This window comes from Lacerta agilis, chromosome 6 (genome assembly GCF_009819535.1).
Source record: "Lacerta agilis isolate rLacAgi1 chromosome 6, rLacAgi1.pri, whole genome shotgun sequence".
Taxonomy (NCBI): domain Eukaryota; kingdom Metazoa; phylum Chordata; class Lepidosauria; order Squamata; family Lacertidae; genus Lacerta; species Lacerta agilis.
The window spans coordinates 30,731,401-30,853,296 of NC_046317.1; the positions used below are offsets into that span (position 1 = coordinate 30,731,401).

Consider the following 121,896-nt stretch of genomic DNA (forward strand, 5'->3'; position numbering starts at 1 on the left):
TTTAAAATGCATCTCTGAGTTATTTGTGGGGCATAGGAATTCGTTCATCCCCCCCCCCAAAAAAATATAGTCCGGCCCACCACATGGTCTGAGGGACAGTGGACTGGCCCATGGCTGAAAAAGGTTGCTGACCCCTGTTGAAGAGCATAAGAATGGAAGTATGTAAGATCACCCAGAAGATCGCAACTGATGATCCTTGTAGTGATATTCAGAATAGCCTCCCCTGAAGTCAGGGGCTAGATCCAAGTGTCTTATGATGACCTGCTAGTTTCTGGCTCCCATAACATTATATTATATGATCAATTCTGTCAGATATATAGTGTTTGCCCTATAAAACTGTTTACCTAGACAGCAGGTGAAGCTATGACATTACTGTACCCAATTTTATTAATAAAGCTATTAGTTTTTCATTACTGATCAAGGATACCAGTAGTTATGGAAATTAATAATTTAAAATGAACAAAACATGAGAAAATACTGTATTAAATTTTAATCATACAATTAAAATAAATAAATAAACTTGATATATTTATGTTCAAAATCAGTTCTGTTTGCATTAGTACTGCACCGATCTTTTAACCTGTCACAGCCCTGGGCTGAGAGGAGGAATTCCTCTCCTCCCAGGGCAGTGCTGTCCAGAAAAAGGAAATTGCTCTATCACAGCACTCAGTTCAGAAAAAAAAGTTTAAACCACTCCTTTCATCTCAGCACTGTGATGGGTAGATTTCTCCATCACTGCACTAGGTTCAGATCTCCATTGCAGTGGTAGACTAAGAGCAGAGGTTCAAAATTAAAACATTTAAATCACTGGTGTACATCTATCCTAAAGTACCCTCTCAGCAACTTAGGCTGCAATACTACTAAACATAAGTGCTGGGGAGTAAATCCCACCAAACTGAATGAGACTTACTCTGAGTAAACATGCTTCCATTGATCTACACAGGACTGAAGTACACATTTTTCCAAACTGAGAATTCAGTTGCTGCCTGCGGATTTATTTACGTGAGATTGGCTAGCACAGCTCACATATTTTCCATATACACCTAGTTTCAAGCACAAGTCTTGCTATGATCAGAAAAGGCCCATTCACTTAGGCATATACGACAGCTGTAAGACAACAAACAGACATAATATGTGAGAAATGTGCCAGCAAATATCTGAAGGTGCCAGTCAAGTCTGTTGTTGTTTCTGGTATAAAATGGCTTTCGACTGGCTCTGGTATAACATGCCTTACAGGCAAATCTCAACAGGGCTTAAACATATACTTGCTAAAGCTGAACCAGAATTATTTAAGGATGAAATAAAATTGCCTCACACTTCTTAGAGCTCATAAGCACAGCTTCCAGCAGGAACAGACTGCTGGATCCAATCACGCTAGTTCAGTCCTAATACAGATGTTACGCATCAGGCATTTCCGTATTCATTGCTTAATATTTAAGAAACATCATGGAAATGGTCTATCGGTAATGAGCTACACACCTCCCTCATGCCAACTCCCTGTTGTATAATTTCACAAAGTCATATTCTCTCTATGAGAAACTTAATCAACCTGAATATGGACTTTGAAGAGAGCCCTGGGGGAAATCAGAGCAGCTAATGGCTGCAAATCAGCGAACTGATTCTGGAAAAGGTATTCTCTCACACTCACAAGGTTCCGTCGCTCCATTCCAGAGAGAGAAGCAGCTGAGGGATTCATCAGCTTCATGACCAGCAACCAGAACAGCATATTAATTCAGAGATATGAGCTCACAAACTCCTACCAGCTTTTCCCTGGCTCCGAAAAAATCACATCTACTTGGAATTGTGGAGCAGAAGTTTGGCTGCAGTTTCAAGCAGTTTTATAAGATGCACAATGTGGGTAGGATAAGTTTTGCCTGTTGAAGTTTAGGGTTGGTTTGTTTTCAATGGAATATGGATGTCTAAGGCTTAGACTTTAATCAATGGGATGGAGTCATGAATCAGTTCCTTTAAGTCAAATCTTTTTAAGATTTCCCTCTTGCCCTATCCCAAGTATTCAGCGGGGATTACAATGCCTCCATCACATTTTATCCTCACAGCCACCCTGGAAGGCAGAGCGAGTCAATACATAACGAGAATTTGTCCAAGGCCACCCATCAAGCTTCTTGAGTGTGCAACCTGCTCATATACAAAACTCAGCCACATCTACTGCACATGCTTCCCTGCCTGCTGTTTTTTTAGCTTTGCATTGTTCACTATGTTACGATGATAGCTGTAGAAACAATACACTGAGGGGTAGTGTTCTGACCTTTTACAACGTCACTGCCTTTCTTCAGCAGGGCTGCTCCCCTTCCCAGGGGGCGGGGCTTCAGGCAGGCCATGTGTACAGCGGGGGGGGGGGGTTGCGATGCTGCCCGTGTCACTGAGGAGTCCTGTGTGCTTCACACCCCACAGCCAACCAATCCATTCAACCGGATGGGGAGCATGGTTTACATTATTTAAACCACCATGCGGCCGGGCAGCTCCTTCTCCTCCCTCCTTGCACACATCTCACTTCCTCCAGCAGGGGGGGGACGTTTTGGGGTTTGGCTTCTTTTGGTGGAGAACTAGAGACACATTGTTCATGTAATACTTGATTTATTTTCAAATATACAGGGACAGCATAGGCGGAGCAAAGAGCTACCACTTTCCTAACATCAGATCTCCAGAGAAACCTGCAGGTTTAGAAAAGTCTCTTTTTCTCTCTGGCTGAGTCACTTCTAGAAAACCACGATTTCTTTTTATTATTTCTGTTACAGATCTAGGGTAACAGAGTTTGGAAGTGCAAAGGCACCCATAATTATTGAATGTTAGAAATTAATAAAGGAGTGGAATTTAGCTGATTATTATTATTATTATTATTATTATTATTTAGTATTGAAGGGAAGATGCCAGGCCAGTGGGAAAATACATGATTTCGGTGTAAATATGTGTAAGCAACAAGTTCAAATGTTACCTATTGAGGGCTTTTGACAGGATTGCTGAGAAAATATGCATGAACCATTTTGAGTACTTGAAAAGTACTGTACTATCAGAATACCCACAATGCTACACCAAATCTGCTTGTAGCAATTCCATCTGGGCCCAGAGGCACTGATGTAAGATGAAGACAGTAGACAGCTGGAGCCTTGGTGGTCTTTGCTTTACAGTGGACCCGGCCACCCAATAAAAATGTAAAGAAAGAAAGAACTGCCAGCCACTAATGTTGTAGGTGAGAGGAATGTGGAGAGATGGGTGGTAGAAGAACAGACTGACTGGAGGCAATGTGGAGGTCAGGCAAGGTGGAAGGAGACTTGAGTAACTATGGTGGGGAGCAGAGGGCAAAAGAAAGGAGGATGGCACAGCTCGGTGGTGAGTCAGCAAGTGACAGGACCACGGGAGAGAAGAAGAGGAAGGGAGAGAGAGGGAACTGGGATTCGTGGCTTTCTGTACCGAACACTGTAAGTCAGGAATGAATTCACAACTGGCATTTTGCAGCATTATTTTTCTGATTTAAGTTGAAAGTGTGCCTGCTTGCATTAGTTTTGCAAAGAATCTTGCCATGAAAGAAGCTCTGAAATTCAGCAGACAAGAAAGATGATGCAAAGGTTAAGTGCATTTCATATTTGATCTATATGGAAAAGAAAATCCATAAATTATCCTGTTTATCGCTGAATCAGAACTAGTTTGGGCTCTTTGAATCACGTTGACTGAAGTTCTGAAGTCTCTAACATTTTGGTAAGTACAAAATCTCTTTACACCTGTCAAGCAGCAGTTTCTAAGTAACCGTAATTTGATTTCCTGCTAATGAGTGCAGTTTCTCCAGCCTTCTAAATGTGAAAACTGATCTACTCCAGATGCTAAAGAGGCTTCCATATAATAGGATTCTTCTAAGAGAGTATCTCCAGGAGGACTTTATTCAGACTCCTCATTCTGAATCAGATGACAAGAACATAGCAAAGATGGGAACAGCTCATCTGTTTTATCATCTTGAGATAAAATATGTAATAAATCAGGAAATGGATGTAGCAGGTGAAACCCATTATAAGCATAAATATAAACTCAGAGAATCCATGGGGACTGGAGAGGCACTGTAGTAGTTAAAAAATATACTGTAAATTAAAGTCAGGCTTTGAACTTCATTATCTGTTCTTTCAGAGACTCCAGAAGGAAGTTTTAGCCACAAGCCTCTTTTTTAATGTGGTATTAATTATGGATATTTGAAGCCGGAGTTTCAAAACATATGCTGCCTTAAACTTCCTTTGCTGGAACTCTTTGAACCTGCCATTACACTTCAAAGAAACGACATCAGCTAAATTAAACCACTTCCTGCTGCATTTTCAGACAGAGAACGACACCTATTATGTTCCATTACGTCCTTTTGTGACTTGCTTGGGAAAGGTTGTGTTCAAAAGGAAAGCAATTATGAGAGAGCAACCACTAAATAATCTGTTTTGTTTGTATGTGGAGGTTAAGCATACTGATGAATGAGCTCCCATAGTGCAGACTGAGAAGTGAAACAGAGGGACCCACCAATCTGGAAAGGTATATGCCAAAATGGCAGCTGCTAGTACAGTATTCACAAGTACAACCCATAGACCTGGCATATTGCTATGGTTTCAAAGGAAGGAACTCCTCAACAATGCCTCTGCTGAAAGGGGTGTTCAACTGAGGCTGGGTGAGCTACTCTGCTCTACTCTTGGTTATCAGTGCTGCAAACTGAACAGATATACACCATTTCTATTAGCAGGGGTTGGGGAGAGAGACAAGAGGACCCACTGTGAAATAAGGGATAGGAGGGCAAATGTGGCTATGTGCCCCCATTACAACTGAAAAACATCCAATTTTCTCTCAAGCCCTCTTCGGGAGTTGTAAACACTTGAAGGGGGCACTGCGGGCACACATGATAGTTTATCCTACTGGGGGCAACTGTCCAAAGCAGGGAGCCCTTCCATGCAGACATCCATGTGGAAGATCCAGGAGGAGGAGGAAGAAGAAGAAGAAGAAGAAGAAGAAGAAGAAGAAGAAGAAGAAGAAGAAGAAGAAGTTTGGCATAGAGTTACTTCACCCGCCTGCACTTTGAGACCATCTGTACAAGCCTTGTTCACAGGTTTGTGCCTCTGAGAACAACAGAAGGGGTGTTCACAAGTTACATTCAATTAGTGCACAACCTGTGCTCCTATGTTTGCAAGTAATTGAGCAGAACAGATCAACAAGTGTACACATTTTCATGTAAGCACTTATACATGTGTAGAGATAGGTTGTACCTGTGCTCATTGTTAAGACGTGTACAAGCCTTAAGTTTGCAGAAGCCTTAAAGCAGAAGCAATAGTGTTCCCCCCCCCCCAAGGTGCCTCCCATTTGTGGATTGTTTTGCAAATGTGGGTACATCATGGCCCCATCTCCGCATACTGTAAAAAAAAGTTGTTCACTGTTGATTCTCTTAAACAGTTTTTTTATTGAGCTACTGAATTTATGAAATGGTTTTAGTTATATTTATTTATTGGATCTTGGAGCTTTTACGGGGGTGGATGTGTTTTTAGTGTTATCACTGGTGTAATTTTAAATTTTTCTAAACCATCCATCATCGAAACAGATCCCAGGATAACATACGGCAATAATAGCAATCATAAAATACAATAAAAGCAAAACATAAACCGTTATAAAACAATGAAAACTAAAAGGCAGCAGCTACTTCAGGAAGGACTGTGTACTGTATATTTGCACTTACGTGTACTTTAAAATGGTGCAAAATTAACCCAAATTCTTACATACATTCCCACCTGCATCTACTTGCTTATTCCACCTAATATATTCTGCCTTTGATAGTCATAAAAAGAGGGAAATAATTTGAATTATTTTTTTTTAGTTTCTGTCTAACATCCTTACAGAGTTCAAAAAGTAGCTTACAACATTTATTAAAGCAGTGCTTCGCAAGCCACCACCACCACCCCTTCCACCACAGAACTATTCAAAATTGCTGGAGATCCTGGAAGACTAATAATGAAGCAATTGTAATGTGCTGCTCTAGATGCGGCATGGTTTTTAGTTGTATTTTTATTGCTTCTTTTATTCATTATATATTGTATTTTGTTGCATTACAATATGAATTCCACAGAATTCAAAGTGTAATACAATAAAAATCAATGTAAGAAAGAAAAGCAATAAAAACACAATTAAATATCTATCTGTTTAATGCAATTGAAATGCTGTCCACTGCTCTTCAATCACAAATCCGTAAGCAAGTGGCAGAGCACCTGAATGAATCTCACACACCATTGATGCTCCACGGACCAGTTTGGAAACTCCTATGTTAAACAATGCAGGGCACTGAAGGCTGCTCTCCAAACAACTACCTAGTAAAGCTGCAATCCTTTGCACATCCACTGAACTCACTGGTACTTGCTTCTGAATAAGTATAAACAGGTTACTCTTTAAGTATGTTCGGTACTGCAGAATAAGGCTATGGTCCCAAATGCACATACCAGGAAGATGGGCCGGTATAGAATCATAGCATCACAGAATTGTAGAGTTGGAAGGGACCACAAGGGTCATCTAGTCCAACCCCCTGTAATGCAGGAATATTTTGCCCGGTGAAGGACTCAAACCCACAACCCTGAGATGAAGAGTCTCATGCTCTACCAACTGAGCTATTCCTGGTCAGCAGGCACAATGAAACTTACTTCAGGAAGGCATTGCACTGTTAAACTGTGTTCCTTTACACAAACTGCAGTACTTCTTCTCACATTAGAAAACGTTTGGGCTTTTCTTAAATCTGCAAAGAATTTTCAGATAACTCCAGTATGTTGTGATTTTAAAAAAAACATACAAGGCCTTTCCTTGGTTACACCTGAACTGCTGATGTACCTCCCATTTGCCTCCTCCTAGAAGGATATGTATTTTCATAAATGGATTACACTTCCCCATGAAGTGCTTTCTGCCTCTGTTCATGCAATGCTTCACAGGGCACTTTTCAGATAAAGCTGAGGCAGTAAGTGTTAATAGAGCCATTAGGAAAGCATGGTCAGTCACAGTTCCTTGCTTCACTGGGATGCATCACCAGCCTTGGTCTTCTTGACATGGGGTGGGGGGGACACATTGCCAGCTTTCAGCAGCAGAGGTGGGCTGTGTCATTTTCATCTTTCTGCTTTTACTGTCAACATTTTCATGCTGTTCTTGAAAGCAGCCACACTCCATTTCCTGAGGTCCACAAACAACTGAGCACACAGGGTGACTAGGAAGGCAGAGTTCTCTCTTCACCACAGGGACTGTTCCCTGGTTTGCATTTGAGACTTCAGAATTTTCAGAACTGGAGATGAGGGGAGGAATATGAGGAAAAAATGGAGAGTATTGGCCGACAGCTTTTGCTACCAGTATTCAGAACAGAACTATTGAAGAACTTTGTGCTCAGACTGCAAAGTGTGTGTGTGTGTGTGTGTGTGTGTGAGAGAGAGAGAGAGAGAGAGAGAGAGAGAGAGAGAGAGAGAGAGAGATCAGGAAAATTATGTCACAAAAGAACAGTTAGATTTCCTCAGGCAAGATTCAGACAATTAGGCCTCCATATCCCAAATGAGCTCTGTTGCCCGGTGACCCAATTACTCTGAAACTGTTAGCACTGTCATTAGGGATTGCCACTTCAGTTTCATACTTTCCCCTCTGACCATGTTTCCTTCCTAGCTATTTGCATAAACAGTGGTTTGATGTAATTCTACAGAACCTAACCATGGCCATAAAAACAAGAACCTGGTAATACACAGTTCCCACATTTAAATTTTGAAATCAAGGCAGATATGATGGGAAGCAAATATGACAAAGGAAGAAACTGGAAAGCTTGTACACCCTCACCGACACACACAGAGCCAATAAAAAACAATTAGCTTATCCAACGCTGTTATCTCAGTCTGTGAAGGAACATGGCAACAGGACTCCAGAACAACACATTCCCACCTTATGAGATTCAGTAGAAGCCTTTCAGGCAAACTTTTCTTCCTTTTTGAGACTTCGTGTCATTATCCAACCCTCATGGGGAGGATTTGTGTTAGAAAACCTAGTATCTGAACCTGAAAATTCATGGCTCCCCAAAAAAGAAATTTGCAGCATTCTTCATTAAGGCATTCCAACACATGAGTAGCACATGAACAGAACTCTCCATATCCATGCATGACACCTAGAGAACATTTAAAAAATAAATGCACAATAAGTAAATAACATTATCATTCTTGCTGGGGAACCCTGAGGTTGGAAACAGGCTTTTTTTAAAAAAGAGCAAGAACAAAAAATGTTAAATATGGTACTGAACTAGCAGTGTCTCTCATAGTCATGTTGTGTACTCTTTCTATACATATCTCTATTGTAAAGAGGTTTATTTAGTGCCTCCCCTACAAAACAATCATGATATGAGGGAATGTGGATATGCATCATGGATAAAAAAATGGCTCCAATATGCCACCTTTGATTCCCTTTAAATCTCTCTCCAGCATAACAACCTGCATGATTCAGAGAGAGGAACAGAAGACTGTTATGTCATGTAGCAAGGTTTAAGAGTAACACAGTTATCAACAACTTTCTGATTTCTATCTCTCCACTGTGTCTGCAAAGAAGAGCCAACTCCCCCAAAAATGCTAACATTCTTCTCTTCCATAAATACTCTGAGGTATGTGTAACTAAGCTTTCTGAGCCTGTGGGCACATTTCCAATTCCAACTGTTGTGGGCACCACATACATGCCGCAGCACTCCCTTCTCCCAGCTGTAAGTGTCCCGTATTTGACCCCATACTGTAACTGAGCTTGAAAATAAGTCTTCTATTGGCTAAAGAAGCTTTCTTTCCAGTGAGGGAAATGAGAGCCTGAGGGCACCAGGGAAGGCCTCTGAGGACACATGCATGCCCAGGGGCACCACATTGTCAACCCATGCTACAATGTAATTAAAGGGGTGGGTGGGTTTTTTCTTTGCAGGGGGAATGGTGGAGTTTAAAGGCAAGGGATACACAGGAAGAAAAATGCATTCTCTTAGCTTCACAAAAAATATAATGGTCATTATTATTATTAAAAATACTCTGGAGTGATTTTATGGGCCTATTAATAAATGCCTGGGGAAGCTTCACAGCCCTACTTGATTGTACTGTAATGAGCCAATAAAGCATACCCTGTCACTCATTGATGTTGTATTATCCCATCGTTTTGGTAATGAAAAGTTCTTAAATTTGAATATAGTGCAAAGAGCAGATCATGTAAAAGTGTGTTTTTAATTGGTTGGGCAGTAACAAAATTCAAGGTGAGGCCTGGTTCTTCTTTCCTTAAAAGAAAAAAGAAAAATTAACAGGCAGAGAATCACCCATAAAGCAGTGTTTTTCAACCACTGTTCCGCGGCACACTAGTGTGCCGTGAGATGTTGCCTGGTGTGCCGTGGGAAAAATTGAAAAATTCAAGAGAATTACTTTATATATAGTCAATATAGGCACAGAGTTAATTTTTTAACATTTTCTAATGGTGGTGTGCCTCGTGATTTTTTTCATGAAACAAGTGTGCCTTTGCCCAAAAAAGGTTGAAAAACACTGCCATAAAGGAAGCAGACCTCTACTTAAGCCAGCACACAAGAGGATTCACTTAATTGGTTCAGCCCCAGAAAAGCAAATTCAGCAAGTAGAATTCCTGCAGAGCCACTCTGAGAAGAGCATGAGAATTGTGGGGCACTTACCAACTTTTTGAAATGTTTTCATCTGGTTCAAAAACAATCCATTTTCTTTCTAAATTTGTACGATTCCAAAATGCCAATCTATTTTGAACATTCCATCTTCAATTACAGGCACTATAATGATATCTCTGCAGCTAAACTCTAGAGATGCTATCTTTGGAGTTGACAGATGTTTGAAAACTTTTGCCACCACTTTCACTTAAACCAATGTCTAGTGTACGACTCTGGAAATAACTAGGCTCATTCATATAACAAACATTAAACAACAGTTTAGCATTACCTTAAAATGCAGCCACTGCCTCTCTCACGCGGTGGCGCTGTGGTCTAAATCACAGAGCCTAGGGCTTGCTGATCTGAAGGTTGGGAGTTCGAATCCCCGTGACCGGGTGAGCTCCCGTTGTTCGGTCCCAGCTCCTGCCCACCTATCAGTTCGAAAGCACATCAATGTGCAAGTAGATAAATAGGTACTGTTCCGGAGGGAAGGTAAACGGTGTTTCCGTGTGCTGCTCTGGTTCGCCAGAAGCAGCTCATGCTGGCCACATGACCTGGAAGCTGTCTGCGGACAAACGCCGGCTCCCTTGGCCTGTAGAGTGAGATGAGCGCTGCAACCCCAGAGTCGTCTGCGACTGGACCTAATGGTCAGGGGTACCTTTACCTTTAAACAACACAATAACCAATACTGAACCTACCAGCTGCCTTACTGAATTATCTTTGTGCAAATGGGGGCTGGGAGTATCTTAAGTCAACTAAGTTCCAAGCATGCCCTGCACACATGTCCAGTTTCCTTGGATTCCAGCTTCCTTTTCTCGCCAAAAGAATTCTTAGTTTATGGGGTATATAAGGCCTGCATTTTATGCCAATGAAAGGATTGTGAAGGGTGGGGGGGGGGAATCCTCCAAGACTAATCCTCCTAACCAAAGGTAAGCTTGGCAATGAATTGTTTATTTATTTGCCTTTGGCAGAGAAACAATGATGAGGATCTGATCTTGGAGGGCAGCTTTCTATATGTTCAATCCCCTATTCATTTTTCATGTGAATTTCTCTCTCTCTCTCTCTCTCTCTCTCACACACACACACACACACACACACAGTTTCCCAACTTTGTACCCATCTAAAGTATTATTATTTATAATAATGACATTTCTATTTTGCCCTTCATCTGAAGATCACAGGGTTTTTATATCACAAATATAAAAACACAAAAATGCACCATATAGTAACAAATAAAAACAATATGCCGTACACACAGAGTTTAAAAGGCCAATGGATTGTTTAATTAGACAAATGTTGGAACATTTTTGTGGCAATTAATCCAACTAGTTATTTATTCTGTAAAGATCAACACATTCTCCCCACAGTAAATTTGATAGCTTCAGCTAACCATGAGAATAACCGCATACCTCCCACATGAAAGGGTTACAATGGACCATAACTTTACGAGATATCTCTGTCAAGAAAAACAGAGTTGGCAAGAGAGTGAGTTAAGGTGCAATTTTATATACACACATGTGAAATAAAGCCCCATTGAACTCAGTGCTGCTGACTTCTGATTTAACATGCAATAGTATTGCACTGTAATTCAAGTCTTTTCATATGAATGCTGGTTATGTCATCTTTATAACTATCTCAAACTTCCGTTTTCAAATACCAAGGAACAGGGAGCAGCCACAATACACCACCAACTTTTGCTTCTCAACACTGCCAACTCTTTATTGACACCACACACATCGGCCAAATCTAAAATGCTATGGAAACACATTTATGGATTCTCAGTTCAGCTCCAACCTACATATTCGTCCAAGATCAGACACTAATCTTCATACAGTAATCCTCTGCTGTATTTATATGAAAAGCTGACATCAGGAGAACAAGAAATTTGATTTACAAAAGAAAATGCTAGCCTTGGAAAAAGGAAGTGTATAATCTATGAAAAATGCCCTCATTATATCTAGACAATACCACACCAGCTGGGTTTCTTTATCACTTAAGTACCAGGGGTTACTTTGGCTAAATCTATTTCCTGAAGCTACTGTAAGAACTACCCTTTCCTTTAGGCATAGACTGGCTGTGCTAAAGGAGAAACAAGATTCCGTGTTTAGAGACTGATTTAAAGTCTGTGGCGATGAAGGCTAGGAAGACTACAGACACAGGTCTGATTTGCATATTGCAAGAAAGTCAATCCAAGGCTTAGTGTGGATGCAGAAGTGTGTGAGTTCCCAGGGAGTCACAGTGCAGAGAGTTGTCTACCGTAGTACTTGGTAGACCACAATATATGGCTGGTGGGTTGTGCTTGAGCTCATGAGTCACAAGTTATTTAGGCTGGGTGCACACAGTATTTGCTAGCCTGAGTATTCTTATTAAGGGGTAGAGGAGAAGACAGAAGCTTCCCACCAACGCATCAACTGATGGAAGGGCAAAATCTCTTGAGACCTGTATAGACTAACATGCACGAAATCCTAGAAATTGGAAATGGACTCAGATTACAGGGAGCTGCAAGGTAACCCCTTGAAAACTCGCTGGCTGTGTTTGGACAATCATCCATAGCTTCTGTAACCATGGTATGCATGCCATAGACACACGCCTTGTATTCCCTCATTCCACACTAGCTTTACAATGGAGATCCTAGATTGCATTGGGAGTCCTTGTTATGTTCAAACCTGGGAGCAGTGACTTAATGTCTGGACAATAGGCCAGGAAAGGGGTGGGTGGGGGAGGAAGGAGCACACAGGCACTCATCCACAGTTGAGGAAGTCATGGGCTGTCGTTGTTTATGAAGTACAGTGGTACCTCGGGTTACAGACGCTTCAGGTTACAGACACTTCAGGTTACAGATTCCACTAACCCAGAAATAGTACCTTGGGTTAAAAACTTTGCTTCAGGGTGAGAACAGAAATCATGCGGCACGGGCGCAAGAGGCCCCATTAGCTAAAGTGGTACCTCAGGTTAAGAACGGACCTCCAGAACGAATTAACGGTAAGTTCTTAACCCAAGGCACCACTACTGTCACTGTATCTACTACCCCATGCATAAATACAATGTTGCTACACCTCAACTTCCTCAGATGTTTAAGCACTACAGATAACTGTGAGCACCACTCTTAAAGGCAAGGTCAGAGGTCTTCTCATGGTTTCAGAAACCACAAAACAAGCTTTTTAAACAGCCACGTGGCTTCCACAAAACCTGTTGGAACAGCAAGAAAAACAAGTTTTACATATTTCCATTTAGACTGTGCTCCCATTAATCTTAAAAGTGGAATGACACACTTAGCAGCAGATGTTAACCATCAGGACTGGGTGAGTCAGATCCTTTGTAACTCAGATCCGTGTGCCCTGTCATCATGCTAAGGGTCAATTTTGGCATATCCATTCTCTAATTGAATTTTTGGAAATAAATGTTGGGAACTGGTCAAAGTCTATTGCAAGAGGCATGCAATGGTTGCCTCAGAATGCTGGAGAAGATGTGGAACAGGCGTCAATGTTTGTGGTGTGTACACTCATTCCACAATTGTCTCTAGTAAACAGATTTTGTAAGTTTTGTCATTTTTCAAAGGCTTGCAAACCCTGTTCTACCATAGATGACAGCGAACAAAAGAAGTGCCCATATATCAAAGGCACCACATCTCTATTGTCCCACAGCCTCATGCAAACTGATGTCTCTTGCATGATGTATGGGGCAGGTGAGGAAAATTTTGTAGGTGTGTTTTGTTTGGTTCTTTTTTTCCAGTTACATATCGATGTCTTAATTGTGTTTTTAGGTTTAATAGCTTGATTTAATGGTTTAATTGTTTTGTGAGGTGCCCACAGAACTTAGCCCATGGGGCAGCTATGCAAATGCAGTTAATAAATAAATAATGAATTACACGTCTCATATCGATGTGTCTGCAGCTCTCTTCAGAACACTGTGCAGAACTGTCAGTTGCACATATTTAAAGAACCTGTGTTGTGTACAACCCAGAGGAAAGGTGAGCAGACATAAATCCAATGGCAATAATCAGAATGTAAGTGCCTAACTTCCTTTGACCAAAAGAAATACGTTATCAATATGGCACAGAGTCAATGTACAAGGTGCTGGGCCATTGACCAGCGATATGATGAGGCAGGAGCAAAGCTCTGGCATTTCTGGCGAAACATTACCAGAGCCCCTTCGAAGAGGCTAGAGATTATGCACTATACACCTTTCAGTCAAAATGTGCAAGGGGTGGGAAGATAAAAGTTGCCACCATGTAAACAACTTTGCTGTTACACTGCCCTTTCCTCCACCATTCTAAGATTTATTTTTTGCTTGTCTTGCAGCTGAAAGCATCATGGAAACACAGAAGCCAGCCATCGTAGCCTAGTGCTATGCCATGCCAATAAAATCTGTCAAAAAATAAAAAGGCCTTATTGGAGAAAAGCAATAAAGTTTCACTGGAGAACCTGGGTGGGACGTTTTCATTATCAGGGGGAGCAAAACGCCACTCCATAGAATGTAAACTCAGTTTTCATTATTTGGAGCCAATTCTGTAAACATTGGAGATAAGTTATTTGAGATCACTTTCCTTGAGTGATATTTAACTGGAACAACATTGCCGCTTGCCTTATGGTGTGGCTAATCTCCCAGTATCCCTTCCTCCTTTTATCCTCACACCCTCCTGCAATAACAAGATTAAGCATTAGCCTGGCCAATACTGGTTTGGTTACACAATTCCTGCTTGTTAAGTCTTTTTCAGTGAAGGAAAGTAATAGCTTGAGAAAGGGTCATATCTTGATAGTATTATTAAATAATGGGTTGGGGGGTAACCTATAAGATCTGCAGAGAAGACCTAAACTTCTGTATCCAATAGAGGCATATGAAAAATAACTTTTAGACTGTAGTCTATATCCACTTATTTGGGAGTAAATCTCACTGAACTCTACAGGGCTTGCTTCTGAGGTGACACATTTAGGCCTGTCCACTCCCCCTTGTGAAGATTCCTTCGAGAGTCCTTAGGTAACTGAGTTGTTCATCCACTTCTAAAGGTACTTCTGTTTATTTTAACCAGTTTCCAGAACGTTTGGAAACTTCTTAGAACAATGTAGCAGTGACTAAGGCAGTGGCTCTGGTTAACCTTTCCGCATCTTTCTGATAGCCATCTATATAATTAAGTTAGCCCAGAGCCTTAAAAACAAGGGGATTAGCTACTTTTGTGATGTCTAAGAATTGCCTCTGGAAGATGGGAGGTGGGGAGAGTGGAGGTTGGTCTGACCAAGATTGTCTTTCCAAGTCTGATAAGAATCCTTCTTACATATTATTCTAGGTATTCTAGGTCAAGTGTAAACATTAGAAAGGCACAGAAACTAGATACACATTCTTGCTTCTGTTTGAAACATAGGAGAAGGTATCTACTTAAAGCCAAATGCAGAATGTGGACAGCTCAAATTCAGCATCACATTTTGACAATGCTTTGTTGCAACGCTGCTTTCCTCCAGTGGGCCTTTTGGCTCAGTAGGTAAGGGTGAGTTCCTATTAACCCTGAGACTGTGGATTTAATGCCTAGTGAAGGTCAACAGCTCAGTGGCACAGAAATCCCCAGGTTTAATTTCTAGTATTTTAACTGCTAGTATTGAGGTTGGGGAGGGGGAATACCCTACTTGCACAAATAGGAGTTTGTTTTGTACTCTTTAATTCTCATAATAGGGAGGGCAGGCAGGGTCAGCCAAAGCCATTCTGCTGCCTGCGGCAAAGAGCAAGACAGTGCCCGCTCCCGCTCCCACTTCCACATGCAGAAGCTAACTAGGCTGGCTGTGGAGTCTTGCTTCACAGGACAGAGTGTCCCACTGGAGAGTCACAACAGGCCACAGGCCACTCCCTGCACCCCAGCAAATGTTCCTGGAGGTGGTTGCCTCCCAGATGCAAAGGTGCTACAGGCCCATGGGCTGGTGATTCATCACCCATTATGTAGTCAATTACGCAGGCCAATGGTCTGACGCAGCATAAGGTTTCTTCCAGCTATGTATTTATTGCCATAAATGGAACGGTGCTTCTTAATGAGACATCTTGGAAGCAGCCTCCTTGGCATATGTACTAATAAGGACTTATATCTTAACCCAAGGGCACACTGCGAGAAGCAGAACCTGGATAGCTCAGCTGGTTAGAGCGTGGTACTGAGAACGCCAAGGTTGCAGGTTTGATCCCCAACAGCTGCATATTCCTGCATTGCAGGGGGTTGGACTAGATGGTCCTCAGACTCCCTTCCAACTCTACAATTCTATGATTGTGAAACCATGCAAGGCCAACACAAGAACATTGCTGGCTGCAATTTCTCATTCCGGGAGGGTGCTTTTCAAGTTTGGGGGCTTCCGCCCAAAGGACAGCTATTTCAGTAAACAACTCTGAGGAGCTGAACCAAGCAGAGTAAGGAACCTTGGGGGCTAATAAGAAGGGGCAATAATAATAAGGGGAAAGGACTTGCCCAATCAGACTAGTGTGTTGCCTGCAGAGGCCATGCATGCATTTACAGGTAATGCAAAAGCAGAGACTTCAAAGCCAGAAAGAAGGTGCCTCAGATGGCTGTGCTGATGCATCTTGAAAATGTGGTGTGTGAGAGGCAACCAGTGTCCTCTCTACCCCTCACTTCTGACTCCAGTGGGAGGCCCCCTGATCCACATATACCACCACCACTGCTATATTTATTTGCATAGAGGCTTGCCCACAGCCCTGTATCTAAAAAAACTGGGTTTAAAGGTGATAACGACCCAGAAGGATGTCGCTGCTGCCTGTAGGCAGTGAGGGAGGAAGCCAGCCAAAAGATGTTTTGTGGAGTGGAGTTTGACCGTCTCAAACACATTAAGGGCAGGTTTGGGCTCTGCTAAAAACTGAGGGGGGGGGGGGTCGGCGCGTGTGCTTGTGGAGCAACTTGTACGGCTGTTGCAAATCTGCAAGGAGTGATAAGTTCTGCAGCGTCGGTTCCCAAAGAAGAGGAGAGCAGGGTGGGAGGGGAGAAGAGGAAGAAGAAAAACGTCTCCGGTGTTTTCACCGATGGAAGAAGACGACACCCTCTCCGGCCCAGTCGAAATGCTGTTGCTCTCCCCACTGTGGCTCCTAAAGCAATTCCTAAACCTAAACACAAGAAAGTCAGGCAGGCGAAGCCGGCGCTTCTCTCCTTAGCCTAGCCTATCATTGCTGCGCACAGTCCTTCCCTCCCTCTTTTCCCAACACCCGCAAGCTGCTCGCCTGCAGCTCCAACAATGCAAGGGGGGAAAAGGACAAGAATGGCAGAGGAGGAGATGAGCCACAGCTGGGCGATTCTGAATCTCTCGGTCTTCCTTATTCCAGCGGGGCTGGAGACCGGGGTTTTGGGGAGGGGGATCAATGCTCAGAAACGTACAATTACGACCAAGCTGCAGCAGGACCATGTAAGGACTGCATACTCAGAGCAGCAAACGGGTTTCTCTCTCTCTCTCTCTCTCTCTCTCTCTCTCTCTCTAACCAAGCCATTCAAGCAACAGATAGAGGTTTACCTTCAAAATGCAGGCCATGTTCTTCCCTAGCCTTCCTCAGCCCGCAAAGCAGAAGGAGATCTGCTTTGTGAGTAACAGATCCAGTCTGAGGCAGGAGGTTGGCCGGAGAGCTGCGGAGGGGTGCCCGTGCCTACATTCCTGGAGATCCAGAGAAGGAGCCACAATTCTTAAGATCCGTTAGTCATGTTAGTCTTTTCATGCCCTGTTTGTTCCACCCATCAGCTTCTGCCACTGGCTGCAAGCCAGCCCAGTACCTCCCCTCCGTCACATGACTGAGTTTGATTCATGGCTCTAGCTGGGGGATTTTTTTATTTTTTTTAATTTAAGAGGAAAAAGCTCAGTTGGATGCTCTCTCTGCCTTTACGATATGCGAAAGCAAATCTGCACTGTGCAGATGTTTTGGGTTTTAGAGAGTTGCTCATTAAATTTTCTTTCCGATAATTCCAGTATATTTATTTATTTATTTATTTAAAGGAACATTTCTACGCTGCTTTGGTGAGTTTACAAGCACAAGAGTGTTTCCCAGTTAAGAGATCACACACGCAGACACAAAAACACACATACACAAATCAGTCATCTGCAAACATTTATTAAATGCCACGCTGCAGTCTTTCCTCGTCTGGAGAACAAACTTTCCTTTGTCTGAAAGTCCTGCAGAACTGCCTGTGGTAGAAAGAGGCTCACTCAGTCCTGACTCAAAACACACACACACACACAAAACCACACACGCCGGATCGCTTTGTCCTGAGCGTGTCTCCTTGGATATGCTGCTGTTCTTACTGGAAAGAATACGTATATAAATCCCATTCCATTTGTTTCCAGGAAGCTCGGAAATATCCTTGGGAAATATATGGATAAATAAATGGAATTTATGGATAAATGGAATAAATAAATGGAATTCGTTTCCCAAGGATAGGTTCTGAGCTTCCTGGAAAGGCAAAGAAGTGAAACGGAAGTTATTCCATGATTTGCTTATGTTATCACCTAGCATTTAAGGTGAATCCAAACTGCTGTCTGCTCCACAAGTCTCTTTAAAAGAAAAAAAAAGTTCATTATTCGAGTCCTTTCTATTATTTGAAAATGCTCTAGGGAGACTTTTGCTGGGGGTGTCACACAGCTATGTGCTACCAGTGAGAAATAGCCTTGTGGGAGAAACATCCAAGCGAAATCTCTCAAGTAGAAAAACTTTGTTATTTATTAAATTTGGATACCACCTTCTGTAGATCACAGGGCAGTTCACAGCATATAAATACAAGCTTTTTTAAAAACAACAACAACACCACCACCAAACCAGAACATAGTGGGTAGGCTCCAATTCAAAGCACAACTCTGGTGCTGCCCAAAGGGTTGAGAATCCTAGGAGTTCCTCCCCACAAACACACACTTTTGAACTGCAGAGACACACATGCCCCCCAACTGGTTTTTTGTCGTTCTTTTTATTTATTCATATACATAAGAGTACATATCCTACACTCTCAGAAAATGTCATTGCGGTGAACATCAATATAAAAATCTTTTTGAAAATGATGGAAAGCATTACAGATTATCAAGAACCATGTGCCCAAAGCATACTCTCTGATGCACAGAACTGGTCACGTAGTTTTTCAGGCGCTAGTCACTATCTGGCTTTTTAAAAAATATAACTTGTCTTTGTTATTTATTTAATAAAATAATTCACATGGCACCTTTCATTTCAAGAAGAAATGCCAAGGCAGTTCACAAGCAATATCATGCAGTAAAATCAAACTCATTTGTCTATTATTATTATTATTATTATTATTATTATTATTATTATTAGTTCAAATATCCACCCTGAATAAAATAATGTTGCAAATTTAGTCGCACTAACCAGAAAAAGTGGAACCTGGTATTAATGGCCATGGCAATTCCCAGGTAAACAGGTACATTTTCAATAATGGGAGGGGATCCACAGTCATAACCTGCCTGATGTCCAGGGGGTGATCATTGCAAAAGGTAGGTGCCACCACAGAGAAGGCTCCATGGAGTAGGGCATGGCACAATGGTGCTCTTTCAGATAACCAAGTCCTGAAATGTCTAAGACATACAAGCACTAAGACCTTTAATTTGGCTCAATAGCTAACTGGTTGCCAGTGCAAACTCTTTCAGCGCAGCTGTAACATGTTCATGGTAGGAAGCCCCACTGAGCAACTTAGCAGCCACGTTCTGCTTCAGCTACAGATCTGAATTTACTCTTAAGGGCAACCTCACATACACTTTTTTTTAAAAAAAAGCATCCTAAAACAGATTAAATGTTCTAAAAACAGTTACAGTTAGAAACATTATTTCATTCAGTGATCTCATAGTTGCCGGGAACAGTATTCTTCAGCTGCCAAATGCCTGGGTAAAACATAAATGTTTCAAAATTCCTCCTGAAAGTTCATAATGCTAGAGACAAGCACACCTCACTAGGGAGGGCAATCCAGGAACAATAAACAAGAGCAGAAAAGGCCTGTCATGAGGCATCCCCTAGCGGTGGCACCACCAACAAAGTCTCAGTGCAAATGTTTATAACACATGGATAATAAATGACGTTAACGGTGCTGAGAATTGTAGCTTTGAAAACCACAGTGCCCAAAATCTGATGGAGCTTTAAATGTGCTTTATATGTATGGTGTTTACCAAGCCAGAACAGGAGGTCAGGCTTCCTGTTGGATCATTAGCCCAACCCAGGAGGTTCTCCTTGTCTTCTTAACATGCTGTGTGGGCCACACATCTGTATTCTAACTGTATTTTTGTTTGTGGTGACTTCTGAATCAGAGTGACTTCCCTAAACCAGGCTAAAATTCTAGTACTTACACATTGCAAGACAAAAAAAAAAAAAAAAAAAACTAAGAAAACTTTAATCTCTGGCCAAGAAGCCTGCCCAGGAAGCTACCCTGTTAATCTGTTTTTCAGGGATGGTGGTGCTGAAACAATATAAGAACAAACAGCGATAAAATCTTTATAATGTAAACCACAGCAATCCCCACCTAAATGACAGTGAACACTGGTTTTATTCAGAGGTTTAGGTCAGAGCTGTACTACTCAACCAATACAATTGTCCATCCTTTCTGATAATTTTTCTTTAATTAAAAAAAAGCTGTTTGTAAAGGTCTTCGGGGTCCTGTAGAGCCTAATGGTTATTATTGTTTACTCTCCATAAACACTAATAGGAGCTATTCGTAGCTTTATTAGGTCCCTTTACTGAAATTTATTAAGATCTCTCAAGGCATTGCAAACCAAACTGCCTAGAAACTACTGCAATTCCAACTTTCTTGAAATCAAAATACACAACATCCCATCAATGCAACTGGTTATAACATATGGATAAAGGTTTGTTAAAGGTTTGGTCTGATTTATGGCTTTTATTCCACTTTTTTTAAAAAAAAATAGAGCATAGGATGCATAGGATTAGTCACCATGACTTGACTTCAGAGATAATTCTTCATGCTTTCTGATTATTCTCCTAGTCCCACATTTGATGTTGTTATTGTGTATGCAGGCATGACATTTGTAGGTACACTTCATCACCCGCATTCTACCTAGTGAGCCTGCCCCCATGATCCCCATGAAGTTGGATATATTGTTCGGAAAGGGTTTAACTGTATTAAGTGTGCTTAAGCATCATTGATTTCACTGAAATATACTTGTGCAAAGCCATGCTATTGCCTGTTGTCCAAAGGCAATAATAACCTTAGTAATAATTTTCCTGGCTAGTGCTTGTATTCAAATAACTAAAATTTAGACCAGAGCAGTTTTCTGGCCACGCTGTGCGGATTCATTAACTGTAATGTTTCCGTCACAAGCATTAAACAATTGCTTGCCCTCAAGGGAGTTTTATTCTGCTATTTTCTCGTTTTACTACATTCTTTGATACTATATGTTGGTTTTCTCTTTTTTTATTTTTTAAGAAAGGTTGCATGAATAAACTGTTCCCTCATATGTGATTTAACTATGTCCCAAACAAGAGTCAGATCAACATATTCACTACCATGTAGTGGTTAGACGAGGGTCTGGAAAACCAGGCTTGAAATCCCTACTCAGTCATGAAGCTCACTGTGTGAGCTTGGCCAGTCACAGGGTGTGTGCCTAACCTACCTCACAGCGTTGTTGTGAGGCTGAAATGGGGTGGAGGAGAACCATGTATGTCACCATGAACTCTTTGGAGGAAAGGTGGGATATAAATATAACAATTAATATGAGACTGTATTGCTAAAATAAAGGAAAAGAACAGCTTCTTGCTTAGGTCTTGAAAACTCATTGGTTTTTTAAAGTTAGAGGTAGGTAGCCGTGTTGGTCTGCCATAGTCAAAACAAAAAAAAATAAAAAAAAATCCTTCTAGTGGCACCCTAGAGACCAACTAAGAAAGTTCTTGGTATGAGCTTTCGTGTGCATGCACACTTCTTCAGATACACTGAAACGGAAGTGGTTTTTAAAAGTTATTTTTAGTTTAGTGCAGTTATTTTTATACTTACATGTTGGCAAGTAAGTGGTATATAAACAAATAAACAATACTCATATTATAGAGATAATATTTACATATATTATAACCTTTAAGATTCTCTGTGTGATAAAAAGCAAGATTTATGCTTCCAACAGAATATGGCCCCTCCATGCATCTATTACAAATAGTTTACAAAAGAGGTTCCAAACGCCTTTGAAATTATAAGATGAGTTCCTTACTGTATTTCTATATTTAGCACATTTCCCACCAATACTTCATCATAAGAGATCTCAGAATGGGGTACAATCCATCAGAAATTCAAATTCAAACAAACACAATAAAAACTATTTCACAACTAGAGCTGACCAAGTGTTCAAAAATGTATCAAAAATGTTACTAAATAATCTACTGTAATTCCCAATTGATGGAAAAAATCCACATCCCCATTTAAAAGAACTTATCCTACTTTAGAATCAGTTATTTATAATAATCCTCTTCCCCATTATCTGAAGAAGAAGAAAAAGCAGTAGTATTAATTTCAGTAACTTCAAATATACTGTTATAACAATTAATCTTCATCTAGATAGTTCTGTTCTTCTGTAAAACTTCTTAGGGACAATTTGGATCTGTATCACAACTCTCTTGATTTGAACTAACTCCAGCAGCATAATATGTTATCAGAGAAGGATTTCAAAAAGTCTCTTCTGTTATCCTGAAATGAGTTTCCTATCTAAAGATTACATTAGGTTTTTCTTTTGATGTATTTGTTTAATCTCCATATGTTAAATGGGGTAAATCCTGCCACATTTAGATTTAAAGTAATTTAACTTTATCCCTATGTTCCCTCAGTTAAAAATAAATACTAGGGCTGTAGGGGGTGGGAGTTGAAAGAAGGTTTCACTCCCCTCTTTTTTTAATAATAATAATAATTTATATTTAAATAATAATAATCCCTGATTATAGTGGTTTGTTGTTGTTGTTTTTAATTACCTTACAGGGTTGTTGTTAAGAGTCATAATTATAGGTAAGACATGTGTAGAAATTTGAACACTTTGAAAGTGCTGTACAAATAAATCCTCAGTATTTGTTTAGTTAATATTATTTTGTTTGGTTGTTATTATTAATTAATAGCATTACTTAAGAACTGTGTGACAAGCAGATTGCAAGGCTTAGAAACATGGATACAGAGTGATGTTGAGATGCACCACCTGTGGTACTTCTGCCTGGGTGTTTTATACACCTCCAAATTTAAATTAAGCTAAACACAGGAAGAAATGTCTAAAGCATACTGCAGCTCTCAGTCAGACCATAGCTTTGATGCAAAAGATTCCCAGTTCCACCCTCTGGCATTGTTCAGGTTTTTAATTTTTTCTTTATTAACCTCTGAATTGCCCTCCTGCTTAAGGCTTTTTTTTAAAAAAAATATTCTCTCTTGCTTTTCCCTAGTTTTTGATGACTTTGATGCTGTTTTTTGTTTTCTCTTCTTACCAATAACTATACTGTGATGATATTTCTAGCTATTGCCAGTTCGTTGCTGATTTATGCTTTGGGCTTGTTATCTGGATTGCTCCAATTGGCAGTGGTGCCTGGCAAGGCAGAAGACAGGGGAGACTAACAGTAGGAGCTGGAGCCAATCGCATCCAGAGGCACCTCTTGATTGGCTGCAAGTAAACTGACAGTCAGGTGAGGATTGGCTTAAGGCAGACTGACATTGACAGGGCAGGGCTCCATTTGCCCCAATGGCCCAGTGATGTTTTACCTTAAAAGGACACATTCATAAAAGCACACATTTCATTCTGAGTTTAATTTCTTTCTCCATACCTGAGAGCAAGCCTCATTAAACAAAGGCTTCTGTATGTTTAATATTTGATTTTTGTGTGTGTGTGCGCGCGCTGTGTTGTTTGATGTTTTAATTTGTTGGAAGCTATCCAGAATGGCTCGGGCTACCCTGTCAGATGGGCGGCATATAAATAATACATTATTAAATTCTAATTATTCTGAAAAGATGCATAGGATTGGGCTTTCTGTGATAAAGGTATAAAATAGCTGATCAGCATTTTTTTGTAGGGGCCACATAAGCATCCTAGATGCCTTCCTGAAATGGGTGGCCTTTGCAGCCAATATCCTAAACAAAACACAGTGCTAAGTAGAGAAAATTCCATTTGAGATTTGCATTTCTTGAGTGATGTGAGGCATGGACGGGAACTCTACTGTTTTGGCAGCTGGCTGTTTGGATTAAATGACTGTTCCTACAGTCTATTTGCTTCAGTGTTCCTCTCAAAAGTTAGACATCAGAGAACCTAACTTCAGAGTGATGGTGTGTTACTTCTTTCTGAGGAAAGGATAGCTGGACCATGAATGCATAAAGAGCCTCCTTTGTTTCAAGACAGCGAAGAAATTTAATTATCAGCTAAGTCAGCCTCAGAATGTTCTGGTGTAGACTAAATTTCCATGACAATGCAAAATAATATATTTTTGCTATCGGGCTTCAAATTGCAACTAATAAAGCTGACCTGCTTAGAAAAACAGCTTGAAACAATGTATCTGATTATTTGGACATAATGTATTGTATCTGACCAAGTTATAGAGTAGTAGGTGCATTGCAATCAACAGACAAGTTAATAATGACTAACCTAGGTGCATTGATTCCAATGGTTCTGCTTTGAATATGACGTAATTGGATACAACCCATCTTGCTGGATGGAGTACCTTAAAGGTTAGGTTGTGTTCACATGCTATGTTTTGTGCAGTTTTTTTTGAGATAAAGGAAGCAGCCCTATATGTGAATATGACACATCGTTGTAAACATGTGAATAGCACAGTTACACTCATCAGAAAAGTGGTGCTCCCTATCAAGTATACAGAGCCAGTGTGGTGTAGTGGTTAAGAGCGGTAGACTTGTTATCTGGGGAACCGGGTTCGCGTCTCCACTCCTGCACATGCAGCTGCTGGGTGACCTTTGGCTAGTCACACTTCTCTGAAGTCTCTCAGCCCCACTCACCTCACAGAGTGTTTGTTGTGGGGGAGGAAGGGAAAGGAGAATGTTAGCTGCTTTGAGACTCCTTAGGGTAGTGATAAAGCGGGATATCAAATCCAAACTCTTCTTCCTATGTCATATGAAACCAAAGGAAAAATGCCGACTGACTGTCAGAGCGGGAGAAAATCATATGCAGTAGCTGGAAGCCTGAAAGGAAGCACTTTACACTGCAACATTTCTGTTGCAGACCTCCACTCTAATCATCATGTGCCATTAGAATGAATGGAAATTTCTCGTGTTAAGATGTGTATGAACTCAGAAACTTGGGCCATTCACATAATATGGTAAGAATACAGCCCTACTGGGAAAATAATAGTTTCCTTCACAGCTGGGAGGGTTAGAACCCCCGATTAATTCCACACTTCATCCTTATGAAAATTAGGTTGCAATCTTATACATACCAGGCAGTAAGTCCCATCTGATTCAACTGGACTTACTTCTGAGTAGGTGTGTTTAAGATTGTACCATTAGTTGCTTCATAAGTTGGAGATGTAAGTTTAAAAATATTCTGTAATTTTCTGAAGGCACTGAAGCATATCTGAATAAGCTCTTATTATTATTATTTTTTGAAACTCCCCAGTTTTCATCTTATCAAGATGTGACAGCAGTATGCCTAATGGTATGTTTTATGCTTCTGCACAGCACCGGCAATAACACATTTTATAGTTCAAGATGAACTTTTAGATAATTAGAATTGTAAAAAATAAAAGTAGCTTCCAAATTATTATTTTAAATAGCATTAGGAGAAGCATGGCGGCCGCAGAAACGTAAGCCTTGCTAAGAAAATGAAAGGCAAATCCTGCTTGAAACAGGGGTACTCAGCCTCATGTAGAGAGAGATTGTGCCTGTGACTGAATTTTCTTAGGAAGGAGAGATAGTTATGTAGCACAAGTACCTTCCACTTCAATACTTAAAAACCCATTTCCACCCATATTATTTTGTGTACACACATGGGATCTTCTCGGCTCCTTCTTCAAGTGATGACATGTGCTGAAATGTGCTCAGTGATCTAGGGCATCCCATGAGCCATAAAGGGCAATGGCGGCAACAACAACAACAATAATTGTGTAGCAGAGTGGACCCCAACTTTTATTGCCAATGAACCCATCAGGAACTCTGCATCCTCCATGGCATATCTAACTAATCTTGTAGTCCCTAAGCATTGGAGGGCTTTTACCCTGGCACAATGTCTTGCCCTCCCCTCGGCTGTTATTGAAGTTCGATATAGGAAGATTGCTTACTCGGAGAGACAATGCCCCTGTGATTCTGGACAAATAGAAACAATAGAGCATGTGCTTCTCCAGTGCCTATATTATAGAGACATTTGTATTAGCCTCATCTCCCCACTACTCCATAAGTACCCAAGGCGCACAGGACAATTCTATACCTCCCTGCTGCTTTCAGATTCCAACCCTGCTACAACATACATTGCTGCCAGGTTCTGCATAGCAGCGTTCAAAATTCATCGGATGATGACCTGTGCCACAAACTAGATTTAATGAACACTCATATCAGAGTGCTCTGTAAATTGATAGCCATAGCCTTTTATATACTAACCTTTTGTGCTCTTCTGCATCCGTTTAATGCTCCTAACCCTTCTTTTAGATTCTTTTAACCTCTTTTAGATTCTTACAGTCTTTCATATATACCTTCTGTTTTAATAATTTTAGCTTCCCAAAACGTTTTACAGATTTTAAATGATTGTTCCCCACCCTCCTTATGCTGGTCTATGACCGTAATAAAGATTTGATTCAGTCAGTGAGTGTAGCAGAGTGTTGTACTAGGACCAGGGGGCAGGGCAAGATTCAAGTTCCATTCAACCATGAAACTCACTGGGTCACCTTGGACTGATCACTTTAGGATTTTAATGATTCATTAGCCCGCCCTTCATCATAGGAACTCAGAGCGGTTCACAGAATAAAAAAGGATAAAAACAAGTAAGTAAGTAAAATAGAACAGCAAAACAATAACTTCCCCCTTCCCAAAGACACATGTAAAAGGCTGTAGAATATTAATCAGCCCAAGACCGGGTTGAGCACCCCTTCAAATTCCTTGGATAAAAGTTAGAAGAGAAATGTCAAGAACTAAATAAGGAAAAGTCTTCCATGGGGCCTTCATGATCAATGTGAGATGATATGCTGGGGGTAGGGGGCAGGTACATGGGCCCAAAACAAACTTGGATCCTCGGGTAGGCTAACCAAGGGAAGCTCACAAATGGAAAGTTTCCTGCCCTGTCACCTCCTCAGAAGCCCACACAGTCCTGCCCGTGTTATTCAGGAGGGTCCCCGACCCTGCAGAGAAACTCTTTGGGACACATATGGGAAAAGAAGGACGGGAAACTTTCCTTCTGTGAACTTTCTTAAGTTAACTTCCTGCCAATGAACTACCAGTCTAAGTTCAAGGTGCTGGCTGTGCACCTTGGACCCAGGATACCTGAAAGATAATCTCTCCCTTTATATACCCAGTCAAAAACTGTGCTGTGCAGATGCCATCTTATCATGATGTCCATTCCACACACTGTAGGAATCGGGCCTTTCGTGTTGCAGGTGCTGTCTCTGTTGTATTTTCAGCACCTAGAGAACTTCCTCATTCAACAAACCTTCCGAGTTGAAATCGTTCCCATTCTAGATGACTAGATGACCCTCACGGTCTCTTCCAACTCTACAATTCTGTGATTTGATTATATGGACCACTTTAGCAGCACAATGAGGCATTTTGATGCCCATAGTTTCCTTCTACTGGTGGTGAATGCCAGCAGCATTTAAGGCAAATCAGAGCCACTGAGAAACAAGGAGGTGGTATCAGCATGCTCTGGGGAAAACCCTTGGTTTTCAGAAGTACAAAAATGTCTCTTTTAAAGGCATACGAGAGCAAAATATTCAAACGAAATAGAACAGCCCAATAAGTAGCCATGGGCTGTAGACTGACTGTTAGGAAGGAAATGTAACTTGTCACTGAACACGCTGCAACATTTTGCTGCAGGCCTCACCTGTTGTATACACCTGACAAATCATAAAATAAGAATTTTGTTTAAAACCCTATTTGACCAGAAACCATAGTGGGATGGGGGTGGGGGTAGATGTGTGTAGCCCCAGGCAAAGATAGCCCTACATACTGCCTTTAAGCGTCTGAAAAACTATCATTTCTGAAATAACACTGCCTAACTTACTCTGTTGGACAGAGCTTTGCTTCAGGCAATTTCTTCAAGGCCTTTCTGGTCTCATCTGTGTGGCTTTGGGTGCATTTGCACACTCACTACTCACATCTGTTTCTGTGTTTCTAACCTGAATTCAGAGATGTATAGTGGCAAAGCATCAGTCTTTCAAGAAAGACAGGATACAAAGCCAGCAATGCGTAATTATAGTGTTAAACGTTGCCACAGTTGTTATGGGTTGGATCTAAGACTCTACCCTGTAGCTTGTTTATGTGATTACTTTCATTTTCTTAGTAGCAGTTAGCAGTGATGGACAAGTCCATTGATTTAAGTAGCTCTCCTCTCACAGTGCAATCCTATGCACGTCTCTTTGGAAGCAAGCAACATTGCTTTCTGTGGGACTTACTCTCTGGTAAATGAGTATAGGATTATAGTTCTAGTTGAATACAGTCGTACCTTGGTTGATGAACGCCTAGCGACTCGAACGTTTTGGCTCCCAAACACCGCAAACCCGGAAGTGAGTGCTCCGGTTTGCGAACGTTCTTTGGAATCTGAATGTCTGACATGGCTTCCGTGGCTTCCGATTGGCTGCAGGAGCTTCCTGCAGCCAATCAGAAGCTGTGCCTTGGTTTCTGAACTTTTTGGAAGTCAAACAGACTTCTGGAACGGATTCCGTTCGACTTCTGAGGTACCAATGTACTACCAATAAACACCTTTCCACTTCTCTTTGTGCTTTACAAAATTTTGCTTTATGCACTAGAAAAGTAATTAACAGCCAAATAGCCAAAAATGTGCTGGTTCAGAAATCGCATCAAATCATGTTTTGGTCTTTCATGTTTTGGCAGAGTTTGAACTGGGTTTATAGTCCTGGATTGTAGATAACCTATGCTTCCTCAAATCATAATTTAACCCAGTTCAGACAAAATTGCAAGCTAAACTGAAGTGAAGGGAGAAAGAGAGAAGAGTGTGCAAGAGAAGGAAATGTGGGGGGGGGGGTGTAGGAAGGTCAGCATGGGACTGATTCTTATTGTCTGAAAACATAGTTCTGCCATTAGGTTTGACCCAAAACACAGCCTGACTCACTGTAGCCCAAGCAATGTTATTTCTAACTCTCCCACAAAGAGCATTTTTAACAGTTTCAGAATAATGCATGAAAATGAAGCTATATTGCACAGTCATGCATTAGTAAAAAAAATACAATTTTTAAATTATATATATATTTAAAATGCTTAGTTGTATATATATGCCGTTAATTCTGTCCCATTTAAAACAAACAAACAAACAAACCACCTCTCAGAACAAGGACATTGGCAGCGTCAATAGTTTCTGCAAGGAAAAGCTGGCTTCCAGTTGGAAAGGTAAACTGCACAGGCGGACTGAATGACATCTAATTTAACCAGAATGGCATCAGGGTGGAATTGATAGGTGGAAAGCCGACACATTTCTGTCCAATCACATTTGCAAATGGAGACAGAAATGACAAGCATTATCCTAAGGTGCAATGTTGTTGTTTTAATGCAGCCCCAGGAGAAGGTGCCTGAGGAATGTCAGCCCAGACCTGTGAGTCTTCAGAGCTGACTCACGGGGCCCATGAGTGACTTCAGTGACATTTACATTCCTGTAATGTGGCTGCTTTATTTTTCTTTGCTTTACAGAACGCTGTTTTCATTTCCATTGCTCAGAGCTTTTTTTTTTTATCTACCCAGGACAAACACCATTGCACACACAAAGCTTACAGCAAAGAGAAAGAATGCTAATGCCAAATTCAAACTCTACCATTATTAATTATTATTATATTATTATTATTACTATTATTATTATTATTATTATATGCACAGACAAGGCCAAGCTGGCTGACCAAGCGACCACCTGCAGCAATATTTTTAGCAGTGGGTGGTTGTCAGGGCTTGTCAGGATCAGACGCAAATGGCACCACTCAAAACAATCCAGTGTATGGGTTCCAAAGCTACTTCTTGTGGGGGGGAATGGGTCAATCAGTAGGCATACCCATATTCCTGCTTTATTTTTTGGGAAGTAGCCACTTGACATTGGTAGGCAAAGGCACATTGGCAGAAGCAATAGTGGACAGGCTTGCAGATGACTGGCTATAGGTTGCAGATAGCTAACAGGTGGATGGATGGCTCTGCCGCCATTCCTGATCTGCCACCCGAGTCCAGGGGCTCACCTGGGCTCATAGTAGAGCTGGGGCTGTTGGTTTTCCCAGTCACTTGATTCCTCCAGTGCTGATTGGCTGCAGCTTTCCTTACTGCTGCCAGCAGGGGATGATGGAGCTGCAAGTCTCAGGTCATCTAGTTTCTTCGTGACTCGGAAAATTAAGTAGGTGGGCAGCGGCTCCTGCTTTGAGTCTGCTGTGGCTGGCAGACTGCCATCTAGTCTAACAAGTGGGCCTTTTCCACAGCTGCATCAGCCCTCTGCAACACGCTCCCCTGTGCAATCCAATAAGCATCAACTGTGACATGTTTCAGATGCCTATTAAAAATACATTTGTTAATTTGGGCATTTCATGACTGTTGATTTTTAAAAAATTGAACTGCTCTGTGTTTTGCTTCAGTGTACTGATTCTGGATTTTTATTGGGATATTGACAGGATGTACTTTGTTCTATCTTAATTTCGTAATTTCGTGATCTTTGCTTTCTACATTTCGGAGGGTCACATGACAGTGGTCAGTGGGGCCTGAGGCAAATGTGAGCAGAACAACCTTTGCACAGTAGGCCAGTTTCTACACACAGCCCTCTATGTCCTCCATGCAAACAAGAGGCTCTATCAGAGTTGAAGGACACATTGTGGGCAGGGAAATCACTTGGGGTGCAAGGCAAGGCAAGTGAGAAATGTATGACCAGGGGAGACCTCTAAGGGCCACAAAAGAGGCCATATGCAGTTCCTGGGACCTGAGAGACCCTGGACTAGAAACTGGTTCAATAAACCAATAACATTGCCAGGGATCATGTGATCTAACCACCTGAGGCAACCAATATTTCACCAGCTATACTGGCTGCATAGCTTTGTTGCATTGTCACCATTTTCCCCACTGCCTCATTGCACAACTTCCTTGCTTCATTTTTGCATCCAGTTGTATTTTTTCTGCATGTGTACACTGATTTAAAAGTCATCCCCTCTCTACTGGGAATTGCCATGTTGAAACTCATAATTCTAAGCATCCTTGTCAAACTATAATCCCCAGGATGTTGGGTGGGTTTGTTTGGTTTTTTGGTGTTTTTTTTTTTTTAAAGACGGGCAGGAAGAAGCCACAACAGTTGCACTGGTATAAAACTAAAACGAGGCTGTGCACACATTACAGACTCAAAATGCAGCTAGGTTGTTCAAAATGCAGTATTTTATAAGAAACAACAGGATAAATGCATGGATGCAACTAACATATTGCATACATGGCTTTGCAAACCAGTGGATGCAGGAGTGTACGCACAGCCTAAGCCTGTAGTTTAGATATGCCCTTAGACATTTTGAAAGAGCCTTAAAAGGATGCAGCAGATGTCCTTTCAATTAGGAATGTGTGTAATTAGTACCTTTAGGGAGCATGCCAATCAGGCAGATTCTCAAAAGTTTTCATTAACTCATGACTAACTACTTGCATTCAATTAAGAAGGCACCGCTCAGTGGAAAAAAGTTTCACTTTGAAGTCTCCTGCAGTTTGCTTCCTTTCAGCCTTGGTTAACTGAGCAAAGGCTGCGCACAGCATGTTGCATCCTTCACCGGGAGCCCCAGAGACACTGCAGAGGAGCCTCATTTGCATCGACAAAAAAGGGAATAAGGGCATTGCTGAAATACAGCAGCTAATTCATTCTGAATCAGGACAGCAGCTTCGTTTGTAGGCACTTCCAATTCCCAGGGCATTCTGTGGCTTTGACTAAAGGTCTCATTGGAGATGCTCTTTGAAGGGAAAATGCATGCCACCTTGTTAGCTTAAGCAACACCAGGAGGCATTGGGTCAGATTTCCACAGCAGAGATTGTGCAGAACCGTAGCTTAAACGTATGTGGATATTGCAAGCAGAAACTCTGTGCATTGTTATTATCCAGTTGATTTAAATGAGGATAAGAAGCAGTTAGTGGCTGCTAAAGATACTGTAGTTCGATTCTGTTAATTTTACCCTTTTCTCCTTGACAACTAGTCTGTCATTGAGGTATAATGTTGATATTATTGATGCTGGATACTGGCAAGTGGCTTGTTGGTATGTTTCATCCTCAAGTAAACTTTTCATATGTTTCAAATAAATTGTAGCTGTTGGAATATCAATGGCATATGACAGCATATTATTTTCATATATATTTTTGGTTCTATTTCACTTAAGTTGTCTTCTGTAAACCACTTTGAGCACTATGTACTTGTGCACAGTGTAGTATATAAATGAACCAGATCATGGCTTTGAACTCTGATCATTTGCTTAGATTGGTAATGTTTCTTTTATTTTAATGCCTCATTGCGGTATTATTAATTTTACTATTCCACAGGAGTCACTGTAAAAGCTTTGTCATTCCACAGTCTTCTATTGTTCTATTCTGAGCTTTTGCTCTGAAACACTCACCTTCTGATCAGCACTGCTGATTTCCCACAATATCTACAAGGATAAGTTTCAGCCAATTCCATGTAGTCTTCTGCCAACAATGTAGGGGTTGGGGCTGGAGGAATGGAAGAATGGAAGAAGCAGTACACCATCACAAGGTGCCAAGCAGCGCAACAAGGAGAGATCAAATCTTTGGTTCAGAGAGTGAGTTGAACACTCACTTCATACTGTAAAGGACCCCTGACAGTTAAGTCCAGTCGCAGATGACTCTGGGGTTGTGGCGCTCATCTCGCTTTACATGCCGAGGAAGCTGGCGTTTGTCCACAGACAGCTTCCGGGTGATGTGTCATCTTCCCACCTATTTATCTACTTGCTCTTTTTGGCGTGCTTCCGAACTGCTAGGTTGGCAGGAGCTGGGACCGAGCAACGGGAGCTCACCTCGTCGCAGGGATTCAAACCGCCGACCTTCTGATCAGCAAGCCCAAGAGGCTCAGTAGAAGCAACTTAATGGTGTTTTGAAACTTAGTTTGTAATGGCTCCCCCAAACTCCTTTCATAGAACCAGCACCCCATCCATGATTGAATATCTGGATTCTGTGATTTCATGTCTTGGTGCTATGCAATTTCTACTTTCATTTTAATGAAAAGAGCACAATGGATGAATTCATGCAACCAGAGCAAAAGGAAACTAAGAAGAGGAGCATGAAAATCAGGCGTTATTCTCTCTGTGCATTTCTAGAAGGCTCTTCACTCGTGCTGGTGACAGAACAAGAAAGCTGTTTGTAGACGCTGTTGTGACTCAACTAAGTCCAAAGACAGAAAATAGTTGCTTCTTTTCCTTTGAGCAGAAGGCAGCTTGAAAAAAGGACTGCCTGCTTGTGATGTGCAAATGAATTTTGCTTTTGCCTCTGGTGAACGGGGTTTGCAAGTTTTGGCAATTTTTTTCAAAACCCTACAAATGCAAATGTGGAGTCTACAGAAGCATGTGTATACCCCAATATGTGGTGCTTCTCTCAAGCTACCTGTAATTATTTCCAAAAGTAATATTTATAAAGAAATGTATAATGCTGTCATATAGGCCTACTGAGACCATTAGTCCACCTAACAAGATTTTCTTTTTTTGGTTGGTAAAGTCTTTTGTGTCCCCAGGTAAACAAAAACATTTTTCTAGTGCTTATTATCTTTCTTTAACCAGCAATACTGAATAGACACTGGGAGCTTCTGAATAGACACTACAACTGAACTAAGGACTTTCCTAGTTGTCTGCCTCTGTCCCCGTTTCAGACTTTAGCAGAAAGGAAGGTGGCCTGCAACATAATGGAGAAAGCTGCCTGATTTGAATGGTAATATACTGCTGCACTCAAATAGCTTGTCATGTGGTGACAACTGCCACACGGAAGACTTGTTTTCCTTTTCCTTCCTCTCTGGGTCTTTTGGCTCCCAAGAGGTAATGAAAGAAAGTTGGACTCAAGGGAGAATACGTTTTTCTCCTCAACAACCAAAGTGAGAGTGAAGTTCCACATTTTGAGTTTTGTGGTTTCCCCCGCTGGAATACGCCACATGGGATTTCTCTCCTCACATGACAGAGCAGGAGTGTATGTAGCCTTCCTGATCAGATTTAGCTTTGACAGTTTGAGACTCCCTCTTCGCTTTCAAGGACTCCCTGGAGTTCATACACACCCTTGGCCCATCTTAGTCCACAGCACTTTTCTTCAGGCTTTCGGCCCTGACTTGTCAAAGGCTCCTCTCTACATTTCAGCTCCCACCCTCTTATCCAGGCTCAGTGTTTTTAGCTTCTATATAGGAGTTTTATCGCCGTCCACTTAATCAAGGTTTGGGGAGTTAAACTGTGCCAAACACTGAACCCCTGGATTTGGCTTATGTTAAATATACCTATAGAACACTATGTGTATAACAAAATAAGTTGATACATCGGTGCTGCCACACTATGAATCTGATTCTTTCCCCCGCAAAAAAAAAAAAAAACTGGCCGAACCCCACTTATCCAGACAGAGGAATCACCCACACACAGCTTGTTGGGAAATAAGCTTCAAGTTATTGGCTTTCATCCTATCCGTTACCACTGACAGGCACCTGTCTAGCATACCACCCACCGCACCTGAATACAGATTAAAAGCAGAAACAGAGTAGGGTGTTGTATACCACACATTTATGGCACCATGCAGATATCAAAGAGCACTCAGTATAGCTCTGAAAATCTGATTATGTCAGTTCTATGAGCCGAATACAAACCCCTCTTAATGGGTACATCACATAACCCACCCTCCCCACTCATGCCAAACTTCTCACTACTCATGATACCTTACTTGCCCCCAATCCTTCCCTGCTTTCCATAACTGATCTAATTAAGCCTTCTCGGGAGCCTAAAGAAGTTAGTTTGCAACAGTTTAATAAAAAATACCCAGCCCTCCACAGTAACCGCCAAAATGACCATCCGCCCCCAACGAAAGGCCTGATTTCTCTGCAAACCTCAGTAGAGTAGCTTGCCTAACACTTCCTGTTGAGTCAAGGCTTCCCAAAATGCACATATCAGGACATTCCACATAAGCTTGCCAGAATTAATTTACATGTTTTGGATTGTACTCAGCAGACTTCTCACTTGTGGCAGCCTTTCCTTACAGATCTCACCAGGGTCTCCTCTCTCGATCGCTTCTCCCCATCATTTATGTGGAGAGTTGAATATTGCCTGTCCTTCACCAAGACCCACAGACCCACACAGTTTTGATATTGCTCACTTTCATTTTGAACACCGCTACAAAGCACTTAGAAACCACAAGCCAGCAATCGAGTGAGAAAGTAATTACCGTATTTTCCAGTGTATAAGACGACTGGGCATATAAGACGACACCCAACTTTTCCAGTTAAAATATAGAGTTTGAGATATACTCGACCACAGATTCTCCACCCGGCGTATAAGACGACCCCCGACTTTTGAGAAGATTTTCCTGGATTAAAAAGTAGTCTTATACGCCAGAATATACAGTATTTTTTAAAACAACAACAACAACACACAAAACCTTTTAACTAATTTCCCCCCAGTTTTTATTTTATTTTTGACACAGTTTTATACCCCTCTGGGATTTGGATAAGAATCCATTTATTTATTGCAATATTTCTTTTTAAAAAGTAAATCATTATCATTGAATGTGTCTGTGTATATATATATGTTTGTTTATGTGTGTGTATATACATACCATAACATGCATTTTATACCTTTTTAAAGTTGTTGTCATTCTCAGCACTCTTTTGTATTCCTGTATCATTTTGTGTATATTCTCTAGAATGTTTTTGTTTTAGTCCCAATAATGTCAGAAAACTGTGAGTAGCCACTACACACAAATATCTTCCCATGTGGGACAACCCCTCAGACCTTTCTTTTTTCAAGCAGCAACCATGCTGCAAAGTAATGGTCTGGCCTGCTTCTTAAGCCACTGGACTCCCTGCGTTTATTGTGCAGATAGTGGTGATTTTGGTTCAATCTAACACTTTAGTCAATTCCAGCCATGATCTTTTCTCTCCCCCGTTTACATCCCAAACAAGAATCTTATTTTCCAATCAATGCACACACCCAGACATCACATAATGGTGACCCTGCCGGGATGACACCCCGCCCCCCCCCCCCAGTAAGCAACTCTTGTTAGCTACAAGCAATTTGGAGTTTTCCTGTTTATTTCAGCAATCCTAATCACATCTGTATTGTTGGCTGTGTTTGTTCACAAACGAATGAGCATGGTGGTTAAGAAGCAAGCATGGTAGGATTTCACGCTGGCTACTGCTGTTGTATATTATATTTGTCCATAATTCACACAATTTCTGGGAGGCAGAAAAACAGCCTTTCGCCAAGTATGTATTTTTCATGGGCACTCTCCAGAAACAATAATTTATAAGCAAATGTTTGTTTCTTTTACAGCCCTCCTATGGTATTCCGGTGTCATAATTTATCGCAGGGCTTTCTAAGTCAGCCCCAATGAAATAAAAGATCATTAGAAGAAACAACAAAACTTTTGTTCTGGCAAAACCAGTAAGAAGATTTCCTGCAGTACACATGCTGGCTAAATTAATTCTAGAACTAATGCACTAGGGGTATTTTATGTCCACAGGTCATAAAATCTGCCAACATTTGAAGCCAAGAGGAACAGAATCTGAATAAGGTGACAGCCACAACTTACATTAGAATTTGTTTACCAGCTATTATACCAATTTTATGAACTACATGCATAGCTGCAGCCTCTTTAACAAACTTGAAAATGACTCTAGTCTTTTTCAATCACAGGGATGCCAACAAGTGAGCATAAGGAGTTCATAGACCATGTCCAAGCCAGCAGTGGACCCAGACTCTTTGCTCTCATTTTGTAAAAAGGAAGTCAGCAAGAAATCTAAACATGGAAGCATCTAGAAAGCAAAACGTGGAGGCAAGCTTCTAAGAATCCTCTGTTGCTAAGGTCGCTTAATCAATCACTGTTGCTAAGAAACCAGAGGAAGAAATGCTGGGATTCAGGATGGGAGGGGTGCCTCCCAAAACAGAAGAAATCAGAACTATGAACTGTCACAGTTAAAGCAAGGGGGGGGGGGTTTCTGGCTTTTTGCATGCTTTTTTTTTTCTTTACATCATCTGTATTTGTGGATGAATATTTGTATATTGCTTTTTCTCTCAGGAACTTGAGATTGCGTACATTATCCTCCCCTCCCACTTTATATCTTTGTAACAGCCCTGTGATATAAGCTGGACTAAGTTAATATATCTACATAAGCAGCAGTTCTTGCCTGTAAAGGGGGGGTGGTGGATGCAGGGGCCCCAATCCTCATACAATGTACCATTGCCATATTTTCTCCCTGTACCCCTCCCTCTTGCGCATTCTCTGTCTGTCTGTCTGTCTCTCACGCACATATGTTCCGTTCCATTTCATTCACTTCAGTGGAACAGGGCACCTGTGATGTATATGGCATAAGCATGGAGGGGATGGAATGTTCAAATGGGAATGATTCCTCCAGCCAGAATATTAGATTGGCAGAAACACAAAACAAAAGCCTCTGAAACGCTGCCTGCACTCTGGAATGTCTTCCCTTAAAGAGGCCTGGTTAAATTCTGCCCTCCAGGATTTTGGGACCTTTCTTCATAAATCAACTTTTTAAGCTTCTCTTAGAGAACTCATTTACTGCTGTAATATTTTGTTTTTCAATGTTGACTCTGCTTGTGCTCATCTATAAGATGTTTGTGTTTTAGCAGTATTTTAACTGTGTTTTAAACATTTTCTTGGGCTTGAAATGGACCCTGGGAAAGTTCCTGCTTTACACTCACCCATACCCATTTTCCTCTTCAAAAGCCTTGGCAGGTTATGCCCTTGGATATTTTGTTTTAAGATCTCTCCCCTTTGTTTGTTCTCGCTTTATACCCACTCACAGTGCAATCCTCATCATATTTACTTCGTTGCACCTTACTGCCTAATAAGTGTATTTAGGACTGCAGCCTTAATATGTCAGTGGTAGTGGAGCTCAAGTCAATTCAGGTTTACGCCAGAACCTGTGGAGCTTCTTTTTGTGCCTGGGTACATTACGAGTGTGACAGACAGACAGCTAAGCGTTCCTGTTTGGGTCCTATGGGACTTAGGAGGGATTAAAATGGGCAAATACTAGTAAGCCAATTTTCTTTAACTGGAACTGTACATACATATGTAATTATGTACCGAGTACGTAGAATACAGCAAATGCTCCTAAACAGCAATTTGTTTAAAAGATTAACAAAGCAACAGTCCCCGTGACAATTATAGAGAGTAAAATAAAACATTTTTTTACTTGCAAACTTTGTAGTCAGTCCAAGTGGTTCTCTAATTTCCAGAGGTGCTGGACACTTCAGAGATGATCCTTTGCAAATATTTTCAGTCCCAAAGCGGCAGAACAACTGCAGCAAGTGGCTGTGTGGAGGACCTACACCTGCAAGTATAATCCAAGGATAACAAATTATAACATATACAATGCCAGATATACAAAAGGGGGGGAGGGTTCCCCACCCCCTTGCTAATTAACCACACAGTTACATAAATTAAGTTTATGTAAATTTAGGCATGCATTTACATAAATTAAAATGACCTTATGCAGACTGATAAGAGCCCAGAAATATTATCAAGTTCTTGATAATAATCCACTGAGGGACTCACCCTTTACAGTACCAAACCAACTCATTCATGGGGGATATATTAGCAAGACCCATCTAAGTCAGAACTAGAACACAGGAACCACACAAATTAGGAGCCAAGCTTTAGAAGTGCTCTTGCACACAGTCATATTTCAAAAACTGCCAAGGAGATGCTCATTTCAATAGAAAAAAATGGGCAAAGAATAAAAAGGAGTGCCTAGTTCCAGAACTAAATACAGTACTATTTGGACTTTCTCTGGAGAGGAAAAGTTCTAGTTGCTATTTGGAAAGAAGATGCTAACATCTGGACCATTATTCAGAGTGAGGCAAGCTGCTTAAGATTAAGTACCTAATAATAAAAGAAACCACAAATGTGTCTAGGGGAAAAGCAGCTGTCTTGGAATCTCTGGCAGCCCCAACCTTGCACATGTTTTATAGTGCTGAGAGGAGACTACAAAATCCTGCCATTTATGTAAAGGTTTAACGTTTCCTTGTTGAGATTCCTTCTGTCACTATAGCCCAATTTCTCTTTGGGATTTGGGACACAGGCCTCATTTTTGCACTTTGAATCCTCAAATACAATTCTGTCAGCATAATTCTCCAGTCTCCTGCAGTCTTGAAGATTTGTCTGGTACAGAAGTTCATCTCCAGTTCGCCATGGTGACCTCAGGGAACATATTCAATATTTCATTGTTAACTTCATTTTAGACTGGAAGCTTGGAAACTCAATTCGACAGCAGTGAGCTGAACCAGTTTCAGGCAGAACTATATACGCTATTCAGACCTTGCAGGTAACCTTGAGCTGTCTGTTGCTTCCTGAGAAAGTGAAGGAGTCCAACATGCTTCTAAGCTGTTATACTTTGTTAGCCTCAGAATCAGCTCAAATGCGAAAGCAATGATCTGTATGCAGTTTTCCATAGCAAACCCCTGCCATATATTATAGAAGATATGTATTCTCAGCTTTAAGGGCAGCAAGAGTGTTTTTAGATATCACAAAAGCTGTTTGAAAGCAGTTATGGATCTTGCACGGAACAGGAAACACTGTTCAGATCTACGGATTCAAAAATTCTCCCACTGAGTCAGAATGAAACACCACTAGCATAACAATCTGTCTCCAGCACAGTTAATGAAGCTGTGGCCAGTTTCAACCTATTTCTGTCTCCTGGTCTGTTACTTGGTTTTGCATCCTTGCCTAGCCCTTGCCTGGGGCCACTAGGACAACTGCCTTTCAACCATGAATCACCCAGCAATTTGCCTACAAACCTGCAGATTGCAAATATGATGCTGAAAGTATCTTACCCTTCTCCTTCTAGTACCACAAAGTGTATTTCAAACTGCAGCCCTGAACATTTTCTACAAAGGATATCCTGTCTGCAGAGGCAGACTTTGGTCTTTGAAATTTCTGTGGCACCCTTTGCAAGGCCAAAATTTGGCACCCCCTGCCTCTCGTCTTCCATTCTGCTCAATTCACTACATAGTAGTTGCAGTGCCCTGTAGCATCCCCTGGGCTTGGCACCCAATGCAGCAGAACTAGTCACACAGACCTAAATCCACCTCTGCTGTTTGCCCTGTCCATTCCCAAACACCAAGCTGATGTGTTGTTCCGTAACTCACCACAGCCAGCACTATGAGAACATGGCAAATTTTACGGCATTGATAAAAGATACAAATTTAGAAGAATAGAAACCATTTCTAGTCTATATATAAAAAGTTATTTGTCAAGCAACAAATGTAATTTTCTATATGGAAAGAGAATTAAGTATTACGTAAAAGAAAACACAGTAGTTAACTGAGCTTTGTTTTCTGTATGTTTAAGCCATAGCTTCAAGAGCACTCAATAAGGCATTTAACCCTGCTTTTTAAGTTCACTCCTAATAAAACAGGGATAGTTTTAAGAATTCAGCAAACTAAATGAACCATCTATTTCAGGGGTCGGCAAGGTTTACCTCGCCTGGGCCGGTTCACTCCAGTGGAGATCCCTCCGTGGGCTGGAATGCGTGTCTGTGCAGACCGGCATCTGCGCAGACGCAGTTTCTAGCATCTGCGTGTGTGCAGACACGATTTCAGCATCACGGAAGCGAGTCCCCATGCCACGCCAGTTTAGTGCAGCGTGCGGGGACTTGCTGAGTGGGCAGCTCAGTTCAGGGACGGCTCGTGGGCTGGTTAAACGACCCTTGTTGGTAGCTTGTGGCCCATGGGCCTTAGGTTGCAGACCACTGGTCTATTTACTCACACGGTTCTCCTTGAAGGATGAATTGCTTTTACATTGCTGTGAAGACATGGAGTATCAGGTTGTTACTTCCATCCATGTCCCATCCCCAGGATCTCTTATGGTGGCAAGAATTTATGGCTTCAAATCTCCTTTTACTTTTAGCTCATACTACATGTGGATGGGGTTGCAAATTCTACAGGTTAACAAGAGATCACAGGGATCACCAGCTGAGTTTACACCATAAGCTGCCTTGGATAAACATAAGGAATGCTTCAATCTCCCAAAAAGCATTCCAAGAAAAGAATTCAATTCTCCCTCAAACTGGATCAACAGATCTTTTAATCTGCTACCAGTTTGCTTCTATGACACATAAGGAAATGCTTTCTACATGGGGGTAACTTGTTGCATTAAAATGGACACACATTCATCTATTGCCTGTGCTGAGCAAATTTATGCCTTTTCCGAAAAGGAAGGAATTGGTCTTGTGCTGAGTATCCTTAAGGCAGAAGCAACACAGCACAAAAAAAGGAGAGTAAAATAATGTTTGCTTTTATGTGTTCTCCTGGCAGTTGCAAATACATTAGAAACAGCACAGATGTTCACAGAGGACTCTAGTGCCCTCTTTCTGCTCTGGTGAAACATGCACATTAATTGGACTGTAAGATTTGTAACAAAACTAGTATTTGTGCATGCCAGTTAGACAATTATTAATACTCGGTGTGGCGTTCACCCAAACTTCGGATTGGCATAGAAGGTGTTAAAAGGGAATAACCAGTAAGAACCTTGAGGGGGCGGAGTTATGTGGGCTATATAAACCCCTCCCGGGGAAGGAAGGGGGTCTTAGTTCTTTGGTCTGGGGTTCGTTGGGTCTTTGGTTCTTTAGCCTGTAGGCTTGTCGTTGGTCTTTAGCTAGGGGGCTTGTTGTGGGTATTGAGAGCCTGGTAGAAGGGTGGCAAGGGAAGGAGTAGGAACAGGGTTGGGAGAAATCGTTGGGCACTGTTGTTAACAAGAACACAACCAAGAAAGTACTGTTTATTCAGAAACCACATGCGTATGTACTAAACTTCAAATAAAACAGTTTTGTTCCAATATTCTCCTTGACTGAACTGAGTGAAGTAAATACCAGACAAACTGGTTGGTGGCAGCGGTTAATTAATAAAGTGGTGAGTGCAGGTATCAACGGACCGTTAAACGTCTGGGGGACCTGTGCGGGTTGAGCGAACCGCCACAAGTGGTGGCACAGCGGTGGGATCAAAAAGTCCAGTGACTGGAAAGAGAGGAGCAATACACCTGGAAGGGGGAGAGGATAAATCTGGAAAGGATATTATCCCGTCCTAGGGTGTAATTGTGGAGACTCTTGATCACTGTGAGGCTGAGAAAGAATTAAGAACTGGTGATCTCAAAAGTTATTCTGGCAGAAAGGTTTAAGTTGTGGTCGGGGCAAAGTACGCTGGAAAAGGTTAGAGAAAGAACCTTAGGCGTGACTTTGAGACCATAGTCTTGGAGAACCTAGCCCAGAAAACAGACAGAGAAAAACGTTCTTTTCTTTAATAGACTGATCGAACTCCTATTTTTAAGAATATGCCACCCAAAAAGACTAAGAACCCAGTGAGAGAAACCTCACACGAAAGCTCTGGTGAAGAGAATGGGAATCCTCAGGGGGAGGAAACTAGAGTAGAAGAAATGACTACAACCCCACCCGAGGTAGAGGTTCCACAGTTCTCAGAGGATTTTGAAAAGTGGAAATTAGTACAAGAATATAACTTCAAATTAGAGCTTGAAAAATTAAAAGCTGAGCAGGAATTAGAAGCAGAAAAAATGAAATCTGAGAAAGAGGAGCGAATGAGGGAAAAAGAAATGCAGTTTCAATTGGAGATGAGAAGATTGGATGTGACTGCAAGGGAAAATCAGAATAACAGTAACAACACCAATGGGCAAACACCTGTGAAAGTAGATTTAAAACGTTTCCCAGAATATAAAGATAAAGATAGCCCAGAAGCTTTCATCATTTCATTCGAACGGGCGTGTAGGGACTTTCAAGTTAAGGAGGAAGATAAAATGTTAATTCTGAGGGCTAGAATTAGTGGTCCTTTAGTGGAAATTTATTCACAAATGAGTGAGGTACAAGCTAAGGATTTTGAGGCATTCAAGCAGCTAGTTTATACCAGATTTGGGATCACTTCAGAGCAATTGAGAAGGAAGTTTAGGAGTGTGACCAAAGTGCGTGGGGAGACTTTTGCCCAATTGGGGGCCAAAATTTCAAATTTCCTTAATAAATGGATAGAACAAGAAGGTGCAGACTCAGTGGAAAAAATTAAAGAAGTAATAGCACTGGAACAGTTTTATGAATCCATCAATGGTCATTTAAAATACTTAATAAAAGAAAGACACCCCACAAGCATTGCAGCAGCTGCACGGTTAGGAGATGAAATTAATGAAATCCGAGACTATGTGTATGATGGACCCAGATATGGGGGGAGGAATTGGGAGAACAATAAAAATAAAACTGAACAAAATCGAGGAAAATTTACCTCAGACTCCAATAAGGGAAATTACTCCTCAGAGAAGGGGCCCAATGAAAAGACATCCCTACAATCAGGGAGTGCTGAGGGAAAAGTTAATAAACCCAACAAGACAGATCCTCCTGAAATCTTTTGCTGGAAATGTGGGAAAAAGGGACATCGGAGGGATGAATGTTGGCAAGGAAAAGAGAAAATAAAAAGTCCCACAACTACAAAGAAAACATTTTGTGTCCAGGCTCTAGAGCAGGGCCCAACTGACTCGGTTGTCATGGCAACCAACTGGAATACAGTTGAGCAAGGGCCTAATGAGGTAGCTGAGGCCAAGGTGCTACATTGTTATACCATCCTATATGATGAACACTTATTACAAAGTGCTGGGGAAAACATTTGGGTAGAGGGAAACAAATACTGTGGGCTGAAGGATACTGGCTCACAAATCACAATCCTTCACCCTGATATAGTAAAATCGGAGGCCATCATTCCCGGGAAGACTATAAGAATAAAGGGAATTTCCAAACAACCTGAGGTACTACCGATGGCAAAAGTTAAAATTGGATATAAGAGTTGGTCAGGACAGTGGGAAGTAGCGATCTCTGAAGAGATTCCCACCGCAGTTCTTATTGGTTGGGATTTAGTAGAACATGTGCGGAGTGCTTTTGTAGTCACCAGAGCACAAGGGAAGTTATTGTTGCACAGGCCTGAACAAAGTGATACAGTTGCTGTAACCACTAAGGAAGGAGAGCAGCTGGGGGGAAGGGTGTCTATGGAAACAAGAGACGCTTCTTTATTTCCCCTGACTATTAGTCAAGCCTCAAGCTTTATGGAAAAACAAAAGGAGGATTTAGAATTAAAACCCTATTTTGAGGCGGCAGAGGTAAATAAAACCTTAACTCCTGAGAGCCCAGAACGATTTAAGTTGGACCAAGGCTTATTATATAGAGAAGTTCTTATCAACCCAGCAAGGGGTGGAGGTGAGATACAGCAACAATTGGTGGTTCCGACTGAATATAGGGGCAAGATCTTGCAAACCGCACACAGCAGTGTGTTTGGCGCTCACATGGGGATTAATAGCACAAAAAAGAGGGTTGCCCGAAATTTTTACTGGCCCGGGATGGGGAAGCAGATTAAGCAATATTGTCAGACATGTGACACATGCCAGAGGCGGGGCCATGGTCAGGATAAGACCAAAGCCAAATTATGCCCTTTACCAGTTATCACCCACCCATTCCAACGGCTAGCATTGGACTTGATAGGTCCATTACCAAAAGCCAGCAGGCGGGGCCATAGGTTTATCCTCACAATTCTAGATTTTGCAACCCGGTATCCGGAGGCGGTGCCATTACGGAATATTGAAACAGAAACAGTGGCAAATGCTTTAATTAGCTATATGTGTAGATTAGGATTCGCCAGTGAACTGGTGACGGATTTAGGTTCGACTTTCACTTCCAGGTTAATGAAACGCCTTTGGGAAGTGTGTGGGATTAAACACTTGACCTCCAGTTCTTATCATCCTCAAACTAATGGCTTGGTAGAAAGATTTAACGGAACACTTATGCGTATGATCAAAGCATATGTGGCTGAAAATCCAAATGATTGGGATGAGAAACTCCAACATTTGCTATATGCCTATAGAGATGTTCCTCAGACAAGTACTGGATTTAGCCCGTTTGAATTATTATTAGGGAGAAAGGTGAAAGGGCCTTTGGATTTACTACGTATGAACTGGGAGGGACAACCAGATCAAAACCCCGATACAGTGGTGGAATACTTATTTAATCTTCAAAACACTCTTCAAAGATCAATAGAGTTAGCCGGGGAGAATCTCAAAGAGGCACAAACCAAGCAGAAAGCTTGGTATGATAAAACGGCTAGGGTCCGAACATTTGACCCTGGAAGCGAAGTTCTATTGCTAAGACCAGTAAAAGGAAATAAACTTCAGCTAACATGGGAGGGACCCTACAAAATCATAGCAAAAATGAATGAAGTCAATTATATAATTCAACATGGGGAAGGACGGAAGGTGGTACATGTCAATATGATTAAACCCTACTTTAAATCAGAGGGGTGGACCTTGTACGCACTTAGAGAGGACCCCCACGAACCAGAAATACCCTGCTGGGAGGGGGGAGAAATTCAAAGCAGAGTGTCTGAAGTCAAATTAGCCAAAAATTTAAACCAGACACAACAAGAGGAAGTGACCAAAATTTTACAAGAATTTGCGCCATTATTTAGTAATAGACCGGGATTGGCTAAGGGGGTAGAACACAGAATCGACACGGGGGACGCTAAACCTATTGCGTTGAATCCATATAGAATCACAGGGAATTATGTAGAGAAAGTTAGTAAAGAGGTGAAAGAAATGTTAAAGGCAGGTATAATTATACCATCCGAAAGTCCATGGGCAGCTCCCATCATACTTTTAGATAAACCAGATGGCACAATTCGTTTTTGTCTGGACTTTCGAAAACTGAATTATATTACTAAGGCTGATGCCTATCCAATGCCGCGGTTGGATGACTTAATTGAAACCATCGGGCGTTGCCACTACATCACCAGTCTAGATCTCACAAAGGGGTACTACCAAATAAAAATGAACCCTCGGGACAGAGAAAAAACTGCCTTCAGGAGTCCTTTAGGCCTTTATGAATTTCAGGTCATGGCTTTTGGCTTGAAAAACGCACCTGCCACATTCCAACGATTAATGGACAAGACCTTAAAAGGATTAAGTGACTTCACAGTGGCATATTTAGATGATATAGCTATCTTTAGTATGACATGGGAAGAACACAAAACTCACTTAAAATTAGTGCTGCAGAGGCTCAAAGATGCTGGGTTAACTATTAAAGCCAGTAAGTGTCAAATAGGAGGCATAACAATTCCATACTTAGGTCACATGATTGGAGGTGGGGAAATAAAACCATTAACCTCAAAGGTAGAAGCCATTTCTACGTGGCCTACCCCAACCTCGAAAAGAAAAGTGGGAGCATTTCTGGGATTAGTGGGATATTACAGAAAATTTATCCCAAATTTTAGTGACATAGCCGCACCATTATCCAACCTAACACGAAAAAAAGAGCCTGACCATGTGAAGTGGACGCCGGACTGTCAGCAGTCTTTTGACAGTTTGAAAAATGCTTTGACAACAGGACCGATTTTGGCAGCACCAGACTACAGGCAAGAGTTTACGGTGTTTACGGATGCATCCAACGTAGGAATCGGGGCCGTCTTATGTCAGCCGGGGCCGGAAGGAAACCACCATCCTATCGCTTACATCAGCAAGAAACTGTTACCGAGGGAGAAGCACTTATCTACAATTGAGAAAGAGTGCCTGGCAATAGTATGGGCTCTGCAGAAACTAAAGCCATACCTCTGGGGCCGAGCCTTTACCCTATGCACAGACCATTCTCCATTGATTTGGCTTCGAACTATGAAAGGCAACAGTAAGTTAATGCGCTGGGCTTTGTTACTACAGGATTTTAATTTCACCATCAAAAGCGTAAAAGGTTCCCTTAACATCGTCGCCGATGCCCTATCCAGGAGACCGGAAATTGAAGAAGAAGAGTGAACTACTGGAAAACCTTAGTAAAAGTGTATATATGTTGTTTTGGGGGGGTGGACACCCATGAATAATGAGGATGTTCATGTATTGCAACTGACAGTTGATCAGGAGGTCACTTGGCAAAGTGAACCCTCCTGAATCAAACTTTCTAAAGGGGGGAGGTATGTGGCGTTCACCCAAACTTCGGATTGGCATAGAAGGTGTTAAAAGGGAATAACCAGTAAGAACCTTGAGGGGGCGGAGTTATGTGGGCTATATAAACCCCTCCCGGGGAAGGAAGGGGGTCTTAGTTCTTTGGTCTGGGGTTCGTTGGGTCTTTGGTTCTTTAGCCTGTAGGCTTGTCGTTGGTCTTTAGCTAGGGGGCTTGTTGTGGGTATTGAGAGCCTGGTAGAAGGGTGGCAAGGGAAGGAGTAGGAACAGGGTTGGGAGAAATCGTTGGGCACTGTTGTTAACAAGAACACAACCAAGAAAGTACTGTTTATTCAGAAACCACATGCGTATGTACTAAACTTCAAATAAAACAGTTTTGTTCCAATATTCTCCTTGACTGAACTGAGTGAAGTAAATACCAGACAAACTGGTTGGTGGCAGCGGTTAATTAATAAAGTGGTGAGTGCAGGTATCAACGGACCGTTAAACGTCTGGGGGACCTGTGCAGGTTGAGCGGACCGCCACACTCGGGTAGATATATTGCTTTCATTTGTGCTTGCTCACATCTCTTGGACTTAGTTATGACCCTGAACTAGAGGACACTGCAGGACATAAAAGGGGATTTCAACCAGAAATGTTTTCAAACAATGACAAATGTAACATGAGAAGGCTAAAGAGAAACCATTCAGGGCTCATAAATCTAGAGAAAGAAAACCCTTAAATGTCAAATTTAACTAGTCTTATGATTTGGGAGACAGGGAAGACCTTGAGTTTCTGTGCCTGTCTGTGTGTCCCATAGCACTAGGTAGATCATTTCAGGGAGGAACTATCACAAATGTCAATCTAGAAAGAAGGATTTTGAATTTAGGGTGGGGAAATGAATAGTAATTGCTCTCAGCTACAATATAACAATGAGTGTCAAATTGAGATGTTTCTTACTGACAGTAGTTCACTAGCATGAAGGGTATATATATGCCTTGCAGAAATCCTTCTGCAGCTCCTTCTGGGAGACCAGAGCTCAGTAGGACCTACCAACATCCCAAGGCTTCCAGAGCCTTTCACAAGGCTGTCTACTCCCTATAGTTTATTTCTGACACCACTCCTTTTCACATTCCAACTTTCTCCCAGCCTGACTTATCACTTCTGTTACTAGTTTAGGCTAGAGGATAGTGCCGGCCCAGCCCTTAGGTGGGATTAAGCTGCTGCCTCGGGCTGCAGAACCCCCTAAGCCACTGCCCACCCTATTGCCTCCACCGCCCCTGAAGATGCAGCACCAGCATCAACCCTGATTTCTGGCAATATTTTGTGAGATCTCACAGAAACCACAGGTGTGCAAGATCTTGCTGGAAATCAAAGAGATTGCATCGGAAATCTTCCCTGCTCGTGGCAAAGGCAGGGCAGGTAGCAGTGGCAGGGAAGAGCATCACTTCCTGTTTCTCTTCAAGCAGTGAAACTGTATCTACTGCCCCTGCTAGAGTGATTTTGGAAGCATCTACCATCTGGGTTGAACTATTTTGAGCCAGAAAGGGTGGGGGCTAGCATTCAGCCCAGGAGTCAGTTCATCAATGCACGACTGCAAGAAATTCACCTGATGCTTGAAAGTACAATTTGCCTGATCTTACATGCCTTCCTGAATTCTTGTTTTAGAATAGGTGCTTGAAGTAAAGACACATGGCATCTCTTTCATCAGCTATACTTATGCTTGTCTCTTGTTCAGAACTGCAAGGTCACCTGTAATGCTGTAACGCTACTCTTGCTCATCAGAGTGCAGGGCTCTTGCATCATGAATTCAGACAGATCTGCTGGTGTCATTAGCCACAGAAGGCATATGTTTCTGCAGTGGTGGGGGACCCATGATTCTCCAGATTTGGTTGGACTCCCATCAGATGGAGTCAGCATAAACCAACGGTCAAGGATGATAGCAGCTGTAGTTCAGGAACATCTGAAGGGCCACAGATTTCCCATTCCTATGCTATGAGTTATGCTCCAGTTGCCCTTGACTGCTGTCCTTACCTTCTGGTAACCATTCCTGACACCTACCTACCGTCCTCATTTTTGCTATTTAGTGATACCTTGTAAAAAAATAAAAATAAAAAAAAAACCCTGTCCATATGAATTACTTAATATGTCATTCTGCACTCAGTTCCCCAGGGCTCTCAGAATTAAATTTCTGATTGAAGGGTGGGGAAGGAATTAATCTTGATTCTACTCAAGTTTAATTGCACACGCATGAACATTAAGGCTGGGATCCTATATCTAATTATCTGGGAGTAAGGCCCATTGAACTGAATGAGCCTTACTTTTGGGTAGACAGCCTGCCATTTCATATACTGCAACAGCAATGATAACACACTGTAGGGCCATTCATTTTTTCATTTAACTTAGAGTATATAATTAACCCAAGGATACCCTAAGGGTGTCAATAATATTTCTATATGTGAAACCATGGAGACTATCCTATAAGATTGCCAGCAATGATAACAATTTATACCATTAGTTGATGATAGGTGCTCAGCAGTTTTGGAAGTCAAACACTTGGAATTAAATATGTTTGAAGACAAAGTTAGAGTAGGAAAGAAGTAAAATAATAGGAAAGTATCATTATCATTAAGTAGAAGATGGAAAGAGAATCTAATTTAAAGTACATTAAATGCTTATTCCTCTTTCCTGTTCCCACTGTGGAAGAGTACAGATCAGCACTTAATAAAGGCAAACTGGGAGAGAAAAAGTATGAGATCCATTAACATGCTTAAACAATATTTTAAGGAGAGATTGGAAAGGCATGCTGCTAAGACAGGTGAAACGCATACAAACAAACAAGCAAACAAACAAACAAACAGACAGACAGACAAACAGTCAAACAGAATAAGAAGTCTGGTCCAATATATATACATTTTTATGACTGGACAGTTGGATGTGAACACTATTTTGCCAGCCCTACTTAGCTATTTCCATACCTGCTTAAACGTGATAAAGAATTTTACCTTGAATCCTTTTTTTGTTCAGTGGCCATAAATATGACAGTACCAGTATATAGCAGAGTCCTGATTAGATGAGATCCCAAGTCCCAGTGTGTGATGCCAATTAATAACTGTCTGGCTGCTGGCGATTACAGCTTTGGTAAAGGAAGTCAGCAATTCAACAACATTGCCCGAGTTCAATAGCACAAAGAGATCAGTCTTTTTTTCTGACCCCTTCTGTGTAGAAAGTTAGGTGTGCACTATATATGGCTTCTATTTTTTCAGCATGAAATAAACTAATATTTCTATTGCAAGTGCATAGTTCTTTGTAGAAAAATGCTTCTTTCAAGCTTTTTTTTTTTTTGAAAGGGCCATACAGCAAGTGGGGAGCTGGAAACAGCAGAAGTACTACTATATTTGAACTATGAAACGTCAAAGAATTTGTTGAAAACTTTCTTTTAGAAATAACATCCCCACCCACACCCCGCTGTCTATGACTGCAAACATGGGGAGGTGGACAAGCACTTGGAAGAGCATCAGTCACACTGGTTGGACTTTGTGTTATTTGGTAGGTGGTGTGATGGGTGGAGCTGGCACAATGAAATCATTCAACAGCATCACCCATTTGGAACGAACACCCTGAACTGCTGTCCCACAAACAATCCAGCATCATGTGTCCAGGAACCAGGAACCAGGAACCATGGGAAGGATTTGACCATTGTTATACCGGTCATGGATGATCAGGAGCCAGGTGCATTACCAGGGACTGTAACCCCTGCTGCCCGGACTAATTAAAACAGTGCCACTCAAGAGCAGGGTCTCAAATTCAGTGCTATAATACAGTGTGGCGATTCTTTGGCCCTGCCTGTAGTTTCTGCCGAAAGGTTTTTTCCAAAAACTTGATAATTCCAAATTCCCTCAATTGCCTCTGTCAAAAAATTGTGCACGGCATGCAACATTTATTCTACACTCCTGGCACTTCCCTTTTACTTGTCTTACCTATGCATCTGCACGGCTCCAGGTGTGTGCCGTACTCTCTGGAAAGCCATGAAGGAGCTCGGTGACAGGCAGACAAGCAACATTCTGCTGCAGGAGGTCGCGGGGGGCCTTATTAATGGAAAACATCTGGTGCGCTGGGATACTCGGGAGCAAGCTGGATTTTATATATTAGCTTGGTGCAATTTGCAGCTCAGTGCAACAAATAGAGTCAATCAGATACGTTGTCCCGAGGAATTTCTGGCACATGGATAGGTAATGGGTATTTAATGTTTAGTAGCTATGGAGCATGAACAAAATTTTACGACTCTTTGGAGGCACCATTTTGTGTTCTTCCTCTCTCCCCCATCACACTTACACACACACACACACACAATAAAATGAAAATACACAGCTTTATCTTACATGGAAAGTGGAGGCCTTCCAAATAATAATAATATTAATAATAACACAATAGAGCTTTTTGTGTTTATAGTCTTCTTGCCCTGACATCAAACCTATGTCCTCTAACTCAGGAACCTCAGGCCCAAAGGCCAAACGTCACCCTCCAAGACTCCTTATTCCTTTCTTTGGAGCATTTGCACCCCTTTCTTTGGCCAAAAAAGCTCACAGAATGGCTTATGTCTCATGAAAACATGTCTGATGGAATGGCTGCTCCCAGGTCTTCTCCATCCAGAGGTTTGTTGAGGCTGCTCCGCTGAGGCGCAAGAAGGCTTCTTTTCACAGCTGAAAAGCTTAAGGAGCCCCTCTCCGGCTCACGTGAACCAGAGCAGCTGTGGGCTGCTTTCCCTCAGCTGAGGCGTGGCTCAGCTGAGGGTGGCTGAAGAGTCTCAGCAAAGCCCCATTTTGCCTCCGGCTCGTGAGGAAATCCTCTCCAGATCCTGTAGACGATGTTCCCTTGGGGCTCCAGGGAGGGTCTCTTTGTGGGGGGCTTTGCTAAGGCTAGTCAGATCCCCACACTTCCAGGCCCCAGCTGAGAGGTGCCAGAATGCCATTACAGAGAGTTCTGGCTTTTTTAAAAAAAGCCCTGCTGGATACACTCTTGGCTGCAGCACAGCTGCTGCTTATTATGCTCAGTCAGTAGAGCATGAGATTCTTAATCACAGGGTCATGGGTTCAAACCCCATGTTGAGCAAAAGATTACTGCATTGCAGGGGGTTGGGCTAGATGACCCTTGAGGTTCCTTCCAACTTTACATTCCTATGAGTCTATGAATGTCCAGCTCCACCAGTGGAGCCAACACAATGCTCCCACCAGTGTGCCTTACAGTCACCCCACCCCTCCCAATAAGCAGCAGTGAAGCCATTACAGGGATGCTAATGCTACTGGCTGCATCCCACAGGCTGAGCCACTCCTGGAACCAGAAACCCTCAGTCAGAAGCCCAGAGATGGAGCCCACAGGAAGGCTTTCTTGCGGAGAGGAAAACTGGATCTCACAATTTGCGTTAGAAAGTGTTGAATTTCTGGGCTATGATTAAAAGGACACTTAGGCTGGGTTTTCCCTTCACATTATATCCAAAACCAGCAGATGAATAAAAGTGAAGTTAGAATTGCTCTTCAAACAACACAAAACTCCAGGCAAGGCAATAAATCTGTATTTTTTAGCAATAATGATTAATGTGTTTATTTCTGAAGGCCTTTTGCATCTAGTATGTTTTTGTAATATTTTGTATTCCCAAAACTGATGAAAAGGTGACTTATAGGTGACTTTTCCAATAAGCAAGATAAACAAGGTTATAGCCACCACACATTTAAAAAGAAGCTGTTCTTTATCTTTCTGCCATCCATACCATGGTTTTTGCAATATGTATATTGTGGCTATATTCCTATACACCTGTAACCCTTTTGAACTCAGCAGGACTTGCTTCTGAGTCAGTATGCATAAGATTCACTGTCAGTAAATGAATAAGTTTCAGAGAGCTGATCAATGAGGTGGGGGTGGGGACTTGAATTAGATGGCCGCCTTATAACTTGGAATCATACATAAAATCAATTACCTGGTGTGTGGTTTTTAACTGCTCTTCTAACAGAACATATCTGCTCATTCGGGGGAATCACTAATTTCCCACACCCTTCCAAGAGCAATTCAGTTTTTCAGTGGGGATTGGGTGCTGCAGATGGGAAGCATTTACTTTGGGAATGATAGCCTAAACCTAGTAATAAAGAACCGCTTTTACAGTTCTAGCTCCCTTTAGTAAGTATCTAGAATACTGAGTGATCAGTCTTTTCAGGGCTTTATGAAAGTAGTAAACCACAGTTACATCTTTACATGCTTTTGACCCTTTCTTACATCGCAAGACAGCCTTGAAAGATATTTGGAGGACGAAGACATTAAAATTTGATTATCATTTCTTCTGACAATACTGTGTTACTTGAACATATAAAAAAGGCAACTGGGACAGTCAATTTTTCATTGTTTGGTGACCTTGCAATTTTTTAATGACCTCACTGGGCACAAGGTACATTTAATAGATTCTCTGTCAAAAGTAATATAATCCTTTTGTAACAGGAGATGGTAGTGAAATAGTTTGTCCCTTGGATAATTGTATCCCTGTAATCAGGAAGCTCCTGGATAGCATTTGTCAAGGCAATTTTCTTTTGAAGAGATAAACAGAATTCTAAGCAACAAGCCAACAGCTTGCTGTGAGCAGGTCAAATTGTCAGATTTCATTAAAACGTCCAGTTTTCTTTATGTGCTATACCTGGGTGTATCTATGTGCTTCCATCCATGACTATGAAATGCAGAAATCCATTCTGTTACACTTTGTTTTTAACCACACACTTGGGAAACGGAAAAATGTATAGCAAGTAAACCTATTTTTCTTTGAGTCAACGTTAAAAATATACTGCAAGTTTTAGTATTAGGCATTCAGGGCAAAATACTGCTATTTCATTGTGCGGCAGATGTTTTAGATAGCTGTGCCACCTGCCTTTTTAGGACAAAGAAGCAAAACATGAAACATTGTATGTGCACACATGGACCATCCGTTAAAGGGAATAGTCATGCACATGAAAGCTTGTGTGTGCAGATTCCCAGTGGGACTGAGAATGGCGAATGCTTTATATGAAATACCTACGCCATTCCAATGATTACATTAGAATCATATACCCAGCACATGACAGATGCCACTGTCAGTTTTGACACTGCTGACCACATTTTGGGAGACATGAAAGAACTAAATGTAATCATGCAATATGCTGAATGAAACTCTCATGAAACTTGCAGCCTTCATACAATCAAGCTCATTGCAGAAGAGTGTCTGTATTATTATACAGTACTCTGTTTAAACCAGGCATGTTCATTAGGACACTGTGGTGGATAATACAAAGTGCTAGATAGGAGCTATACTGTATATTATGGGTGTGTACATGCCCTAAGATTTGCCTTGTAACTGCATTTTTTAACATTCTGATTTGTTTCTGAGTTGCTCCGTGCACTCTCCACTTCACTCTGTTCTCCAGCTTCTGAGATCTTCAACATAAAACAAAGTGTTGTGTTCCGCATTCACTTGGAGTCTAAAAATGGCCATAACATTTTCTCCTTTGGGCCCAAGTGGATGAGACAGGATTCCTTCCATGGTGTATTAAGCCCACCAAATTCTAGACAAATAGATCCAGGGGATTTTGTAGGGGGATTTACCTCCATAATCCATTTTAGGGTAATACCATATTAATAGGACCAACAAAAATTCCAAAATCCATATTAATTTCATATTTTTGAGGGGGGAGTTTTGTCTTCCTGTTTTTAACCTTAACATAATTAAGAGACAGCCAAATGGAACTGAGGAAAACCTCTCTCTGCAGTATTATTATTATTATTATTATTATTATTATTATTATTATTATGTCTCACACTTCTGTTTTTTCTGCTTGAACCCATTATTTATTTACACTGCACTATACCAGGAAAATAAATACTGGTTTATAAATGGGGCTGGAGGGGAAAACAGGTTGTCTAGAGCCTCTTAATCTGTAATAGAAGCAAGCATGAAATAAGCAGACCGATAATGAGCCAATTGAAATTCTGGGCTTTTAAAGATAATCCTAAACAATTTACATCCTTCTGCATGCTAATAACACAATCACTTATGTTTTGTAGTACAAGACAATTCACTATCACGCAGCAGCTTAATAGCAAATGAGAACGTTCCAATGTCAGTTGGAAGGATAGCATTATTAGATTTCATTGCCTTGTTCTTATAATGCCCCATCAAGTCATTGCTTAAGACAGGGATTTGTTTGATCTATTTAGGAAGCATCTGATTCATGGTCACATCCCTATTAAAATGCAGAAACAATGAAATCTCTTCCCTGTCCTCATCACTGTGGCAGCCCTGAGCTGTTGGAAAGGCTAATAATGCTTTGTTTTAAAAATTGCTTTTAAAATGTCACCTTGAAATTTAAGGTCAAAAGTGAAGCACAAAAATATATGCTAGCAAGTGGGAAAATAAGGGTACCAGTGACTGCTATGCTATCTCCAGGATCAGAGGTAACATCTTCTGAATATCAGTTGCTGGGGAATAGTGGAAAACAACTCTGTCCACCTGTCCTGCTTGTTGGTTTCTCAGGGGCACTGTGGTCCTGAAAGGTGTGTAAAAAAATGCTGAATGAATGAATTTTGGTTGGGAATTCAGAGGAACAGGATGCTGAAGTAGATACAGTAATCTCTTGATCAGACCCAGCAGTGCTCTTCTTACGGCAAAGATATGTGCACTGTATTCTTTAGGGCCCATCAAATCAAGAAGCAGTTTTTATTCTTAGGGAAAATGGCATTGCCAAATGTTATGTTCACGTGATTGTCAAGAATAAATTGTAACAAGTAGATTTAATTACCACAAATATGGAGCTAATGGTAAATATTACATTTAATTGCTTTCCTCATGTTTATAGAAGTGAATACTCATCTAATCAATGTGTTCAAAAGAATATAGTCAAATCCATCTGTTAGAATCTCTCTGTCCTCAATATCAAAATCAAACTATACTTATAAGAACACAAGCAGAAATGCTGCCATATTTGAAACATTAGATCCAGACTGTTGTCAAGCTGATTATGGAGGAGTCTGTTTCAGAGCATTCTTCAGTGTTAAGGTCCCAGGATGTAGTCTAAAGGCAGATGATGCAACAACCTTCCTAAAGTTGTGCAGGCCTAGTAGGGGTATTGCTGAGCACTTAGGCATAAGCCCATGACACAAATATGCCCACCCACACCCACACACCCCCTCTAGGTAAATTGAGAGGTGGCTGGGGTCTCAAAAAAGGAAGAGGGAATGTGCTGAAGATCTCGGGTCCCCTAACAATGCCCTTGATGTCTGGGCAATGCATGGATGGGAAACCATGTGAGAAATGTGTGTGTTACTTTGGGTTGCAAAGAAGACAGGATATAAAAGTAATAAATATTTGCATTCATGATGACTGAAGTGGATGCATTGCTTAAATATTTTACTGTGAGTAAAAAAAAGATTGGGTAATCCTATTTAGATTTATTGACATACGGTGCAATCAAACTCCAGATCCACCGGGCTGGAGGGGTTTATGTAATATAGCACAACGGCTCTTCTGGTATAAAAGGTAAAGGTAAAGGACCCCTGGACAGTTAAGTCCAGTGAAAGAAAACCATGGGGTGCAGCACGCATCTTGCCTCAGGCCAAGAGAGTGGGTGCTTGTCCACAGACAGCTTTCTAGGTCATGTGGCCAGCATGACTACATCACTTCTGGTGCAAGAGAACACTGTGACGGAAGCTAGAGTGCATGGAAACGCCGTTTACCTTCCCGCCACAGCAGTACCTATTTATCTACTTGCACTGGTGTGCTTTTGAACTGCTGGGTTGGCAGAAGCTGGGACAGAGCAATGGGAGCTCACCCCGTTACGTGGATTGAACCGCCGACCTTCCAATCAGCAAGCCCAAGAGGCCCAGTGGTTTAGACCACAATACCACCCACGCCCCCCTCCTGGGTATAGTACCCCCACCGGAAGACATACCCCCACTAGAAGACGTACCCCCACCGGAAGACATACTCACCTAGATGTCCTTCAGGCATAATGTATACAACTATATTGCTGCTATCATTATGATGTAGCATTTAAGGTTTACTTGTGAGGTATCTGAACCTGTCATTGCCTCTGAAAATACAAGAGTACTTGATAGTTACCTTCCTTCAGCTGTGGTGGTCGCTTCAAAGTGAGAAGTTTGTATATTTTTGTTTGTATAAAGTCAACGCTTTGTGTTGTCTGAGATATGTGCTAAATAGCTGTTCCTAGAAGATGCTTGGCAAAAATAAAATAAAATCCAAAAAACTTGGTTATTACCACCAGAGAGACACGTTACGCATGAGGGATAATTTTGCCTGGCCTGTTCGAAAGTAACCTTTTGAGCTCCATTTCCCATACATTTACGTAATCTTGCAGGTTCTGCTGCAAAGGCTTAGTGGAGTTGATGTTGTAGTCTGCTTCCTCATTTGATCCTCACAACAACCCTGTGAGGTAGGTTATGCTGAGAGATAGAGAGCTTCGTGGCAGAGTGAGGATTTGAACTCTAGTCGCCCAGTTCCTAATCCACCACTCTAGCCACTCCACTCTCTCAGGAACTTCCCTCAGAGAAAGCATTTTCCCACAGGATCCTGGACTTGCCATGTCCCTGAGCAGTCACTCTCCAGTTGCCATCAGCAGGTTCATCCTCCAAATGCTTTATTCGCCTTTTCAGCAAGTTTTTAACTAACTGGTCTTTCTCTCCTTCCAAGGAAACCTGAGCCAACATGAAATTAGAAGGAATGGTTTTGTTCTCTCGTCTTCTTTTTCCTCCACATGCATATTTTGAGCTTCAGCAACAAACCCCCCCAACTTTCTCTTCATGAAATGACTTCTCTAGTTGCCTTTTAAAAGAAATGCCTTCTATTTTCCCTACTCATTTTCTCTCTGCTTTAAGCAGACTTCATATCCACGTGCTCCTTCTTTTCATGTAAAGCCTAATTAGTTTGAAAGGTAAATAAAACTTGATTCCCCCAACTTCACATTCCTTTATTTAGCTTCATTTTCTCTTGGCTTTTCCAGTTAAGTATTTTTAATTTACTTGATTCTCTTTAACATCTCCATCTCGGTATTTTTCTGAGTTTTCAGTTTAAATTTTGCTTGACTAAACTTTTTTTTCTTGGGGGGGGGGGGCTTTTTCAAGGTCCACCATCAGTCTACAGTTTACTGTTCCTATGTTATTAGGATTAAGTCTTCTTTGATCTTCTATTTTCCTTTTAATTTAAAATTTAATGTCTCTGCTAACACTTTTCAGGGACAAATACCTGAAGTATTTGAAATCAACCACAGCAGAGATCACAGGTGAAATTTACCGGTGTCCCTTTCTAAAGTTGTAAACAAAGAATTTCAGCAGAGTGAAATCGCTTCCTTTACTCTAAATAATAATAATAATCCCAATAGTTTTGAAAAGCAATCTAACCTAAACTGGTTTGTTGCCTTTTCAAACCTGTTTCATCTTCCCCAGCCCCCCTCTCCTAATCCTTTTGCCCATTATCTCCTTCAGCTCTGACCAGTGAGAGGGCTAACACCAGTATTATAGCGAGGGACAGACTCACTCACTGGAATGCGGCTCGCTCCTTCCACCACCTGTTGGTCATAAGAACACATAAAAAAGTCCCTTGCAGCATTAATACAGTGGGTGCAAATGTGTTTCTTTTCTATTTCTTTTAAAAATAATTTTATTAAGTTTTGCAATTTTGAGTTCATCACAATAACATTGTCTCAGACAGAAAAAGAAACACAGTTCCCCGACACACACACACACCCCGCAACTTCCCTCAACTTCCTCTTCTGATTTGTTACGCAATAACACCTCCTGCTTATTTTCATACCTTAAAGGTAAAAGTAAAGGGATCCCTGACCAGTCGCAGACGACTCGGGTTGCGGGGCTCATCTCGCTTTATTGGCCGAGGGAGTCGGCGTACATATGGTCAGCATGAATAAGCCACTTCTGGCAAAAGCAGAGCAGCACATGGAAACACCATTATTTTCATACTTTACATTCTTCCAATTGAATATTTTATATTCTTACTGTTTTTCTTTTTTTCCTGTACTTATTTTTAAATTACTTCTAATATTTTACTATTTTCCAATTATTACATCTTACTCTCTATCTTTGTTTTGTTGATTGTGTTTACTCAAACCCTGCTAGTGAGTCCACATGTTTCTGCAGATACAACATAAATGGTTCCCAATCTTTTTTAAAGTCTCTGTTGTCCTTATCTCTCAGTTTTCCAGTCAGCATACTTCATCAGTTTTTCTTGCCATTCTTCTTCAGCTGGTATCTTACTATCTTTCCATTTGGGGGCTAGTAATATCCTAGCCGCTGTTGTGGCATACATGAATAATTTATTCTGATCTTTTGGCAAGTCTTGACCTGTAATGCCTAACAGAAAAGCTTATGTTCTCTTGTTATCTTAAACATTCTTTTCATTTCATTATAAATAATTTCCCATAAATTTCTGATTATTTTACAATTCCCATAAATTTCTGATTATTTTACAATTCCACCACATATAAAAAAACATACCTTCTTTTTCTTTACATTTCTTTAAATTTACATTTCCAACACTTGTTGAAGCTAGTTTTATACATTTTTGCCATCTTTGTTGGTGTGATATACCATCTATACATCTTCAAATATCTGGGGGGCTGTCACATGGAGGGTAGGGCTGGCTTGTTTTCCCCTGCTCAGGAAGGTGGGACCTGAGCTAGTGGATTCAAGTTGCAGGAGGGGAGATTTTGACTGGACAGTGGAAGGAATTTTCTGACAGTGGGAGCTGTTTTGACGGTTGAGCAGACTCCTGCAAAGGGTGGTAAACTTTCCTTCCTTGGGGGTTTTTGGGCGGAGGTTGGGTGGCCACCTGTCATGTGTAGTCCAGTTGGGGTTCCTGTATTGCGGAGAGTTGGGTGGATGGTCCTCAGGGATTTTTTCCAACTCTACAATTCTATGATTCTGTACAGGTTTTCCTCACTAAAGTGGGTGGGTGCGACTGTAGCAGGGAAGCCAACTTGAATTAAAAAACAGTCATACCTTGGTTTTTGAACAGAATGCATTCCGGAAGTCCGTTTGACTTCCAAAACATTCAGAAACCAAGGTGCAGCTTCCGATTGGCTTCCAATTGTGCAGGCGCACCAGAAACAATAGCGAAAGCTGTATCAGGCATTCGACTTCCAAAAAAAGTTTGAAAACTGGAACACTCACTTCTGGATTTTGATCGGGAGCTGAAACGTACGAGTCATTTTTTTGGGGGGGGGGTTAAATATTTTATTGGAGGGGCAAAAGTACCTCAGCCCCTAGGAGTGGGCTCCTAGGGACTGTACCCATGCCTGTTGTGAGCTGTGGGTGTTTAAGAGGCCATCCAGAAAACATACTTTTTTGTGTTTTTTTGTTTCGTTTTGTATGGGCCACTCTTCCTTGCAGTGTTGGGTGGGAAACCTCATCCTTGCAGCCCGTTACCACAGTGGAGTGGAGGCTCTTGGTGGGTGTCGGTGCGCCTAGAGTATTCAAGCTGCGGAGTAACAAGCGAGGAGCAGCAGCCGCCACGACTTCCTGGCTCACCAGTGTGAGGAGCAGCTGCTGCAACAAGAGCAGAAATGGCACGTTCCCATCTGCCATGGTGCGTTTATGGGCGCCAGTGGTGGCCTATTAGCCGCTGGCCGCCCTCTCCAGCTTCCCTGGCGCGTGAGGAAGCTTCCACACACGTTCTCACGGATGGACGAAGTTTGGGGGAGCCCAGACTCTTTAACCCATGCACACAGGTGCCTCTCTTGATATAAGCCTGTACGAACAGGTGCCTCTCATGCACACAGGTGCCTCTCTTGTGAGCCTGTACGAACTGAGCTGTGCACTGGTGTGTGTGGGAAGTCGCCACCTTCACACCAAGTGGGGGAAATAGGAGGGCTCTTCTCTTGGTCGGGCACCCTTGAGGAAGGACAAGGCTGTGAAGAGGCAACAATGGTTTGAGGGGGACCACACACTGAGTATGGCCACACAATCCAGGCTTCTCTCATGGTGCACCTCACCAGCTCAGGGTGAGGGTGCACTGTGATGCTGTTGCCCTGTGTATCAAATGGGAGATTTTGTGTGCTGCTCCATTGCCAGCATTAGGTGCGGCTGAATTATTATTTGTGTGTCATTTCTCTGCACTAACTTGGAGTGCAGGGAAAAGTCTTGAGTGATTGCTTCCCAAACTCTCCTTTCACACCTTGTCTCCAGGACGAGGGGAGGCCCTGTTATTTCTACTATTTCATCAGTTGTGCCAGGATCGAGTTTGGGCACCGAAAAACATTCTGGGGCTTCTGGGATACTGGGAAATTCTGCCTCAGACTCTGCCATGAACATGTGCTCCCAGCTTTCTGTTGGAGGTAGTTGGTAGTAAAACCGAACACTATTACTGTATATCATTGCTGAGTGTTTTAGAACTGAGCTCCAACTAACTTGTTGAATTCCTGATCTCCAGATGGGATCCACGCGCTCCTATTAATTGGGATTTGTTGTTGCTGTCGGCGCGCGGTGGATCCCATCCGGAGATGTTTCCTCTGCTGCCGCTTGAATTCCCCATCGTTCTGCGCTGGCACCCACGCAGGGCGGTGCTGGGAGCATGCGCCGAGAGCGGAAAAGCCAGCAAAGGAACCCGCAGTTCGGCACATGCAACAGGATGCGTCGCGCAGCGCTCACAACGTTACATGCCGCTCCGGGCACAGCACTGAAACAGTTAGCCACCATGCAGCTGGGGCAAGAGCCGACAGCGGAGCTTGCTGGTGAGTACAGGCACTTTTTTCTAGGAAAACCCCCCACTGTTCAACATATACCCTCAAAATCCTTTAAAGTGGATGGTTTTTAAAAGTCACTCTACACTGTTAGGCAACATTAGGTACAATGAAGTGCAGGAGAAAACAGAACAGATCACTCTTTTCTGCTGAAATGGGATTATATATACATAAGAGCTGTTCTATGCAGAATGATGGAGCTCTTAGTATGGTCAAATACTAGATCATTAAAGAAAGTGCTCAATTATTATTTTTTTACTAGTAACATGATGTAGAATGTCAGTGCAGCCATCAATATTACAATAAATACTTGCAATTACTATAACAGTGTTGTCCACTGCACAAGAAAACACCATAAAGAAACAGAAACAACTCTGAAGTCAGCTTATCAAACCAACACATCTAGAGATTCAAACAATAAAACTTATATGAAGGGATATCAGAGATATGGCAAATGAAATAATCTAGAATAAAAAAATGATTCAATCATATTTTAATTTAAAAAGCTTTGAGTTGTTATAAACAACTTATTTTAAATTTATTTCTGTGGAAATTAATGTTTTGAAATGAAGAATAATAATTTAAAAGTTCTAGAATTTATACTGTTTCTGTTCGTGTATCTGGTTTTGCTGCTGCAAAATTGGTGCATGCAAACCAGAAAGACAGAATGTTCCAGAACTATTGTGCCTTTTTTTAAAATGTATATTTTCAGGCTCTACCTATATTAGTGCTTCAGACTATAGTATAAATTATTGCTGGTCTTCAGTAGGTACTTGTTCAGAAGCAAGGCAATCAGTCTCATACTTTTTCTTCAGACCTTTTAGGTATATTCGCAAACTTTCTGGATCCAATCGAGAGTTGCGGGCAGTTTGAACTAACCTATTTGCTAAGTGATATATAGCCTTCTTCTTTAATGTCTCAGGAGTACTTCTTTGTTGCTTCTGTTATTTAAAAGGACATGAACAAATTAAAACCAGACTTTTAGCATTATATTTACTATTGATTAGTTACTTAGTTGCCTAATGCCAACAATCTACTGGGGACTAACAACAGATTTTAAGCTTACAAAAGTTTAAGCTATAAACAATTAACATTATACATTTAATTAACATTAACATTTCAAAAGTACATCAACTACCAAAAAGAAAAGCAAAACTCAGAATGTCACCATTGAATAAGCCATGACAACCAACTCACCATATACCGTGTTTCCCCGAAAATAAGACATACCCATAAAATAAGCCGTAGCAGGATTTCTAAGCGTTCGCGCGATATATGCCATACCCTGAAAATAAGACATAGTGATAGGCGTGGCTATGCAGCGTACCGACGTGGAGCGGTTAAGAAGACGAGCAGCAACTGACGTAATAAAAATAAGACATCCCCTGAAAATAAGCCATAGTATGTATTCTTGAAGAAAAATAAATATAAGTCAGCGTCTTATTTTCAGGGAAACACGGTAGTCCGGGTTGGCCAACTCCCAAGAGACTGCGATGTACTCGCAGAGTTAAAAACTGGCAGTAATCTTTTTTAGGGAGGAGGAAAGCCCCGTTTTTTAGTGGTGCAGGCCAAATTTGTTGAGCTTTTTTTTTTTTAGGGGAGCTGGTGATCTACCAGTGATCTACCACAGACATCCAGTGATCTACCACTAGACCACAATCTACCTGTTGGACATGCCTGATATAGGGAATAGGATAGGTGCCAAAAGTGTTGGTGCCTAGCAACAGTGGCGGAGCTTCATGCTTCGGCACTGGGGGAGGAGAGCAGGCGGAGGCGGGGCTGGCGCCAACTTCAGTGGTGAAGTTGGACCAATTGCACCAGCAAGGGGGCCTAGACTTGGAACTTTCATTTATTAAAAACATTAACAAAAAACAATTGGCCTCCTATTAAGAAAGTTAAGATGTCAAACATGCAGACAGATGAGCCAATTTGAACTGATAATTTGAGTTATACGTGGTGTTTTTTTCCTTTAATTTTTTTTAATCATTGTTTTATTCCTATGGTATGCTGCATTAACTGCCACTATGTTGCCTGTATATACAATGCAAAATAAATAAGTAAATTGCAGAATTTACTTCCAATCAAAATTGTGTAAAATCAGCACCTAACACAAAGAGCTAACACCAAAGAATGTTTGAGATAATACTACATACCGACATTTGTCTAGAAATCAGAGTTACGATCTCCTTGGCATCCTGTATTATTGATGGTGGAATAGAAGAAACCTCTGCAGCTTTAAGTCCTAAATATAAAACATATGAAGCTGTTTTTAATTGTCAGAAGTAGAGTATGTTACATTTGAACAAAAAGTCTATCAGGACCAATGATGATGTAAGGCTACTGGTCTTTTATCCATAGCTAAAAGATTAGGAGCAGAGCAGGCCACAAGATGTCACATAACCTCCACCTATCCTCTGCTCCAAAATCCCATCTCCTTTCCCACGTGAGCTTAAATCATGGATTGGTGTTACATCTGCATCAATGCTAACAAGAATTTTCTTCTTAAACAAGATTTGAAGCTAGAGTTTGAAGCAGCTTTGCAGATCCTAATAAAGAGGGTCTTTATTAGTTATCATAGTTAGCATTTAACTACAGTTAGCAATTGTACAAATATAATGCTAAGCCATGGAAAGGTATGGTAGAATTCACTCCAAACATGAGTTGAGGGAGCACATGCTCACATGACTTAACCACAGCCAAGAGGTCAGCAGCATGACATCTGCACTAGCTTCTAGATTTTTTAAAAAAATATATAAAACCTTTTAGTGTCAATCTTCAAAATGCTTCTTATTAGTATCTGACTGGGTAATTTGTTTAGCAGAAAGTTAAATCAGAATAGCTGTGCATGTTCAACTGTCATGTTGAATCAAGTGTCATATTGATTCTCAAAAGGCTCAACAGGGTTTCTCCAATTTACATAATATTCCCTCATAACAGACTAAATAATTATTAAATAATGAGAATGAGAAGAGGAACACCAATACCTCCATTTATTTCTTCATGATATTATATTGAATAGTACTGAAAATACAGTGGAGTAAATCAAGAGACTGAAAAGAAGTGGAACATTTTGCAGAGTGGAGAGGCTAATGACATCAGCAGTAATAATAAGTAGATAATAAAAATCTTAGTAAGCTTCTGAGTGAAATAGATGAACAAACCATATAGTTCTAAATACAGAAAGTAGTGGCTGAATGAATCTCTCCGCACATGCAGACAACATCTTTCATGTGTTTAATGGAACAGGTATCTAGGTACTCTTGTTTTATCTCTTTATATTAATGCTCTATATGTTTATTTCTGTAAATTATAATAATCCATATAGTATATTACCATAGTTTTTTTCCTCTGTGTGTCCTTTAGAAAGAATATAAGTATAAGCAATTTTCTCCTTACTTCCATAACTACTTCTCACATGTTGCACTTCAAAGTAATTGTTTTCCACATTGGGATATAAGGCATCAATTTGACACAATTCCAAAAAATGAGTGGCAAAGAGTGTAAATGCCTAAAGTATGAAACAAGAAATTAAATAGACTATAAATTATTGGAAAAGAGAAATCTTAATGACTATTACTATCTTCTATAATAGTTAGGGAAATTTCATGCACTTATTGATTAAAATATTAATAATACCTTCAAATTAAGAAGATATTCACAGACTGCGTAACATATGCCGATGCCTTCTTCAGCACTGGTACCTCTGCCAAGCTCATCAATTATGATAAGTGATCTGTCATTAGCATTTTGTATGATATATGCTATCTAGAGAGAAAGACATCAAATTTCATTACTAGCAGTAGCATGTGAGGATAAAATCTGTTAATAAGAATTCTCATTTCCTGCCCAAACCAGGAGTCTGGAAATTTACTTTAGGAATGTTTTACCAGCTGCCACATAAAAACAGAACATCCATCAACACAAACAGCTCAGTCTAAGAGTTCTGAATGCACACTCAGTGCACACAGAAGGCTACACATCCCTCTTCAAACTTCTTTGCTGGTAGCAGCTCCATTAGGGATGCTGCCAGTAAGCAAAAAGAGGTGCTAATAACAACAAATGCCTCTGATTGATTACTTGTACATAAGTGTGGGCTGAGCAGGACTGATATGTGAGCCCCCACTGCTACCACCTTTGTTGCCTTCCAAAGGGCCCCCAAACCAGAGGTAGGAGACTCCAGCTCTTTGACAGAGCCACAGATAGGTTTGGGGGCTAATGGGAGACAGGAAGCAAGGAAGCAGCAGCAATATTTTCATCTAACTGTTATTTCAGTGTGAGAGATAAAGTAACACAAATCAATGTACCGGTAAAAGGCAATATATGGTTTTGCACAATATTTAGCATAGAAGCTGAAGCACTACAGAAAGAGATCCACTTTCTGAATGGGCCTTCCCTGTCTCCTCTTGGCAGGGGATATGGTTCAGTTGCCCACAGATGGAGTGGGGAACTGGAAAATGGAATATCCCCTTGTATGAGTAGAAGTTCATTGAATCCCCTCTAGGATTCTGATGGATCCCAGCCATTATTATTTTGCAAAAAGAATGCACAGTCTGGGGAATTTAAATGGTAGCTTACAAGGTGGCATGTGTATGTTGGTGGAGGTGTTTGCATGGGAAAGGGACTGGTGTGCTGAAGAAGAAGAAAATGAAAACATTGGGTATGTGCAGCCTATTAGTCTAATCTTTGCCCTGTAAGGAGAAAAACAGAAGCAGAGGTCCTTGAATATTTATATGTAAGCAATATGTACAAAACTGTGGGCCAATTAAATATTAATCAAGGCCACGGATAAAAGAAACACTAAGCTCATCTGAATACCTCTTTCATCTCCTTCATGAATGTTGATGAATTTGTTTCTATATCATCATCCATACCTATTCTAGTAAATATTTGCTCAGCAATCCTAAATGAAGAATATTCTGCTGGGACAAAAGATCCTGCAAATTAAAGAGAAGGACAAATTAATGTGAGGAGAAGTTGGCAGTAATGTTGCAGTTTAATGTTAGCCATGTGAAATTCTTAAAATAGTAGGATATAATAAGGTTGCCCTTCTAAATAATAACTTTATAAGGCTCTGTTGACAGGTGATTCCTATCTTCAGCCTTCTCTGGCCAGAAATTGTCTGGTGTGGTGAGGTGATGACAGTATGGACCTCACCCTTATCAATAGATACTCAGACAAACAGGGAGAAGGGGTGCAGTCATATAATGGGAAACTGCACAGCCTGGGGAATGAAAGCTAAACAAAAGAGAAGAAATAAGTATTCTGGGCTGGGGAAAGGAAGAAAAGTCAGGCAGAGACTGTGAGTGATGGAAAAGATTTGTAGAGGGGTGGGGTGGGGAGACTGTATCAGAATTGATTAAACAAGATGACTAAACAATATTATTTGAAACTTAAGTTCCTGATTATGAAAAAGTGCTTAAACCTCCTGTAAGGATAGTAACCTCACCAGGTGTCCTCTAAAACTGAGACAGACTTGGAACTCTGAAGGAATCAAGGCTGCTAAAATTGCTGAACTCTCTTAAAGGGAAAGGAAAGTGTAACACATTGGTTTACTAAAATCACTGGAAAAGAGAAACAATGAAACTTCAAATAACTGCTTACCAATTTGTGCCATAATCTGAGAAAGGGCTATCTGTTTTAGGTAGGTTGACTTTCCACTCATATTTGGTCCTGTAATTATGATAAAATTACTTCCCTCTGTGATGAAAGTATTGTTGGAAACAGGTTTCTCAAAAGATATTTTTTCAAGGACAGGATGCCATCCTTCCTTTATTGCTAATGTGTCAGTAAACTCAGGACGTACTAAGCAAAAATAGATAATATTTAAATGTTTTGCTGTTATTAACAAGTATATCATAATCCTACTTTGGTTAAGTCTTGTTCTTGTTACATGTTAGTTTATGAAAAATCTAGTAATCAATAAATTCTGAACAAAATAGGCAAATAAATTGAGTAAAACTGTAATCCTCATGTCTTAACAATATAATTCTACATATATTTTCTCAGAAGTCCCAGTAATTTAAATGTGGCTTACTGCTAGGTAATTGGGTAAGACTGCAGTCCAAGGAGGCAGCTGTCACCAATGGGTAAACAAACATGGTTGGTGGCCACTGTGGATAGGAGCCAACCTTAGCTCCCATTCAAAAGTGGTGGCACCACCCACCTAGCACTGAAACAGCCCAGTGCCTGATAGAGTTGTGAGTGGTGGTGCAGCACCTAACCTAGCTGACAACTGTGCTGGGTCTGAGCCTAAGAAAAGTTCCACTCATAGGAATAATACAAAGAAAGAACTTTTTGAAAACTGTAACTTTAATGCAACAAAGTTCAGTGGTGTGTTTCCTTAAATAATATTTGGTTTTTGCTATATTTTGCTTGTCCTGTATACGAGTACTCACTATTTAAAAGACGCATACCAAACAATTGAAGGAGGACATGTGAAGCAACGTATTAAAGTCTTACGAAAAAGCAACAAAAACTAAGTGAAGCTTCAATTTGATAGTCAATTATATTTTCAGAGATGCTCAACAGAATAAAAAAAGGAAATTACACCCAGATCTTAACTTCTGAGACAAAGAATCTGTCTTTCTAAATAACAAAGCTACTCACCATAGTCAGAAAGCGTACAGGCGTGGGCAAATGACTGCAACATATCTAGCATAGACACTGCATCAGAGAGTTTGTACAGGCAATGAATGTGTTCATAAATTTCACTCAGTAATTTACACACTATCCTGAAAGCACGTAATAGCACAGTTTATTTTATTCCTCAAAGCAATAGACAAAATATTTAATAAAAATGTTGCGCTTTTTGTCTAAAATAGCAACTGTATTACTGTACAACTAAGAATGAATCAAATACAACTAAATGTGTAATTGTCTACTTATATGTAAGTGGACAACTGCCAAGCAACAGCACAGTCACAGTTTTCTTCAAAAGAGGGAACATCTCAAAAATGCAGGATTTGTTTTTGTTTTTTTAAAATGAAAGGAAAATTCAGGAGCTTCAAATTTCTCCATAATGCTTGGGGGTTAATCAAAACCACAATAATAGAAGGTAATCTAGAATGTATATTGCAGATCAGGAAAAATATCACCAAGGCCAAGAGGATGCCAGTGTGTTTAATGACCCAAATAAAGAAAGCTATTAGAAGCTAGAAGGCTTCTTTCAATAAGTGTAAGTCTTGTCCAAATAAGGAGAACAAAAAGTCTGGTGAAGTAAGTGGAAGAAAACAATAAGGCAGGGGTCGGCAAGGTTTACCTCGCCTGGGCCAGTTCACTGCAGCGGAGATCCCTCTGTGAGCTGGATCGTGCACACGCATGAGTGCACGCGCCCACGAAGTCTCAGTGTCTGCATCCGCGCAGATGCAATTCCCAGCATCTGCGTCTGTGCAGACGTGATTTCTGGCACCACAGAAGGAAGTCCCTGCCCCAAGCTGCCCCACTCTAGTGCAGCACACGGGGACTTGCCAAGCGGGCAGCTCGGTTAGGGGGCAGCACGTGGGCCGGTTAAACAACTCCCATAGGCCACTTGTGGCCCATGGGCCTTAGGTTGCCGACCCCTGGGATGCAAAAAAAAAAATCAAGGAAATCTGTAAAGAATTAAGACCAACAATAAAATATTATTTTATTAGAAGCAACGAACTGGCCAGGGACATGGTTAGCCCTTTGTATAACCAGAGTGTCAAAGGAGGAAAACGTGGAAGACAGTAAGGAATTGCACAACTTGCAAGCTTGAATCTAAGACCTGAAACTGGGTGAAAATTCCAAGTTTAAAATGGCTACCCACAAAAAGAGATTTAAAAGCCTCATATCCAAATGTTAATTGGGCACAATATCAAATAAAAATGTTTCAAGTATTCTTACAAGTATGTCATGTGATAAATTTCTCTCAGAGACTCTTGGCATCTTTCATTCATTTTCATTAAGTCTTGTGAGGTAAAGCTATACACATTTTTCATTTTAGTAATCTGTAGGGAAATTTCAAAAAGAGATGCTAGATAAGCATTAAAAACTACTCCCAGAAAACAAAGAAGAGCAATTTGAAAAACATAAGAGTAAACTGCCTTCAATATTTTTAAAAAAGAGAAAAGCAATAGTAATAAAACAGAAACAAAAATTAAAATAATTAGTGTGCTATTATTTTATCACTGGATAATGTACACCACCCCATAAATGTTTATTAAAATAGCAAGTGCTTTTGTATGTGTTTAAATTGTGGTAGCACAAGCTAACCCACTGTAAGTTTAAACATTTCTAGGCTTTAAAATGAAGAAATTTGTGTTCAGATTATAAACACCCTTTGGTCATAAGCCTTTACATGACAGATTACTGAAGAGAAAATGAATGCAACATACAGAGAAGAATCTTCACCAAATGTTGGGGTTGGAATTCTGTGCCACCACAGATTTTTGTATCCAAAGATACAGTGGCGGAGCTTCATGCGTGGAGCAAGCGGGGGCGGGGCTGGCACGCGTCCTGGGGGTGAGGCGCACCACCCAAAGGAGCGGGGCACGCATCCTGGGGACGTGGCATGCCACCTGCAGGGGTGTGGCATGTGTTCTGGGGGCGGGGCGCATTCTGGGGGTGGGGCGTGCAGCCTGCAGGAGCGGGGCGCCCAGTGCAGGCGGGGGGCAGCCGCGATGGAACCCCACCGGGATCGTGCTGTCTGGGGCGTGGCACTCCCATTGCCCCCCTTCCTCCGCCCCTGCAAAGATATATCTCTTTATTGACTTGTGTAGGGGATGCTGGATGGAAAAAAGATGGGGGGGGGCAAGTGGCATCATTCCAGCAAGGAAGGGCCACTAGCAGGGATGGGCTTCTGTACCCACAGATTTTTAGGGATACAATAGAGATCTTTCCATTGACTTGGAGATGGTGGGAAAATAGAATAAATACTATGAATCTCCAGGATTTCGATTGACTTGACGTGAAAAACTAATTCCAATCCCTCCTGCAAATCACTGCAATTAGGAGTGCCCTGAGAAAATACTTGTGATTAAAATCTAGACCTATTTTCCCAAGCTTGTTTGATTTTGTTACTTGGGGGAAGGGAGAAACGATATGAGACCACAGAGCCACTTGAATATTTGGGGAGTCCTTGAGCCACTAAAGATGCCTTGTTTTTAATGGCACAATTCAATTCAGAAATGTAAGACTTTCCCCAGAATTACCTCAATACAAACCCCTAGCATATACTGTATACAAGAAAATCCTTATTTTCATTTCTGTAACGTTGAAAATTAGGGTAGTTAATGAATATTTACAGATATTATAGAAAGAATATTATTTATAACAGGCTAGATCCAGACTGCATTAGCTGAATAGTTCTCATTGAAATCAGCATGACTTCACTTTATCGTATTAATTACATTTTCACACTGATTTCACTGGGTTCTCAATACCACAAAGAGTGCAGCCTTGTCCTCTTAATATTGATGGCTGGAGGGAAGGGGTTAGGATAGAGCATAGATGCCTCTCGGACCAGCTGTCCCATCAGTAGTTCACTTGCTTCTCTTAATAAGTGTGCTGCCCCAAAATAGCATCGGAAGGTTGGTGGTTTGAGGCCCCGGGACAGGGTGAGCTCCCATTGTTCGATGCCAGCTCCTGCCAACCTAGCAGTTCGAAAGCACACAGTGCAAGTAGATAAATAGGCTGCTTAGTCATGCTGGCCACATGACCCAGAAAAACTGTCTGCAGAAGCGGACAAATGCCGGCTGCCTCGGCCTGTAAAGCGAGATGAGCGGCGCAACTTCAGAGTCGTTCGCGACTGGGGTACCTTTACCTTTACGAGTCCCAGTTGAAAGCTTAAATATTAAGACACTTTCATCTTACCACCTTGCTGAGAGTGAAAATGAGAATGGGGAGTGTGACAACCTAGTATTTACAGTGCTAAAAATAGCAACAACCCCCATGAATGATATTGACAGTAACTTCAGCCTGGAGACTAGTACCCTGACTGGCTGGATAGTGGTGAGGAGTAGTTCTTAGGACAGCAGCATGGTGAGTACTGGGCTAGCACCAAAAGGGGGATAGAGAAGAGTTACAGAATCAGTGATCTGCACATCAGAATTGATAGCCTGAACATCAGAGAAGAGACGGCCTGAAGCACAGTAGTAAGAAGTAGTGCAGCTGAAGCTGGATCTTGGCTGACAAAGGGGGAAATTGCTGCCATTTATCCAGTATGAATTGAGGCAGCAAGGTTGGCATGCTTGATGTGTAAATAAGGGTGCATTCTACACCCATCAAATTTCAATGTAAATTCACTAACTATAATGACCCAACAGCTCCAAAATGTGTACCTTGGTAAATTCTGAAGGAAGTTGACCATTGTGTATTGCTGCACAGTCAGCACTCATCTGAATAAAAAATCCACGTGCGGAACTGAAGCTTGTTTTCAAAGGAAGGTTGTATTTTTCTGCAAGCTGTGCTATCATTCCTTAATAGCAAGATGTAAAACAAAAACATTTTATAATGTAACACAGTAAAGTTCATCATAACTACCACAAAAATATTGATGGAAGTACTGACTATTATGCAAACAACTACAGTCTATGATATTGCAGGAAAAGTATATATATTTAAAGTACCCAAAATTAAATACCTAAACAGTGAAGTACCTGCAATATCATCCACAATCTCAGTGTATGTTCTTCGTGCTATATCAAGAAATTCATTTATATTAGGCTTCACTGCATAGCATTTCTGTGTTCTCATATTCAAGCATCCTTTTGTATATCTTGTATCATCATTAATGACAGTTTTAATCTTTTCAAGTATGACTCCAAACCTAGAAACAGATAAAATTGGGGCAATGTCTATGCCATATTTTACAAATGCTGTATTTATCTAAAAGAAATGTAATTAAAATATCCAAATAAAAAACCTCTGTACTTCATATTCACTGGGTTGTAACCAAAGTTGTCTGTGCCTAAGTGGATTGGACTTTCACTTGCTGCACAGCAAAACTTTGCCTTCCTCTCCTTTCCCCTGCAGCCCCCCAACCCTGCACACACTCAGAATTTGCTCTGGCAAGTTGGTGGAGAGGAAGGTAAAAGGCCCACTACATGAGTAGAAGTCCACCTCTTCATGCTGCATTTGGATATTTTCAAAACCCTAATAACATCTTCATATCTAATGCTGCACTATCTCATGTTAGATACATTGTATGGGTTTCCTAAATATAGCTTAGATGTGAACAATAATTTTCTTTGTAAGAATTCTTTGTTTAATGGCAATTTTATTGAAATCATGTGTTTTCTTCTTCTTTAATGTGAGCGCTAGTTTTTCACCCAAGTATTCTTTTTCCTAGTATGCTTTGTTTCTAACTAATCAAGGTGGTTATTTTCTGTCTTTCAACAAGTTTCCTGCTCTTCCAGTCAGCCACTCCTCCAATAGAGGAGTCAACTTGCAAGCTGGCCCTATCTTTCAATGGGAGGAAGTGCAATCCCTCCTTACTCTACTAGAGAAAATAAAATGCACATTTTACAAAAACAGGGTGCAAGAAATAATAACATCAGTGTCAAAGATGTTTTTAAAAATAAAACAGTACCTGTTGTCTTCCAAAGAACTATAGTAAGCCTTTAACAATGGTGTTTTATAGCTTTTTAAAGCATCCTGTTAAAATCAACATGAAAAACTGATATATTCAAGTGTACAGAAATGTTAATGGATTCAATACCCTTTCATTCATTTAGATTTAATTAGAAAAAACAGCTAATAAAATCTGTCAATATTAGATTACATAGAACAAGATATTTTCTGTACGCTGAACTTGTAAGTATAAGAGTCAAGAGGCATAGATTTCTAGCACAGAGTAGGCTCCAAGATGAGCTCTAGATCAGGGGTCCCCAAACTAAGGCCCGGGGGCTGGATGCAGCCCAATCACCTTCTAAATGCAGCCCACGGACGGTCTGGAAATCAGTGTGTTTTTACATGAGTAGAATGTGTCCTTTTATTTAAAATGCATCTCTGGGTTATTTGTGGGGCCTGCCTGGTGTTTTTACATGAGTAGAATGTGTGCTTTTATTTAAAATGCATCTCTGGGTTATTTGTGGGGCATAGGAATTGGTTCATATTTTTTTTCAAAATATAGTCCGGCCCCCCACAAGGTCTGAGGGACAGTGGACCGGCCCCCTGCTGAAAAAGATTGCTGACCCCTGCTCTAGACAATGACTAGCCATGCTTGCTCCTAATATGCTTTTGTCTGTGTTGTAGCTGTCTTTTGAAAGCATACAATTGTCAGCCCAGCATTCTGGAGATGAGCAGGAAGTGATCAGGTAAATTATACAGGGGCAGGTGGCCTAAGTAATCAATTGTTCAGACGAGGAATAATGCCAGGCAGCAGCTTTCCAGCACTAGGTGAAATAATAGCCCTTTGTTACTGGATGCCTAGCTGAGATGCAGTAATACCACCCTCTGGCCATCTGAGGTGGTGAAGCACAATAGATGGCAGGCAAGTGGTTCCTTTCTCTGGCAAACTAACACAGTGGCGCAGATGGTGAAGGGCCTGGTTCTCACTGCAGGAGGACTTGGTTTTAAGACTCATAGGGCCAAATGATAACCGTAACTGACATTTAACATAAAGCTTCAGAACAGTATACCTTCAAAGGTTCTACAAGTTCCAGGGTGTGCTTCAGATAAATTAAATTTGTTATCTTTGATTCTGATGCATTAACCTGTTAGAAAGCAGAAAAGGTATATAATTTATCATTATTTTACTGTTTGATTAGCATAATGTGGCCTAGATACTGTTGTGCTTAATATAATTGTTGCCTGTTCAATTGTATTCATATATTTTTTCTGTATGAAGCATGACCACAAATGTTAGGAATGTTAACTGACTTATTTCCTTTCTCCCTAATGAACTGATCACTTTGACTGGCACTGTTATATCACCATCATTTAGAATAATCTAATATTGACACGTGGTGATTCCATGTTTATCAGTTTTTGAAGTGAAACAGGAGCCTTTTTCATACACTTTGGGTAGGGAAAAAGAAATACACACCCACACCCACACCCCAGTACTTACCACCTACCTGTTCACCTAGGCAACACCTTAGTGGTCAAAACTTAACAGTCTCATTCTATGGTGCTATGGAGAAAGGGGGAATTTATTGTGGGCCTCCAGCTTGCCACTTCTAGTAATCTACTAGAAATGTTCTAGTCAGGAATTTAGCTTTAGTGTCATGAACACTAAATAGCAGCACCTATAGCTCTAGAAGAGAAGACTCCCTAGAAAAGACCCTGATGAAGGAGAAGGGGATGACAGAGGATGAGATGGTTGGACAGTGTTCTCGAAGCAACTAGCATGAGTTTGGCCAAACTGCGGGAGGCAGTGAAAGATAGGCGTGCCTGGCGTGCTCTGGTCCATGAGGTCACGAAGAGTCGGACACGACCGAATGAATGAACAACAACAATAGCTCTAGGCAGGCATGAATAATTGACAATTAGAAAGAGAACATAGTAGCAGGTAATAACAGAACAGTAATTCATAGGGTTCATAACATGGGCTACTTTATTACTGGATAAAGGTTGATCTGTGAATTCTAGTTTTATCGAGTTGGATGGCGACCTATCATGTATGATCTAGTTGAGATTCCTGCATTGCAGGGGATTGGACTAGATGACCCTTAGGATCCTTTCCAACTATACAATGCTATGATTCTATGTTCCTGTGGACCTCTTGCCTTCTCCTTAACTGGCCAATATGATGACATTTCTGTATCTGGAACCCAGCATTTGGCCTCTTTTTGGGGTGGATGTGCGCACCTTAATTTCGTTTTCATCTGTTTGAACTTTTAGGACTTGTGTGTTATTGGTACTTTCTTCAAGTTAAAGTATTTTGTATGCTTTTTATATAGAATCATTTCACTTTTTGTCCTTTTTATCATATATGTAGTTTTATTCAGTCACCAATTTTAAAACATTCTCATATTTGAATTTTCACTGGGCTTTGTACATTCCCCAACCCCCCAGTGTTATATTACTGGAGGCCAAAAACATTATTAACAATAATAACAATATTATCTATTTGTTGTAGGAAATCAATATTTTGGAGATTGGGACTATGTGCCTAGTGGTTATAATCAACAAATGCCAAATCTAAAAATAATTTGATTTTCAAAAACATAAAGTGGTGTAATTCAGTGAAAATTAAACACAGAGAAATTCCATTAAATTGTGTGAATTATTAAAATAAACATGGAATGTTAAATTAATTTTTTATAATTAATGAATGTTTAAAATATGTTCAATACCCTGTAATTGAAAACTTCTAGAAATCTAATGAATATGTTTATCTCATTTGTACTCTGGTGTGAAAGTACTCAAATTTAAATGGTAAAGTTCTCATTTAGTGCTGCAAGTTATGAACAGAGCACACACTTCAATTAAGAGATTTCTCTACAACAAACACAGAAGTGATAAATAATAAAAGGAAAGATAAATGGCAGCTATTTATTTACCATTTATGAAGTAAAAGTATTTAAACATACCGTATCCTGCTTTGGAATTTGAACTAAAACTGAAAGTAGTTGATCAGTGTCCAGGAATCTTGAAATAACTATAAAACAGAAATCAAACAATCACTGAGCTCAAGCCACAATCATTAAATCAGATTTACTGTGATTTAATCCTAGTAATATAAATAAACTGCTTTAAATCTAAGATTAATAAGGCCAAAATGTTAGACAGAATATACATTTTATCTTAAGAAACATTAAATTTGATCAGAACAGCAACATTGGGGGAAGCTGTTCTCTCATATTGTTTCATGAATCTGGATAATCCTCCAAAGCTGCTATCAGTCTTGGGGGGGGGGAGGAGGGGATACAGATATATCATTGGTACCTGAATTCACTTCTGTGTCATTGGTAGCTAGCTTGGGAATGTGGTGCAGGAAGGAAGAGTTAAACACTCCTTCCCCCAAGCCCCACTGTTCCAATCAAATTTGGAGATCCCTACACTTGTACATACTTAAAAACAAACAAACATACATACATACAGCAATCCACTCATAACAAGCTGAGGATGAAGCAGCAACAATATTCATCCTGCTCAAAAGCTGTGATTAATAGAAATATGATACCATTAAAGGAAATATGTTATCCATTCTATAAAGCGATATTTGATTACCTGACTGAAGCCCCAAAAAGAGTTCCTCTTCCTGAAGTAGCTCTTGAACTGAATCCAACCTTGTATTAATGGTATCAGCATCAATCAAAGGCTCTAGAATATTAGATCGAAGTCTCCGACTTCCCCCTGGTGTTTTAGTATAATTTAGAACACCAAAAAGAGTGTGTCCATTCCTTTGAAAAACAGCACAGTTGGGGGGGGGTCTCATTAAGAAGTCGATACAAAACAATTTAAACGTTCTACAACTGCTAACACACAAATCACATTCCAAGGCTACACTCGTGCTCCTTCAATCTGTGGAAAGCACAGCAGTACCTGCCATGCCACCTCCATGAAATGCATGTTGCTGCACTTAATAACAGAAATTTGCACTCAAGTGATGATGGAACCTCTGCCCCCGCTGCATCCAGCTAACTGCACAAAAGCTTGAAATAATCCTGAAAATATTTAGCAACCATCTCTCTGCGTGTAGGTGCTTTTCAATAAGGGAAAGATTCAGAAGCTAGAGGTCTAGGAAAGGATGCCATGTACAAGAAAGCACTGAGTGGCCTTTGACATCAATATCATAGTGAACCCAACAATGCAGCTGCTCTGTGGGAGTAGGGGAGGATTATGCTAGAGGTATAAAGTGAACTGCTCCAAACCTGTTCTTCATGTGCCAAAGAAGAAGGGTATTAGCACAAGAGATAATACAGGCAATTATTATGCAACAAGTATATGACTTACTAATACAGTTTCAGCATATAGCTATGCATTTGTTAAAGACCCAAGTCATGCATTTTGCTTATTAGTGTGTGACTATAATACATCAAAAGTTTTCTTCAGAGCAGTGAATTTTATTTCTCAGTGAAAAGGAAGTAATTTACTTAGACAGTGCCAAATGAAAGTATTGTGATAAGAACAAATGAGAGGAAAATTTAACTAATCATTTGTACAGATGTTATCAAGAATATTAGAATTGTATGTTCTGTCAAGCAAAAAGAGAGAAAACAGACTTCAGAAGAATATATTGAAACTAGTACCACATTTGCAATTTCTGTCTGCAGTGGGAAGGAAGAAATTAACACAGAGAAGAGGGGTGTAAGCAGCTATAACTTTAGTGCACTCATTATGGCAAATAGAGGGCAGAGAGCGAAGTGAGAAGGACAGTGCCAGGCAGAGGCTGACACTAGCCATTAAGTGGTTATTAGCCAGCCCAGTGGGAAAAGACTTCTTTACTGGGTTAAGTTAAAGGTTCCTAAGTAAGAATTAATGGTGGTGGTGTCGGCGGCAGCACTAGTTTAGGAGAATCATTGGAGCTGTAGTAAACATCCCTCTTCTCTCCACACCTCCAATCACTCCTTTTGTTGTTGTTAAATACACAACTTTGAAGAAAGAATCATGGGACTGCTCATCACATGTAGCATATAATTATCCTAATCACAAACTTTAAAGGAAATGGTACATTCAGAATAGAATTTATACCATGTTCAATATGGAACAACAAATATCTATAAAAAGAAACACAGGATTAACTAGGAGGGAGTGCACTTGAGGGGAGAAGCTCTTTAGGACCTCAGGGATTCCTACTGCCTGGTGTCCAAACAACAATCACAGCTCTGACTTCACTCATTGCCTAAATACACTGCTAGGTGGGAGCAATCAGGTTTAGAAAACTGTGCACCTTTGGCTTAATAACTTTATTTATTTATTAAATTTCTATACCACCATTCATCTGAGGATCACAAGGAAGTTTACAATATATTTTTCTTCTTCTAAAAGATAATAAAGTTCAGTCTGTGGCACCTGCCCAAGAGCACCATTGAAGCCCTTCGTGGGTGCCATGGTTAGTGACACCTGGGTTAGACAGAATGACCAAAGTATGTTTTTACCTGAAAAACAAACTTTATTTTTTAAAACACCATAGGTATGCATCAATATCCACCAGTTGTTGTATAATGCAAATATATATTCATTTTTATCTTCTCCATACCTTAGAGTCATGAAATGAAACATCTTACCTAGGATTCCTATTGTTAGTTATTAATTCAAGGTTTATGGCTGACGTTGAATCAATCATTGCTGTTTGCTCACTTCCATGGAAACTAATCTTAAGTGACTTAGGTGCATAAACTGAATTTTGTATGAACTCAACATACTTCAGCACAGCTGCAACAGCTGCCAGACAGTAGTATCTATGAAATTGTAAGACAAAATAAACAAAAACAAAATTGCACATACAATTGTGCATAAGCTTTGAAGACTTTGGCTTACCTAGCTTTGAAGGTAGAAACCCTGAAAATATTAGTTGGGGTGAGCTAGAGTAAGGCTTTCAAATAACACTCAGAAACTGATAATGATATTTGAAAGATAGTGAATCACATAAAATATCTAAAGGGCTCGCTTCTCCCATACACATCTGTCTAGCTGTTAAGATCTTCTCCAGGGCTCACTGCTGGGTCCTCCCACCTTCGGAATCAGAAAGCTATCAAGGCCAGGGCCTTCTCTGGGGTGGCACCTTGTTTCTGGAACTCCCTCATTTTTTATTTAGAGCATTTGTAACCTACCCTTAAGCAAAAAGAAGTGCCTACAAAGGCTTACACAAAATCAGTTAAAATAAGAGAGTCTCTGCCTACAGTCTTACATATGACAGACACAAAAGGTGAAATGGTCAGGGAGGCAAGAGGGCATGACTAGCATCTAGTCTGATAGTCTTTCAATGCCAGCATGCCATGCAATCTCCCAAATCTGCTCCTGAGCACTGGGGGAACCACCAAAGCAAATCAGGGGGATGCATGAAGTACATGGGAGTGGGGAAAATTTGTTCCACAAGTGGCAGTAATTCTATTTTTGCAATAATGTCATTATATACGTCCCAAAGAGACTTTAATACTGTAATTTACTTTGCAAGAAATACTTGTGAGAGTATAACTTTTTGCTTTAAAACAACTGAGGAAGGAAGGGATGAAATATATTTATAAAAATTATGGATGGTATGGACAATGCTAAATGTTTTCACTCTCATCATTTTAGAACTGGGGCTCATCTAATCAAATTGATTGGCAGTAAATTCAGCATAGATGAAATAAAATACTTCACAGTACACATAGCTAACGTATCATTCATTTAGGCAGGAAATGGAGATTTCATCTAGCTTTGACATTTTTTAAAAAATAAAGCTTACATGAATTAATAGTGCTTATTCCATCAGTCATCAACTAGGAAAGCAAAATATATTATTCATATTAAAGGCAGTGTATGTATAATACCCAGATGCTGGGGAGGTGGGGCTAAGGATGGCTATTTCTGAGAAATAAAGGCTTGTTAATTTTTCAGAAGCAGCTAGTTGGCTACTGTTTGAAAGCAGAATAGTGGATGAGATGAATCTTGGTCTGATCTTCCAAAGCAATTCATGTGTTAAGGGAAGAGCAAGGAATATTGCAGATGGTAAACCATCTGAAATAATTTCCTTTCTGTGGATAAAGTTGTCATGTTTGCCTGCTCTACAGGAATTACTCACAATCTCCCTGTCAACACATCTTATTATAATCAAGAACCATCTGTCACCAATGAAGGCTCAGAGATAGGACAGGTGGAAATACTACTTAGCCGATGCCCAACTGGGTTTTAGTCCTGTTACAGAGACTTTATAAATAATTTGAAGTCTTGTACTACATAGTTATGGGTAGGGATGTAATAAGGCATAATTCTCTGTCCTGCCCTGTATTCTGCACATGCAGCACTGTTTCCATTCTGCTGCAGTTAGTCTTCTGTTAAAAGCTATGTTATTCATCTCTCTATCTGCTGGTGAAATTATGTAACAAGTGCAACTTATTATGTAAATTGTGTTGTCATGATGTTATTTAACCACATTCATTGAATGTGGAAAAACACTTGGGTATCATTTGTAGACTGAAAACAACAATAGTAAATATGAATCATATTCAATGGAATGATTTCTGTTCTGAACATAAGTGAACATTGGCAATTTCTATCCTGGTTTCTGTTTTTCTTGGAATTCTGCAGCATCGCAGTTAAGAGGAATTTTAGATTAGAATATGGTAAACAATTAAAATTCACATTCAACCATGCAGCACAGTGACTTTGGACAAACCACTGACATACAGCCTTACTTAACTCATAGTGTTGTTGAAAAGCTAAAATGACAATAATAAATTGAGAGGGGGGGAGGTATAAGTGAAATAAATACATTTAAGGCAGATACCTAAACCATGTCCTGTAAAATTTGTAGATCACAGTCTAGAATCTGTTACAAAAGATTCAAAGAAGGTTAATTAAGAAAGAAAGCTAATAAAAGCAAATGATTTAGAAAAGTGATCCTGGCATGTGCACAGAGTGTAATCTTGAGAAAAAGCCAATTTCCCCATTGTCTTGAATGTAAAGAGATAAAGATAAAAGGATAGTGTAAAGTCATGCTTGGTGGTGATTTAAACACTGTAGGAGTGGACTATCTGAAATGAATTTATATAGGCATAAACTGCTGAAGCTGAGCAAAACTTTGAAGCTACAATTGAATAATAAACAAAAACAGGAACAGAGGAGACTGCATTACTTTATGCAATTATTCTTTTTCCAACAGAAGCAACAAGTTTGGCCTATACGCCCTCTGCTGGAATAAAACACTGGATGCACATATCAAACAGCAACATAAGAACACAACTTGGAGCTATAAAGGAACTAAAGTGATATAACTAATGAAAGATAACTGACAGAGAGCCTTTCTTAAGACATTCCATTAACGAAAACAGCAGCTTCACAGCAGTTTAACAATCTAATCCTAAACACATTTACCTGGAAGTATTTCTATATAAACCTTGCTTTCATGTAACATTGTTTGATATCACATCTTTCTATAAATCCAACCCACAATTAAGGAGAAGGTTATACTGAGCCAACAGAACATACTCCAAACTGCTTTATGCAGAGTTAAGGTTATAGCCAACTAAACCATTGCACATGTGAAACAAGAACCAAGAACGCAATGGAAATTCCCTTCTTTCTCTTCTGCCCCCCCCCCCCCCACAAAACCCCTCCCGCCCCTCAATCTACTGCAGAGGCTTGGAGAAAACCTTAGAGCACTCTCTAATTATTTGATCTAGTTGGTGTAAGAGTCAACAACATCAAATTATAATTTGTTGGTAAATAAAATTTTAACGGGGATAATGATTATAGAAATGTTGAAAGCAAACAATGGCTTAGATCCAAACCTGCTTTTGGGCAAGTACAATGGGATTTCATTGATGCAAGGCAGCTCAGTTCCTGCTGATTCACCCTCCCACTGCAATCCTCTGTGCTATATCCTATACGCTTCCAAACACTTCCTTGCCTTCAGTAGTTGCTTTTTAGGATGTACCAGGGGATTGTGGTGAGGGGTGTGTGTGGAAAAACCCTAGAATTCTGCTCATATATCTTTGGTTTCAACCCAACATACAATAATAAGTAACCCAACATATTGGGCCAAAATCAATCATTATTATCAACAAGGTTGTAGCAGCAGCAAGACGCGTACACGTTAACTCAGTGAAGGTTGAATTTATTTAAGGAAACAAAGTAAACAACCAAGCCTCTAGTCTAGAGCTCCCTGCTCTCACTACCTCTGACTACCCTGTTGATGACTCATCTGAATCTTCAGGGTGGTTCCTCTTCCTTTTGAAACCTTGCAAAAACACCATCCTCTTCTGCCTCCTCTGAGATGACAATTTCCCTTTCTCTTGCACTCCACCCCTCCTGCGTTCCTCCAAGCTAAGTGGAGCAGGTAAAGGATCTGACAAACTGCCCTCCGACAGATTCGGAGTTGCCCTGGACTAATGTCTTCCCTCAGGCTTATCTTCTGCTGTTTCCATAACAACCTTCTTGGCCAGCTCTTGGCTGCCATCCTAGTCAGACAGCTCCAGCTGCTGGCTATTTGGCTGTAACCTGACAAAGGTGTATACTGTATATAAAGTTTTAAAGAATATTTATATCAACATATGTAAGTATTTTAGAATACTTAGATCACTGTCTGAAAGCAGTAGACTAAAAATCTTGTAGGTAGATGACCAGCCTATGAACTGTGAAATTACTAAAAATGTGGCACATCCAAAGATAAACTGGTAATTTCTATTTACACACATACTTGGACTGAACTTCCATCAGAACAGTGCTGAACTCAGGTATACATAATTGCTCAATATATTCCAAGCCTTTCGTTTCATTGAAGTATTTTCTTTGGACTGTAGTAAAAGTCACATTCTGGAAAACAAGCAAAGGTAGGATTACAGAACGTTGCTCCAATATGTAGAACCTTTCATTCCAATGTTCTAAAGAAATTAATATTTTCAAGCAGCAAAGTGAATTATTTACTTGTAAAGTCCCAAGTCTCAATATTTGCATTTTGCTATGGGTGTGATTCAGAAACACACATGTGCACTGAATGGATCATTTTTTTAAGCCTTCCAATTACGTTTTTGTTTTATTCCATTTTAAAGTGCCCCTTCATCAAACAAGATCCTGAGATGGTTTGCACACACAAACATATTATAGCATAACTAATAGTAACTAATTAAAACAAAACATTTCCCACAGCTTCCAAATGTCAATACAAATTAATTAATTAATTGAGTATCCTGCTTCTTACCCAATTGTTCATTTTTCCTATGAAATAATTAAAAACCATGGCTCTTCCCCCCTCCCACCACTCTTTTCCCTTCATATAGCCCCTGGACGTTTCTGTGTAAACTTTGGCAGGTTTCTTACCCTGGGGCACCTCCCACATAGTTTCAACCCCTAGGGAGGAGAAGGAGGGCAAGTTCCATTGCACAGCCAAAAGTTATTGTGCTAGCAGATGCACTTGGTTGGATACCACCCCATTGGTTTCCTACATGAAAATCCCTGGATGAATGTTTGAGATCTGGCAGGCTTAATCTACTCTCGAGGGGCTCCTTTATCTGCAATCTTGCCCCTAAAAGATATAACTGTTTGTAGATTCCACTTTAGAGTTATTGGAGACATAGTAGAGCATCAGATTTAAGAAATCAGATTTTGATCCAAATAATATGCTGAATCAGAATAACACAGATTGAGCTACCTCCAGATATTAGAAACACAAGGCGAATTCTGCACACCTTCATAATATAGCTTCTAAACTATGTTTACTACAAAATGTTTTGCATATTGTTTGAATTGAGAAATTAGTAGCAATATATTGCTAGCTTCAAAGGAGTTTAAGCATTAGTCTGAGTTATCAATGATGAAGTTGTTGACAGGATTTTTTAAGAACACGAATAGGCTGACTGCAGACTTTGTTGTTTAATTTTTTATTAAAAAAAACTACTTCAACAATTTGCTTTAAATCTACAAAGCAACAGGCTCCCTTAATAATAAAGCATTGCTAATTTATGGGCTCTTCTGCACATCATTTGAAAATGCACCATTTTGTGCATTTTGTGTTTTGTGCACTGTTTTGCACTACAATCATTTGTGGTTCTATGCCACAAGTGATCAAACATTCCATGGTAACAGGTTCACATGTCCTGCTCATTTCCCCCCTCAGCTCCACTGTTGTGTTTCTCATGTACCTCTCATCACCAAACCATAAACTAGATGACACTTCTTTCTGTCACTGTTTTCTGAAGATATAGGGGGGATATGCTCTCTGCTTCTTTTTCAGTATTTCTATCACATTTTATTATTATTGCTGTGTTCTGACTAAATATTATTGTTTCTAGCAATGCATTTCAGCAATGTACATTACTATCTGACCCTGGTTTCAGCTTTCTCTGCCATGTACATTGTTTGTCCTGAGTATTTTTCAGCTCTAAAGGAGGAGGATATACTGCACTCTGACTAAACATGGTTGCTAATGTTACATGCAGGGGCACCCTCCTCCACCAAAATAGCTGTCTACTTGGCTGTTTTCCTATGTCATGAAGGCTGAAATTTCAGTTCAGAGAACACTTACTGTTGTTCCCAACCCTAACCCTGTGGAAAGCCATCTAATTAGACTTTAATTTGATTTTGAGATGTTTTAGGAGGCAATTTAATCATTGTTTGATTTTATACCAATGTTATGTATCTGATGTTAGCCACCCTGAGCCTGACTTTGGCTGGGGAGGGTGGGATATAAATAAATGTTTATTATTACTTGTTATTATTCCTTTGTAAGAAAATATGAAATAACGTAAAAGCATTTTTGCGGGGGGGGGGATCAATGGAGGGTTGACAAGAAATTTTCTGCACCGGGTACCACCTGACCTTCCCATGCCAGGGAATTCCAAAGCTGAACAATCCTGAGTATATATTCTTACATAACAGATGAAGTGCCTTACAAGAATGAGCCACAGTTCACCAATCCAGCATTGTTTGCAAGAATGCCAACAACAAATAAGAGTTTTGTGCTCCACTAGAATTTGCCTAATGGCCTAGTCTACCTTCTGCTCAAAAATAACACTACTTCATTACAGAATGCACTTTTGGGTAGTGTCAATGGTAAAAAAGGTAAAGGAACCCCTGACCGTTAGGTCCAGTCGCGGACAACTCGGGTTGCAGCGCTCATCTCGCTCTATAGGCTGAGGGAGCCGGCGTTTGTCCGCAGACAGCTTCCAAGTCATGTGGCCAGCATGACTAAGCCACTTCTGGCGAACCAGAGCAGCACACGTAAACGCTGTTTTGTTTACCTTCCCGCCAGAGCTTGTGCTTTCGAACTGCTAGGTGGGCAGGAGCTGGGACTGAACAACGGGAGCTCACCCCGTCGTGTCCATGGTAATGGGTGATAATTAATGGTCTATTCAGAAAATTTATTCTACTATGTGTATTTCAGATAAAGGAAATAGTTCAAGCAACAGCTTGGCTTTGTGGCAATGGTTCCAAATGTCATTCAAAATTTACTTACCCAAATGTCCTAATGCTAACAAATGCCTTTGAGGGTAGAAACATGCACATTATTATGGAAGACCCCCCCCAACCTACCATAGGTTTACTAATACATTATAACCTCTCTCTCTATTATGCAAGTGACAACGACCTGCAATTTTTCCTCCAACAAGGATTTAATTTTATTTTTATTCAGAGAAAGTAAATGGTTCTTCTTTAAGAAATTGGGCTACAACTACCACACAAATGCTTGTCAAATAATATGTTAAATAATTGTTCCTTGAATGTACCTTGAAATTTTCTGTTATCAAGCTGAACAATTTTGTTGCATTTCCTGTATCACATGCAGTATTTGACATGATGATTTCCAAGGGTGCTAAATTCTGAGTTTAGTGATAACCTAAAAAATATGTAACATGATTTGGTAAAAATATTTACATGAACAGTTTTATAGCACATAATGTTGTTATTATTTATTTATTTATTTATTTATTTCTCTGTGTGTGTGTGTGTAAAACATAATCAGTGTGCATAACAGTGTGTAACTACAGGACAAGTATTTGCACCTTTAAATTGCAATCTGAAATATGACACAGGGAGACAACAGAGGGAGGGGGGGCGGAGCAAGAAAATGGTAGCAATTCAGTAACATGTTGTTATCAAGAATCATAGCCTTGCTGTCATTTGAGTAGCTTCCTAGCTCCTTTATTCCAAAATCTCTGTTGGTTTGTCAAGGCAGACAAAGCTGAGACCTAAGACAAAAAAGCAAGTGCAGAGCAGGGGCACACAGGGAGAAGGGGGAAGTTCCATTGTGTGAGTGGGCCTCATTATGCACACTTAGGTAATCCTGTCTAGTGACTGCAATTCTATGCCAAGTACATGCAACACCTATTGACTTCAATGCAAGGGGGATTTAAAGCCGTTTATATACAAATATATATCCAGATTTACCTTGGCATATGTTGTATTGTCTGCAAACTGAGATAGCACAACTTCTGGATTTTTTAAGTCAATACTTGCCATCCCCACTTCACCTCTGGCAAGACCTCTCCCTTCTATTACAGCCACAATAACAGATGCAGCATTGTGAGCAGAGGACTGAAGACGATGTAACTGTAAAACAGTGAGATACATTAGGTAACCTGACCTAATCTAAATTCTGCTCTAGCTCTACAAATATTAATGGAGTTTGTTACAAGCAACACTTGATTGTTCATATTGCTGTTTAAAGCATGAGCTTCTCTCAGGTATATCAAAACTTTGAAAAGCCCAAAATAATTTATCTTGAGAAAAATCACACATGGTGCAACATTACAGATATGTGTGCATTATATCATATCTAGGTAGAACAATGATGTGTATAAAGACAAACATAAGCAGTACTTTACTAAGCTTATATACTTTATAAACAACTGTTTTTAACATTTAGCATTTTGTAGTCTCACTGATTTAAGCACTGCATGTACTTTTCTTGCTCATTAAAAACAGAGGACAAAATCCAACATTGAATGAATGAGTGGATTTAGTTTGGTCACTGATCAGAGTCCAACATTGTACCAATGGATTTTCCCTTCCTTCCTTCCTGCAGCAGTCCCCACCAATCTGCTCCAGTGGGTCCCAATCCTCCAGAGCAGTTTGGGAGTTCATAGCGGATGTAAAGGTAAAGGGACCCCTGATGATTAGGTCCAGTCACGGACGACTCTGGGGTTGCGGCGCTCATCTTGCTTTATTGGCCAAGGGAGCCGGCGTACAGCTTCCAGGTCATGTGGCCAGCATGACTAAGCCGCTTCTGGCGAACCAGAGCAGCAAACAGAAACACCATTACCTTCCTGTAGGAGCTGGGACCAAGCAACGGGAGCTCATCCCATCGGGGGATTCGAACCGCCGACCTTCTGATCAGCAAGCCCTGGGCTCTGTGGTTTAACCCACAGCGCCCACTTGCACAATATGAAGTCTGTTGCACAAGTGGAATATTACCCAATATGGCTGAACTGTGCTCCATAATTTTTAAAAGTCAGAAGAAAATTGCTGATAAAGTTTCAGCATTACTTACATAAACCAATCCCAACCTTTCTATTAGACCTAAATGCCTATTAATAATGCCAACATTTTCTGGTTTGTTTTATAGTAGGAACTGTTTATGTGTGTTTTAAAGAAGAAAAACAGAAGCCAAAGACAGGTCAGTGCATATGTGGAGTTTTGAAATATGAGGGCTGTTGCATCCTGTCCACTACAATGGACAGGATCCAATCATTCCCACATGCATGAAGAGGTATGTTTGCACAGCTTCTCCCTTTTATTGGACCCATAATGTTTATCAGTGTGCTGTTTGTGAGATGAAACAGCAGACCATTTATTTGCAAAAGAGTTACTATTTTTTATACTGTTCTCATGCTGTTCTTAAAACAAATTCCATTATTTGTGAATGGCGTTGAGGGAAATCTGAATGACTTAATACTTTTGTGTGAACTTATTGTCAAAGTGCTATACTAACTAATTTTACTAACAGTTCACCTGGTATGAGCCACTACACTAAGATTTGTAGATGTCAAATGCATCTACCAGAGGCCTAGTCACACACAAAGCTAAAATCCAAGAGCAGTTTCTCTTTGTCATAAGTGACCACTCCTCCCTTCCTAGCATAGTTTTGCTAAGCAAAGGCAAAACAAGGTACTGTGTATCAGTGACAGATCATTAAGGGCATTTAATGCTATTCTCCAATACAAAATGGCATTTAATGCTAGTGTGACAAAAAGAAAATGGAATGTCAGTTAGCAAAACATTAGGTGAGAATAAAATGATGTTGTTTCTAATGTAATTATATTTTCAAAAATATCCCAAGAATGTCTAGGTAATTATTTTTATTACAAAATACCTTAAGGGCCAGAAATTGACATTAAGAAATTATATGCAATGTGGTTCACATGTCCTAAATGATAGTTGTCACATCATGTTCAGTCATACAGCAGATAATGCTTACAACAGCACAAACTACAAGTATGTTAATGGTAAATCACCAGTCAAATATCAGTGTATGTTTGTTTCTTTGCTTTAAAAACACATTCTGTTGGTGATTACAACACTAGAGAACTCATCAATCTTTTAATCAAATGTTAATATGGAAAGTAATATCTTCATCAATCTTTTTTTTCCATTTCAGAATCATGCTCACTGTTCTAGCAGTCAACATCTTCATCAATGTCACACTCCTCTTCTTTATCTTTTTGCATACTATACAATGGTGAAGGCATTCAAAACTGCTTGCTTTCCTACTCCCAATAATTGAATAATTATCTTTCAGTAGAATAGCTTAGCCTGACAAAATATATAATGTTAAATAGTAATTCTTCGTTGTGGTTGTTAACTACTATAACCATAGTCAGGTTTGCTAGCTGTAACTTTCCAAAAACATTCTAATATAATTTTACACTGCCCTCTACTGGTCCACTTAATTTTTTGCCAATGGTGGATGCAAAAATATAACAGAATGAAATGCCACATAATTTTTCAACAATTCTGGTCTTAATACTTGTAAGATTTCCCTGAGATGCTAAATGTCTGCCTCAAACTATTTGATTATAACTTAAGAAACCAGAACATGCAGGTATATCACTTTGGGGGGGAAATGACATCTAACAGAAATCTGTAAAGTCCTCAGAGTACCAGTAAACTAATTTAATAGTATCTATCTATGCACTGGGCAACATTAGAATACTGTAGACTGTGCTGGTGGTCCCATCTAAAAAATCTTATCATGGAGCTGAAAAAACACAGAAAATGTCAAATAAACAATAAAGGCGTAAATGACCCTTTCCTGTGGAAATTTTTTCAGAGTTTGAGGTTTCATTAGTCCAGAAAAAATAATTAAGAGAGGATATGACAGTGGTCTACAAAATTGGGTATCCAAGGTGGAAAGGATAGGAATGCAGGTGCTGTGGATCTGCTGAAGCTGAGCAAGTGTTAACTTGATTGGTGATCATCTGGGTGGGTGGAAAGACTGCATAAAGAGAAATTTGAATATAAGAAGAGCTCTACTGGATCAGATCAAATGTCTATCTAGTACATCATTCTGTTCTCACAGATGTCTAGCAGAAGCCCACAAGCAGGTCATGAGCAGAATAGCTATCTCCCGCATGTGATCTCTAGCAACAGGTATTCAGATAACTGACAGTAACTATCAAAAACCCACAAACAGGACCTGAGGGCCAGTGGTGGGAAGCAGGCGGGGGGCAGGGCTGGCGCACGTTCTGGGGACGTGGGTGCACTGCCTGCAGGGGCGTGGCAACGCGTTCTGGGGGCGACGGCATGCAGCACGGGTGGGGGGGGCGCAGCCGAGATGGACCCTACCGGGTTCGTGCTGCCGGGGTGCCCCTGCCACTACACCCTGCCCTTCCTACGCCAGTGCTGAATGCAACATGTTAGCCCCACTTTTGATTCCCAGCACTGGTATTCACAAGCATACTGCCTCTTATAGTGGAGATAGAGCATAGACTTAACCTCCATGAATTTGTCTAACCATCTCTGAAAGCTTTCTAAGTTGGTGCCAATCATTACATTTGTATTAGTGAATTAAAAAATGTAATCTACTTGTTTCTGTGTGTCTCGAATCTCCAGCTGTTCAGCTTCACTCAATGAGCCCTAGTTCTGTTATCGTGAGAGAAACACTGTACTCTATCAACTGTCTCCACACTATGACTCCCCTTACCCGCTTTTTGTTTGAATATGTATTCACTTTACACTTGTTTGCATTGCACTGTATTTCCTATTTTAATGTCCAGTCACCCATATTGGAGAGATCCTTTGGAGCTCCTCACAACCCATTTTTGTTTTTACTGCCCTTAATGATTTTGGTGTTATCAACAAACTTGGCCACCTTATTTTCCACTTTCATAAAATAGAATTTGGAGATGTGCAGTGAAATAGACTGGCAGCAGGTTTACAAGATACATTACACAATAAGTAAGAAATTTGCAGAATTCCCCAGCATGGTATATGGTGATGGCCCTCAGCTATATGCTTTGAAAAGGCTTGGAGAAATACCGGTAAGTGGAGGAAGAGTTTCTCAACAGAGAAGTGGAACCAGCAACAATTAAAAGTGCTTTGTATTTAGCACTTCTCACTAGCTTGGCGATACCTACTTCTGGTATGTGAAGGCGCTGTTTTTGTTACAATAAAGACTGACACCTCTCAACTTCAGAAAGAGAGGCAATGAAAGTTAATGGAAGCACCATGTTAAGAGGCAGTAAACTTTGAGTATTGAATGCTGGAGACAAAAAGCAGGGAAGGTCATCACCCATTATGCCTTGCCTGTGAGGTTCTCAAAGGTTTTGGGCCTGATCACAATTTACAGTATCTGGACTAAATACCTCTTAATCTGATCCATCAATGCAATTTCTTATGTTCTTCTACAAGTCTGAAATTTGCATTTTCTAAATCCATGAGCTACAGGTATAAACCATGAAACTGATAGTTGATCTTGATCTCTTGGGTTCCCCCCCCTAAAGTTAACTTCTCATTGTGGGAGCTGCTGCATTGCTGCACTCTTTCTGTCCCCTGTACAACAACAGAAGCCTTTAGCCATTTGGCAGGAGACCCTGTAAGTGCTGCTGCCCTCAACATTCTATCCAGTGCACATTGACTTTTTGTTACACAAAATGTGACAATTTATTTTGTGATATATTGATCATGGAACACAACAAGACATCTTCTAACCTAACCTCATCTAAAGATAGAGGTGACATTCTGATGTTTACAGCAGAATTTGTGAAATTCTTCAAGAAAATCTCTTTTGCACAACCATGAGTGTTAGGGTACAACCAACTATGGAGTCCAATGGTGGCCACCCACCAGTGGAAATGATTTTCCGTTGGGGCAATGGGACTTTCCCTTCTTCTTTGTCCCTGCAGCCCCAAATTTATCCTGAGGGTGTGGGGACCATCTTCAGAGTGAATTTGGGGAGGCTGTGGGGGACAGATAAGAAGTCCCAGTTACAGGTAGGTAGCCGTGTTGGTCTGCCATAGTCAAAACAAAATAAATAAATAAAAATTCCTTCCAGTAGCACCTTAGAGACCAACTAAGTTTGTTCTTGGTATGAGCTTTCATGTGCATGCACACTTCTTCAGATCTGAAGAAGCATGCATGCACATGAAAGCTCATACCAGAACAAACTTAGTTGGTCTCCAAGGTGCTACAGATAAGAAGTCCATTCATGTAGTGCTGCCCCAACTATTTTCCAGTATTTACAACCTATCTGTGTAAATATCAAGATGTACAAATTATAGTAGGTGAACTTCACCTGAATATCCCATAAAAGGAGTCCCGTTTCTGCACCCTGTTCTACTAGAGTAGAGAGGTGTTTTCGTACTCGAGAAATATGCAGAGCTCGGGTTGAAGAAGAGCTTGTCAATTCACTGTGCTAATGTTTTTCTGCATAGGAACTCCTTGTCTCCAAAGTAGGACTCTATAATAAGAATAAAAAATAATGCTCTTAAAGAGAAATTTAGAATTAGTGATTGCAATGTTTGCTTTCCATAGAGATAGTTTGCAACAATAGCTTGTAAGAACAATATTGATCCTGTTAAATTCAATGTAAAATTACTATGAGACCTGTACAGAATGATCACCTAACAAATAATTTAGGATGTTCTAACATATTTGGAAAATCAAGATACTGAATCAGTTCTGTTATATATCATTGTACCTTTCCCTCTAACACATTATTTCTGGCCTTTTATACTATTTACATATACTGGATCTTGAACTGTATTTGGTAAAGGGACCCCTGACCATTAGGTCCAGTCGTGTCCTGACTCTGGGGTTGCGGCGCTCATCTTGTGTTACTGGCCGAGGGAGCCAGCGTAAGCTTCCGGGTCATGTGGCCAGCATGACTAAGCCACTTCGGCGAACCAGAGCAGCACACAGAAATGCCTTTTACATTCCCGCTGGAGCGGTACCTATTTATCTACTCTGCACTTTGACGTGCTTTCGAACTGCTAGGTGGGCAGGAGCTGGGACCGAGCAATAGGAGCTCACCCCGTCGCAGGGATTTGAACCGCCAACCTTCTGATCAGCAAGCCCTAGTCTGTGGTTTTAACCCACAGCGTTTTAAATGGGCTTAATTAAGAAATCATTTTGGATGGGAATACAGCCTTAGCATTGGGTTTTTTTTATTGGTTTGAGTGGATGAATAGTTTGATTTACAATGCAATCATACATGTATATTCATGACAGAGTGGGGATGAATAGTTTGATTACAATGCAATCCTTACATGTATATTCATGACAGAGTGGGATTTTTGAACCCTGACCGCCCAGGTCCTAGTCCAACACTCTAACCACTATACCACACTGGCTTTCTAGAGTACTTCTGCTATGGAGCAGCTGTATAAATTAATAGGAAACAAATATGAGGAAAGCAAATGGCCACTTAGAGAAGGATCCAATATAATTTTCCTTGATGCTTGAATTTGTTTAGTGGGATTGTTTATTTAATGTTTCAATGGTTTGCAAACTGCTTTGAGATTTTTTCTTTAAATTATAAAAAAATCAGTGTGGTGCAAGCAAATTTTTATTCGTAAGGTGTGGCCCGGATTGAAAAAAGTTGGGAGAACAGCTTACCTACTGTTAAGTCATGTTCATTAATTTCAAAGGGTTTTCTCTGAATAGAACACTGGAAATAACCTAGTGCGTACAATTGCAGCCATAGTGGAATTGAGTGTTTAGGTGCAGTGAGTGGATTTTGTAAATGTCCAAAAAATTATTTACTACCCTAGTTTGATCTTACACATTTTTGAAAGATGTGGGGAGTTTTCACTTGCAAGCAGTTTTCACATGCCTTTCAGCTTCTTTGAATGGTCCTGGATCATGTGCAACCGTTGTTAATGAAAGGCAGCAGGGAGAAACAGAGAAAATGCTTTGTGGCAAATACAAAAATCTTACATTCGCATCTTACAGGTAAGAGGAAATGCAAACCACATTTTTTTTTACTGGAAAACATTTTTCTAGGTATGTGAATAAAGACCCGGTGCCACTGTTCAATAGGCGCACACACACAAAATTAAAACTTGGCAGATCATAAGTTATGTGAATAAAACCCAGAATATGGGGTCTTCTGGAAGAGCCAGAAGATAGACGAAATCTGTAATTGTGCAGCATTTAACCAATTTACAGCGCTGCAACTGAGGTGGTTTTGGGAAAGGAGAGGCATAGCTGAACACGTCCTTAGGTTGCTTATCAACACAACCAGTTGTTATTTTGCCTTTGAACCCTCAGAACTCAAGCTGACGGTGTGTCTGTTTTAACCCAGAGGAGAGAAACTGCCTCCCACCTTCCAGCCCCCTTGAGAGGAAGGGAGCCATGAAGCTGCTACGGGAGCCTCGGTCTCTCTGAGGGCGAAGGGGCTGCTCGTCCGAGGAAGACAGAGGGTCGCCGCCGCCGCCAGCCGGCGTCTGCTCCAACCCGAGCAGGCCACGGGGCCGCCGCTCCGCGCAAGGCGAAGAAGAGGAGGGAGCAGAGAATGAGGTGGAGGCTGCCGAAACCTCTCCATCCGGAGGCTTGTTCAAACGTCTCCCCACCCTGAAACCAGCAGAAGCGGCCTTGAAGCCTTCACGGGTTCATTCCCCCCGCACCCTTGCACAGAACCAGGAATCCGCACGGCGGGAAAAACGGTTGAACGGGCTGCTCCATTTCAGCCAGCAGAGGGGGGGGGGAGAAGGTTGGTAGCTTTTGTTACTGTCAACGACAGTAAAGACATAGGTACACCTCACCTACATCCACGCGACTCTAGTTTCCTTCTTTAAGGGGATTTACCACCACCCTCCACATGGAGAGCATTGCAAAATAAAAATGTGATTCCCCTGCACCCCGGGTGCAGGTTTAAAGTGGTACGGTCCATGCCTATTGAGGCTTCAGCGCGGCACGGGAAGGGCGAGCGGCCCCAATGCCTTTGCCTTAGTGCCGGCCAGAGGTTCGTGAAGTGCGGCAGCGCCGCTTCTCCCTTTGATCTTTCTTCCTGCCTCTTAGGCCGAACAGCATGCGGCCTTCCCTTTATTTGAATTAAACTCGTTGTGTTCTGAAGGGTACAGGACAACGCATGCATCCTAAGAAGTAAAAAAATGGTGGAAATTGTAGCCCAATTTTGGAAGGCAGCACCTCGCTGTCCCCAACTTGGGAATGACTCACAAAGTAATTTTCTATTCCCTCGTCCTATCTGCAGCCCCCCCCCAAAAAAAAAAAACTTGCAAGGAATTTCTTTCTATCTGCAGAATGTGGGTAGGGAAAACTGAAAACACAAGTTTATGCAGTTTCCTATGCTTGCTTATTTCCCAACAGCCCCAGCTTTCACACCAAATCGTTCTATCTTCCAGATTTGGGGTGGGGGGCTCAAGTGGCTGCATGAGTGGCTTTCATGAACTTCCTGCAGTTTCACTAAGCAAAATACACTTTAAACCTAATTTACACTACAGTATTTGCTTGCATACTACTACTAATCTGACACCGTTAGAAAGGCTGGGGGGGGTGAGGATAGGGGCTTGAGTTTATGCAAAACATTGCCATAAATTCAAGCTAAAGATCTATCAAACCAGCCAAGGTGAAGCTGTGATGAACAGAAAAAATTGTATACTGCAGTAGGGATGGTGTATGTGCATTAGAGATACTGTAGTGGTTAGGCATTTCAGTCATAAGCACTGGCCTTTCTGCCCTCCAAGCAGATTAATTTCTCCCCCCCCCTTCAGGATACATTATGTCTCAAAGGGGTTCTCATTTCTTCAACACGTGTAGATTTTTTAGCACCACTGTCCTTTATCTGTAATTAGTACCAAAATGTCTGGCTTTCACTTCAAATCTAAAATATTGCAGATGCAGACAATGTAACAGATGTTAATGTCCCCTTGTACAACAAGACTTTTCTCTCATCCTACATCTTCTCTGGAGATTTTAGAGGGCCTGCAAGTGAGAGGAGATATCTCCTATGAGGATCATTTGGGAGAGCAAAGGGAAAGGAAGCCTCATTGCAGAGACATAAATCCTTGTGCTAATAGAACTTCATTGGATATAACCTGTCCTATTTCCAGTTCTGATGTGCACTATTCTGAAGCAGTGCCAAGGATGCAAGCATAATAATCAATTAAGAGCAGCTGGATAAAGCCAAAGGTCCATCTAACCTAGCACTGCTCTTGTGGTGGGCAGGTGCCTCAGCCCACAAGCAGACCTGAAAGCATTAGAACTTTCCTCACTTGTAATCCATAGCAACATAGCCTTACCCCGCCCATGAATTGGTCTAATCCTCTTTTAAAACTATCCTAGTTCTCAGGCATCACTACATCTTGTGAGAGTCATTTCAACAATTTAACTATCTACTGTGTGAAATTATTTTGCCCTTCCTCAAGTTCTACTGTTAGAAAGGGAGACAACCATCTCTCTTGTACTTTCTCCACAAAATGCATAATTTTGTAAACTTCAATCAATGGCCGCCCTTGCTTACTTTTTCTTAAGCAGAAAGCCCCAAATGTCATAACCATTCGAAACCAATTTTTTGCAAATGATGACTTATCAACAAGAAAAGTACAAACAACATTTTTTCCAACATTTTTAGTACTTCAAGTATTTACTTCATAATTAGCTTTAATTTATTTGAAGCAGAATCCCATTTTATACTCAGAAGATTTCAGCCAAGTTACAAATGCACAATTGTGACAAATGTGAAATGGAAGCACTTCTAGAGTTCCAGTGGAAGCAGATAATTCATCCTGCAGAAAGTAATATTCTTCTATAGCTTTATTCTTGACTATATACAACCATTTGAAGTGCTACTGAAACTGGGCTTCAAACCACAGTTACAATAAATACATTAGAGCAAAGGAACAAATTCTAAAATTCAGCAAGACCATTAGTTTAAAACAAGTTAATGGTAATTAATCTTCACTGATGTCACTAGTAGAAAGCAGTTATCCAAGTACCATAAAATTTCTAGTTATGTAAAACAAGAACATGTGATTGAAATTGGATAAAAAAGTGTAGCAGTCAGATCCTAAACAGGAACTCAAGTGCATAAAGTGTCACTGGCATTAGCAAGTCAATTTCTTTCGACAGAAACAGTGCTTAGGACAATTCACTGTCCAGTACATGCTGTCACCAAGATGAGTGAATGATTGTGTCATAAATATCAAGTCACACAATTCAAGTATTCTTCTACTGTGTCTAGTACAGTATATTTCGAAGTAGCATGACTGGAATGGAGCCCGGAGGCAAACATATTTAAATACATTTAAATGTATGTCTACATCTGTTATTGAGAACCCCAAGCACATGTAACACTCAGTTTATTTACTTTGGATACAATCCAGATACAAAATGACAGTGCTTACAGTAAAGTGGTAATTTATCATGTAAACACATTTAGAAATGTCTTTTGACAGAAAATTCAAAGCAGCTGAGTATGGCAAAATTGTACACATCAAAACCTAGCTTACAAGTTCTGGCTGTACATTTATTCTTTGAAGAACCTCTTCAGGCATACAAAACACAGGATTCACAGGCTTAATTTGTTCTTCTCCCAGTAATGATAGTCCAGCAATTCCAAACAAGGTATGAAATGGATCCACCTACAACATACCAAGGTGAATATTAAATACACAAGGAGGTTTTTACATGGTTTCGCACTTTCAAAAGGTTAGTGGGTGTGCATTAATAGATTTGAAGATTTAAATAAGGCAGAGAGCTGCAATAAGGTATTTTACTGTCTAACTTCTCTCAAATTCCCAATAAACTGTGTGAGATTAAAGTTAACTGTTTAATTTATAGGCAACTGATACCCAGATTGCAATAGCCTAGAAGCCAGCCAAAAATTCCAATAGCTCTGTTGCTTCATTTAATTGACACATGCTGATCAAGAACTGCCTAAAAGGCTCTATGGCAGAAGAGACAGGGAAAGCACTTCCTCTGTAGCAAGATGCCTATGCATACTCAAGAATGAAATACCTTCTAGTGAAACACTTGTACAGGGTTTCATTTCAGAGGATCCTGGCCTTTAGATGAGATTATAGAGCTCCAAGAGACTGATAGAGGAATGAGCTAAAAAGTATCCACGTACAGTGCATGAAGCCTTTTGGATCTCAACTTACAGGCCCAATATTTTGAACATATCGATTAGCTATATCCTATACACAACACTCCCCGCTCGAAAAGCCATAATCTATTAAATATCACCTGGGCCTAAATCAGCTCAACTTCTGGTATGCAATTATATCAGCTGCCTTATCTTCTTGAATGATCCAGAACCACCACGTCTGTTTTTGTACAGTATGGATCCTTGTATATCCTCAAATTTTGCGTTATCAGTTTAGAAATGTCAAACATACATGGTGTTTATTTCAGGGGTCGCTAACCAAGTTGTGCCCACCAGCTGGAAAATGTTGGCAAACCTGGTTTAGTTAAATAAAAAGTATTGAAGGTTAGTAACTTGCCATATCTCCTGGCCTGTCAGCAAATCCTCCGGTCTCCTCATCCTGGCAAGCCAAGATAAAACTGCGCAATTTCTCTCTGTCAATCCAGTGCAACCTGCCAATAATCTTCAGGGATGCCAATACCCACCATGAATAGCATACATCGGTAACTAGCAAATATAATAATGGCAATATAGGTTAGGACAATTGCAATTATAATCTCAAAATCATATTAATTGTTGAATGTAGTGAGAAACAACCATATAAAGACACATAGGGTTGTTGTGTAGACAGAATGAAATTAATATTCTTAACTTTCTTTATTGCATTTGTATACCACCTTTCTGCCAAGACACCCACGGTGCTTTAAAATTTTAATGTATTAAGACAAATGTTGTAATATGCAAAAGATAATCATGTTGATGAATCTACTCAAGAGTATGACTTAGTTGGATTAAACCAGGGGACGCCAAATTTACCTGGCCTTGGGCCGGATCCACCAGCCGATCCCGCGGTGGGCCAGAAGCGCGTGCCCACACACTATTTTCGGCGCAATTCTGGGTCGGCGGAACACCAGAAATAGCTTGTGCATGTGTGCATGGGTCTCCGCATACCCAGAAGTGCGCCGGAAATTATGCTTGTGCATGCGCACAAGCTATTTCCGGCGCTCCGCCGACCTGAATGTGGGCAGCCATGCCGTGTCAGTAAGAGCGGCGACGGCATCGGGGGCCAGATAACTGAGTCCCTCGGGCCGCATCCAGCCTGCGGACCTTAAGTTTGGGGAAGCCTGGAAACAGATTTGTTCACTATCTTTCAGGAAGTCTATTCCTTTTCAGTAGAATTATAAGCAGTTTTCTTTTGATTCTATCCCTCCACTGAACATGTGCACAGCTAAAACTTAAACCGTCCTAAGATACAATGGTCTATGCTTATGTTCCTAATTAAACAGACTAAGATAATGGACTAAAGATATATAAAAAACCAATACTCAAATCCTGATGTCATGTCATACCCTTAAAAAATGTGAAATACTCTTTGACATCCTATTTTCCACTAGAACTAGAAACATTTCACAATGCTTGCCCAAAGCAGTGATGCAAACAAGGACTTTCTGAGTGGCTTGCCTCCATAAGCTTGCATCAAACATTAAATTGCTAGAAGAAAACTAAGGTTCTTATTCATAACCCATCAATACAGTGGGGCCCATAGCTCCAAAGACTTTTTATTTTAGTGCTGTGACAGAATTGTTTATGTGCATGAAACACCAAGTTTGCCAAACCTGGTCCTGAATGTAATAAGACACATTAACTGTATTTCAGTGTATTTATTTGCTGCAAGCTAACTTTTGCTGAATTGTTGTACCCTTTTTTAAAACTGTGCATATTAAGAAGATTATGAAAGAGCAATCCGATTCTACAGACTATAATCAAAGTTAAAATAGTCTTAATATATTTACTATGGACTACTGGTTCTACTCCCCCCCCAGCTCCCTCCAACTATACAGTATTTAAAATATGAAATGTAACTTAATACCTTCTCTGGCCTTCCATTAAGGCCACCAGATGGCAACTGGCGTTCACAAAGCCACCAGCCTAGCAGGTCAGCGTTTATTTGGTGTAACTGGCCAGTTATGGCTAGGAATCCTGTGCAACAATAGATCTAAAATTACAGATATAAAGTTCATGTCTATTAAAAAATGTAGCTACTCAGGTGAAACAAAGGAAGATTATAATGTAGAATCCCAAACAATTGTGCAAAAATGTTTACTTAAGAAATTAGCCAGCATCTTTCATTAATAAAATTTTAAATCATATTATTATTTTTAGAGGCTGATTTAACTTTCATAACTCCTCACTTGTAGCACATCTAGAAATTTGTAGCGTTCAGCAAGATAATGGACCAGTCTGCATGCAACTTTAAACCATGCTTTAGTTCAATAAGGACAATCCACAACTAGTTTTGAGCTCAAGCACTCTCTCCTTCCCCCCTTGTCCTTTGGAATGGCCACTTGGAGATCAGAAGCTTCTGCATCTTTTAGGTTAAGCAGTTTAGCATTATGTTAGAAAAACAACAACTGTGCTTAATATAACTGAAGTTGGTGAAAACAAGCTACAGTAGTTTCATAAACCAATTTCAAACAGACTAAAGTCACTAAAGAGTTTGTTTAGATTCTAATGTCACAAAAAGCTGCTGTGAATGGAAATGAATGCTTCCAAACATCCATCTGACTTGTGGCAATGCCAGAAGGAGGAGAAAGTGAAAGAACTGAGGCTCACCCTTTTAACACCAATATATGTTTAGTGTTACATGCAAACACAGCCATTGTGCTTATCCACATTGGTGCCCATACCTACAAATACAGAATTTAGCATGAGACTACAAACACCACTGCAGCACTAATAATAATACCAACAATTTATTTATACCCCACCCATCCGGCTGGGTTTCCCAGCCACTCTGGGAGGCTTCCAGCAGAATATTAAAATGCATTAATATATTAAACATTAAAAACTTCCTCAACAGGTTAGTTTTGAACATGGAAGGGTGGGTTACTCTGGGGCTCTATGCACACCACCTTATGTATAGAGGTGTCTTACTTGCCAATCAGATGCCACTGTGGGACCTCAAAGATAAGCAGGTAAGGTTCAATTAAGAGTTCCTCCTCCAGCTTAATACTTTAGTTTTATTAGTTTTGTTTTCAAAGGTAAATATAAAAATACATAAGCTGCTCTATTTTAATACTGGACACTTAACTGAGTTCAGTTTTCCTATTTGAGACTTCAGTTCCTAGCCTCCATCCAAATAAATAATAGAAATATTTAGCACCACGGGACCCAGGATAGACATCTCTACAAATCACACTCTTCCTTCCTCCATCCCATGAAGTGCAACATTTGCAAACTGTCCTATTTCTAGGTATATTTGGGGAAAATAGTTGCTGTTACATTACATTATACAGAATTTAGGACATCTTAAAGGTCTGCATATCTGACATTGTGAAGATGATAAATACTTGTTAAAATAACTAAACGGAACAGAAATAGGTTAGTATGTTAATTGGTGTCAACAGGCATAATAATCCCTTGCAAGGTTTATTTAAGAAGCAGAACTACTTACCTGTCCTGCATGAGATTCAGATCCTGGTCTACAACCAAATCCTCCATCAAAGTTCATACAGGACAACACAAATTCTACTGCTTTGTCCACATCAATTGCATCCAGTTTCCCCTGAAAGGCAGTAAACTCCTGTAATGCGTTTCCTCCATTTTAATACCAAGGATATTCAACTCCAAGCATACTAGTGCTGTCCCTGCAATATACTTCTGTGTGAAAGTCGTTAATGTCTGCCATTTTCACTTGAATGGCATATATCGGGGAAAACATTTCTTAGAAAATTGGCAGATGAACCTGAGATTCATTTGTTTCTACAGGACAGTAGATAAGCAAGTACCCCAAACTTCTCCCTGCCTAGAGCTCCTTACCACTGGGGGCGGGGCGGGGAAAAGCTTCCTCTCACAACATATCACAAGGGAGACAAATAAGACAAAGAACATGTAATGTATTTCTATAGCACAGTGCTGTTATTTACCAAATTCTTCTTTTTACAAGAAACCTGTGTCTCTCATATATGACCCGCAGCACACAGAAGCTGGAACAGTGCTATCCTAAGTACACTTTAGATGAGCAAAATAAGAAGGATCACAGTACACCACACTCTGAAGACCTTGTATACTAGGGTTTTTGGGATAGAAAATACCAAAATGTGATGCTGTACCATTTATTCATTAAAATACTTTGCTTTTGCCTTTCCACATAATGCATATGGGTGCTCTTCTAACCTCCTCTCCAATATAACCATACTGACTTGGTCAGTATAGCACAACTAATGCATGAGTACTTGCTGCGTTTGCAACTCTGTATTTCAAGTTGCTAGCTTGCTTGTGATATGCTGGAGAACTTCTTACCTCCTAAAGGAAATGCAGTTTATTTGAAAGTCTTCTTTGCCCACCGTAATTTAAACATGTATTTCAAAATCACAACTGCCACTGATGAAAGGACTCACCAAGAGAGCTAACGTCGCAACAGCACAGAAGGAAAACCTCGTGTCTATTTCTCCTGCAGGAAGAAATAAACTAAGTTTTCATCTTGACAAAGCATTTAAGCAATAATTCAATAAACAAACACAGGCAAAAAAGCATTTTAAATGGAATTATTCCCTTGTTCCTATTTTCTCATTTCCCCCCAAAGATTACTTTAATTAATATCTGTTATGCAGCATCACAGAAACATATGGAGTCTCCCCAAGTTATTTTCATTGTAAAACCTTTCAATAAGCATATCAGCACTTTCTTAAACGCTGGTACTAGTAAAGTACTAGCTTGATCTGCTTGTAGATAAAACAATAAGCTGAAAACCATGGGATCTTAAAAGCATTAAAGGTATATTATTCTCAGATCTCAGAGTAATTCTAGAGCTAAAGTGGTGACAGACATCAACCTTACTGTCAGATATATGCCAAAAATCATCACAGATCTGAGAAGCTACTGAATCAGTAAAAAATGGATATGGGAATACTACAGACATCACCTCTAAAACTGAACTTTCACACCAACGACTGTGCATGATACAAAGAGGAAAGCCAAACATGTGGTTTTGCATTCTTTGAAGGAAAAAACATCCATTAATGCAAGTTAGAAAATGTTACCCCATATGTCTCCAGCAAACGATCCATCCTCTTTCTGTAGGTTCTTTACATAATCAACAATTTTATTTACATCAACAACCTGGAGACTGTCATAGAGAGTAAGAATCTGCAAAACAAAACCAATGAAATTGAATGTTAAGTGTATTCCAGAATTACTTCAAATTGTTTTCAAATATATGAGTATTTCAAACATTTGTTTTCATCATCATGAAAATAACTTTTATTGCTAAATTGTGTTCTGTGATGCATTCTTCCCCTATTTTCATGATATATTCTCAGGTCTCAGAGTAATTCTAGAGCTATGTGTTACAACCACATCAACTTTAGATTCAGATAGATGTCAAATCTCATCACTGACCCAAGGAAATGCTAGTGTTCTCACAAGCAGCCGCGTTCATACTTTTATTGCAAAGTATGTCAACCTGTGCTACTCCCCATCCTAATTTCTGTCCTTGGAGCTCAGAAAAGGCCTGAGATAACATTGCTTTTTAGCCAGCTACAGATGAAGCTTCACCAAAAGAAACCTCAGATCTGAAACAGAAACATGTAGACCAATTGAAGGAACAAAGGGGGGGGGAATCCACCAAGCCCTTACAGTACTTGAAGGTGAAGCAGTTCACCAATGCAGCATCTATACCCTTTGATGTTTTTGACAAGTTTTAGCCTCCTCCCTTTAATAACAGTAGGTAGAGAACTAGGGATAAGTACAGTGGAATCTCGGTTTTCAAGCACCTCGGAAGCTGAATGATTCGGAACCCAAATGCCAAAAAACTGGAAGATAATGCTTCCGTTTTCGAACGCACCTCAGAAGTCAACTGCCCATTGTGCCTCGGTTGTCCAACAACCGAAGTACCACTGTAATTAAGTTGGATCTCTGAGATAGGATGTACCCACACTGGTAAAGGTAAAGGGACTCCTGACCATTAGGTCCAGTTGCGGATGACTATGGGGTTGCGGCGCTCATCTCGCTTTACTGGCGAGGGAGCCGGCGTTTTTCTGCAGACAGCTTCCAGGTCAGGCGAACCAGAGCAGCACATGGAAATGCCGTTTACCTTCCCGCCAGAGCATTTATCTACTTGCATGTTGATGCTTTTGAACTGCTAGGTTGGCAGGAGCTGGGACCAAACAATGGGAGCTCACCCTTGCGGGGATTCGAACCGCCGACCTTCTGATCGGCAAGCCCTAGACTCAGTGGTTTTCCTACAATATAATCAATATTATAGCCTCAGAAAGGTCACCATTAGTAAAGATAAATCAATTCACTAAACCAATACTATTACTCATGAGCTTACCTGGACAGCACTAAGTGTGTATAATAGGTGAGGATCATGACCTATACTGGCACTTATGCCACCACATTCACTCTGGCATGATTTGATAAATGCCAGAATTTCTTCTTTGCTCATCCGATGCAGCTGCCCCATGAGATCCATTACAGTCCAGTCCCCAATAGACACCACTCATTCGTAAATATTCTGACATACAGTATTCCTAAAAAAGTGTAACAGATTAGTTCCTAAAGTGATATAGTATAAAACTGAAATAACTTCCCATTTAGTAGTTCAGAAATACTCAAAACACCAAGCTGCTTGATTGCATTCCTTCTAAAAACAGTTTTAAACAGCCAGTTTTAAATGGCCCCTTATTTTTATACTCACTTTTAGCACCAATTCAGCACCACAAGGCCTTGCTGGAGAAGGCTCCTTATATCTGTTTATGGCTCATATTTATAAATTACCATTTTAAAATCAAGGGAGATTTTAAAGTTAAGTTCAGGGATACTGAATTGTTTGATCACATATTCTAAGAACTAAACTTTTTTAAGCACAGTGTTTACAAACGTTTTGATCTATAAATTGCTTTGAGTGTCAAAGCACCATAGGACAGCTCTCAACCTCTGCAGCAGAAAAAGAAATATGGATGCTACATAACACAGAAGTACTTACTGCACATATATTGCTCAAACTTTTCCAATCACTTAAAAGGCCTCAAGTCTCTCCTATCCCCAACTTGAATAAAAAGAGTTGCTCTTCATAATAAACAACTTAATAATATAATCAACTTATATAAACGTTTCTTAGGTCTCAGCTAAAGAAGTTATCTTCAACTTTGGAGTCAGATAATACATGCCAGGTTACATCACCGACCTAGAGAAACCACTGCACTTTATGTCACAAATATACCTATTCTTTTACTCAATATATTAATAGTCATATGAACTATAATAGGAGAAATAAAAATGCTACCAAACTTATACTATGATACTCACATAATCATCTTTCTTTGTTCCATAAGCTGCTATGTAGTCTGCATGTTTTTTCTAATAATAATGAAGTTGTGCATCATTTTTTATTATGACATCTTTTTGTGGCGTTCCCTTAAAAATAATATGGTAAAATTATTTTCACATTTCCCCCATCTAATTGCATGTAACATGTCAGACATAAAACAAATTAAACAACTGGCAGAACTGATGTGTACATATACTTCACAGGGTGGATTTGATTTAAATCAAAAAATGGGGAGTATTTAGGAAAAAGCTATTCTAATTTCTAATTTCTAATTGTAGGAGCAGGTGATTACCCTGCGTTACATCTTCTTGACTACAAGTTCCCCACATAAATTAGAAATGTGAAATCCAGCAGTAATACCAAACTGCTGACTCATAGGCAATGTACATTCACCTCTGCCATGCTTACACAACATGGAGAATTTGGCAACTACAAACATATGCGAAACATATGCAACTACAAACATATGCGAAAACATATGTACTTCTTTGTACTAACCAAAATATGTTTTTTAGAACAAGGCATCCACTTTTATTTATACAACATCAAAAATCACTACAAACTATACAAAACCTTAAAAAGACAAATTTTCCCATAGGAACATGAATACTTAAAAAGTAGATGGAAGGAGTATGTAAATAAAGATAAAAATAAAGTTACAGAAGAGTAAGACCCTAAAACATTTTAAAATATTGGCAAAAAGCTTACAAGTTTAATGAGGAGCTGAAAAAGAATTTACGCTAATTAAATGGGCAATGTAAATTGAAACATATACCTGATCTATAAACATAAACCAAATCTATAAGGTTGGGTCTCCAACAGTCCTCTCAGATGCCATTCCCTTTATTGCTGTTTTAAGGAACTCTGGAATCCAACACAGAGCATTTCACACATCCATGAAGCATCCCACTTATGTGAGAACAAGAAGCCATGTGGCTGCAGGGTGGGGTGGGTTTAGGAAAGGAGTGTGGCAGCAGTTCATATATACTTGGGGACTGGTAGCTTGTGGATCTGCTAAAGCAGTGGAAAAAAGAATCTGTTACTCTCATCTAGGCCAAAACAGCTTTGCAAAACAGCTTGCTTTCCCCCTACCAGAAAAAAGGCAGTCTGCTCCAGTTATCTGGGACTAGAAAGGCAGCACTCTGGCCTCTACCAACATCCAGGAGACCAAGGGCCACTGAGAGGAATACCCAGCTCCCAAAAGAACGTTTTGGTCAACCAGGCTCCATCTATCAGCCACTTTCCCCCAAGCTTTCTTTCCATTTCCTTCCCAATGCTCTTCTCTATCATGTCTATTAGAGCATGTGCCTGTGGGCAAAGGCATTCTTTTACTATATCTAGTCTCTCAGAAAATGTTAAGGCACTTTATAAACATTAAATAATAAAGTACAGCTTAAAACTACAAGCCTGATTTTTTATTTTATTTTTAACAGTTCCAGGAAATCCTACCACAGCCATACTGAAGAGGACATTCGCTCTCAAACGCTGACAGAAACAGCTTTGGGATAGCCTACCAAAATTCAAAGTACTATTACACGCTGCCTATTTTTATCAACTAATATATCTTCACATTCTGTTGCTTAAAATTACGTGCCTTTGGTTACATTGCAATCTATATCCTATGCTGTGTAATATGCCGCTTTAAAATAAAGAACAATTCAACATTAAAAAAGAAAAAGCACCACTTGGTGCAGTTATTTGCTTCTTAAACACGGGGCGGGGGCGAGGCGATGTTTTACTATGGCGACCGAGCCCGTAGCCCTGGTGCCTGCAACCCGCGCAGCCCTTTACCGCCAGTGATCAAGGGAAGCGTGCCCGCAACCCTTTGAGACCATCCATAGTAATCACATTACAAAAACCTTTGCTTGGAGAGAGAAGAGACGAATCGAGGCCACGCCACGTGCACGGCTCCCAGCACGCGACCCTCCATGGCTCCAAGAGCGAGACGACGGGATTCTGAAAGAGCCACGTGACTCTCCCTCGGGGGCACCGCGCGCAGTTCTGCAGGGCGGGCACGTCCCTATCCAGCTCTTAGGCCGCAGACGGGCCAACCGCTTGATTGGCGGACCGGGTGACCAATCATCGCCCAACCCGTCGTTCACTAGACTCAGCTATTCCTTCGCAGGCTCTATTATCCTACCTCCCCCCTCCCCCTATCTTCCACGCCAGACCGTCTACCGAAAACCCGACGCAGCTCGTCCGCTACGCGAGCACGGCCGACTCATTTCCCCTCACAGCTCGCGGAATTGGGATGGCGGGGTGAAGGGAGTTTTTAGCGAGAGAGAGGAAACCGCCCTCGCGTGAGAGCGGAGGGGAGGAAAAAGCGACTCACCATGTTGGCACATCCGCCGGACTCAGCCCCGCGCCCAACGCGCACGCACCCCTTCGGCCGGAAGAGCACGCTATTTCCGGCTTGAGGACCCCAGCATAGCTGGTCCTTGTGATGCCTGCAGTAAAGTTCGTAAATATATGAAGCGCTGCTTATGGTCCACGTTAGCAGCCATGGGGAGAGTTTTTGCTGTTTAAAATGGCAATGCTCCCCCCCTCCCCTGAATAGGTTTCTTCACCACTGGATACCGTAACTAGCGTTTTCTCCCCTTCTCTTTTTATTGCCTTCAGTATTTATTTATTGCTTTTGCAGTAGATATTGAACGCGGAACAGGACGAGTGGGGACATTTGTCCTGGATGAATTCCTTTCCACAGGAACAACATGTGCCAAGCACAGAGCTCCATCAAGCCCCATATTCACTCGATCAGAAAAAAACACGAAAGGAGTTGACCTTTGGGGTCTTGTGGCATCATGACCCAAACTGTTCATAATTGATGCCTGTTTGCACTGAGCTGTAGGGTGGAAGTGTTTCCTTGGGGCAGCACAAAGGCATCCCTGTAAGTTCAAAGTCGCAAGACAGAACTAAAGAAGGGCCCCTGGCTGCCTGTGAACACTTGCCGTATGCATAAATATATAGAAAAAGGAAAGAAGATTTTGAAATGGATAATTCTAATATGCATCTTCTAACTTATTTCGCTCTCCTCAAAATTATCATTGTTGGTTTCTTATATAAGTTAGATGTTTTAAAATGAATTGCGAGAGTAGATTGCCTTTGGTGAAAAAGTCCAAAATAGCTAGTCAAGGAATGGCAAGAGTAGTACAGGCAAGGTGTTGTATTCAATGAGTATTTTAGCTTAATGAAATGGCAGAGCTTTCAAGAAGTCTTTTTTAAACAAAGATGCAAGTGCATCCTAAGAGATAAATTATAGAGTGTGTACTCTGACCATCTACATACCCAGATTATAAAACAAAACAGAGTTTCGGGACAAGTATTTTTTTTTAATTAGTTGATACTATAGCTAATTGATGTAATGACAGTACTATAAACAGTACTAGAACAAAATAAATAAATACATTGTATGGCTTTTTTCATCTTATTTGAGTGTAATAAAGCATTTATTTAGTAAGGTTGATATAATCAGGCTAAAGGCACCAAAACCATTATGTATACTCTTCAGATAATTGAAAAGTTCAACACAGGCACCATAGGTTTTGTTTTACAACAACAACATACAAAGTTGTTTGCAAAACTGCTACTCTTCCGTTTCCAAAGTCATAAAATGAAAAATATTTATTTTTTCATAGAAGTTAATACAATATACATAGTAACGTGGCTTTTCCGAGTATAAGGCAATTTGTTCTGAGGCATACTGTAGCATGGTGTGAGGTACACATTGATTTCTAAAGTAAGGTTCATTGTTAAGTCTGTTTCACATTGCTCTTTGTATGTTGTTGAAAAAAAATCCACACTACAGCTGTTTTGCATTGCTACACTATATAGAGAAATGGCAAAATTAAAATACAGTCACAGTACAGCTGACTTGATAGTCATTATAATTTCACACCTTACATTGTGTACAATATGCATTATTTGGTAATAATTGGTATGATAAAATGGTGAGTCCAGAATCTTCTTATTCCACAGAAACAAACATTCTTAAGTGGCTCTACTCCCAAATTACATAATTTGCAAATAGAAAACAAAAACCCTAAACTGCCAATATTGGTATGAACTCCTTAATCCAATACAATGTCACAAGTCCAATTTGAGGCACTTTAAAAGGTGTTTGCGAGAAGATCAGAGGACAGGGATAACCAAGTAACTATGGAGTAAGGTGAAAGTAAAAACAGCCACTAAAAAACCAACTAAAAAGAACCACATGTACCAACATGTATCTAATAACCCATTTTTCAAGAGGTCTCTGGCTAACAGTTTCAATAATTAACAAGTTTTTTTCCATATATTGAAGATCTGAAACAGATATGCTACTACTGTACTTTGAGGCCATTTTATTTTTTCAATCTTAAAAGTAGCATACCAGAATAAAGACAAATGTTTGCAGCATCAGGTTAATACATGCCCTTGACTCTCTTCAAAAGTTCTCAACCCTTAAACCTGCCAAGGTGTTCACGCGCTACAATCAGTCTCTGTATCTGAGCTGTGCCTTCATATATCTGAAAAGAAAGCATGCAATAAATAAATAAATGGCAGGTGCTTTTGAGCAATTTCAAAACTACATAAAATATTATGAAAATACAGGGAACGTCTAATCAGTATGTTACCAGTTCAATGCAAAAGTTGCTACAGATGCTTAATGGGGGGACGGGACAAACCTCACCAGGTACTTAAAGGCTGCACTTAAATGGCTATGGTCCAATAGGCTACTTTAGTTAAATCTAAGACTTAAGCGTGCCTAGTGGCATTTTTCAACTTTCTTCTTTGAACAGCAGACTCCCATGGCACATTACAAATCATTTGTGAAAATTTCCTCCATTTCAAAATGTGTTTTCCATATGGACACTTCTGTTATAGAAACAAGTTCAAATCCTGAAGTACAATGATCTACTGCTGATGGTCAGGACCCAGTACTGAGTTCCAGCCTAATCATACGTGGGTCACAATAGCAGCACTACCACCATACAAATATATGGTAAAGATGAAGAAATGGGTTTCAAGGTGGGTCCCAGGTCTGAAAAGGTAGAAGACTACTGCTCTAGTTTGCTCTAGTTTGTACAGTTATGCCATTCAGACCTCAGGCAGAATTTTTATATTATTTTAAAAAGGAATGGATATAACCTGAGCTATGGAAACCTACCTCCTTTTCAAAAATATTACTGGACTTCAAACCGTATAGGTGCTAATCCTACTCTGAGTAGACCAACATAAAATTAATAAACATTGCTTAGGTTACTTAATTTCAATGGGTTCTGCCCCGAGTACGACTTAGTTGATTATAACATAATATTTTGTGTTACCACATTTTACAGTGGTGCCATCGCAAGACGAAATTAATTCGTTCCGCAAGTCTTTTCGTCTTGCGGAAATTTTGTCTTGCGAAGCACGGTTTCCCATAGGAATGCATTGAAATTTAATTAATGCGTTCCTATGGGGAAAAACCCAGTCTGGGCCTGTTGCCGGCAGCAGCAGGGGGGGGATTGGGCCTGGCTGGGCCCAGCCGGAGCCTCCTGCCGCCTGCACCAAGCCAGCGGGGAGAGCAGTGAGTGAGCGGCATTTCATACAAATACTGCTTTAAAAAAAACCCTGCAGGTGCTGAGTGCCACCTTAACAGAAGCTGCCTCCCCTATGTAAGAGAATACCTCTTAAGATGAATGCTGCAACAACACAGATGTGTCATTTAAAAGGGAAACATACTTTTGTCTTTATATTATATACACAAATTTATTAATAGACTGTTGCTATCAATTCACTAAAAATGTTCACTGGGCAACAGTTCTAGTATTTGCATTAAATGGGTTACCCTACCTGGTATATTTTGGCATCTCTCATTAGCTTTTCTACTGGGTATTCACTATTGAATCCATTTCCTCCAAAAATCTGGACGGCATCAGAAGCTACTTGATTTGCAATGTCTCCAGCGTATCCCTTTGCAATAGATGCATAGTAGGTGTTTCTACGACCAGCATCTACCTCCCATGCTGCCCTTTGGTAAGCCAAGCGAGCAAGCTCCACTTTCATTGCCATTTCAGCCAACATGAAGGCCACTGCCTGGTGCTAAGATGGTTGAGGATATTAGGTAAATATTGGCCAGTTAGAAATGAGAAGTTAACTTTTGTACAATGCAGATCAAGGAACATGTATCAGGCTTCTGCATAGTGCTAAAATTGCACTTTCCTCTCCCTCATTCCTCCTGCTGCTGGGACCCAATAAGTGCCATATCCAAACCCAGGTTCACAATTTATTTTCCTCAAAGAAGCCACGAGCAATAAGAACTAAACTTGGTTAGAGCTCATGGTTTGTTTGGAGAGACACAAACCATGAGCCTTGCCTTAGCTCCCAGAAGGCAGTTCAGGCTGCAATTTTACCAGCATGTATGCTCTGTGTTGCCCATTAATTCATTGTCAGGTTTCACTATGGTTTAAAGTAAAATGTGAGTCAGACAGTAAAAGGAAAACTTTATCAATGTAGTATATAGAATTAAATATTTTGCTAAGCTACTTTGTTTATATTTGTTAAAAATTACAATGAAATTTCATCTAATTAAAAAAGTTACCAGCACACAGCCAAGCCTCAGGAATTACCCAAAGTCACCAGAATTATTACAATCTTCATCTGGTTTTAGGATGTCCCTAGGACTCCTATCACTCCTCAGCTATATTTATTTTGTCATCATAGCATTAGTTGTCAGAAAGCAGTGCTGGTTTAATCTGAAGTACTTATATATTTAAATAATTCTATATTAATGAATGTGTGCAGATTACTAAATGACTTCATGTCGTCTTGTTTCAATGACAAACAAGAAAACCCTAAAATGACTTACGGTCAAACATGTATTTATTAAATTTATATTTTCCCTTTCCTCCCAAATAAGCCTTTTGTGGGGTGGGGTTACGTATGGAGACTCTCAGTTAATACACAATGACAAGTAAACAAATGTGATAGTTTGGTTCTTTGCAGTGACTAGCCACACTATCCCTCATTGACAAAATCAGCATTAGCTTTGCTATACGACAGTCCACAGTTTTAACTGTCAGCTGCAGCAATCTTGAATCCTCTTACACCACAAGAGACCCATTCACAAAGCAACACAACCCTTAAATTTAAATGGCTTCTAGTAAGATGATGGTGGATCATATTTTGGTTTTACCAGCATTTTGACTTCCAACTTGCTAAGCTATTCTTTTAGGACCCTGCAATATAAGCTTTGTGAAAAAGATTTCCCTTAATACACATTAACTGGAAATGGCATCATATAAATGATAAAGATTCACATACCTCTGCAATGACCTTTCCAAAGGTTTTTCTTTCCATAGCATACTTTGTAGCTTCATCCAAAGCTCTTTGTGCTAGCCCTACGGCACCAGCAGCTACCTGTGATTTTAACAATGGATATCATAAAATAGAACTCAAAAATGATATTTTTCTAAAACTTATTTCAGATACTTACCGGAGGCCTTGTTTTATCAAATGCTCCCATGGCAATTTTAAAGCCAGCACCTTCACCAATTAATACGTTCTCTTTGGGCACTCTCACATCCTCAAAAACAATCCCTCTTGTATCTGAGCAGCGTTGACCCATATTAAGTTCCTGAAAAGAAAGTTTATGAAATATTTAATTATGCCTTAACGTAATTATTTGATGAAGTCAAAAACTAATGGAGATTGGTAATTTATAGCCAAGAGTGCAAGAATTATGCTTGTGGCACCTATTTTACACTTCCACACACAGAATCTAGATGGTGTGTGTATGTGTATATATACTCTACCTTTCTTCCAATTTGTATTCCAGGGCTGTCCGCTTCCACAATAAATCCAGTAAAAGATTTGCCTGCAGGAGCTTTGGGATCAGGACTAGAACGAGCCAATAAAAAATACCTAATAAACACACAAAAAAAACAAGAGCCAAGTTTGACTTTAACAGATGCTTCTGGTAGCTTTATCACTAGAAATTAAACAATGATCAGGTGGTTTCAAAAAGGACAACCCAGCGTGTTTTGAAGACAAAAGCTCTACTGAGCTTAACATACCAGTAGTTAAGACTAGACTTCTATTGTTCAGTATTTTATATAAAACAAAAAGGAAATACAAGACAATATACAAGGAAAAGACCCATAGTGCACATGTGGCATAGGATGGTATTTAGTAAAAGGATGGTTTCAGCCCTCCCAACATTTACTGTCACTCCTTGTTCCAAATTGTCTCTCTTCATTCATTCCTTCTTTCCAAACCAAATCCTGGATGGTGGTCAAGAATGTGGACACACAATACCACACTGGCTCTTGCCTCATTTGTGATAGTGTAAGAGATAATACCTAATCTCCCCAACTGGTTTCTAATAAACATTCTGTATCTTAGTCACACTGAGAATGACACAAAAACGGATCAAATGTGGGGAAGAACTACATAGAAAGTAAAGCTAGTTAAGAATTGCTATACCAGTTAGCCTTGCCACCATTGGTGATCCACATCTTTTGTCCATTAATTATATATTCATCTCCTTTCTTTTCGGCTCTTGTTTTTAAACCTGCTACATCAGAGCCTGCTCCAGGTTCTGTTACACAGTAGGCCTGAGGAGAAAAAGAAAAAGGAATAAACAGGAGTCACACCTGTTTAGGCAAGCATTGCCCTGAACTGCACTTCTGATTTTGTTGGCTTAACTGTCTGTTTTTAGCTGTTTTAACTGCCATGCTTTTTAATTGCTTGTTTTATTGTATTATTTTAATTAAGACTATTCTAGTGCCCAATGGAATTGCTATTGTGTATTTCAATGTGAAGCAATTTTTTGTATATAAATTAATTAATAATAGCGTATTTTTCCATCTATAACAGGCATGTCCAACAGGTAGATCACTGGACGTCTGTGGTAAATCACTGGTAGATCGACTCCACCCAAACCCCCCCCCCAAAATGGGCCTTGCTGCTTCTTTAAAAAAAAGCTCAACAACTTTGACCTGAACTGGGGGTAGATCACTGCCAGTTTTTAACTCTGTGAGTAGATCGCAGTCTCTTGGGAGTTGGCCACCCCTGATCTATAAGATGAGGTTTTTAACCCAATTTTTTAGGTTGAAAAACAAGGTTCGTCTTACTCATGGAATACAGCAATTAAATATATAAATAAACACGGTACTTGCTTTAGCAGTCGCAGCTCCTGGCAGTGGTGAGCTGCGGGGCCTCTGTAGTCTGCTTGCCTCCTCCCATTCTACCTGCCCTACAGCTAGGAGGGAGGCTGTAGGCAGTCCGTTTTTGTGTGGCGTCTTCGTGCGGCTCCAAGCAGACTAACAAGGCCACATGAGAAAGGCCCAGAGGGGAGAGATATCTTCGATCGCTGCAGCCAACTGAAGCAGCAGCGCCTTTCCTGCGGTGCCGGCATTCTAAGTCTGCTTGCCTCCTCCCACTCTGCCCACCCTACAGCTGTGGGTGAGGCTGCGTGCGATCTGTTTCTTCTATGTGGCGTCTTCACACGGCTCCATTTGCGCGCGGGCGGCACAACGTTACACAGGAGGAGCGCAAGGCTGATGTGAAAGGCGCCAAGGGGGGAATATTACTTCAATCGCCACGCTCCTTCTGTGTAATGTCACACCGCCTGCGCACAAAAACAGACTGCCTACAGCCTCCCTCCCAGCTGTAGGGCGGGCAGAGTGGGAGGAGGCAAGCAGAATATGGAGGCTCCACGTGAAAGGTGAAAAGTGCTAAAAGTAATTTTAAAAAAGTTTCACCACTCTTCCCCACCCAAAAAAAAGCTCAATTCTCCCCTCCCCCCCACAGCTCAGCGATTGCCTGTGAGGGAACAGCTGATAGGCAGCATGTTAGATGCACGGCTGTTAGGCTCTGGCCAATCCTCTCAAAAAAAAATCAACAAGTTAGGGCAATTTCCCCCCATTTTCTTGATTTGGAGTCTCCCAAAATAGGGGGCATCCTATACATGGGGGCGTCCAATACACAGAAAAATACGGCAAGTTTTTCACCAAAGAAAGCAAAGTAAAATTCTATAGACTTGGGGGGAAAGGGAGAACTTACACACATCATAGGTTCCTCTGTCATTCTTCCCAGATATTTCTTCTGCTGCTGCTCATTTCCTGCAATGATGACTGGCATTTGCTACAAGAAAAAAAGAAACATTCAATACAAAGAAAGTCATTATCTAGACTACTACAAAGAAAGAAGGAAAATACTTACACCCAGGGAATTTGCTTCAATAGCTGTTTGAACCCCTGTACATCCATAAGCTAATTCTTCAGTAATAAGGCAGGCATCAAAACTGCCAAGGCCAAGGCCACCTATAGCAAAACATTAAAAATAGTCCCATACAAATCCATTTTAAGTTCACTTTACTTCCTATACACTCTGACCTTTGATAGGGTGAATTTTGACATCAGTGTAACAGGATGTTTCAATTCCATTTGCCTATATCCCTTCAACACACACACACACCCAAACCCCCACAATATTGGTATACCCCAGGCTTCCTCAAACTTGGCCCTCCAGATGTTTTGAGACTACAATTCCCATCATCCCTGACCACTGGTCCTGCTAGCTAGGGATCATGGGAGTTGTAGGCCAAAAACATCTGGAGAGTCGAGTTTGAGGAAGCCTGGTATACCCCTATTCAGAATAACCCCAGTAGTTAACTAAATCATAACTTGCATGTAGTAATGGGTCAATACCAATTCAGGATACATCATCAAAGCACAATAAACCTTCAGGATCCTTTCTACAGAGCTATTGATGGTAAATGGTCTTATGGCTGAAGAGGATGGTCCAGATGTAACACAACACCTTTCAATGATGTCTGCTTGCATATCCACTTACCAATCATCAAACATACTGCAAAGAAGTTAACTAATATCCATATCCATATACCCTGTATGTTTGGCAATACTGCTATTTCTAATAGGGTCTCAAGACATGAAAACCTATCTTACACCAGACATACTGGCTATTGCTATTCCTTCACATTCATAAAACACCCTATCGTAAAATCTGTCATATCTTTGCCTCCTAAAAGTGTTCCTTAGTTGATGCTATTTTATTGCTTAAAAGGTACCACTCACCACAGCTCTCTGGTATATGTGAATTTATCAAGCCGAGCTCCCATGCTCTTTTTATGAGGGGAACAGGATACTAGAAAGAAAAGAGATAAGAAAATACCGGTATTTCAGTTTATGTACAGTGTCTCTTTTTAGAAACATCTACTCAATGAAATGTTAAAGCAAGCTGTTTTCCCCTTATATATAGCAAGCCTACCTCTCCAGTTCTGTCATACTCGGCAGCAACAGGCAAGATTTCCTCTCTAGCAAATTTACGAGCTGTAGCTTGAAATTCTTTCTGTTCATCAGTAAGTTCTAGAAAACATGGCATTCACATGTCAAACAATCAAATATATCCAAATATTTGAAATACCCGTAATAATTCAACATAGTAGCAGAACTGCAATACTTTGCACCTGACATTGCTAGAGTGCATTATTTTGGCATCTAAATTCATCCCAAATTCTAATCGCCAGGATGTGACAGGACAAGAAGCAGCACAGCAATATAGAGGAACCATGGCCAAATAGGGCAAAAGCAGGATATTCCAAGAGGTATAAGGGCATGAAGCAACATCAGCTGAAATAAATTATATTTTTGGAAGTGTGAGGAAAACCAGGAGCGTCTGTTCAAGAAACGGACTGTTCATTTGCCTCTTACAGAAGCATCTACTGCAAGCGAGATGACTGCACATCAATTTTCCCACCTGAGGACATAAGACAAGCCCTGCTGGATCAGACCAGACCTCGCAAGTATCTCTATCCCTGGCCATCAGGGTCCTCCCCAGGCCACACCATCTCTCTCCAGGCTCCTCATTGGTCCTGCTCTGCACCCTCCTTGAGTGCGGTCACAGTGTGGTCTGTGGCTGCACTGTAGTCTACTGCACATAAGCAACCGTCACATCAGCCTAGTGTATTGCCTCTGGCAACAACATCCATTGGAATGTGGGCCCCTGTCTGACTGCAGTGAAAAAACTGCAAACGCCTGTATCACGTATTTTCCCTGATGAACCAAAAAGCAGCTCAGAAAGCAATTTAAATTGGGAAAATGGCATAAGGAAAAGATGTAACGCACACTGCACTTCTCCAATTACAATTTGTAGTTCACTAATTGTATTTAGTAAAACTGCACAGCTGCTTTTAGTAAAATAAAAAGTAAGTGCATCAGGCACTGAGTCATTCATCTCCTGCCATCACACATCAAATGGTTCAAATTCTGATAATTTTCTTTAGGTTTGTTAAATACTTGAGGCATGAGACATAATCTAAGATTAATAGGGAATATTTTTACAGTGCTTCGTCAATACTTACCAAAGCTAAATCCAGCTGCTGATTTACTTTTGGGTGATGTTGCAGCAGCTTGACTTGATTGTGATCTCCAACCGCATGTAGCAATGCTTCGTAACACCTGAAATTTTGATTCAGCGGAAAAAAATGAATAGCTCCGATAAAAGCCTCCAAGAAATTTCTCAATCCTATTACAAGTGCCAACTAAAAAACAGTCTGCAGCACAGACCAATGTATTTACCACAGAACTGAATGTATTTTGCACTAGAAGTAGTTGGGGAATTCTGTGTTTTTCAATGTGTAGCATATTTTCTTTTAAGTTCTTTTGCAAGATCGTATACATCTAAATATACCAAATAACCCTGATAAAAAGCTAATTTTGGTTCAAAATACCATTTGGCCTTTGCAAATAAATATGCCCCTGTACCTTTTTATGGACTTTGTTGTCCTCTTATGGACTTCCATTGCTGGAGCAAACTGAAATTTTTGCAAATTATTATTATATAGTTCTGTTGAAGATACATACTTATAGGACATATATTATATCTTATTGCTGAAAGATCTAGTAGTATCCTTAGCATTTATTATTTATGAAAGTGATTAAAATACATAGGAAATTTCAGGGACAGGTCTCTGCACAGTGCCTTACAATCTAAAGGCATGAAACAATAGGGGAGGGCACTTGGAAGGGGAAAATTTAGAAACTTTCTCTGGAAGAATAAAAGAAAGAAATGTTCAAAGTAAATATATATAATGCTTAAATGACAATTAAAGAAACAAAGAAAAACTGCAAGAGGATATGCAAGAAAAAAATAGACAATTTCGTGCTTTCTTAAAGTGGGACAAAGTGATAGCGAACTGAATATCAAGAGGGAGAGTTCCACACATAAGGAGCCCAGAAAAAGCATGAAGATGAGAAACAGCACAAGGGAGTGTAAGTTAAATAAGATGAGTGTCTGATACCACCAAGTAAGTTTAAACTGAAGCACAAGACTACTTAAACCATTGCAGTCATCAGCCCAAGACAGAATTAGAGTCTGAATAAGGAATTTAGTCTAAATACAGTAGATTAAAATGGAATAGATTGAGATTTATTAACAAGAGAACCAGCAAACCTTAGATAAGATAGGAAAGAAAGAAAGAAAGAAAGAAAGAAAGAAAGAAAGAAAGAAAGAAAAGGGTCAAAGATAATGACTAAACTCCTACTAATTTGCAGGGGGAAACTGCAGTGTAGAAACACTGACTTTTGCTGGGCTACAATGTGGCTTTGTGTGCAAGTCACATCTGTGGTTCAGCTCACTTTTGCCTCTGGCCCCACTCATCACTGGTGCAGAGAACAGTGAGATAGATGGGACAATGGTCTGACAACATAGGGCAGCTTCCTATGCTCCTAATTTGGGGAACAAGAACTAAAATAAGTAGCTTTGACTAAGCAGAATATGAAAGTGACAATGAAAGATGGTCCAGTGGTTAATAAAATAGCAAGAGAGCAAAGTCCATCTAATTATACTGCAACAACTACACACCAGTCGTTCAAAAGAAAGAGAAGTGAATAAGATAAAGATTGCATAAGACATGCACAAGATGTTCTATCCAGTGTACAATATTAACCAAAAGGCCACAAAGCTTTGGATATGAATAATTTATTGACCATTTCAACATCACTACAATTTCAAAGAATGATTTACTCTAAAGTACTTTGTAACCTATGGCTCCCTGGCTTCAAGGGTGAGGCTTCAGCAAACAATTGTGGAATTAAGTCTCTAATGCTATTTGATTTAAGTAAAGCATCTTTATCCTACTTTCAGCCACATAGAGAGAAAGAGAGGGAGGGAGGGAGGGAGGCTCCCAGAGTACCTTACAAATGCCAGTGTTAGAAAGGCCCTCCCCCAAGGATTACAACCTAAATATGTGACATAATAGGCAAAGAGATTGGGAGGATGAGAAAAGCAAACACAGAGTATTTTTTAGTTACCGAGTTTTTGCAATGGCCAGCTGGAATAGAAAGTTTTTTAGCACTCTGCTCCATACCTTGCTTTTCAGGGGTTGGAACTTATCAGTTATCTTATGTGGCATACTCTTGGGGGGGGGGAGCAGACTGCTCACTGACACTGACACCACCAAATTCCATTAAAGTTACAATGGTACAGTGGTTTAAAGGCTGACCTTTTCGTTGTGGCAATTTTCAATTACATGTTGTCCTTATGGAAAACACTTCTGCTTTTCACTCTCATAGTAGTTATATTTTTCAAAAAGAACTCTGTACACAAATGAGACATTTGCCCTGTTTATCCTCCAGTTTCCTAGGTACAGTACATCCTAGACAGAAATACATGCTCATAACAATCACTTGTTATGATTTATGTGTGACACCTACAGAGTAAACCAACCTGTATGAGACTGGTAAAGTGGCACAACACATTAATTGCACACAACATAACCACCTCACCATATACAATACTCAACTCACTGGTTTGGCGTCCTTCAGTTTTATCAATAAGTCTACCAACAAATTTAACCAACAGAAATCTTGTGTAGGGCCATTTCTGTCATAGAAGAAAAATCCTCAGAGAAGAGTTAATGGCTTTGCAAATCCTTTCTAGGTGAACTATCGTATACATCAATCTGAACCTGCACATTTTCAGACTGCAAAAATGCATTTATTTACATACTATGTCATATAGATTGATTCATCAGTGATAAGTGGGTTTTTATCAAAGTTTAGTAGCTTTGCTCACATTTTGCTTAAATCAAGGGCAAGCAACTACTAGATCAAAGTATTTTGTACAGATTTGAGACAAAACTGCAAATATAAAAGTACAGTATTCTTATTAGCTTAATAAATCAAGTATATAAACAAAACCCATAAAAGGACTGTTCTGTCCAACATTCTCAAAGAGCTAGTGTAGAATACCGGTAGTAGTTAAGAGACTATCCTATTCATCAGACTATCTGTATTCTAAATCTCACCTCTGCCATGGACATACTAGATGGCCTTAAGTACCATTTCTTAGCCTTAGGTCTTTGTCTATATAGTATGTAGATAATACTGAACGACTTTAAAGGGCAAACGGACACCCAAACTACCAAGATTCAAAAGCAGACTACCAAGATTCAAAAGCAGTCATTTCCCAGTCACAGCACTGAACAATGCTTTTAAAAAGTTGTTTTTCTTCTAGCATATGAATTCTTAAGACTATGTCTGTCTCATTTATATACTGTACTTAGGGGCAAAAACCAATACAAACTGGGATTTTGTAACAAACCATAAACAAGAATAAAAGTTGTAAGATATACCGGCTATACTGGCACAAAAATGTTTTCTATGAAATGTATAGCGAGTAGTATAATTAGTTAAACCAATTCACAGAAGATAACCCTATCAAAATCCCCTAACATTGTCCCGACCTAAACCTAACACACATACGACCTCGGTTTCTATAGATCACTTCTGTTTCCTTACATTTGCCATAAAAAAACCCTAGGATCAAGGTAATGCAGTTTCCTTCCGGAAACCAACCCCTCCTTATGAATGCCAAATAAATAAATAGGTAAGCTGTTACATAATACTAAAAACGGCGGTACTGTTGTTTGTTACGGGGCAGCATGTACTTCGCTTTATATAAGCTGGAAGGATCATTCTGTGTGGGTGGAGATACCTTTTCCTTTCCCCCCGTGAGAACTTGGCATCCTTCCCCTCATGTTCTAGTTCTGATCCCTGCATGGCGGGGGGGGGGGGGAGAGGTTAGAATAGATGACCCTCGGGAGTCCCTTCCAACTGTAACCTTAGGACTACTAAATACGCAGTCAACACCTTCTCCCGCTTATCAGCACTTCACTAGGGCAGTGAGTAAGCTCCCTTGGACTAAACGGGGTTCCCCCCCCCCCCGAGTAGGCACGCTTCGGGCTTGCATTGCTGGGTTACAGAAACCCACCCCGCCCCGCCTTGCAAGGCCTCCTTCTCGCCCCGGCTTCTCCCCTCACGCCCCTCGCCCACCTACTCCGTACCCGAGAGACTTTCAGCGCGGCCATGTCGTGCCCTTCCTCTTTCGTTGGCCGCGGCAGCAACCTCCCACCCAGTAGGCACCAAGCCGAGGCCCGCCCCCTGCGCTCGGGGATTGGGCCTAGCGGGCGCTCCAGGAGGCTAGGCCCCAAGAGAGAGGCGACGAGGGGGGGAGGAGCGTCGGCTGACGAAGGCCGGTTTGGCTCCGGTGCCGCGGTAAGCCCTGGCGGCCGCCGGTGACAACAGCGGAGATTTTTTTTGGGGGGGGGGGAGCGTCTCTCACTTTCGCCGGGGCCCCAATCCGCCTTGCCACGCAGCCAGGAGAGAAAGTGGGCAGAGGTGGCGGCTCATTGCACGGCAAATCACTACCTGTGATTTGGGCACTGAAAAAGGGCTTCAGGAGGGTGACAATTTGAATAAAATATTGTAGGGGGAACAAGTAAGCCCCGCCTCGCATAATCGATCATAC

The 121,896-nt window shown here is 40.6% G+C and overlaps 4 protein-coding genes and 3 non-coding genes across 9 annotated transcripts in view; all 7 read right to left on the reverse strand.

The window, feature by feature from the left end:
- ST6GALNAC3 (ST6 N-acetylgalactosaminide alpha-2,6-sialyltransferase 3) overlaps window positions 1-38,158 on the reverse strand; it is a 254,469-nt gene extending 216,311 nt beyond the window's left edge. For 2 of the 3 annotated variants that reach the window (XM_033151792.1, XM_033151790.1), the window contains exon 1: window positions 17,149-17,390. In XM_033151792.1, the coding sequence (XP_033007683.1) occupies window positions 17,149-17,166 (18 nt within the window). In that variant the 5' untranslated portion in view covers window positions 17,167-17,390. Of the gene's footprint in view, window positions 1-17,148; window positions 17,391-38,139 lie in introns of those variants that run through there. The other variant, XM_033151791.1, reaches the window with a different exon arrangement.
- Window positions 38,159-62,200: 24,042 nt separating this feature from the next.
- On the reverse strand, window positions 62,201-94,208 carry MSH4 (mutS homolog 4). Its single transcript, XM_033151107.1, is given in 21 exon segments — window positions 62,201-62,619; window positions 63,832-63,920; window positions 65,012-65,186; window positions 65,315-65,443; window positions 66,494-66,612; window positions 67,280-67,480; window positions 68,285-68,409; window positions 69,542-69,645; window positions 71,977-72,113; window positions 72,295-72,464; window positions 73,227-73,291; window positions 74,278-74,352; window positions 76,174-76,241; window positions 76,814-76,986; window positions 78,814-78,987; window positions 82,929-83,044; window positions 85,954-86,045; window positions 86,048-86,063; window positions 86,615-86,776; window positions 91,959-92,078; window positions 93,990-94,208. Coding segments are annotated over 21 exon segments (2,721 nt in total). The 3' UTR covers window positions 62,201-62,427.
- Window positions 94,209-96,272: 2,064 nt separating this feature from the next.
- RABGGTB (Rab geranylgeranyltransferase subunit beta) lies at window positions 96,273-108,849 on the reverse strand. The gene is given in 11 exon segments (XM_033151108.1): window positions 96,273-97,266; window positions 98,128-98,276; window positions 99,633-99,765; window positions 101,224-101,334; window positions 102,170-102,222; window positions 102,812-102,917; window positions 104,104-104,250; window positions 104,252-104,302; window positions 105,081-105,188; window positions 107,435-107,582; window positions 108,755-108,849. Coding segments are annotated over 11 exon segments (1,242 nt in total). The 3' UTR covers window positions 96,273-97,125.
- Window positions 102,558-102,640, reverse strand: LOC117049330. Its single transcript, XR_004426958.1, has one exon. It is a non-coding gene; the product is annotated as a small nucleolar RNA SNORD45 (small nucleolar RNA).
- LOC117049329 lies at window positions 103,088-103,170 on the reverse strand. The gene has a single exon (XR_004426957.1). It is a non-coding gene; the product is annotated as a small nucleolar RNA SNORD45 (small nucleolar RNA).
- On the reverse strand, window positions 104,890-104,959 carry LOC117049331. Its single transcript, XR_004426959.1, has one exon. It is a non-coding gene; the product is annotated as a small nucleolar RNA SNORD45 (small nucleolar RNA).
- ACADM (acyl-CoA dehydrogenase medium chain) lies at window positions 108,528-121,527 on the reverse strand. The gene is made up of 12 exons (XM_033151793.1): window positions 121,433-121,527; window positions 117,449-117,545; window positions 116,356-116,453; window positions 116,163-116,232; window positions 115,288-115,388; window positions 115,129-115,209; window positions 113,548-113,678; window positions 112,878-112,986; window positions 112,559-112,699; window positions 112,387-112,482; window positions 110,917-111,165; window positions 108,528-109,607 (listed from the first exon to the last, which is right to left on the reverse strand). The coding sequence occupies exons 1-12, from the start codon at window positions 121,454-121,456 to the stop codon at window positions 109,536-109,538; spliced, it is 1,269 nt and encodes a 422-aa protein (XP_033007684.1). The 5' UTR covers window positions 121,457-121,527; the 3' UTR covers window positions 108,528-109,535.
- Window positions 121,528-121,896: the final 369 nt, after the last annotated feature.

What these genes read in the sequence shown, in the direction of transcription:
- ACADM (XM_033151793.1), bottom strand. Translation starts at nt 121,456, where the DNA reads ATGGCCGCGCTGAAAGTCTCTCGG. An exon ending in CCGCGCTGAAAGTCTCTCGG is followed by an intron (nt 117,546 to 121,432) that starts GTACGGAGTAGG and finishes TCAAAATTTCAG; the next exon opens with GTGTTACGAAGCATTGCTAC. An exon ending in ACATATACCAGAGAGCTGTG is followed by an intron (nt 115,389 to 116,162) that starts GTGAGTGGTACC and finishes GTTTTGCTATAG; the next exon opens with GTGGCCTTGGCCTTGGCAGT.